The following is a 143857-nucleotide window of genomic DNA, read 5'->3' as shown; positions in this document are numbered from 1 at the left end:
CCCAGCCAGACTTTGCCCTTCCCCAGTTTCCTCCACAGCCAACAGAGCCACACTCCCTGTTAGTTCTGTCTGTCAGCTGTTAGTTCTTAGTTCTGTCACTAAGCAAGGCAGTTCTTAAACGAGTCTCACCCAATTTTATAATCTTTGTTTTGCCATGGTTGTAAAATCAATCACAGCAACTTAAACACAGTTGAGAGCCAGTTTGGTCTAGTGGTTAGGGCACTAGGGCCAGAAAGCAGAAAGCTGTGAATTCAAGTCCTGCCTTAGCCAAGAAAGCTGGGTATTCTATTCTATTCTATTCTATTCTATTCTATTCTATTCTATTCTATTCTATTCTATTCTATTCTATTCTAGTCCAGTCCAGTCCAGTCTATATTCTATATTCTATGCGCTTTTCTATTCTTGGACAGGATACGCCTTTTTCTTCGTCTCTCCTTTTCATTTGTAGACCTATACATTGTTGCCCACAAGAGGTTCTGCAGGGTTAATGCCTTAAGTTATTCCCTTTATTATTTGCCTTGACAAGCAAGATAAAAAGCTCAAATTCAATCAAGGGGAAACATTCTTCTATCTTAGAAATCCAAGCATACATCAAAGCCGGGCGGCCTTTGAAAAGAAGGAGCTCTTCAAAGCTGGAACAATTTGGATTTGCATCTGTTCTTTGTGATGGGTCTGCAAACAAGCCGCAGCCCGCCCAGTCCTGGAAACGGCAACCAGATTTGCAATCTTTGCTATCGCACAGGAATAAACAACTGTGGGTGGGCCAGGAGATGCCAGCTTTTGTAGGAAGGTCCACGTGAGATCTGGAGAGATTTATTTTTGTACCAGCCCGGTTTGGTAGGCTGTGCTTTCCCTTGTGGGGAAATAGTTAAAAGCTGTGCTGTATTCTCGCGAAGAACAAGGTGTGTCGGAAGAAAAAAGAAATCCTCAAAAAGAAAGGATACCATCACCACGCTGTTAGGATCTTACTGAAATATTTTGAGGATCCAGGCGACATTTGTAACACTCACACAACCTGGGAGGAGAGAACAGAATAACAGAAGAGAATAACAGAGTTGGAAAAGATTTTGGAGGTCTTTTTGTAGAATACATTGATAAAGGGTTTCCTGGAGATCAGACTTTATTCAGTGATCTCCAGCTCTCTTATATCTTTTTCAATGCTTGGCACAGTTTTTCTAAAGCTCTAACCAGCCCTTTGGACTTCCACCTCCCAGAATTCTTTAGCTAGCAAGTTTTAAGAAATATGGACTTCACCTCCCAGAATCCTCTATCCACCATGCTGGTGGGGAGTTCTGGGAGTTAAATTTCATACACCTCTTAAAGTTGCCAATATTTTTTTGAAAACCACTTGATTAAATCATTCAGGTATAGAAGAAAGTATGAGAAAGAAACTCAGAAGAATTCTGTTTCGCATAAGAAGGTAGAGGGATTCTGCTAATACCCCCTAGCTGCCATCAATCTCTAAAGCTATTCATTATTTTGCGGGGAAATGTTAGTATACATGAAAGCATAAAGCTATGGTTGAAAAGGGGCTACTTTCTGACCTAGCCCTAAAATATATACATTACATTGTTTGTGCTTGGCACAACCACACGACACAACAGCAAAGCAGTATAAAACCACAACTGCCGAGAATGAAATACGATCGACTGTGCAGAACGTGCTGGGCTGGATTTCTTCTTTCCCCTTCTGACTGCCAGCGCCCAAAATGCAATTAAAAATAAAAAAAATCATTCAGCAAATACAAAGTTGCTTTCCATCTAATAATAAAGGGAAATGAAAGCCTCGATGCTCTTATCTCCATTTTTGCTCACAGAAAGAAAGGAAATGAAATCTCATATTTTTGCCCTGGCTGCAAGCTTGTAAATAAAAGTCAATACTTGTGGAAGGGATGATTTGATTACCGGCTTTGATCCATCATCAGCGCTTCCCGGTTTGCTCTTAACACGGGCCCGGAGTGCTTTCATCTCGTGGAACAGGTGAGGGCAGAAAATGACCCAAGGTAGATTGCCTAAAATTGGGCCTTTCTCATCTGCACCCCCAGAGAGCCACAGCCCCATTTGGAGGCCATACTTCTCACGTCAGTTGCGTTGGGACTAAAGAAGCAAACTGCGGAAGAAGGAGAAAAAAAGAAAAGAAAAGAAAAGAAAGTAACCCCTGGGTTTTTGGACCAGAGGTGGTTCAAAACATGTTTGTAAATTAAGGGAACTGTGTCGTATTGGCACTGTAATCATTCTCCAATAAAGGAGGAGAAAATTAGAGAGCTCTGGTAATTTTCTTTCAAGGCTCACTGTTGGCCCTGATGCGTCTTGGACTCAGTTTCTTGCAAACAAATGGAAAATATAAACATTTCCAAGCTTTTGATAAAATAATGACCCTTTGGCTAATTGGGTGCAGAAGAGAAACCTACATTTTCCCCCATTGCTTTGGATTCTCAATAAAACCATCATGTTTAGAATCCTTTCCAGAGGTTCAAATTAGTACCATTTGACGCTTAATAAGTAGAGGGAAGGATAAGTCAACGAGAGTGCCTGTCTATGGAGATTCTCAGCCATCCCAAAGGTCTTCTCTTTTGCAAGAGGCAACTGGACTTTCTGCTTTTTCTTTGAAGACATTTTGCTTCTCATCCAAGAAGCTTCCTCAGCTCTGAGTGGACGGTGGGGAAGGGAAGGATTTATACTCCTTGCAGACGGCTGGTCATTTGCACCCTTTTGGAGAGACGTTGAGGCCACTTGGAGGTTTGAAGACACTGATAAACCTCCAAGTGGCCTCAATGACTTTCTAAAAGAACACAAGTGACCAGTATTCCAGTATTTGAGGGGTGGGCAAAAAAGAAGAGGGGGGTCAACTTATTTTCCAGATGGCAAGACAAGAAACAATGGATGGAGAGAAGCAATCTGGAATTAAGGAGAAATTTCCTAACCGGGAAAACAATTAACCAGTGGAACAGCTGGCCACCAGAAGTTGTGGGTACTTCATCGCTGGAGGTTTTAAAGAAAAGACAGGACAGCCACGTGTCTGAAATGGTATAAGGTCTCTTGCTTGAGCTGAAGGCTGGACTAGAAGACCTCCAAGATCCCTTTCCATCTCTATTCTGATTGATTGATTGATTGTTGCCATTGGGGCATTACAGAGTGTTACACCCAGATATTATTAGGTGGCCTGGAATTTGACTTCAACAATGCTTTTGTGGAATACATGGATAAACGATTTTCCTGGAGATTAGACTTTATTCAGTGGTCTCCAGTTCTCTCTTGGATCTTATCCAATGCTTGGCGGTCTTCTAAAGCTCTAACCAGCCCTGTGGGGAGAAAAAATTGATTTTGCTGAACGTCTACGAGGACAAGGGAGAAAAAAAAAATCTGCACCAGTCCCCTAGAGTAGTGATAGCAGTCTATGATACAGTACAATATGCTTTATTGATTAGTCAATTGACCATATCAAACAGGACTATCAGCCACAGTAAAACGCAACGAAATGAGGGCCAAAGGAAGAGAATATTTCAGTTCAACCCTGTAGCTCAAGGTTGAACTATGGAGATCTTGGTGCTCTCTGAGCTTGATGGTTTTCCTGCAGACATTTCACTACCCAACTGGGTAACATCAGTGCTGGAAGATACAGTGAAGTGAGATCTATGGGAGAATTCAGGAGAACCCCAAATTTCCTTCGAGCAGGCTGTAGATTCTACATTTGGACCTCTGATATTGTAGGGATTTTTTTCTTTCTTTCGGGAAAGATGGATAGAACATGGAAGAGTGACTGTTAATCAGTGCATTAATAATGATGTTTTGAAGATGTTGAAAAGATTGTGAAGTGAAGATACTTCACTCATCAGCAGGATGGCAATTCATCAAGAATTTCTTGTGTACTTGGTTTCGTCTGAATGCTTTAATAGCTTCTGAAATTCTAGGAGTTTTAAATGTTTTGGAAAAGTAGTTCTTATCATTTACAGAACGTTAAATTGAAGAAGGGCATCTTATTTTCAGATTTATTGGAGATCTCCTAGGATGTTTCCAAAAGTTGACCAATGATCTTTCTTCACTGGAAAAAATAAAATAAAAACTGAAGATAGACTAGACATTGGGTGCATTTATCAGTTCTTCCATTTGGTTAGGTATTATAAAGAGCCGCAGTGGCGTAGTGGTTAGAATGCACTATTGCAGGCTAATTCTGCCCACTGCCAAAAGTTCGATTCTCACCAGCTCCAGGTTGACTCAGCCTTCCATCCTTCCGAGGTGGGTCAAATGAGGACCCAGATTGTTGGGGGCAAGAGGCTGACTCTGTAAACCACTTAGTCAGGACTGTAAAGCATTTTGAAGTGGTATATAAGTCTAAGTGCTATTCCTTCCTTCCTTCCTTCCCTCTCTCCCCCCGCCTCTTATTCCTTTCTCATTCTCCTTCCTGGTGGTATAGTGGTTAGGATGCAACATTGCAGGCTAATTCTGCCCACTGCCAGGAGTTTGATCCTGAATGGCTCAAGGTTGATGCATCCTTCCATCCTTCTGAGGCGGGTAAAGTGAAGACCCAGATTGTTGGTGGGGGCAAGAGGCTGACTCTGTAAACCGCTTAGAGAGAGCTGTAAAAGCCCTGTGAAATGGCATATAAGTTTAAGTTCTTTTGCTATTGCTATTGGTGATACGGTTTGACATGGCAAAGTTACAGTTTAAATATGCTGCTGTGTTGTTCAACTGCTTCCATGAAATTTATGTATTTATGAGGAGCTTTGGAATATAGGATCCCGTATCCAGGATAACATTCCTGGAAAGATGGATGGCTATCGGATTCTAGAGCTTGACTTCAGGAAATGCAAAATCTCAGTTTATTGGCAGAGAGACAAGATTGGTCAATAAGATTCCATATGCTCTTGGTTTACCTTGGTGTTTAAAAATGGAATTGTAATTATCTCGAGGAACATGACACCTTATTTTTATATTGGAGAAAAGGAGAGAAACTCTCTTGTTTTTTATGTGTTTTTTTTCCTCCCGACTCTCTCTTGGTTGATATTTTATTAACGCTTTTTCTGAATTGTTTTAACGCTACTAACAAGCTCTTCAGCTGCCAATGTTTATATTTGTCTAAGATGATAACAAAATTACGCTTAACTTAAACACATACGTACACAACAGAACTGTATTTATGTGCATATGCTTTGGCTCTTTGTCCACTAAGTAAATATTAAAAATCCATGCTTCACTCACGAGCACTTCCACAAATGTTTTGTTTAACTTTGAGAGGATTTCTAAAGCCATACTTCCCTGCCCCATAAAACCCAGTGTTTCTCAACCTTAAGAAAGCAACTTTAAGATCAGTGTTGATATTCAAATTTTTGTACTACCAGTTCTGTGGTTGTGGCTTGGTGGATGTGTCAGGGGAAGGATACTACAAAATCTCCATTCCCCTCCCCACCCCACTAACCTGCTTTCCAGCTCCGTTCTCCTGTGCAGGGCAACCAAAGAAGACCCAGACAATCAGCTGGGACTCAGGAGGCAGAGAATAGATGGGGTTGACAGGGCCAGTCAGAGGTGGCATTGGCCAGTTCTCTGAACGACTTAAAATTTCCACTACTGGTTCTCCAGAACCAGTCAGAACTGGATGAATACCACTTCTCTTTAAGATGGGTGGACTTCAGCTCTGAGAACTGAAGTCCACCCATCTTAAAATTGCTAAGGTTGAGGGACACTATGCCAACTGAATGAGCACTAATTGAGGTTCTTCAGGAGGACACCAAGTTTGGGAACGAGAACTTGGAGCAATGCTTCTTGGAAAGGTGTCACTGGGATATAATTCACTGGGAAGGATAGTACTTTTTTTTTTTTTTAATGGTGATGGTATTTAGGTTCCGTTGTGATACATGCCTCGGTCTGCTTCTGAAACCACAGGCAGATCCTAAGGCGATCCACAGGAAGCTGAATGCTAATAACATGAAATTAGCACAGATTCCCGACTGATGAGAAGGGAATCTATTTTGAGCAAAATGTGTGGGCAAACCCATTGCAAGATAGAGATGGAATTTGTGGGGGCAGCCGAGATATAATTACCATGGAGATAACATTTGTATCTTGTTGAAAGTTGGTTGGCCACAGGCATAACAACATTCTGATTTTGCCTTGCTTGTTATTTGTCTACATGGAGGCCCATAATCTTCATGCTCTACATGGCATTCGAGTGTAGTCGACAAAAGGGTATGCTTTTGGACAAGGTTCTGGAGTTGGTTGCCACAAGGGTCTGGTGAGTTGCTGAGTGGTCTTTCAAAATGGATCAGCCTTGGTCAATGTTTGCTGTGAAGTAGAAGGCTCATGTTCAATGACCGGAAGCCACCAGAATAACAGAGTTGGAAAGGACTTTGGAGGTCATCTAATCCTGGGGTTGCCGACCTTTTGGACCTCAGGGACCACCAAATTCATAATTTTAAATCCCGCGGACCAGAGACCCTGGGAAAATCCCCCAAAAATGTCTGCAGAAAAACTCCCCACCTCGTTTTCCTACCGATCGATCATTCTTTATTTGGGATCGCAGGATACTGTTTCCAGCTCCGTTCTCAGGGGGAGAGAGAGAGAGAGAGAGGAGAGACTTTTGGCTTCATGCAAGGAAAGCAGCAGAAGCTGCAGAAGTCTTTCTTTCTCTCCCCCAAACTCCACCAGCGCAGCCTCTTGGAGCAGGAGGCCTTGCAGGATCCCAAAGACTCATTTCTGGTGGAGTTTGGTGGAGAGAAAGAAAGACTTTGGCTGCTTTCCTTTCATGTAGCCAAAAGTAGCAGCAGAAGAAAGAAGTGGAAAGAAGCAGCCTAGTGGCCAGGTGAGGCACATGGGGTGAGTGGGACAAGTTTCCCCCCCTTCCCCCTCCCCTCACTACCTCATGTTGTTTGCAATACAAGCAACGCAAGCCTTGTGTTCCCACAGGCCACATGGGTGGCACAGCCTTGTGTTCCTGCATAGCCTGGATTAATTGCTTTGGGGATGACATTTCTCTGCAGGCCACCAACATTTTCTCATGGACCATCCATGGTCCCTGGTCCACTGGTTGGCAACCACTGTTCTCGTCCAACTCCCTGTTCAACCAGGACATGCTATAATATTTCAGACAAATGGTTTCCAATCTCTTCTTAAAAGCCTCCAGCACTGGAGTACCCACAACTTTTGAAGGCAACTTGTTCCACTATTTGTTCTGTCATGAAATTTCTCCTTAGTTCTAGGTTGGTTCTCTCCTTAATTAACTTCCCTCCGTTGTTTCTTGTCCTGCCTTCTGGTGCTTTGGAGAATCGGTTGACCTCCTCTTCTTTGTGGAAGCCCCTTAGATATTGGAAGGCCACCATTGTGTCAGGGCCTAGTCCTTCTTTTCATTCATTCATTCTTTTCAAACTAGAGATATCCAATTCCTGCAACCATTCTTCATATGTTTTAGCCTTCAGTCTTGTAATCATCTTTGTTGGTCTTCTACTCCAAATGGCAGTTGCTGCCTTCTTTCTGTTCTGACAAGATCCTGTAGTTTCAAGACCTTGCTGAAGCCTGCGTTTTCCATGAGCATAACTAGCTTTTGCCAAAGAGTTGCATAAAAGAAAGATTGCATTGGGGCGAAAGTTTCACTAAGCATTAGTAAGACTTCTGAACTAGTGCAGGAGGCTTCCAGGCAAGTTAAGCTTCCAGACTGGAGAAGAATTTGGGCTGGCAGCTATAAAACATCTTTCATAATCCTATTAACAATTAAAATAATCAGGATCAGAAGGGTGCTCAGTCAAGATATACCTCATCTCTTCATGTTGTAAGGCCCTCAGGTGGAACTAGTCCTAGAACGGTGTGCTATCTCCTGAACTTTTGCTACTAGAGCGAGAGTTCTGATTTTTGGTCCACTGAGCATTCCAGAACCTCAGTAACTCTTCTTCTGAAAATGTGACTTTTGAACCAGCCTCTCCTTGACGGAACATCAGTTTGACAGGGTTACCTGAGAAAGGTTAGCTTCAGTACTTGTTGTGAGTTTCCAAGAAGTGTTGACTTGATCAGCAAAGGAGGCAGAATATGGGTGTAGACCAGGGATGTCCAACTTTCACAGCTTTGAGACCTGTGGACTTCAACTTCCAGAATTCCCCAGTGAGCCATGTTGGCTATGTAATTCTGGGAGTTGAGGTCCATAGGTCTTTGAGTTGTCAAAGTTGGACATCTCTGGTCTAAATGATATATGAGCAACCTACGGTCTGCTGACTGCATGTCTCCTTAAGGATCCCCAAATCTCATTGCATGTTCAAAGCTACATTTTCTCCTGAAGTACAGGATAGGCAATGGTGAATTTCTGGAAGGCAAGTTCTTTCCATTTTAATCTTTAAATTCTCTTTGCCATAGTCTTCACAAGATCCTTCCCAACTTAGATATGCATTTTGATGGCAAGGCGCCCCTTGTTTTAAAGCTAGAGGTTGAAAGCACTCGCATTCTGTAAAAAACCAAATTTTCCATTCCATTCTATTTCCATTCCCAGAGCTATTGTTAACTATTCCCACAACAGGGAAAATCATGCTCCAAATTTTTCTTAGCCATTTGGTGAAGCCATTACTTTTGGAAGTAGGATCGTGGCCCTTCAACTGTGGCTTCTCCTTCGGTCTAAATTGTAAGAAGCGAATCAGGAAGAAGATACAGGTGTATTTGAATTACTATACTTTTCAAAGGAAGAGAACTGCTACTTTCAACTTTTAGAATTTATTTTTGTGGACTTTGGGGGGGAGTTCTTTGGTCGGTCTCCATGGATGCTTCATCTAATTTAGCAATGTTCTTCTTCTGATTATATAGAACATTTCATTATAGGCAGGCGAATAAATATTCCCAAAGGGGTTTTTACCCCCTTCCAGCTGCCATTTCTTCACTGACTTGAAGTCAAGAGAAAAAAAAACTATGATTCTATTGTGGGCAAAATTCTATTTATTTGTTACCTTATATTTTATTATTGTAGATTAGCACATCTGAGCCGGGGGACCGTCCTACACGGAATATTAAAGAAAAGTGGTGGATTTTGCAAAGAGCTGGGAGGAGATGGTTGAACTCCTTCTCTGAATGTTAACACATGGCAAGCTGGTGCTTAATAATGCAAACCTTCAGAACTTCTGTAAGATAAAAAGAACATTCAGAATATCCTATTAAAGGTTCCAGAATCTCATTTAAAACTCAATTAAGTCTAATACAAAGCTACAGTAGGCTTGTCTTGAGATAAAGAGATGGAGGTGTCTAACTGTTTCTTCTTCTTCCTCCTCCTTCCTTCATTTAAAATGGCTTTTTGGGGGGATAACTTTCCTTTGGATATTGTCTTTTTCTCTCTGAGCTAATGAGCACCAGATGAAAACCTAAAACTTAATAATGATAGACGTAGTCAGTGTCCTTTTAGATGAAGCATCATTCAGCAATATTAAAAAGTGGACAAGTTATCATGTTTTAATTCTATCAGATACATAATTAATACAGGATAACCCCAAACTTTACTTGATCTTTTCTCTCTGTCTCTCTCTGCCTCTCTGTCTCTTTCTCTCTCTCATTTACCTCTGTATTTATCACCATCTCTCTCTCTCTCATTTACCTACCTACCTACCTACCTACCTAATCTTTGGATGTTCCAGGTATCAAATGGCCCATTTTGGGAAAGATGTTTTCCCTCAATCTGACTCCCTCAAACACCACCCTGTGGGTTGAGTTGTGTTGAGTAAAAAGACTATGAATTCCATGAATTCCATGGATTTGAATCTAGATCTTCCCAGCCCTGCAAAACAGAAGAGATGGTTTCTAGAAGACCAATGCCATCCTACTCTGGATGGGTTGCTGCCTCTATCCAAAGAAAATGGATCCTATTTGTCTTAGTTACACAGCCACACCTTCAGTCATTTTGGTCTTCTGACGTCTGTAAGACCCGCAATCTAGAACACTCTTATGAAATAACAGATTTGGTGCCTAATACAACGTCAGAATGAGTTTTAAATGACTTTCTCCTCCTCCACCAACTCTGAATCATTGGGAAATGATAAGCCTTGAGTATAAATCCCTCCACAGCAGCTGGATTTGCACCCTTTCTTACCTCTTACAAACAGGCTACAACTTTACAATCTAGGTGGACTTTTCTGCCTTCATGGCTGGCTTCCATCCTTAAATGGGACTGTGCTCAGACCAAAAAAAATAATAATCAATATTTCTTGGCAATACTTCTTTTCCAAAGAGGAAAGACAGATTATGTCTCTTTAAATGGTTGACCCACCCATGTTTTGATAGACTTCATTAGGACAGTTAATGATGATGACGAATGAACAAAATGACAAAAGAAGTCAACCTAAGATTTGTATCTACGGCGTGCCAATGACATGACTCAAGTTTCATCTTCTGTATTTTCTTTGCTTTTGGCTCTTTGAGAATCCTTTCTGAAAATTTTTCCTTCTATTGCTTTTTCCATTTTTCACGTCTCCCCCTTTCCCCTCTCTCTCGCTTCCATTTATCTACTTTTTGGATCAATGGGAAATGCAGCCATGCTTCCTTTTATGTCCTTACAGAATATGTGTCAGATGGAACCACAACACTGTAATTACAGAGACATTTTAAGCTGGGAGAAAAGAAAACCTATCTTAAAAAAAAATAATTCCAAACCTTCCTATATTATTTGACTTGGTAGAGAGAGATTTAAGGTTTGTTTTATGCCTGGATTCTTCTACATGCTGACGGGACGAATTGAAATTTCAGAGAAGCCCTTTCAAAATCAAACCAAAAATGGTTCAAAATCAACTAGGAATCAAACCAACCAACAGTTTTTCTTTTAAATAAAAGTTATAAGCTTTCCTCCCTCCCACTTCCAAAGATGCTAAATATGCCCCTGTCATTCCCAATACAAATGGACCAACAGTGAAAAAAAGACGGTTTGAATTTTTAGAGGTTAACTTATTTTCTGATAGTGTGGAGCACATAAATAGTAACCGGTCCCCAAAATTGGAATCCAAAATTGGATTCCTTGCCTTTCTGATAACCTCTTGAAACAGCCCCTGGCAAATCTGAGACCTCGGTTAGAAGCTTCTTCTTCTCTTTTCTCATCTGTCCCTTCCAGATAAGAAAAACTGTTGCTATCTACATCCTTCTCTGCCCTTAGATAGACACATCTACGTGGGCCTTTCTTTCCAGAGACAGATTTTGTCCATTTGTTCTGACAATCCAAAAATCAACCCTGATAGAAGCCAGAACTTTTCTTGATGGGTTCATGCAGAAAAGGCTTATGGGAGATTGCTTTTGTACATGGTAACTGCAGTCACATGCACAAAAGATGGAAAGACTGTGAAAAACTTGCAATGGAAGATAAGCTGGGCAGGCAGAGTTTGCAGAGGTGGCAAAATGGACATGTTTGCTTATGGCGAAGACAATACCTATATTTATTAATGACCGGAAACCCATTATGGGCTTTTTGTCCATAAAAATGGATTAAAAAGTGATTTAAGGATTTGATGATATTGGGCCAAGATGGAAAACACGATGCTGAATATCGATGATGCAGTCTGGGGAGATCTTCTCAGGGTTGTAAAAATTGGGGCTGGGGGACCTCTATGAGGCCCACAGTTTCACTGCCCTACTTCTGAAGTCTTCTTGGATGGATAAAAGAAGAGACGCAGATCCAAGCAAATCAAGACTTCCTTGGAGTTACCTTCTCTATCCCGTCTTCCCTCTTCCGTACTTGTCTTGAGTTGGTCAACATCAATAGCCTTGAGAAGATGGAAGGCATTCTCTTTATCTAAAAATGTTGTTGTTTATCTATTTGTTAGAGTTACCTCCTGCCTTTCGATTCAGCAGCTCAACCTCTCACTCCAATTTTTTCTCTCACAACAACCAGCTGATGAGTTATCTGGTTTGAGAGATCCAGTCACCGGATGGACTTCTACGGCTAAGTGTGAAGTGACCGTAGTTCTCTCTCTACTAACCCTCTCTAGCTGATAGTTGCATGTCCAGTTGTGAATGCCCTTCTATTTAACCGCTATTCGATAAGGTGGAGGTTGTGCATTGCCTCCCCTGAGTTTTTAACATAGGTTTTTGATCTGAAGATTTGTTATTTTTACAGCTCCATTTTGAGCCCCAGAAATGGGATCAAGTAAATAAAATGAACATGAATGAGAATGAGGGGAAGGGGAAGGGAGGGGAGAAAGAGAGACATCTGATCTTTTAAAAAATTCGCAATGTCATGATGTACCCATTAAGCGTCTCCTCGCATTCTGTTCTCAGATTGAGTTGGAAGAATGTCAATATATTGTAAATGTCAAAGATGGAATGTAATCTGAATGAAGGAGAGTGAAATAAATACACACACGTGAACACAAGCATTGCAATGACAATGTTCAATCAGCTCCTGTTAGGGCTGGGAACATCTACAGTTCTCAAACTGACAGGCCCTCCCTGGTTATTGATTTATCTCATGTTAGGGGCTGTTACAATACATGGATGGACGGACAGACAGACAGACAGACACTGGTTATGTGCCATCAAATCTCTCTCTCTGTGTCTCTCTGTCTCTCTTTGTTTCTGTCTTCTTTCTTTCTTTCTTTCTTTCTTTCTTTCTTTCTTTCTTTCTTTCTTTCTTTCTTTCTTTCTTTCTTTCTTTCTTCTCTCTCTCTCTCTCTCTCTCTGTCTCTGTGTCTCTGTCTCTCTCTCTCTCCTGTTTAATAAACATGGCATTGGAGGACAATCAGTATATAAGAAATAAGCTGATCTAATGCAAGTTTAAACACTGCATAGAAACACAGTAAGTTAAGATGTTAGCTACAACTATACAACTAACCTCTCATTCTTTGGAGGAAATGGTGTCCGTTAAAACAACTGTTCTATAATAAAATGTATTTGGCACCATCTTAGAAGACCAAGTAGGACCAGGTTGGAGGAAAGAACATAGATTTAAGGAAGATGCATTCTGGAAAGATTTCAAATTTTTCTCCTTTTCTTTGTATTTTCCTTTGCAGTGTTTCAGCTGCACATAACTTGGCAGCCAAAGACATTGTTGGAACTCTCCAGAGACTCATTAAAAACCTAGATAATTCTACAGCTGAGCAAGATGACTACTGCTTGGTTGAGTGTGCCAGTTTTACAGATGTATGAAGGGTAAATCTGATTAGGATGTTGTGTAACAAAGAGCTGCTAAAATGTTCTGAATATATCTATCTGTTAAATTACATTTCTTGACAAGTTAGTACATTCCACCGCTAAATGAGTTTCAGCCCAACTTTAAATGAAAAAAAAAAAAAAAAGAAAGAATTTTTCCATGTAGTGCAAGTGGCCTTGGCTGTTATAAACGGATAAAACCCAAACCAGGAATAGTCTTATAGCAATCAATACTTCCAAAGCTTTGGGAGTGGAACGGGAAGAAATAAGAGAATTAGTTTAATCTATGGTGAAGGTGCTTGGCCTGAAAACCAGGAGACTGTGAGTTCTAGAGCAACAGGAAAGTCAACTGGATGACAGGTCTTATCTCACCACCTCATCTCACAAAATTGTTGTTGCAGGAAAATAGGAGGAGGAAGACGTGCTAGTATGTTTGTTACCTCAAGTTATTCATACAAATAATAAAGACGGGATAAAAAATATCCAAAATAAATCATTGGAGATTTATTCCTGAGTTTGCTGCTGTTTTCTAGCACTTTCTCTCAAGAAAAGAGAGGCAGGGGAGGGTGCAAAAACCCTTTGGGTCTCCGTTTGCTGGTTCTCTGAACGACTCCAACTTTCCACTACCAGTTCTCCAGTAATGGTCCGAATGGGTTGAATACCACCTGTGGTTCTCAGTCGCCCAGGTCGTGGCTGTCCCAAAAGTACTTTTTCAAAAGGCAACTAGATTTTCTTGGGTTTTTTTCTTTTGCAAAGGTTTCACTTCCCATGCCAGAAAGTTCTTCAGTTCTGACCGAATGGTGGAGAATGGAAGGATTGATCTTCCTTGCAGTCCTCTGGTTGTTAGCGCTCTCTCTGAGAGTTGTTGAGGCTACTTGGAGGTTTATCTGGTGCCCCCAAGGTCACATGAATTGTGCCAATGGGTGTGGAACCTTCTTGAAAATGCTGAAAGGATTGTGTTGTAGGCAGGAGATAGGTGGTGTCATTGATTTTCCATGCCACCATGGATTTTGCATGTTCATGGGGTTTGATTTCGCGTGCCACCATGTTTTTCCACATTCAGAACACTTGGTATCCCATGCCCCATGTTTCAGAGGTGGTATTCAGCAAGTTCCATCAGTTCTTATTCAGGTGGCTCAGTATCCCTCAACCTTAGCAATTTTAAGATGGGTGGACTTCAATTCTCAGAGTTGAAGTCCACCCGTCTTAAACAGAGGTGGGATTCAGCCAGTTTTGACAGGTTCTAGAGAACTAATAGTGGAAATTTTGAGTAGTTCGGAGAACCGGCAAATCCCACCTCTGACTGGCCCCACCAACCCCATCTCTTCTTTTCCTCCCGAGTCCCAGCTGATTGGCTGGGTCTTCTTTGGTTGCTGAAAAGCAGGTTAGTGGGTTGTGGAGGGAATGGAGATACTACAGTATCCTTCCCTTGTCACGGCCACCATGCTACGCCCACCAAGCCACACCACGCCCACTAAACCATGCCCACAGAACCAGTTATAAATTTTTTTGAATCCCGCTACTGCCATGTTTCCTTATCTTCATGGTCCCTGATTTCTAGCTATCCTTCCCTTCCTTTCTCCCCTCTCCTTCTCTCCTTCTCCATTTCAAAAGGATGCCAAAGAAAAACCTAGGACAGATCGGGTTTCCCACATCTAACCATCATTAATCTCCTAAACCACGACAAGCCGGAGCTCAGCCATTGCTCTGCCATCCGCCCGCAGTTCCCTACCCATGGAAACTGTGCCAGAAGTCCGCAGACTGTTTCCGTCTCCTTGGCCAGCTCCATCGCTCCATCTTTCTCCGAATGTCTGATCAAAGAGGAAAATATTTAATTGTGACGGAGGGAAAGCAAATGTATCTTCCCCACCCGTTCCTCCTATTAGGAAAACCCCCTGATAGCCATCTGCTGCTTTCTCCATCTGCAAGTGGATATCTAATGTTCTAATTGGACTTCACTTTTGACACCTACCAGGAGGAAACGCTGCTTTCTACAGCCAATTTTAGACTGACACATTTCTGGCAGCTTCTCCTCCAGGCGTCTTGCGGAGGGGTCATGGAGAGGTGAGGTGAGGGGACAGCTAATGAGGATCCTGTTGGAGTTGAAAAGGAGTGGGAGGGGGAAAAGCAATCATCCCTCAAGTCTACAGGGTGCACCTATTGTAAAGTAGACTTTGGATCTTGCTTTGCTCTGGAAAGAGTGGAGCAGGACTCCAACGGTGCAGCAGCCCAAATCCTTCTAAGATGGCTAAGCATGCTTTTTTTTGACTAGTCAGAGGGCCTGAAGCTTTTGGGCTCCTTCAAAACAAACTCGTTCTCCTGCCCTTCTGTGAAAAACCTTTTGGGAAGGGAAGGGAGTTTGTGGGAAAGGACTGCCAGCACAGATGTGGCCTCAGGACATAACAGAGTTGGTCTTCTAGTGTCCAACTCCCTGTTCAACTAGGAGACACTACACCCGTGATGGCGAACCTATGGCACCTGTGTCTGAAGTGGCATGCGGAGCCACTGGCATGCGAGACTTCGTCCGTTCCTCTTCTGGGTTTCTGGTGCACATGACAATCAGCTGGCCTTGGTGTGTGCAGCAGTGCCGGAAACGGAAGAGCTGGTCTTCCATTTTTGGGTATGCGCCCTGAGTGCCGAAAAGGGAGCGCATGCACATGTGACGGAAGCACATGTGCACTCATTGGGAATGAAACCCGGAAGAGGAGCTGCCCAGGGGACATGCGCGTGCCAGGAAATGAACCCCCAGTTTCCAGCGTGAGCACGCCGGCCAGCTGATCACTGCTTGCGCAAGCATGCCGGAAGGCAGAAGTGCATGTGCAGGAAACTGGGAGTTCATCTCGTGGCACACACATGCCTCCTGGGCAGCTCCTCTTCTGGGTTTCATCCCCAATGAGCGCACACGCGCGCACGCTCCCTTTTCGTCACTCAGCGTTGAAAAAGTTTGCCACCATTGCAACTTGTACGCCATCGGCATTGACAAAATCGCCACCGGTCAATTGCAAAAGGCAGCTTTACTTGGAACGGCTTACATCCTGCAACAATCCCTTTACAAATATTCTCCTTTTTCAGTACACCACCTTTAATACGATTGAACAACAGCTACTGCCTATTCCCAGGTCCTTGGGAAGGACTTGAGAAGTGGATTAAAATGCCAAGTCCCTTCTAAACATTGGGCTGGCTGTGCGATGAACCACAATCATCATAAATCCGAAACGCCTGCACAATTTTGACTTAATCATTTATTTAAGCGATCCAGGCTGCTGCTCTTTGTGCCGAAGGAGGGGAAGCTCACGCGGGAGTTCAAAGAAGGGAAATGCATGCTTGCTATGATTGGGTAAGTCATCCGGATCTTAGATGTTTTGTTTCCTCTTGTTCTCTCTGAAATCAGTGCCCGGAGGTGTTAGCAGGAGAGAGTGAAAGGAAGACAAAAAAAGACATTTGTGGGCAATCTTCAGTCTTTCTCGCAGCTTGGAGAAAGAAAGAAAAACACGATTTCTGTTTTTGCAACGATGGGAGGGAAATCATTGATCCCTGCTCAACTGTTGGCTGCTGTAAATTATTACAGAGGAACAGAGTTGGAAGGGACCTTGTAGGTCATCTAGTTCAACCCTCCCCCCACCAAGCAGGAAACCCTACTTGGGAGCCGGGTCAGAACAACCTGCTACAACTTTAAAAGCACAACTATAATGATGTGGGAAAATACCCAAACAAAGCTGAATACCATAACATATAAATACCCGCAAAAACTTAAGAAAACACACACACACACACACACACACATACACACACACACGACAGTTCAGCGTCCTGAAATGATGAGATCACCTTTTGCAATCTTCCAGCCAATGGAGGGGAAGCCAGAATTGCTTAACGACCAGGTGAGTCACTCAACAACTGCAGCCAGAATCACAGTCAATGAGGGAAGACAGAATGGCTGAATCATCCAAGGGATTCTTGCTGTAGCAAGAAAAGCTTGTGAAACCGGGCGCGACTCACTTAAAAGCAACCTTGCTCTGCCATGGAGGCACAGGGCATTGTGGGACACGCCAATGCCAAAAAAAAAAAAAAACTCAGGAGAGAAGGGTCATCCTTCTACATGCCTTGAAGTCATTGGCCTTTCAGTGGAGGCCTAGAAGCCGCCCTATGGATTGGGGTCAATAGAGAGGTGGGATTCTACCAGTTTGGGCGAACTGGATGTTAAGTTTGCATCTGGTTCACCAAACCAGTATTTGAACTGGTTGGCTGGCCCCACCCACCCCTCCTCTCCCCTCCCAGGAGTCTCCAGGTGGCTCACTTTCGAGGCAGGTAAGTGCAGGGTCTGCACGGGGACTCTGGGAGGTGGGAAAAATGGGCCTTCCAGAAGTCTGGAAATGGGCCTGTTTCCGGATTCCTGAGGCCATCCAGAGCCTGGGGGAGGACATTTTTGTCCTCCCAGAGGCCCGAGGGAAGCCTCCGGACTCTGGGGAAGGCAAAAAACAGTCCTCCCAAAAGTTCTGGTAGGCCCCGCCCACCCAGCAACTGGGCAGCAAAACAGTTGCTGGGATTTTTGAGTGAATAGCTGACCGCCTGCCTGCCTCACGGCAAAAAAATAAAATAAAAACAAAAACACACAGAACCAGGAAACCAGCTTTTTAATTCAGTGTGCTTGGCTGATTTTCCCCTTCATGCAATATTGAAAAGGGTGCTCCAACGCATGCATCAGTGGCTTGGCTGGGGCCCCATAATGGATGGCTGAAGCCTCTTAAATGTGTCAACTCTGCTCCCACGATCGGTTAGGCAGGGTGGCTTCCCTCCCAGGCAGTTCAGGTTTCACCCATGGGGCTTTCATTACTGTGTGTGTGTGTGTGTGTGTGAGAGAGAGAGAGAGAGAGAGAGACTGAAGCCAAGTGTGCAAGACAGGCTGGCATCGGGGAGGCTTCTCGCGCCAAGCCAATAGTACGTGTTAATTGATCGATCCGTTAACTTGGAGTCTGGGAGCTGTTTACTTAGGGCGCATTTCTCGATCTTCCTACTTTTCCTGTTTTTTATCTCCTAAGACCAAACTTGGTTTCACTGAGGGACACATCAGGGTAGCGTTTGACCATGTGTGTGTGTAGCGGGGTAGGTGTGGCCAGCTCAACGTCACTCATGTCAGGGGTACCTATGGTGGCCAACTGCTAAGGCAGGACTTCCCTCAACCTTCACTCACTCTCATTATAGTCTCCTTCCTTCCTTCCTTCCTTCCTTCCTTCCTTCCTTCCTTCCTTCCTTCCTTCCTTCCTTCCTTCCTTCCTCCCTCCCTCCCTCCCTCCCTCCCTCCCTTCTTCTAAATGGTGGGATTCAAATTTTTTTACTACCGGTTCTGTGGACCTAGCTTGGTGGACATGGCAGGGGAAGGATATACTGCAAAATCCCCTTCCCTCCCCCACCCAAGTAACCTGCTTTCCAGCTCCGTTCTCCTGTGCAGGTCAACCAAAGGAGACCCAGCCGATCAGCTGGGACTCGATGGGAGGCAGAGAAGAGATGGGGTTAGCGGGGCCAGTCAGAGGTGGGATTTTCTGGTTCTCCGAACTACTCAACATTTCCACTACCGGTTCTTCAGAACCGGTCAGAACCAGCTGAATACCACCTCTGCTTCTTCTCCTTCCTTCCTTCCTTCCTTCCTTCCTTCCTTCCTTCCTTCCTTCCTTCCTGCCTTCCTGCCTTCCCTTCTTTTTCCTTTGTTGCTCTCCCACCTTCCCTTCTTTTCCTTTCTCTTTCCCCTTTCCCATTCCCCTTTCCTGTCCTTTCTCGCATGCTCAAATGCAAAAGGGGAAACATTTTTCCTTTGGTTTTGTTTTTACTTTGTTTTTGCTAGCCCTCTGCCAGTGAAAACGCAGCCTGGAAGGAGGAAGGAGCTGTGCGAGGCACCCCGGGCCAGTCCTTTGCTGTTTCCAGGGTGGGCCAGATCTAAACACCGCGTGGGCCAGATTCAGCCCACAGGCCTTGAGTCTGATACCCTTGTCCTAAGACACACACGCAAAGTGATGCTTTCTGCTTCTCAGGAGGGCTGGAAGAGCCGAGACACTGAGCTGTAAAGCTCCGTCTCCTCATGCCGAAATCAGGAGTCCATTAACTGGCAAGGTTGGGAGGCTGGAAGCCGAAGCATTCGGAGGTATAAAAAGTCATTAATTTTCTTCTCCTTGGCAGCGGGCAATCAACTGTTTAGCATGACTTCATCCTTGTCTGTAATAAAGATTCTAATCGAGCCCGAATCGTGTCTGGGAAGACTTTGGCCAAGCTGGTCTGGCTGTGAAAGGATCAGGAAAGGGGTGATTTACTGCTAAGTCCAGATCGGAGAGGCAGATGAACGGAGTTATAAAATTGGCTCGTTGTTTCGCACGGGAGGAAAAAAGACAGGGGCCTCGACCTTGCCAAGCTTTAAAGCTTCTGTTTTATATCGTGGGATTCATGAAACCTCTCCAAATCAGCCTCCCTACAGAGCGAACTCTGCCCCTTTGTACAGGGGTGGGATTCGAATTATTTTTACTACTGATTCTGTGAGCGGGGCTTGGCGGGCGTGGCAGGGGAAGGATAATGTAAAATCTCCCTTCCCTTCCCTCCCCACCCCACTAACCTGCTTCCCAGCTCTGTTCTCCTCTGCAGGGCAACCAAAGAAGACCCAGCCAATCAGCTGGGACTTAGGAGGTGGAGAATAGATAGGGTGGGGCCAGTCAGAGATGGGATTTGCGGTTCTCCAAACTACTCAAAATTTCCGCCGCTACGGTTCTATAGAACCGGTCTGAACAGCTGAATACCATCTCTGCACACCACTAACCTGCTTTCCAGCTCCGTTCTCCTCTGCAGGGCAACCAAAGAAGACCCAGCCAATCAGCTGGGACTTAGGAGGTGGAGAATAGATAGGGGTGGGGCCAGTCAGAGATGGGATTTGCCGGTTCTCCAAACTACTCAAAATTTCCGCTACCGGTTCTATAGAACCGGTCTGAACCGGCTGAATACCACCTCTGCACCCCACTAACCTGCTTTCCAGCTCTGTTCTCCTCTGCAGGGCAACCAAAGAAGACCCAGCCAATCAGCTGGGACTCAATGGGAGGAGGATAAGAGATGGGAGCAGGGCCAGTCAGAGATGGGATTTGCCAGTTCTCCAAACTACTCAAAATTTCCGCTACCGGTTCTATAGAACCGGTCTGAACTGGCTGTATACCACCTTTGCCTTTGTAGAATACCCCCTGTTTGTTGACAGTTGTATATCCCGGCTGAGAAATATTGATGTGATCCAGCTTGGCCTCCAAAAATAACAAAACCAACATTGTCCCATGAAGGAGAAACTTCCGTACAGTGAGGACAATTAACCGGTGGAACAGAAATTGCCTTCAGAAATCGTGGGCGCTCCATCACTGGAGGTTTTTAAAGAAGCGACTGGACAGTCACTTGTCTGACATACAGTAGTCCGAGGTCCCTTCTAGCTCTATTCTATTCCGTTCTGTTCTTTCCCGACTGATTTCAGGAATCGGTTATGTGAAAAGAAATACTAAGGGTGACAGGATAGCTGTGTTCCAACATCTGAGGGGCTGCCCCAAAGAAGAGGGAGTCAAGCTATTCTCCAAAGCACTGGAGGGTAGGACAAGAAACGATGGATGGAAACTAATCAAGGAGAGAAGCAACTTAGAACTAAGGAGACATTTCCTGACAATTAGAACAATTCATCAGTGGAACAACTTGCCACCAGAAGTTGTAAATGTTTCAACACTGGAAGTTTTTAAGAAGAGATTGGAGAGATGAAATGCTATAGGGTTTCCTGCCTAAGCAGGGGGTTGGACTAGAAGACCTTTGAGGTCCCTTCCAACTCTGTTATTCTGCATTCTCTTATGGCAGGGGTCGGCAAACCTTAAGCATTCAAAGAGCCCCAAAGGTTTTAACTGGAAGCCCGCCCCCACCGTTCAATTCTGGAGCCAACCGGAAGTCCAGTTCCCCCCCCACCATAGAGTCGCCTGCTAACACAGCATCCTTTTCCCTCTACCTGCCCTAACCCAAAGCCCTATCAATTGTGGAGCCAGCCAGTGACAGGGAGCCGTGGCAGAGGGATGAAAGAGGCTCCAGAGCTGCTGGTTGCTGACCCCTGTCTGTGTGTGTGTATGTGTGTGTTGTGTTGTGTGTGTGTGTGTGTGTAGGAAAGGGCAGGCCCATTGCATCAAATTCCCCTCCTGTCTGCCCCTGCCATTGATTTCAACCAGCATTGAATTTATGGCCTGGACATTCTCGCTTGTGCATTCACGGATGGGAGGATGAAGGAGAGAGATAGAAAGGAAGAGAAAGAACGAAGTATGGGTGGGGGGCGGGGGGAGAGAGAGAGAGCAATGCAAATAGTGAAAGGGTCGAATGTAGACCTGACCACCCATTGCCCAAATACAGAAGCTGCAAGGAATATTGATTCTCTAACCCCCTGGAGCCTTGATCACTTTTGCAGAAGGACAGTTAATCATGTTGGCAGTCGCAGGAAGATCCTGGCAAAACAAATTAGATTCCCCTGCCGCACACGCACGTGTGCACAACACACACACACACACACACACACACACACACAACGCACACACTTGCTCCCTCGCAGAATGTCAGGAGTGCGTGGGCAGAGGAATGTTGAATTGCCATGAGAAGGCTGGCTGGCCTCCTTCATTTCAGTTGGGTTACTTCTTGCTGATCGCCTCTCCGTCCTCTGATAAGGGCTGTGGGTTATTGGAAGCTCCGTGGTTCCTGCATTTTGGGGAGGGGCCAGGCAATATTTTTGGGGGGGCGGGGGGGGAATTGAGCAAGGAAAAGTAAGACCCCTAGGAAAATCTATCTATAATCTCTTTCTCTTTCTTTTATCTATCTATCTGCCTGCCTGCCTATCTCTTTATCTATCTATCTATCTATCTATCTATCTATCTATCTATCTATCTATATCTGTCCATCCATCCATCCATCCATCCATCTGTCCATCCATTCATCCATCCATCCATCTATCTATCCATCCATCCATCTATCTATCTATCTATCTATCTATCTCCATCTATCTATCTATCTATCTATCTATCTATCTATCTATCTATCTATCATCCATCTATATCTATCCATCCATCCATCCATCCATCCATCCATCCATCATCTATCATCAATCTATCCACCATCTCTCTCTCTCGCCCTCCCTCCCTCTCTTTCTCCTTTCTATACCTATATACCTATATATGTATACCTATACCTATATCTATCATTTCTCTTTCCAACCCAAAGCAGCAGTCAAAGAAATGCAACCTGAGCCTATTGCTCAGAGCCTCGGAAGCCAGGCGGATTTGCATATCTGGAGACCAGTAACTGAAACAACCAAACAAACATTCGAGAAAAGGAAGAAGAGCTGGTTTCCCTCCCAAGGAAGGCCACCCCCACCTCCTAACCGGTGAAAGAACGAAGCCCAACAGACTCCCTTGCATGCTTTCCTGGGGGGGGGGGGGGGGGAAATACTGTTTGGTTTGCACAGGGAATTGGGTGTGTGTGAAAAACACGCAAATGCTCTTGGTTTCTTGGGTGCCTCGGGGTGTGCAGTGCTTGTGCAATTCACCCAGGGATGAATTTTGGGGATCAGCTGGTTGAGCAAACAGGAGTTGGAAACTGCGGAGAAGCAGCTGCAATTGGGAGAAATTCATGCTTTTCAACACTCTTTTCCCAGGAAAGCTGCAGGTAGAAACACCATAGAAAAGAGCTTGTCATTATCATCACCGTTCTAGCGTCTCTCTATTTTTGCACCATACCCTCTGACTGACCTTGACTGATCTCAAAAAAAACAAAAAACAAACCAGAATCAGGTCTGGTTGGTGCCTGGAAGCAAAGCCCAGAGGAAATGTTAGGTCTATTTGCTAACCTAGAAGTCAAAAATAAAAACGAAATGTTGAAAATATTTAGCAGCAACCCATTTCGGCGTGGCTGAAGAGAAAACTCGTTCCATCCATTAATTCTGCAGGAGCTGAGCAAATTCCGAGGCTGGCATTTCTATTTTTCCTCCCTCCCAATTTGCAATGGCTCTTCTAAGAAAGCAAACAAATATCGCTGAGAAAGTTAACTAAGCCACGGCCAAAATCTCGGGGAACCAACCAGCTTTTCCTGCTACTGTTCCTTTTAATTCAGATCCTAGACTGCTGTTAATTAAATTAGACTGAACATGGGATGTCCCATGATATCTGAGACTGCCAGATAGTCTTCGATGTCAACTCGGAAAGAATTCCTATGCCTGTTTTCGAGTTACCATAAGCAGAGGGGGAGGGGAGAAACCAGAAGTACATTCCAAGCATATCTTACAAAGATTGTAGCTAGGCTACAGGATCTTCTGCCCTCAAAAAATCCTTTCATTGGAGAATGTGATTGATGACACCCAGCCAACGAAGGTGCTTTGTTGGAGAATCTGATTGATGACACACCCAGGGCGGGAGGGGGGAAACAGGGTCACAGGTGACCATAAATCATGTGTGTTAGAGTTGGCTTCAACTGCAATAATGCTGACATGTTACTCCTAATAAATCTTTTGGAAGCTTGGCTTGAGGCTCATGATTTAATTAGGGCAATTGCTGGAACCCTGACACTAGATTTAGAGGAGTTCACTTAGTGACCATTCAAAGTTTCAAATGCACTGAAAAAAAAGTGACTTACGGCCGTTTTTTGCAGTTACAACTTTGACATTGTTACTGCGAAAAACGGTCGTAAGTCACATTTGATCATGAGTTTCCCCACTCATAATTTGGCTATTGAATAGATCAAGAGAAATGATATTTTTTTTTAAAAAAAATCATTATTTGCTTAGCAGTACCAATGATATGAATAATAGTTGACCAAAAGCCAAGGGCAGTGTTGTTTAGTTTATTGATTTCATTATGCTAATTCATTCCTTTGTTTTTAAAAGCTCTGCTTTGCTCTCTTTTTGCTTTTCTGTAGCTTTCCGAAAGAATTCTAGATTCTTCCTTTTCTCCCCAGAAAGTTCCATGCATAAAAAAAAGCAATTTGCTTTTGAGGAGGAAGGGCGAGGAAAAAAAGAGAGGAATATTTATAATTATGCTTTAAAATATCCAATCTTTTGTCCCCATCTGGAAGAAATCTCCTTTAATAATAAGAGTTCGTCTTAGCTCCTCTTGATTTTAAAGGCAAATTGGGATGGTTTCCCTTCTTCCTTCCTAAGCGGGCAGCACAAACGGGGTGAAACATATGGGAGTTGCTCAAAAAGAAATCTTCTTCTCTTATTTTAAACTCACACATCTGTTTCTACGGAAACTGCTTCCCTGGTGCCCTCTCAGCAGTAACGGCTCAACTTCCAGGCAAGAATTTTCCTCCCTGTGCTGGAACTCAAATTTAATGAACTCCTTGCTGGAAGATATCGATAGAGCAGATACTGAAAACAGTTGCATTTTCCCAAATCTCAATTTTTCTCTTCTTCCCCTTATAATTTTTCCTAACCCTGGTGCAGCATCACGTTCTCAAGACAAGCTGGCTGGTCCTGCCTACTCTCATCTACGTCCCTTTCTCTTCAACCCGAGCATCTCTGTTTCCTGAAAGTACTCAACGATTATTTTTCCTTAGCAAAAATATTATTTTTGAAAGCATGTCAGGTGACTTTAGGCCAATCAGCAGGAGATGGTGAGTTCTAGTTCCACTTTAGGCCTGAAAGCCAACTGGGAGACTTTGGGCCAGGCATTCGCTCAGCCCAGCTCCGCTCACAGGGTGGTTATAATAAAGCATAGGATACAAATAACATAAATAAAAATAGAATCACTTGTTGGTTTCTCCACAAGGGCCGGGCCTAAAGAAGCAGATTGGTACCTGTCTGCCAATTGGGAAGGTCTTGACGTGCAATTTCCAAGGGCTTTGCAGACAGTGTTTGTGAGGCCGCTGCTCAACCATGAGGAGCAACCGATGACAATTGCCGTTCTGGTGTCTGATCAACATCCCCTCCAATGCGAGAATGGCTTTAATCCTCCCTGGGATTCGGCTGCGTCTCTAAGCAACAGGGAGGGATGGGCTTGGCCAAGACTTCCTCTCGGAAAGAGTCTCCACCGGATCCGGGGCTGAAGAAGATCCTCGGATGTTGACTGTTAAGATTCCCATGGATAGGAGATACACGGGAAGAATGGGGCCAGCTTCCCATAGACGGAGATACAGAGAGAAAGAAAGGGAGGGAGGAAGAATTGAAGAAGGAAGGAAAGAGGGAGGGAGGAAGGAAGGAAGGAGAGAAAGAAAAGAAAGAAAGAAGGAAGGAGGGGAAGGAAGAAAGGAGGGAAAGAAGGAAGGAGAGGAAGGAAGGAAAAGAAAGAAAGAAAGAAAGAAAGAAAGAAAGAAAGAAAGAAAGAAAGAGGAAGGAAGGAAGGTAGGAAGAAGAGAAGAAGGAAGGAAAGAGGAAGGGAGGGAAGGAAAGAGAGAAAAGGAAAGAAAGAAAGAAGGAAGGAGGGAGGGAAGGAAGGAGGGAGGGAAAGAAGGAAGGAGAGAGGACGGAAGGAGAGGAAGGAAGGAGAGAGAAAGAAAGGAAAGAAAGAAAGAAAGAAAGAAAGAAAGAAAGAAAGAAAGAAAGAAAGAAAGAAAGAAAGAAAGAAGGAAGGAAGGAAGGAAGGAAGGAAGGAAGGAAGGAAGGAAGGAAGGAAAGACCTGTATCAGTGATCCCATGGCAAGGACAAAATTCTGTGCATGGTCAGAAGTAACCAAAACAGAAGTGTGTGTGTGTGTGTGTGTGTGTGTGAGAGAGACAGAGACAGAGACAGAGACAGAGAGACAGACAAACGGACAGACACAGAGGCAGAGACAGACAGAGACAGAGAGAAACATAGAATCAGAGAGATGGAATTATTGCTGTGCTATAGGATACATTTCCACCACTTCATTGTTAACCATCACACAGCAAGCTAAATTAGTCCACTCTGGGGTTTTCCATACATAAGGAAGCTTACAGTAGCTTCACCAGAGAGCCGAGTGCATCCAACTTGCTAAACTTAAGGAAGCTGGCCAGGTTTAACACTAACCAAGCTTAGCATTGTGTACGTATGCAGCTTCCAGCTCTTTCCCCAGCTGTGGATTTCCTGCACTATATAAGAGACGAGTCCCTAAGGTGTAAATATTATCCAGATTTAAGCTCACTCATCTGCTCCTTTCCTTCATCAAAAGAAAGGAAACTAGAAGCTCACCGATTTGCAATGCCTTTAGAAGCTTCACATTTGGACACAAAAGTACTTACCATAGGATAGAATAGAATAGAATAGAATGAGCTGGAAGGGACCTTGGAGGTCTTCTAGTCCAGCCCCTTGCTCAAGCAGGAGACCCTATACTATTTCAGGTCAGTGACTGTCTCGTCTTGTCTTAAAAATATTTTATTGGAATGATTGTTTGGTCACCTTAACCTTTGTATGAATTAGTGTTGCTAGCTCACTAAACACTGGACAATCAGTCTGGGACTTTATTATACGTGGTGGATCCCAGATCTTTTTGATCCCTTCAAACCCACTAATGCCACAGCCAGAAGAACCTTCTCTGTGCATTGGAAGATCAGAGACAGAGGTCCTGCAACCTGGCAGATCTGCTAAAATAAATAAATAAATGCACAGAAGTCCTTTATCTCTTACCACCGAGAAGTAACCTGCTCCTAGTTGGTTAGGGGACACAAGCCAAAGGAGAGGTAGGAAGTGAAATCTGGGATATTGCTACCTCTGAGATTTACAAGTGTGCGATTTTCTGCTTCTAATTAGAGCTTTTCTTGCGTCTGTAATCAACTAGCTTGTGGAAGGACCATCTCTTTGAATCTTTGCCAACCTCTGAGTTTTAAATAAGAGGCTGGTTGTAGCTTGTCTCAAGAGCCTTCCAACTTAACTGCCACTTGGTGCATGAATATGACTTGAATTGCTGTCACGTGTCAAAGATTCTACCGGAGTCCTTCTTGAGATGTTCTGGCATGCTCAACATCCGATCTGCTTTTCCACCATCAAAATGTGTGAGATGCAGTGAAATTTCCACTCAATGCAAACAAATATTTGCCACCTTCTAATATTTTCTTGAAGACCCCTTAAGTCTTTGCTTACTTCTGTAGGTAGGAGACAAAGGTAATGGAGGGAGAATAGAGTTGAGCTCAGTGGATGTAAGAACCCTAACAAATAACACCACAAATAAATTGTGATCTCTGTAGATTCAGCTCATCTGGTGACTGTATTTGTGTATCTACGTCATTTTTTGGGACAATACATAGGAGTTTTCCATGAGTTTTGGAGAGTTTTCAACTAGCTAATACATTTTTTTTATTATTTTGTGTGGGTGGAGAGAATCGGCCAAAATTGATTAGGAAGAGTTACTTGCTAATAAGGCTCGAATAGGAGGTAGGCAGAACAAGGAGAAAATCTACTATTATCAGGACTTCATTCTAGAGCTCAAGAACCAAAAATTCTTCCTTCTAGAAAGTCCCAAGCTGTAAGATATCAGTGTCAACTAAAAATACTTCTTTGGTCTTTTTAGTTGCCAGCAGAAAGGGAGTGAGGGAAAGCAGTGCATTCCTTAAATGCCATAGATAATCACCTTGGCAGCCGAAGCTGTTGACACGCAAGATTATTACTGGCGAGCATGATTGATGACTCTTGGCTATGGAGGTGTCCCATTGGAGAATATTTATACATCCAGGAGGTGGGAGGAAGACCAGGGTCAAGGGGGAAATGAATGATGTGTCTTAGTGTCAGCTGCACCCAGGTAGCATCAACATGATAACTCCTAATAAATCAATCTTTATTCTGAGAGATGTGGCTAGAGACTTATGATTTGAATGGGGATGAATTTGTCAGAGCCCTAACAATCATTTTCCCCTCATCATTTTTAAAGGAAGTTATTCATGTCCCAAAGGTTCTTTTTTCCAAGTCAACAGGACTTTCTTGGGTTTCTTTTCCCTTGAAAATGTTTCACTTCTCATCCAAGAAGCTTCTTCAATTCTGAGCTTTTTGGATGAGAAGTGAAATGTTTTCAAGGAATAAAACTAAGAAAGTCCAGTTGCCTTTTGGAAAAAAAGGGATCTTTGGGACAACCATGGCCTGGATGATTGAGAATCTCCCTAAAAGTTCTTCATGCCACTCTTACTATAAACCTTCTCCCAAATCACCTGTGAATGGGATGGACTTTAACTCCCAGAATGATGTTAGCCTGCTAGCTGGGAATGGTGCTCACCATAGCCCAACGCATCTAACTTGGGGGAAGGCTCATTGAAGGAACATGATGAATTTAACTAAAATTAACTAAATGTCAGTGGTTGAAAAGGAAAGCCAGACATACTTTGCAAAACATATGCTGGGCTCCTGATGAGATATTGATTGATGTTGACTTGTGCAGGATGTTTTCCCCTTTCTCAAAAGGCAAGAGAATAAAGCGATTAATCTTTCTCAGTTCTCCCCTCCCCCCAAAAAGTGACTCATGGCTTCGGATTGCAGGAGGCCACGGTTTGCTCTCATCGCCGAAACCTGAAGCTTGTTTGAAGAGCAACTTGTTCCAGCGAGCAGGAAGATGTTCTTGGAAGTTGGTGGCCAACGAATGAGAAAGAACTTGGCTTCTTCTCCGTTCTGCATCAGTGCCTCTTGAAAGCTCTCCAGCCTACTCTTAAGTGTGGTTTTTAGTATTCATGGAAACGTCTCCTTCGGAGCTGATGAAAAATGGGGATTTGGGCATGAGCAACTTTCCTTTTGGGAGGTTCTCCACCTGTCACCTATTCACACCTGAGGAACAGCTTTCCCCCTAAAAGTTACCTTAAAATGAAAGCCCCCCCCTCCCTTACTATATGTCCCCCCTCCATGGTTATTGACACTGACTTACCAAGAGGCTGTGCAAAGTCTTCTCAGGTGTTTTCCCAGTTCTACTTGGAGATGTTGGGGATGGAATTCATCTGCAGAGCTTCTGCCCTAGAGCTTTCTACCCAAAAATAAGACTGGGTCTTATATTAATTTTTGCTCCAAATGACGTATTGGGGCTTATTTTATGGTTAGATCTTGCTTTTTGGGGGAAATACAGTACTAAATGCATCCGTCCTGTGGACAATCTTAACTGGGGCTTATATTTGGGATAGAGCTTATATTATGAGCATCCTGAAAAACCATGCTAGGGCTTGTTTTCCAGTTGGATCTTATATTTGGGGGAAAAGGGTATTAGTGTCATGAAAGACCCCACAGAATCCCCTTACAGGATTCAAAGGACGCAGCCTACTCGAGAAGCAATGAAAGTTTGAGATGGACGTTGTGTAATTTACAAGGCTGCATTTTTATCTCCAGGTAAAAAGCCCAGGAACTGAATGAAATCCACAAGCTACTTTGTTATTCTTTGTTTTTTTTTGTTTTTTTTTAGAATGGACACCTTAATATAAATTTGTTTATTCAGTGCATGGTTGTATACAACAAATAATAAACATCTCCTTTGTACAAAGCGACTGGAAACAGCTCATCCTGGCCCAATATCTGCTTTGTACACGTTATCTTTGACAGAGAGCAATGCACAAAATCTTAAACAGATCATGCAACTTCTGAAACCAGCCTCCAACTTCCTCTCATGCAAGAGATATGATGAACTAAACAGAAACTTAACTTCCTCTCCCACCCTGGTTGCATTACTTGTTGTTTCCTTTAAAAACAACAGAGAAGGAAAATACAATTCCAGCCTCTTGCAAATAGAAAGTAAAGATTCAGGAAGGAGAGTCCTTGGTGGACCTGGAACTGCCCTGATGATGATACCTAGTTGGGTCATGAAACGTCTGCAAAAAAGCCACCAAGCTCAGTGAGCACCAAGGATCCCACAGTTCAAACCTGAGCTACAAATATTCCCATCTATTGGATTCAAAAAGGTTCCTATATTGAGATGGATGCTTGTACCTTTTCTTCTTCCACCAAGATCTACACAATTTCCAGCCAGATTTTAGAAATCCACCCCCATCCTTTCTTGTCTTAACAGCTTCTCCTCTCTCAAGGCAAGACCAGGAGAGATTAACTTCCTTCAACCCCAATCAACTCAACAGGCTGGATTGCAATTCCTTTCCGTGCAGTAGTAGGCTTTCCCCAGCTTAAACCTTCAACTCTCCACCCAAATTTTCAGGGAAGCAAAAAAAAGGAAAGATGTTTACAAATAAGATGTCATGGTTTCCCTTTATAAAAATGGAGTTAAGTCACTTTAGTTCCACAGTTTCTGTCTTTAGAAAAAAAGAAGGTATGTCCACAGGTTTTGCGTTTTTGTTTTAAATATGATACACAAAATTAAAAGAAGAGTGGAGGGAAGAGGAGGAGGAGAGAAAAAAGAAAGAAAGAAAAGGACATCTACATTGTGGGATGAACTGTTTTTTTTAAAAAATAATATTTTCCACAGAGGGGGAAATTAACACTCACCTCGGTTCCTACAGACTTGGGGGTATAGCATGAGGGCTTGGAAAGGATGACTACAAATCTATATAAAAAAAACTGTATATATCTCAGTGTGTGTTAAAATCACAAGAACACTTTTTATTTTTATTTTGCTGGAGCCTGAGATTTACTGCGAATCCAGCTCCAAACCTGATTTATTGATTATTTTCCCTCAAGATTACACTAGCGTATCAGCAGGATTTTGCTTTGCTTGTAAAGACACAGCTCAAGGCGCCTTCCAGAGAAGCGATCCCTCCCCAAAAATGCCAAAAAAAAAAAGAGAGAGAGATATATTCAGATTTCTTTTCCTGACCAAGCTTTTATGATATATAAAATGGCAAACTGGAAAAAAAAAAGCAGAGGGTATACAGAGTCCCACTTCCCCACTCCGAACCATTCATATATAAAACACTAAATATTGAAATTTCCCTCAAAGAGCAAAGGAAAGAGAAAGAAAGAAAGAAAGAAAGAAAGAAAGAAAGAAAGAAAGAAAGAAAGAAAGAAAGAAAGAAAGATCTTTGACAGGGTTTCTGTCTCAGTTAGAAAGCCAAGGGTGTTTTTAAATTTTGCAGGATTTTTTTTTTTAAATTTTTTCTCCGCAAGACCTTCGGTGAAGATAAGAAGTAACGGCAGGCTCAATGTGAGGTCATAGCTTCATGTTTGCCTGGCTAGGCCCATGTTTGCACAAGCGCATTTTATACCAATGGGGACAGAAGTGAAATCAATCTTTCCTTCGACACGAATCATGTATGAATGATTTGGGGACCTCCGGAAAGTCCAAAGTAGCTGATAAAAGGCCCGAGAGGCCTATCCCAGTTTGTTGGCTTTGTCGGGAAGGGCTGAACGGTAGGTTTCGCAAAAATAAGGATTCCACGGCAGATCCTAGAGGTTCAAAAGTTCCACTGATGCTCCTCCTCCTCCGCCTCTTCCTTTCACCGTCCCGGCTACGTGGATTCGTTTTGGCTCATAGATTTGCCGCCATTCAAAGCTCCGGAGACGCTTCTGCTTTTCGTTGGGGTACCACTACCAGACCGTGAGAATTCAGTAAGGTCGTGGAGGGAAGGTTCTTTGTACATGGCCACTGGTTGGAAGGAGGAGAAAGGAAAGTCAGAGAAGAATCACAGATGGATCTCCTACTTGAACAGGATCTTGGGCTAGAAGATCTTCAGAGAGATCCCTTCCAACCTCCCCCATGAGTCTAGGTTTCTAAGTTGATCCAGGAACTGACTTCCAGGAGATTGTTCCTCAACCAGCAAGGGGTTCTCTGCCAGTTGCTGGGTGGGCGTGGCCTAGCCAGTCTCCTGCACCATGGGGGAGGGGCATCTTCGCCCTCCCCGCGCTCCGGAGGCTCTCTAAAAATTGGAAACGGGCCCATTTCCGGCCCTTCCAAACTTCCGGGAGGCCCGCTTTTTTTGCCCTCCTTGAGTCTCTGTGCGTGCCCTACACTTACCTGCATCCAAAACAGGCCACGTGGGGACTCCTGGGAAGGGAGGGGCCGGGTGGGCGGGGCCAGCCAGGAGTGGGATTTGCGGGTTCTCCAAATTTCACAGAATCTCAGCTAGGGGGTCTCCCGAAAGCCCTGCAAACCCCCAGCGGCTCTGCAAAGGGTGTTACCTTTTAGCGGTTTGGGAAGAAAATGTGCAGCGGGCTTGTTTTTCTTCACATGGTTCCCTTTCATGACCTCGCCTTCTTTGTTGAGGCCCAAGTACCAACCTCTTCCCGATTGCATCTGCCGGTAGATCATGGAAGAATACGTGACGTAATAGTTTTCGAAAACGGATTCTTTGAACTTGCATTCCGGTGTGAAGTGCTCCTGCAGGGAAAGGGGGGACAGGGGGAGGAGGAGGAGGAAAGAAAGAGAGAAAGAAAGAAAGAAAGAAAGAAAGAAAGAAAGAAAGAAAGAAAGAAAGAAAGAAAGAAGGAAGGAAGGAAGGAAGGAAGAAAGAAAGAAAGAAAGAAAGAAAGAAGGAAGGAAGGAAGGAAGGAAGGAAAGAAAGAAAGAGAGAAAGAAGGAAGGAAGGAAAGAAAGAAAGAAAGAAAGAAGGAAGGAAGGAAGGAAAGAAAGAAAGAAAGAAAGAAAGAAAGAAAGAAAGAAGGAAGGAAGGAAGGAAGGAAGGAAAGAAGGAAAGAAAGAAAGAAGGAAGGAAGGAAAGAAAGAAAGAAAGAAGGAAGGAAGGAAAGAAAGAAAGAAAGAAAGAGAGAGAGAGAGAGAGAAAAGAAAGAAAGAAAGAGAGAGAGAAAGAAAGAGAGAGAGAGAGAGAAAGAAAGAAAGAAAGAAAGAAGGAAGGAAAGAAAGAAAGAAAGAAAGAAAGAAAGAAAGAAGGAAGGAAGGAAGGAAAGAAAGAAAGAAAGAAAGAAAGAAAGAAAGGAAGGAAGGAAGGAAAGAAAGAAAGAAAGAAGAAGGAAGGAAGGAAGGAAAGAAAGAAAGAAAGAAAGAGAGAGAGAGAGAAGAAAGAAAGAAAGAAAGAGAGAGAGAAGAAAGAGAGAGAAAGAGAGAAAGAAAGAAAGAAAGAAAGAGAGAGAGAAAGAAAGAAAGAAAGAAAGAAAGAAAGAAAGAAAGAAAGAAAGAAAGAAAAGAAAAAAATCAATATTTGCACAACGTCCCATCTGTTAATGCAGAAATGATTTCATATTTTGCTGGCCTCTGCCCCCTCCCTGCTCTGGTTTCCTTCCGCCGTAATGTAGTTTGGGAGCAGATGGGCCACTGCCTCTCCAGGCCACCACAACGTCTGAAGTGAAGAAATATCGATCTGGAAGGTGAATTTTTGTTACTCCATCACGATCGAGCAGAGCCCTGAATGGAGACTGGGGGGAGAGAGGGGTTTAGTACGGGTGGGTGGGTGGGGAGAAATTAAGATCAAAGGACGGCCGTTGAGAGTAAATGCTCTTTTACCAAGTGGCTCAGGCTAACGCAACACTGAGCAGCTACCTCATTACATTGCTATTATTTATTTACGCCTTCTTATCTGGACTGCTGCAGACCTGGGTTCTTTTGAAAGCTTGCGACGGTGATTGGGAAGCCAACATCAGTGGAACTGTGATTTATTTTACACCATGGGTCTTTAGGAAGCGCCAGGTTCCTGCGGGAAACGGTCGTAACCAAGGGTGGTCTGCTACGGATTCGCCAGTTATGGCTGGTTTGGAAAACCACCAAATCCTATCACTGTCTGGCCATGCCCACTCCACCCCTCCCCGGAGTCTTCACACAGCCCATTTTGGTAAGTGCAGGGCCTGCACAGAGGCTCAGGGAGGGGGGGGGAAAGGGGCCACCCATAAATTCTGGGAAGGCCGGAAATGGGCCTGTTTCCGGCTTCCAAAGGAGCCCAGGGAGGCCATTTTGCCCTCCTGGAGGCTCGAACAAAGCTTCCGGAGTTTGGGGAATGCAGAAAGGGCCCCCCCTGCACTGTGGTGCAGGAGGCCATCTAGGCCAGTGATGGCAAATATTTTTTGTTGTGGTTGCCAAAAGTACGATAGCATGTCTGTGTGTGCTGGCTCCCATAATGCAATGCGCTTCACTCCCCCTGTGCACATGCACGCAACATCCTCGCCCTGCCCCCTTACCTGCACTGCGCATGCGTGCACCTCCCAGCTGATTTTGGGCCCGTTTGAGGCCCATTTTCATCCTCCTGGAGGCTCGAGGGAAGCCTCTGCAGCCTCAGGAGCCGAAAAACGGCCCTCCAGAAATAACGGAAGTGCAGTGCAGGTAAGTTTGGCTGGGGCTCGCGTGACTGCACAAATGGCTCTGTGTGCCACCTGTGGCACACATGCCATAGGTTCCCCATCAAGGGTCTAGGCCACGCCCACCATGGCCACACCCACCCAGCAACCGGGCAGAGAACACATCGCCGAAATTTTTGAAGCCCACCCCTGGTCTTAACTGGAAACGGCTCCTGTCATACGTTTAGAAGAACCTCCATGGAAAAGGTTTCGCGAGACAAGTACTTCTGAAGTCACCGAGAATATATTTGCAGAACAAAACGCCGCACTGGTGACAGGAAGAGCATCTGGTCCTTCAAACACTCTGTTCAGTTACCCACAAAGGATTATGGGGATATTAAAAGAAGAGGATGAATACGGAATGTTGACTAGTCGGATTGATTCTGCCTTGGGATTTATATATGCATAGTCTGCCGTGGATGTGCATATATTTCACATGCTTGCAGGTAGATATTTCTTTAAGACACAGCATAAGGAGCCAACGGCGGTATTCTTCAAGTCGCAAACCCCCCACCACAACAACAGAAAAAAAAACACCACGCATTGAAGTAAAGTGGTGGGAAGGAGATGGGACACCATGGAGCTCATCATCCAATTAAGAGCACTAAAAGAGAACCCTGGAGTGTGTGGAGAAGGTGATTATAGCTTCAGTACAGTAATTTGCTGTGTTTAGGGACTGCACAACTTGCTGCATTCAAAGATGGATGTTCAAATTAGGAGCCCAGCCACTCTGCTGTCATCAAGCCAATTCCTTCGGAGGGTTCCTTGCAACAATTTCGGCCCCAAGAACCGTTTCTGTAGATGGGCGTCCTTCTGAGTTTCATTCATGCCCAGAAGACAGATGCTTGAATGCAAAACTACCTGAGGATATATACAATCCTGGGCAGGAATGGCCTTCAAAAAATTTAGGAAAGGGTTCTCTGCTCAGTTGCTGGGTGGGCGTGGCCTCATCGGCTTCCTGCACTCCTTCCTTCCTTCCTTCCTTCCTTCCTTCCTTCCCACTTAGCACTAACACTCCGACTTATACAGTGCTTTCCAGCCCTCTCTAAGTGGTTTGCAAAGTCATCCACTTGCCCCCAACAATCTGGGTCCTCGTTTTATTGACCTCGGAAGGACGGAAGGCTGACTCAACCTTGAGCCGGTCAAGATCGAACCTCAGACTTCAGGCAGAGTTAGCCTTGTAATACTGCCTTCTAACCACTGTGCCACCAGAACTCCTTTTAGAAATGGTTGGAAAGCCTTAGACTTCCTGCTTGAACAAGCCAACAAACATTGGAAAGAAAGCAGATGAATTAAAAGCAAGATTGGAAAAAGAGGATTAAGGAAAGATTCTTGGAAGGTTCCTTTTGCCTCACCATATTTGATTTTTGCCATATCAAATTAGATAAATACAAACATTGGGCAACAATGAAGATGTCTCCTAGGAAAAGGTAATGGCCTTGATGTCGGATACCTTTGAAAAATGAGCCCGCTGATAATTAAGCCTTCAAAAGCAACCAGGATGATGAGGGGACTGGAAGCTCAAACATACGACGAATGGTTGCAGGAAACGGGCCTGGCTAGTCTGGGGAAGAGAAGGACCAGGGGAGACAGGAGAGCAGCCTTCCAATATTGGAGGGGCTGCCACAGAGAGGAGGAAGGGGTTAAGCTATTCTCCAAAGTACCTGAAGTCCAGACAAGGAACAATGGATGGAAACTGATCAAGGAGAGACTCAACCTAGAAATAAGGAGGAATTTTCTGACTGTGAGAGCAATCTTCCCATGGAAGAGAAGTTGCCCTTGGAAATTGTGGGAGCTTCATCCCTGGAAGCTTTCAAGAAGAGACTGACTGCCAGCTATCAGAAATAGTGTAGGGTCTCTTGCTTGGGTGGGGGGTTGGACTACATGACCTACAAGGTCCCTTCCAATTGTGTTGATCTGTAAAAAAGGAGGTAGGTCACTCTGGCTTGAAAGTTTGCAAAGGGGGCTAATCTGGATCAGGAGTATCCGCTCGCTCCCACATCCCAGCCTGGGGAAATCTCCTTTAAAAAAAAAACCACCCCGATTTCTTCAAGGGTACCTGGTTGCCTTCCCAACCTCTTTGGAAAAACCCAATGTGGCTCGTCTCTTCTACGGTTCACATGGCTTGTTAACCCAGGCGCCTAGCTTTTTATTCATCAGAAATCAGACAAGAGCTTTAATTTAAAATGTCACAACATTGAGTAATGCTTTTGACAGAACCGTAACAAAGCTGCGAGGTTAATGAGGAATAGGTTAATTTCCTACGGCAACAAAACCGCCAAACGTTCCATTCTCCCGTCTCCCCTCCAAAGTGATCAATCCTAAATTAAATAAAAAGTGTGGTAGATAAGCTCACACGAAGAAGTGGAGATTAGCAGCCAGGAAAAATGAACAATAGAAGAGGCAACACAAACAGAAAGTTAAGATGTGATAATACGTATGCAGCAGTCAGTAAGAGGGAAAAATGATCAGTTTTAAATCATCAAAAATGAAAGACAATAAGATAATACCCTGGCTTGGATGTTCATTTTCCTTCCATTTTCCTTGGCAATCTTCTGTCATCTCAAAAATCCTATTTTCTTGCAAAAAAAAATTAAAATCTTTGAACTGAACCGGACTCCTAGTCTTAATCAACATCGCAGCAGCAAAGAAATGTTTTGTTATTCTCTTTTGTCCAAGATTTTCTTTCTTTTTTTAAAAAAAAAATTGTATTCTTGTCTGTCAGAATTGTCTGAAATTTTGAGTAAGTTCTCATCCAAGGTCCAAACCAAGTAGAGGAGGTATTCAGCAGGTTCTGACCAGTTCTGTAGAACTGGTAGAGGAAATGTTGAGTAGTTTCAACAACCAGTAAATCCCACCTCTGACTGGCTCCGCCCCCATCTATTCTCCGCCTCCCGAGTCCCAGCTGATTGGCTGGGTCTTCTTTGGTTGCCCTGCACAGGAGAACGGAGCTGGAAAGCAGGTGAGTGGGGTGGGGAGGGAAGGGGGATTTTGCAATAACCTTCCCCTGCCACGCCCACCAAGCCACACCTGTCACACCACGCCCACCAAGCCACACCCATAGAACCGGTAGTAAAAAATTTTTGAATCCCAACACTGGAATCAAGAGTAAAGATCAAGGATCCCTCTTGGACTTGAACACATGCTAAACAAGATCTGTAAACTCTCTTTCTCTTTAGGATTGCAAACCACAAGACACCAAAACTATTAATTGAAGGAGCCCTTTCTTATTTCACGGGCCATTACACGGCAATCTATAAGATTCTCCTTTTAAAAATTAGGCCTGTCTTTGTCTCGGTGATATTTTAATTTCATTTGTTCGGTTCTATTCCAAACAACGGGCCTGGACAATCGCGGCTCACAGCTGGGATTCAGCGCAGAGACTTTGCAGTAAGATGGCTGAGGCCCATTGGCCCAGTTGGAAGTTAAAGAAGTGATTAGCAGATTCTGAGGGAAAAAGGACTATTTAATACTTTGAGAAAGCAGAAAAAATCCTCTCTTCCTCCCCTTCCTTGATTTCCTTCCTTCCTTCCCTCTCTTCCTCCTTCCTTGCTTGATTTCCTTCCCTTTGATTCCTTCCTTCCTTCCTTTCCTTCCTCTCTCTCTCCCTCCCTTGATTTTCTTCCTTTTTTCCTTTCCTTCCTTGATTTCCTTCCTTCCTTGATTTCTTCCTTCTTTCCTTCTTTCCCTTCCTTCCTCTCTCCATCTCTCCTTTCCTCCCTCCCTCCTTAATTTCCTTCCTTCCTTCCTTGATTTCTTTCCTTTCCTCCCCTCCTTCGCTTCCTTCCTTCCTTCCTTCCTTCCTTCCTTCCTTCCTTCCTTCCTTCCTTCCTTCCTTCCTTCCTTCCTTCCTTCCTTGATTTCTTTCCTTTCCTCCCCTCCTTCCCTTCCCTCCCTTCCTTCCTCCCTTCCTTCCTTCCTTCCTTCCTTCCTTCCTTCCTTCCTTCCTTCCTTCCTTCCTTGATTTCTTTCCTTTCCTCCCCTCCTTCCCTTCCTTCCTTCCTTCCTTCCTTCCTTCCTTCCTTCCTTCCTTCCTTCCTTCCTTCCTTCCTTGATTTCTTTCCTTTCCTCCCCTCCTTCCCTTCCTTCCTTCCTTCCTTCCTTCCTTCCTTCCTTCCTTCCTTCCTTCCTTCCTTCCTTCCTTCCTTCCTTCCTTCCTTCCTTCCACTGTTCCCTTCGATGGACTCTGTGCCCCAATATGCAATTGGGATTAAAGCCCCATGCAAGTCAATTTGAAAACAATCTGTACACGAGGGGTTGCCAGAACAGTCCAGCTCCCCAGCAACTTGATGGAATAACCACATTTTCACCTGTTTCCTAACCCCGCCCAGCAAAACAGGCGTGTGGATTTTCTCCTTCCCCACCCCAGACTGTCAGCCTCTGTCTGGTTAACTCCATCCCACCATATTCTTCTGTCTCCTGCCTTAATCACCGTCTCGCTTGTTTCATCATTTGATTTCCGCGTGCTAAATTATAAGTTTGGCAGGCGACCGTTGTTAGGATCGCCACAGGTACAGCAGGCGAAGGAACAAATAACAATAATAAATGCCCGGGAAAGGGAGAATTTGTTATTTAAATTGGACTGTGGCAACCAAAGCGGCATTTCAGGCAAACAAGATTAAATGGCGAGGAGACGCAGACATGCCAACCGAGGGAGGAAAGCAGATCGATAGGATGTCATTTGAAAATATAAAAATCTGAGCTTTTCTCTCTCCCCCCCCCTCCCTATCTAATTGAGCCAGTCAGCATTATTAAATTAAGGCTTTCTCGAGATGAAAAACTACCTTTCTGACTTGCTCTTCTCCTCACCCCAAGTGCCAAGGTGCAGTTATAAAATCACAGGGGTGAATGAACGTTCAAGATCTCTTTTTAAGCCGCCTCCAGCCAAGAAGTAGTAGCGGTACCAGTGGTGGGATTCAATTTTTTTTTACTACTGGTTCTGTGGGTATGGCTTGGTGGGCATGGCGTGGCTTGGTGGGTGTGGCAGGGGAAGGATACTGCAAAATCCCCATTCCCTCCCCACTCCTGGGGGAAGGTTACTGCAAAATCCCATCCCCTTCCCACCCCACTAGCCTGCTTTCCAGCTCCATTCTCCTTGGCAGGGCAACAAAAAGAAGGCCCATCCGATCAGCTGGGACTCAGGAGGCAGAGAATAGATGCGGTTGGTGGGGCCAATCAGAGGCGGTATTGGCCGCTTCTCCGAACTACTCAAAATTTCCAGCTGTGAAGCTTTGGCAGAAATGGTCTTTTCCTGGGGAAAAAACAAAGCTGACCAAAAAATTGTGCAAGGTATTTTCCTTGGAAGTAAAACAAAAATCCATGTGAGATAATTCAAAGCTTCCCCATTACAGAAGGAACTTCCTGTAGCTCTGTCTTTCTCAACTTCCACAACCTTAAGAGGTGTGGACTTCAACATATTGGCTGGGGAATTCTGGGAGTTGGAAGTCCACACCTCGTCAAGCATGTTGGATAGAGAATTCTGGGAGTTGAAATCCATACCTTGGTGGCTGGGGAATTCTGGGAGTTGAAGTCCATACCCCTTAGCTGCTGAGATTGAAAAATATTGTCCAAATTCTCACAACTCCGATTGACTTTGAGACATGTGGAATGAAGGGAATTGGCCAAGAAACCTGGAAAGGATCCAGTTAGGAAAGGCTAGCCAAAGCCATCTCATTTTAAAAGAGAGGAGGTGCCCTGATTTCACCCCTGCCCCCCACCCCTCAAACACACCACCTTCTAATCAGACCCACCCCCCGCCTTGCAAAAAAGCTATGTTGCATCGGGCAGCAATTCATCTCACATTATCTCAATTATCCATCTTAATGAGCCCACTTCTCCGAAACCAACTCTCAGCAGCAGCAGCAGCAGCAGAAAAATAAGGGTGCATCTAGAACCCCAAATGTGGGTCTGTTCTCTCCCATTGAGGAATCTTGGTTTGCCCTTATGCGGGTTTCTTGTTTTGGAGGAACCATTGCAAAGCCCACGAGGTCTTCAGTCTTGGAGTGACAACAGGAAGGGTTGGAAGAGTGATTGATTAATTTGAAGCGGGGCCTTTGCTTTTCATTTCCTGTTCTGAATGAGTAACAAGAACAGCAAGCGGGGGAAGGGACGCAACTTGAAATTCTCAGAATACGCTGGCAGCAGAAAAGGGCGGGGGGAATAACCTCCTGGCAGAGCTTCTTTTCTGCAAACATCATGTAAGAATCATCCTCATCCTCATCACAAAATGCCAAGCTGCTTGGATTTGCACATATATTATACTGATACATTAGAACATCCTAAGTTGCTAGGAAGAATTTGACACCAGATTAGTTCTTGGGAAGAATCTGAAGGCCAACATCCATTAAAGAACTGGTATTTCTGATTTCACCTCATGTGTACAGCTAATGACAAGACGTGGCAATGGCTAAGCGTAGGAACATCGAAGAACGTCACAAAAGGGCTGATTCCGACTGCCCAGAATGTTGAAAATGCAAAAGCAACTGGGGTATCTTTTTCCATATGTGGTGGACATGCCCAGAAGCCAAGAGATATTGGAGTAGAATTAAAAAGTGGTTAGAGTAAATAACAACAAAAAAAATTGAATGTAGACCATAACTTTTTTTTTTTTTACTGGGAAAAATAAGAGGAGAATATACCAAAAAAGGACAAATATATCATCTTACATGTAGCAACTATGGCTAGAATGCACAGTACTGAAACAGGATAAGATACCACCTGAGGGGATAGTGATAAAAAAAGAGTTTGGACTGTGTGGAAATGGTCAGGCTTACTCTAGAGTTCAAAGGTAGAGTTGAATCAGAGTATTATTTGGTCTGGGACACCTGGTACACCTAGTTAGATAATAGAAACAAAAGTAATATTGGAAAAGTAATACTGTTGGAAAATCCTTAATAAAAATACTGGAAAAAAAGAAGAACAAATGCCTACAATGGCAGAGTTAAGACAACCACAAATGCCCCTTCTGCAAAGAAGCTGTAGAAACAGTGAATCCCCTGGTGAGCTGTTGTAACAGAAGATTGCAGACTGACTACAAGCAACGGCGTGACAAAGTAGCAACAATGGTGCATTGCAATGTCTGCCCAAAACACCATTTGTGTACAAGCAAGAACGGGTGGAACCACAAAATAGACACAGGAACTGAAAATGAAGAAGTTAAGGTGCTCTGGGTTTGGGGAATTCAAACCAACATGTACCTGTCACATCACACCCCAGTCTTAACAAGTGTTGATAAGAAAGACATCTGGATAATGGACAACCAAACACAACAGATGAGAAAGAATTGACGGAAAAAAATCACAAACTAGAAAAAAAACCCCACAAACAGAAATAAAACAACTATGGCTAAAAAAAGCAAAGATATAACCAACAGTAATAAGAGTCTTGGATGTTAAGAAAGATTATTTTTATAAGCACCAAGTAAGAAGTAATTTTGCATTTGTTCTTATAATTGCTATAAAAAAATCAGAAGGTATTTCTTTCTATTTTTTTCCTCTCTGTCCTTTTGGCATCTCCTTTGTTTTTTTCTCCTGTTTCTTTCCCGTTCTTGTTCGTTTTTAATCTTTCGTTGAACATTCTTAATGAACACGATAAAAAAGATCTCAATAAGATAGCAAATAAGAAATACGTAAAGCCCGCAGAACTTAAAACGGGAATGCAAAACAAGGAACGGCAACCCAGGGCAAACTCATCAGCCATCCTTGAACACAGTTCACAAACTCACTTAAATTCAGAGACACACACAAAATTCAGAGGTTTTTCCATTCAGGCACCTTCCGTCTCCCTTCCTCCCTCCTGTTTCAATCTCTTAGACGTTGGCAACAACTGAAGTTATGAATCAATCTGCATCCAGAGCTTGTCACATCACAGGGATATATTCATTAGTCCATTTCATCAAACTTTCTCCAAGCCTGCAAAAGCCTGGTAGGCGGATTTTTCTGAAGCCGCAATTATTTTTTTCCCAACAAAACTTCCATCCAGGATTCCCATCCTTGGATCAACCCCATTTTCCCCCCCCTTCCTCTCATTTTCTCTAGGCTAGCCTGATGTTAAACTTGTAAGCCTCCCCATCACTTTCCAAAAGATGGAATGATGACTCCTCTCTGATGGACTTTGATAGATGAAGCCATTGAAAAGAATCCGAGCTGCGGTAAGCCTCCCGCTTCTCGTGGTATGACATTCTATACATTAAAGACTATATTCCTTCTCTGATTTCTTTCTAACAAATCTTGGTGTGACCTTGACTTGGATGGGAATACTGCCAGGAAACAGCAACGAGGAAGTGAGAAAAAAAAATATTCCAAATAAGGCAGTGACAATCTCTCTTATTGCTGCTACATCGTGGTGACCAGAGAAGTTAGAAGTTCAGCTTGAATGGAACCGGAGTTGACTTGTAATCTCCAGCCCATTAGTTGTGAGCTGGTGAGTCACGGAGCTAGAACAGAAGCGAAAAAAGAAAATCTACTTTTTTTCTTTACATCGGCTATATGTTCTGCATTTTTCTCATTCTTCCAAACCCTTTTAAAAATATTCTTCGATTAAAAAGCAGAACTGGAAAAGAATTTGGAGAAGGAGGAAGAAGAGCCAGAGGAGGAGGAGAAAAACAGGGTTCTGTTTGTATTTGTGTTACAACACTTGATGACATTTCAGACGGTATAAATTTGTGCCACTCAGCTGCCTATATTAAACTGAAGATGTCTTAGCTGGATGGATATCAATCTCACCAGAAGAGAAGGAGGAGGAGGAGGAGGTGGAGCAGGGGGAGGAGGAAGAGGAGGAGGAGAGGAGGAGAAGGAGGAGGAGAAGGAGAGGAGGAGGAGAAGGAGAGAAGGAGCAGGAGGAAGAGGAGGAGGAGGATGGGAGAAGGAAAGGAGGAGGAGGAGGAGAAGGAAAGGAAGAAAAGGAGAAGGAGAGGAGGAGGAGGAAGAGGAGGAAGCGGGGAGAAGGAGAGGAGAAGGAGAGGAGGAGGAAGAGAAAGAAGAGGAGGAGGAGGAGGAAGGGAGAAGAAGAGGAGGAGAAGGAGGAGGAGAGGGAAGAAGGAAGGAAGAAAGAAGAAGAGATTCTTTCTCTCCCCACTGCCCCCACCAAGTCCACCCTCAAAGAAATGTTGTGGTGATACTTCTAAACAGCAGCAGAATTAATCCCTCCCTGCCATCACAAAATTACTCAATGGTGAAAGGGAACACAAGTCAACCACTCAGTTGGGTCGCTTGAGGGAGGGGGAGGTTCTCTAAAAGCCCTTTTAGCAACTTCTCTTGCCGCACATCAAAACGGGGGGACGGGGAACAACAAGATGCATTGAGTAGCATTTCCTGGAGTCCAACTGCATTTTAGAACATTTTCCTTTCTTCTCTTTTGGTCTTTCTCTTCCTGTAAGCCTCCTGGGTCTCATCGATCTCAATTTCCTCCCAGTCAGCTCTTTCTACAACTATGTTGCCCCAACATTTTGCATTTCCCCTCCCCTCTCCCAGTGGGCCATCCCAACTGGGAGTTAAGAGAGTTGTAGTCTACCTATCCACAGCCAAGAGGAGGCAAATCTCTTCTATCTCCAAATGTGAGTAGAAGCATTCTTGATTTTCCCTTGGCTTTTACACTGATTAGTAAAACTGAAGTCAAGTAAGGGGACAATGGGGAATTTTCAGCGTTGGCAATTACTTTCTGTGTCATGGGTATACTTTTTTTTTTAGTCGACTCAAGGGAATGGCATGAAGCACAACAACGTCTGTGTTGCTAGTCCTCTGTACTGATGGATAGCTGCTGTTGACATAGGGTGGCGAGGCAACACACAATCTTCACAACTATACTAACTAGGGTCCATAGGGTATTTTATTGTTTACCTGTCAGCTGTTAAGAGGTATTGTGATAGAGCATAAGAAAAAAAGAATAGAATAGAAAAGAAGGGAAGGGAATGGAACTGAGTGGAGAATAGAATAGAATAGAATGCCCTGTTTACCCAAAAATATGACCTAGTGTGAAAATAAGTCCTAGCTTGATTTTTACTTGTGCACCCAATATAAGCCCTACCCACAAAATAAGCCCTAATCAAGATGCCACCCACTCCAGAGTAGACAGGTAAAAATTAAGCTAGGGTGGGGGTGGGAGGGTGTTGTAGCTAGGCCTCGCACACCCCAAGCCCTGCCTTGCCAGACCATTTCTTCTGCAGCCAGCATAGCTTTCCTAAAGGCCTCTGTAGCTGATAACAGCTGATCGATCTGGGCTCTCTTATCAGCTCCAGAGGCCTTCAGGAAAGCCTTGCTTGGCCGCAGAAGAAGTTCCTGAAGGCCTTTGACAGTGAAAAGGAGGCTGGGGGTGACGCATGCAAGTGAGGTGAGTCACTGGATGAACATAAGACCTAATGGCTTTTTTTGGTGGCAAATATATATATATAAGACAGTGTCTTATTTTCAGGAAAACATGGTAGAATAGAATAGAATAAATAGAACAGAATAAATTAGAATAGAATAAATTAGAATAGAAAAAACTAGAATAGGATAGAATAAATAATTGGAATAAAGAATAGAATAGAATTAGAATATAATAAGAATTGAATAAATTAGAATAGAATAGAATAGAATAGAATAGAATAGAATAGATATTGGAATAAAGAAGAGAAGAGAAGAGGAGAGGAGAGGAGAGGAGAGGAGGATTTGTCACGAGTGGAAGGGAGTCATTTCTAGCTAAACCGAAAGGTCAGAGACTGAGGCTCCGGCCACGCACCCACCCACGCATCCGGAGCGCATGCTTGCCGCAGCCTGTTCTTTCTCCAGCCTATTTAGAGATCAGCAGTTCTGGGGATGGCTGTTTTGGATTGCCTGCCCCCCCCCACACCTTCCCTCCCCCAAGTGCAAAGTAATTGTGATGTATGGGAAGCGAGGCACAAGCAAACCAAAGCATCAGAACGGAACCGAATGAGAAATTCTTCCAATTAGCCATCTCGGCAGGAGAAGAAAACAGTTTCCGTTGGAGTCTCCAACAGCTGGGTCACCCCTGAGATCTTTTATTTATTAGGATGCTTTTCTGCAAGACAGTCGACTTACAAGGTGAGAGCAGGAAAGCAAGCTCTTCTATCTCTCCCTGGAGGAGAACCTCAGCCTTGTTCGGGTGGCTGAGGTCAACTCTTGGGCCTTTGGGAAGATCACGGAGGAGTGAGACTCAAATGATAACCACAGCACCTTCCTTCATGGTCTGCTTCAAAATCCGGTGCTGGACTCACTCATTTGAACGATGGGGACATCCCCTATCTTGGGCCACTTCTGATGACAGATCAACTGAGTTGGAAGGGACCTTGTAGGTCATCTAGTTCAACCTCCCGCCCAAGCAGGAGACCCTACACAATTTCTGACCAAGGGCAGTCCAGTCTCTTCTTGAAAGCCTCCAGTGATGAAGAAGCTCCCACCACTTCCAAAGGCAAATTCTGTTCCTTGGGTTGATGGTTCTCATTGTCAGAAAATTCCTCTTTATTTCCAGGTTGAATCTCTCCTTGATCAGTTTCCATCTATTGCTTGTCTGGCCTTCAAGGTGCCCTGGAAAATAGCTGGACCCCTTCCTTCTCTCGTGGCAGCCCCTCAAATTTGGGAAGACTGCTATCCTGTCTCCCCTTCTCTTCATTAAACTAGCCAGGCCCAGTTCCTGCAACCCTTCTTCATGTTTTAGTTTCCAGGCCTTTGATCATCTTAGCTAGATTTAGTTTAACAGAGGTGGAGGGTACCTTGTAGGTCATGTAGTCCAACCAGAGATGGTATTCAGCAGGTTCTGACCAGTTTTGGAGAACCGGTAGTGGAAATTTTGAGTAGTTTGGAGAACCGGCAAATACCATCTCTGACTGGAGATTTTACAGTATCCTTTCCCTGCTATGCCCATTGAGCCACGCCCATACAACCGGTAGTAAATTTTTTTGAATCCCACCACTGAGTCCAACCCCCTTGCCCCAGCAGGAGACCCTACACCATTTCTGACAAATGGCCATCTCTCCAGTGATGAAGCTCCCACAATGTCCGAAGGCAACTTCTGTTCCATCGGTTGATTGTTTCCCCTGTTAGAAAACTTCTTATTTCTAGGTTGAATCTCTCCTTGTTACGTTTCCATCCATTATTCCTTGACTGGCCTTTGGGTGCTATGGAAAACAGCTGGATCCCTTCCAAAGAACATCTGAACATCACAGCCCAAGGGAGTATCCAAAACATTTCACGGAGCTTCGCTTGGTGGCCCTGATTGTATACCCCCTTATGTGGGATTCACATGGATGTCTAAGTCAATTCAAGATTTCATTTGCACCCCTAAAAGCTGATTTGAAGCCAGGTCCTTGGAAAGACCAAGTGTTCTCCAAAGATCCCGTTGGCTAGTTCTTCTGAGATCTCACTACAAAGAGAGCCCAGCTAGATGGGGACTATCAATTTTATTTTAATCTATTTATTAATGAGAGCTTAGCTTGCCTTTTGTTCAGGGTGATTTAGGATGAGCCGAGATGACAGCCGGTCATGGGCTCAAAATCACCCAGGGAATTCAGTAGCTAAAGATAGTCTAGGTTTCCTTGAGGCTAGTCCAACACGTTAACTCTACGACACCCAGCTTTCATATTTACTTCTTGTAATTTAATGCTAGCTTCTTCTCCGGAAACGAAAAGATGCCATGAATAATTCATCCCAAACCTGCCTTGCCTTCTTCTTTATAACACCATAAGTGAGATTGGGGTGGACGATGCCGAGGAGCGAGTGGTCAACCAGGCATGGCCAAGTGGGCGATGAACAGCACACATTAAGCAAATTTCCTTTCTTAAACAGTTGTTTGCAACATCAAGATCTACTGGCTTCAGGCTTCAGCCCTTTGATGTGTTTTTTCCCCCCTAGAAGTCACCTATCATATTAATTAATGAATTGAATATCTCAAGAAAGGCAACCCTTTAAAAATGTTTCCTTCTTTTTTTCCTTCCTTCCTTCTTTCTCTTTCTCCCTCTTTCTTTCTTTCTTTCTTTCTTTCTTTCTTTCTTTCTTTCTTTCTTTCTTTCTTTCTTTCTTTCTCTCTCTCTCTCTCTCTCTCCCTTTTCCCTTCCTTCCTTCTTCTTCCTTCCTTCCTCCCCCTTCTTTCTTTCTTTCTTTCTTTCTTTCTTTCTTTCTTTCTTTCTTTCTTTCTTTCTTTCTTTCTTTCTTTCTTTCTTTCTCTTCCTTCCTTTCTCCCTCCCTCCCTCCCTTTTCCCTTCCTTCCTTCCCCCTCCCTCTTTCTTGCTTCATTTCTTTCTTTCTTTTATTTCTGTCTCCCTCTCTTTTCCTCCCTCCCTCCCTCCCTCTCTTTTCCTCCACCATCAACTAAAGATGATTGAATGTTCTTTATTAAACACGTAAGAAGAAAGATCCCAAGATCAAATGTGACACAAAATATCCTCGGACTATCGGATCAGAAGCAAACCACGAATCTACTTATTGCCAGCCTGGATGGAGCCTGTCAAGAGCCCTATCAGACAAATCTCTTTAATATCTCACGCACCTTCTTCTCCCCACGGCAGAGGCTTATTGTAGTCATAACTCGCAGCCATAAAAAAAGTGGAAATAATATTAGGACATTTTCCTGCTTAGTTACTTTTAAATTGCCGCAGTTCACCCCAAGTGAGCAGGAAAGTTGACCTCACGGGCAAGAATTCAGCATTAATTCAAGAGTCTTTTGCACACCCCAGATAAATTTACTTGAATAAACTAAGATTTAGAGGCTCTAAACCTTCTAAAAAAAACATGAGATCTAGAATGGAGAACATATCACCCAAGGGCTGGAAGGGGAGCTTGGAGGTCTTCTAGCAACCCCCTGCTCAAAGCAAGACACCATATAGCTTATACCGTCCTGGTCAAATGGCTGTCCAATTCCTACAATTTACGTTTACTTCTTTAGTGACTACCCACAGTTACAACAGCAAAGTGCCCTATAATCCCTTTTTTCACACTTAGGACCATTGCAAGAGCCCCAAGGGCCACGTAATGAACATTCAGACCAACTCATATTTATGACGTTTGCCATGTCCCCGGGAGTTCACGCGATTCCCTTTTGCAATCCTCTGACCAGCAAAATCAAATTTGGGAAGCCAGATTCCCTTAACAACCATCTTACTGACTTAACAACTGCAGTGATTCTGTCCTCCCCCTGTTGGAGTCTGAATCCAAGGAGGAAGACGAACAGCTGACAGGGAGTGGGAGGGTGGTTCCGTTGGCTGTGGAGGAAACTGGGGAAGGGCAAAGTCCAGCTGGGCAGAGGACGGAAGAGGTAGAACATGGGAGAGGGAATTCAGACGAAGACCCAGGCCCACCCCCTCTTGATCCTAGGGCATGCAGGGAGGAACAGAGAAGGGAGCAACATAGGTTGCAGGGCTTATGGGGGAGGAAAGGGCCCTGATTCCCTTCATTAGCCACAGCTGGGAAGAGAGTTTAAAAGAGATGCATGCTGAGTGCAGTGTCTGCTAGGAACAAACATGAGTTTATCTTGTGTGACTTTGGTTATCTGCGTTCCTGGCAGCCTCCCAACTGGGTTGAATTATTGCCATTCCTTCACATCTGGAATTCCTTCTCCTGCCCTGCCAGGCTAATTACCTCATTTTGCCTTGATTGGACTTATAGTTACAGTTTTTGTTGACCACGTTTTGGACTTGATTCTCTGCAGCCAAAGGCTGTTCCTGGGAGAGTTTTTCTCCAGCCCAGAAGGTAACCTGGACATTGGGGGCAAAGTTGGAGCTAATAAAGGGATTCCTACGGATTATCTGACTGTGTTGCCTTTGTGCCACGCCCCAGGTCATCACAGATTCACTTAATGCCAATGGCAAGAACGGTCCTAAAATGGGGGCAAAACTCACTTAACAAACGTCTTACTTAGCAACAGACACATTGGGCTCGATTGTCGTAAGTCAAGGACTACCCATATTCTTTCGGGGGTCCAAAGCAAAGCAGATCAACCCATCAAAAAACAACAACACAAAACAGACACTTACTGATGTATATAAGTAGCCTTCACTGTTCATCGCTAAATACAGCTTCGTCTGAACGCCTTGTATAGCCACCACTCGTAAACCCACCGGTATGAGGTTAAACAAAGCTAGGAGAAAAAGGGGAAAAAAAAGTTAGTCCCTCAGTCTGAATTGTGGAAACAAAACCAGATTTTGTTACGCCAGTACAAAGGGAAGAAAAATAATATTTGGGGGCATGCGTGCAAAATTCACACACTCTTTTTTTAAAACCAAAAACCAAAACTGACATCCATAAGCAAAGAATTTCCTTGGGAATCTTTCTGGATCAAGTTGACCATGGAATAAGTCTTGCATTTCCTAACTCATTGGCAGGCTACCAGGATAGGTTGGACTACAACTCCCAGGGTCCTCAGCCAAAGCGCCCAAGAGACCAGAAAGAAGGTTTATGAGGGGTCCTTGGTGCTCTCCGAGTTTGCTTTTTTTCTTGCAGACGTTTCATGACCCAAACTATGTAACGTCATCAGTTCTAGTAAAAAGTGCAGTTTGCTGTCAGTAACTGACAATGAACAGCACTCCTTACGACGTAGAACTGATGATGTTACCTAGTTGGGTCATGAAACGTCTGCAAGAAAACAAGCAAACTCGGAGAGCACCAAGGACCCCTCACTTCAACCCTGAGCTACAAATATTCTCCTTTAAAAATGGTTTATAGCAGAGAGTCTTCCATCTTATTATCTGAGGGACCGTCTCTTGCCGGTCACATCGACCCAACCTGGTAGAGCAATGAGGCCAGGAATGTTGTGGGTCCTAACTCCTAAGGAGATACATCTGGTGGGACCCAGAAGAAGGGCTTCCTCCATCCCTCTTGAACATTATTCCTCTGGAAATTAGGCTGGCCTTCACTCTTTTGGAAGGCCCTGAAGACGTGGTTCTGCCGGCGGCCCTGGGGAACCCAGAGTGGGATGGAGCCCATTGAATGCCTGGTATGAGTGTGTGTGTTGTCAGGTGCAGTGGCCTAGAGGTGGACCTCTCGCCTCGCAATCAGGAGGTTGTGAGTTCAATCCTAGATAGAGGCAGCTATTTCTCTCTCTGGGCACGATGAGTGTATATCTGCCAAAAAACCCCCTCCTCATTGGTAACAGGAAGGGCATCCGGCCATTAAACAGCCTGCTAACTCCATTCAGTTGCCCATGCTCCACCCCTCAAGGGATTATGGGGTCATTAAAAGACAATGATGATGAGTGTCACCACGATGGGAGGTTATTTATTTTATTATTTTTATTTTTAAATTCCCATCAACCCCAAGCTACCAGCAGGGAAGAGAGGCTGAAGTCACCCAAACAATGTTAGAATCCACGTTAACAAGTTCCCATTCTCTTCCACTCTATGGAGATCCATCTAGATGAATTAATTGAGAGATTGGATCTCCATAGACTAGAAGAGAAGGGTCAATCCTTCCCATTTTTCTTACATCAAAAATAGGGTCGCCTAAGCCAACACAGAAAGGTTCCTTAATGCAAATGTTCCACAGGATATATCTTAAAGGATGCTCCTTTCAGCAGAAATCAACTGATTCGGTGAGTTCAATCCCAGGCATCATGCAGCCATCCAAACCAACAGCTTCACCCTCCAAAATTCCTTGCAAACCCTGCAAAATGTTTCAGCAATATTTCATACTCATGGCAGGGGAAGCGATGTTGGCTGGTAAAAGCTCATGTTAACATCAAGACATATTATTTAGCAGTTGCCAAAGTGCATAAGTTGCTGTCAAACTTTCCAGAGAAGCTGTAGATAAAAGTCCAAGAATTTTCAGCAGAAATTCCTCCAATGCCAAAATAGAGTAGCCAGAATTAGGAACGGTTGAAGTTGTGTTTTATGGGGTTATGGCTTCCCATCCAACAGCACTGTCAATGCGTAGGTTGGACAAACTTTGATGTAGGAGATAGCAAAGTTGCATTGATTGGGCATATACAAGAGGTCAGATCAAATGCACAGACTGAGACTAGATTTTTTTGCATTTCTCCAAGATTTTTTGCAGGTATTCAAAAACTTTTTTGGGGGGGTAGGCTTTTAAAATTGTTTTCAACCCTATACACCAGAACAACTAGACACAAGGACAGTTTTTTTCCCCAAATGCGATCACTCTACTAAACAACTAATTCCCATAACTATTTAGTAAGACTGTATTACTGTTCTTCTTCTCATCCTTGCTATTACCTATCTCTTCCAACGTATAACCATGTTGCTTGTATCTTTGCAATTTATATTGTTTTATTTAGCTTCCTATTATGATTTGATTGCTTATTAGTAGCCTTTGACTAAACCTTTGATTAGTAACTTTTCACTAAGTGTTGTATCTTATGATTCTTGATGAATGTATTTTTATGAACACTGAGAGCATATGCACCAAAGAAAATTCCTTGTGTGTCCAATCGCACTTGGCCAATAACAGAATTCTATTCTATTTTAAGACTTTGGTTCCATTTGCTGTGTATTTCCTGCTTCAGGTTGTTTGGAAATCATTCCACAAACTTTGGTCTCTTGATCTATAAAAGGACCGACGGATGGACAGATGGATGGATCAATGGAGAGAGGGATGGATAGGTGCATGGATGGAGTGTGGGCAGATGTGAGATTCCAGGTTGCTCTTTGACAGCAGTAGCTCTTCAACCTTTCAGATGGAGATGTTTCCTCATCCCTTGCACAGGAGTAGGAACTAAAGATGGGACTTCAGCATTGAATCAGCCATTCTCTGTCACCAAATCCTCTGAAAATCCTTAAAGATAGCAGAGAAGGCATTTGCCTAACCCCATGCAAATTTGGCTGCTGTTTACTTCAGTGGAAACATGCAACCACCTAATAAAAGCTGAAGATGTCCTCCTAATCTTGGTTGGGGAATACAGATGTGACTTCTCTTGGGTCTCTTTGAAATTCCACTGTCATGGAATTTACTGGAGAAGAGAAGAGCAACAACAGCAACAACAAAAAGATTTGAAATGTGGGTGTTGTTTTTTTTTGCAGAAGAAATGGCCCTTATCTCTGTTCTGAATTTTAGAACCCGGGAAGCAGACCATTCTATTTCAAGACCAATGTATTACTTGGGGCGAGAATGATAAGCTCCTTTTTTTGGAAACCATAAATGAAGGTTTGTATCGGAAGGGAAGAGTTGAAATAGTTTCCTAATCTGTGCACCACCACACTCAAAAGGTTATTTCTCTCCCAATTCATACACGTCCTATTTACTGAAATATGCTAATGCTCCGTCGCACACCGTAACACAGCAGAAAGGGAAAGGGAGACAAATGGAACGGAACCTCAAGATTTATGGAAACAAAATGTCCACCACGATTAATTGCTACCAACCATCACTACAGAAGGGGAAGCATTTAATTCTCCTTATTCTGACAAGAGCGGTATGGTTTTAAGTCAGGTAAAAAATGGAACGGGAAAGGAACGTTTCCTGATCGGATCATTAAAAACCCAACCCCAAATAAACTGATGGCGAATTCATCCCTAGATATCCGTGAAGAGGATGTTCGGGCCGGTTTTGCGGAAAGAAGAAGTACCTCTGTAGGTTTATCTAGTGCCTAAGTGTTTCTCTCCTTTAGCAGGTTGAACAGCAAACATGAACGCAGCAATGACATCACTTCCAAATGAGCCTGGCCTTTGGAAAAACATCCATGCATATGGGCTACTAGCAGATTGTGCAAACAAACCAACGGGCTCTTTTATGCCTAACAATATACTCACTGTATGTGCTTTCTTCCTCTTTCGTTCCATCAATGGTTCCATCTGCTTGCATCTGCAAATGATATCCTTGCCGGCTGTAAAGTTTTGTGACGATGCCTTTCAGCTGTGGTTCTGTCAAAGCAAAACAAACAAGCAGGAGATGTTAGAAACCTGAATCCGTTGTTGTATCCATGTCGGGTTCAAGCAGGTCAAAAGCTTTGCCTCGGGGATTTTTTCCCCCAAGAAGAAAAAAACAGGATTAGAAACTTTCCTATGAGTTGAAGTAGAGGGTAGATAGATAGACAGGCAGGCAGGCAGATAGGCAGACAGAAAGAAAGATAGACAGGGAAGGAAGGAAGGACAGGCAGATAGATAAATGGACAAGATAGATAGATGGATAGATAGATAGATATAGAGATAAATGTTTCTGTGTGTGTGTGAGAGAGAGAGAGAGAAAGAGAGGGAGGGAGGAGGGAGGGAGGGAGGAGAGAGAGAGAGAGAGAGAGAGAGAGAGAGAGAGAGAGAGATTAAATCAGCACCTTGGACAGCAACTGCTCTGCAGGCTATAAAGCTCTGTGGATGCTATTAAATCCTGAAAAACTTCATAGAGGATCAAAATTCCAACATATTACATGGCCGAAGGAGCAAAGACTAGATTTCTGTTAAGATTAGAAAGGCACCAGCTAGAAGGAACTTAATTATTTTTAACGATCTGACCTTCTTTTAGAGAGGAACAGGGTTGCTAAAATGGTGGCTAGTTGATCACATATGGCCTACCAGCCTGTGAATAGGCAATAGCACAGATAGGGGTTTGTCTGAGGCATAGACCATTGTATGAATCTAACCACTTGGGTTAATAACCTTTGTTTACAGAGTAACTGTGAACCCTGCTAATTATAGCCTGAGCGATAAAATCTTAAGAACCACCGTGACTTTAGTGAGATTGGTCATGTCCAAAAACTCCAGGGTCGCGGTTTCAAAGAATACAAATTTTAGGATTGTCCACAAAAATATAATTGTTACTATTGGTCAGGAAACATGCTAATCTTTTAAATATTTTTTGGCTGTTGAGCACATTCAACTCAAGAGTTTCAACCTTCCCCAAGCTGGGGAAATTCATCCCTGCTCCAATATTTGCACGGCCCTTTTAAGATGGAAACCACTTAATGGCACAGTCACAAAACCTCTTCATACACCACCATGGTTGTTAATCCTGCTGGAACAAGCATCTGAAGTTAAAGAGAGATTCTCACTGAATCCAATCCATAGAAATACCCCCCAAAGACCTCGGAGGGCCGAAATCCAAAATTTAAACTCAGCCTCATGTAAAAACATCAAAGGAAATCTCCTTCCAGAAAATACTGCGATGACATGCAACCTAGTTTGTTTGACATGAGCATGGCGGGGAATCTGTCTTAGATCAAAACTCAAGCCCAGTTAGGAAAGAACAAGTCAACTTCAGTTGACAGGAAATGTGGGTTCTATTCTCAAACCCCTGAAATTAATGTTTTCCCATATCACCTAACCAAGCTCTGAATAGACACAACCTGCTTTGTAAACACTGCACGCTGACCAAGAGATCCTGTTAATCTGATTTCCACTCCAGAGCACAACTCCCTTTAACTAAACATTTAAGGAAGAGGACAAGTTAAGGCATATCTATCTATGATAGAGATATAGAGTGTGGGTCCCTCAATTACAAAGAGCTTCTGGAAACCATAAAAGACCCTCACCCTGCCAAGACTCCTAAAAGTTGTGTCACAGGAGCAGCAGGGCAATAAAATACATGCTGGGGTGTAAGTATATCGCATCTCTTTTATCACAATCCACTTAAAATGACAAGTGAATTGACAGCCAATCTGGTTGTCTACAGAGATTCTCCGTCATTCAAGTCATGATTGTCCCAAAACCGCTTTTTCCAAAAAAACCAACAACTAGGCTTTCTCAGTTTGTTTTCCTTTGAAAACATTTTGCTTCTCACCCCAGAATCTTCTTCCATTCTAGCTGACTGGCGGGGAATGAAAAGATTTATATTCTTTGCAATCCTGTTTGCAGAATATAAACCCTTCCATTCCACCCCGGCTCCCAGTTGATTTAGAACTGAAGAAGCTCCTTGGATGAGAAACTAAACGTCTTCAAAGAAAGAAAATCCAGTTTGGGTGTGTGTGTGTGTGGAGGAAAACCACCTTTGAGATAACCAACCTGGTCCTTCACCTGGAGTTAGGTCTACCGTTCCAAGTAAGGCTGTTTCACAGGAAAGTTAAAAAAAGTTGTGTTTCCCTCAGCCAGTGGCAAACAGGGTTTTGAATACACTTTGGTTACATTAGCTGTTCTCCTCAGAGGGCAGCTGTGACTGTTCCCTGGATAGCAAATTTCGTTGCTGCGTAACAATTAAAACAGCCTGTAGTTTCCATCCATCTAGAAGGGGCTCTTCTGTGCAACCAGGCTCATTTTTTGGGGTGGGGTGGGGGGTAGGGGTCTCAGACCTCAAGGAAGCCAGATTTCTGTTCCTTGTACCCATTTTCTCTTTTCCAAATCCCTTGGCAAGCCCAGCTCATGTATTTATTTGTAAGCACGCGTACAAAATGCTCTTGTTTGCAGGTCGCTTAGGGACAGTGAGGGGCAAATCTTTTCGGTGTGTTATCCAGGTAGGATTGCATACCAATCAATCAAATCAACCCATCGCAGGGTTTTGTTTATTTGTGACAAATCCGGAACATGCAAGTCATTTGAATATGCAAAAGCCACCTCATTTTTTCAGATGTTTTTTTTTCCCCGAGGGGAGATTTCAGAAATGTTTGCATTGGGTTGCTCCTCCTTTAGAAGGAAATTAAAAAAAAAGGCTGATTTACAGATGCTTTCACAGCAAACCTGCCCCCCCTTGCTTTTATATTTTAATCATGCAATAGGGTTGGGTGATGGAGACCTCGCCATTCTTCTGCAAAATTTGAGGATTTCTTCGGTAAATCCCATCGTTCCCCCCTCAAAATATAAAAGCCAGGAGTCCTTTTTGTTATTTTTTTTTCTTTTTAGAAGCTTCCTCTCCCTTCCATCCCCCAAAATGAAATTACTTTGTGAGCAGCAGAAGAGGGAAGAAGATGGTTTGGGAATAGAAAAAGGATTATAGCTTTCTTTTAAAAAAAACCAAAAAACCATATAAAAACCACCAAACGAAGGGGTCAAAGTTCTTCCCCTTCTACTTGTCCGCTGGTTTTTAAGTCCTGAGCATGTTTGACATGCGAGGCACATAAAAAAATACCTCCCTAATTTTCTTGCTGAATTCTGAACAGCAAAGAAGAGCAAACCTGACTGTCATTTTTTCGCCCTGGACCTTTGTCAATGTCGCTATAAGTCTGGCATTTTGTGAAAATTTGACGTATAGGAAGTCAACGACAGTGCCAAACTAGGCACCCAGTACAAGGCACTATTATATCATGTGGGTTGCAAAACCATCACACAAATAACACCACAGTGAAACATAGTGTTATTCCCTCCTGTTAAGGCAAAGCTCACCTGTGAGATATAACACTGAGAGTCACCTCCTGGTTGTGTGTTTCTTGTGTTCTGTACACAAAGTTCCTCGTTTCTGAACACAAGTTCCATGGATCATCTCATCCATGAATCTGGGATGAGCTTCCCCATCTTTGGGTCTTCTCCGAAGCCTTGTCCTTCTCTCTCCCCCTCCCCATTTCTTATGATGGTCCCATGATATAAACCAGCCATTGGGCTTCCTATAATTTCCGCAAGAGATCTCACCAAGGGATCTCTTTAGAGATCCACCATTGTATGGCTACGGGACTATCACCTGCTCAGTTCCATCCAACATCGCAACTGTAGCTTACAAAGATGGCTCACCTTGATTTTGGGAAAGGAAGACCATTGAGAAAGAAGACACAGTATGACCTGTGACACACAGGTATGACCTGTGTCCAATCTTTTGCACTTTTGGACCTGAAGAAGGAGAATTGGAATAGTTTCACCATCTCCCCAGCCAAGATAAATTGGACTACAGCTCCTATAGCCAGCCAATGGTCCAGACAGCTGGTCCAGAAGGCATCCTTCCCAATTTGGCTCATGTTTGAATGAGAGAAGAGACCAAAACATCAAGGAACCATCCTCCTCTCTGAGTCCAACAAATGTTTCATGTAGCCCAAGACTCTGCACTCAAAGGAGGAGACCTCGAAGAGGTCCCCTACGATTTGGATTGTAGAACGCATTTCTTCTGCAACACGTAAGCGTTCATGTTGACTCCAATCTTCTTCAGCCTCTGGGTTCTCCATCTGAGAGGTGATCTGGAGATACCACTGAAGGTCCCACCTCCTCTCTTGTTCCTGCAGCTCAGGATAGACTGTATCTACCCAATTTAGCAGTTCAAATCTCACCAGGCTGAAGGTTGACTCAGCCTTCTGTCCTTCCAAGGTGGGTAAGATGTGGACCCAAATTGTTTGGGAGGGGGCAAAGAGATTGACTCTGTCAACTGCTTTGAGAGGGCTGTGAAGCACTGTAAAGCGGTATATAAGTCTAAGTGCTATTGCTAACTCTGCCCACTGCCAGCAGTTTGATCCTGACCGGCTCAAAGTTGACTCAGCCTTCTGTCCTTCCGAGATGGGTCAAATGAGGACCCCATGGTTGGGGGTCAAGATGATGACTCTGTAAACCGCTGAGAGAGGGCTGGAAAGCACTGTGAACTGGTATATAAGTCTAAGAGGTGTTGCTATTGCTATCTTTGCCTCATTCACTGAAAGGAAGACCGAAGAGCCAAGGGACCGCTGGCCCAGCTTTCTCCAAGAACTGGGTTCTTAAGACCCCCAGAGGGAGGGGAGTTGCTTCCCCTCAAGATAAGCAGGTGGCTTTCTTGGCATGAATCCACACTTCCCCAAAGCTCAAGGCACCCCCATAAAAACGCAGTCAGGAGAAGTCATCCCAATGTTTGACTGCAGCACTACCTACTTGAGCCCCCTGGCCAAAGCTTGGAAGGAAGGAAGGAGAAGACCGGAGCCACCAGCAGCCTCCACACCGCCTCTCAGCACCCCCCCCCCCTTACCCCGGGCTGGGTCCAGGCGCCTCCTCACCTGGTTTCCTTCGCCGCCTCTTCTTGGAGCCGAAAAGCTTGACCCGGGAGAAGACGCTGAGGTTCTTCTTGTCGCCGCAGCTGGTCTTGGACTTGCTGGGGCTGTTGACACATTTGCAGGCGTTGGACTTCTCGCGCTCCCTCGCTTGTCTCTTCTGGCGGATCAGGGAGCTGGCGATGGCTGCCGCCATAGCCGCCACCCTGGAGGGTCACTCGGCGGGGCTGCGGGCGCTGCCTGCGGGGGAGGCCCCCAGCATGCTGCTCTCGCCGCCCCTCGGGGATCTAAAGGAAGAGGAAGCGGCGGGACGGCGGGCTAGGCCGTCTCCCCCGCTCCCGGTGTGCCCGCCGAGGTGAGCTGGCGGAGGTGGGAAAGGCGTGCGCCCTTGGGCGACGGAGGGAGGAAGGGGTGCTTCCCCCCTCCCGCTTCCCAAAGCCGGCGACCCTCCTCCCCTCTTCCCGGGCCGCTGCAAGGCAAGAAGCTCCCTCAACTTCGATCCCGGGACGCCAAGTTCCTTTTGCCTTCAGCAAAACCGGAGCGGGACGCCCAACAGGTCCCCGGACGGCTCCAAAGGCGCACGGGCGCCCTGGCGCAGCATTGGCGCCAGCGCCTGCCCCCCCCCCTCCCCGCCTCCGGTTGAAAGGCTCTGCCTTTGCGCCCCTGTCCGTCCGGCTAAGAGACAACCTGTTAAGACCCCGAGGCCCGGAGAAGGGGGCTCCGGAGAGACGCCTTGGCGTCCCCCACTCCGGAGAGCGGCTCCTAAGAAGGTTGCCGGTGTCCTCCGCCGCGCAGCTCCCCCGGGAAGGCCAGCTCGGTTGGAGTCCTGCTCAGCGGGGCAGCCGCCTTCGCCGCAGCATCTCCCGAAAGCTGCCGGACGGAGCGAGGCTTTGGCGTCTTTTTTTGGAGAAGGCGAGCGCGCGCTCTGCAATGGGAAAGGAGGAGGAGGAGGAGGAGGAGGAGAAGAGGAGGAGGAGAAGGCGGCGACAAGCGAGCCAACGGGCGGTCGGTCGGGTTTTTCCTTCGACAGCAGCAGTAGCAACAGCAACGCCGAACGACCGAGGCTGCGCTCTCCTCCAGGCGCTGCGCGGCGGCGAAGGGAGGAGAAGAGAGGAGGAGGAGGAGGTGGCGACGCGGCAAAAGCCCCGGGCGGCTTTGCTCCCTCCTCCCCCCTCTGGCATGAATGCAGAAGCTGGGCTCGGTACGCAGGGAGGAGGAAGAGGAGGAGGAGGAGGAGAGGGAGCGCACGGTCCGAAGGGGGCTCTCCCTCCTCTGGGCAGAGGCGTCTTCCTTCTGCCCCGAGATACCTCCCGAAAAAAAAGAGGAAAAGGCTCAAATAAAGAAAGTCCGTCGCCAAACCGAGACAGGCGCCCAAACTAACGTGGTTGGTTTGGAAAGGCCGGCTATATGGCGAGGCCGGGCGATCCCTGGCTCGTGAGAATCCACAGGCAAACGCCGGGAGGAGGGGGGAGGGGAAAGAGGGAGAGGGAGAGAGAAGCCAAGCAGAAAGAAACCAGGGAGCTCAAGGAGGAACCCCAGTCTCCAGCCTCCCTGCTGTTGCTTGGGAAAAATCCGGAGCAGGAGGTGATCTGGAGAACACCAGTACCAAAAGCCAGGGTGGATAAGAAGATGGGAAAAGTTGCCCTGACCACCTGGGCTTGGCCAGCTCCTTTCCCCCATGAAAAGGGTCACTTCTGCTTCCCCAGAGGTTCTGAGGCCTGAATAGCCATTGGTGACTCTGTGATCTTTGAAGAAACCAGATCAGAAGTCTCTGATGATGACCAAGATCTCCTTGCTGACCTCCTGCTTTCTTTCTCCAAACGTCCTGCTGGATGTCCATCTTTGGTTTACCGGAGTTCTCATCAACCAAAATTGCACCTTTGGTGGCCAATGGCTAGAAATTTCCCGGCTGAGCTTGCAAGAGATCTTCCAAAGGGTCTCCACCATGGGCAAGTGCTGATTCTCATCCCCGTCCCACACGAGGGTTGTTTACATGCTATCGATACATGCGGCCTCTCACAAATGAGCCATCCTCTTCAGGGCACATTAGTGTTCTGTACCATCGTTGGCAACAGGCAGGGCATCTGGCCAGTAAATACTCAGCTCCATTCAGTCGCCCTGACTCCACCCCGCAAGGGATTATGGGAAGTCATTAAAGGGAGATGTTCTCTACCATCTACCAATCCAACCTTGAATGGTTGATTTTCTAGAAGCGGGAGGGAATTCATTGATGGCCTAGATTGGGAATGTTCAACCTTGGCAACTTGAAGACTTGTGGACTTCAACTCCCAAGAATTCCCCAGCTAGCATGGCTGGCTGAGGAATTCTGAGGCTGAGGGACCACAAGTCAAAAAGTAGCCAAGGTTGAAGACCCTTAGCCTAGACTCTCCTCCAACGCAGAAAAGCTACTGCTAGTTAGTTGTCAACCCATCTTCTTGTCTCATTTTTGAAAAACATGAGTGAGCGACAGCCCATCCTTTTCAAAGACAGCATGTTCTATCTCCTGCTCCCTTCTATGATCTGAAAGGTCTTCCTTGTGTTTAGCCTACATCCTTTGTCCTGTCCTGCCTCCAAAACCACCATGAATCATACAGTCACCCCATATTGATTGTCCTACAGACCAGAATCAGAATAGAGCTGGAAGGGACCTTGGAGGTCAGGTGGCTGTCCAGTATCTTCTTAAAAACCTCCAGTGATGAAGCACCCACAACTTCTGAAGGCAACTTCTGTTCCACTGGTTCATTGTCCTCACTGTTAGAAAGTTTCTCCTCAATTCCAGGTTGCTTCTCTCCTTGATTGAGTTTCCATTGTTTCTTGTCCTGCCTTTGGGTGCTTTGGAGAATAATTTGACCCGCCTCTTCTTTGTGGTGGCCCCTCAAATACGGCTCTCATGTCCCCCCTAGTCCTTCTTTTCTCTAGACTAGCCAAACCTAAATCCTGCAACAGTTCTTGATACGTTTTAGTCCAATTGAAAGTCCTCTGAAAGCAGGAATCCCAATCATAGCAATGCAAGAGAAGGTTGTCCACCCAGCCAAGGGAGCCCGATTCTACTGGCTCCTGCGTCCTGCATCGAGAAGGTGCTAACACTTACGTGGGTTTCTGGGTATTGTTGAATTTCAGCTGGGTAGGCGCTCTACAGCAGATGGGAATTCAGCTGTGAATCCCACAATTTTACAGGACTTGGGACTCTGCAACATGTAGCCATCTGCCCGCATCTTGCAAGGACACATCCCTGGTGAAAAATGCAAAAGAAGGTCATGGGTTCCCTACCTCTTTTCTAGCACAACAAAGACTCCTTTTGGGTAGGGTTGAGCATCAGGGTTTTGGGACTGTGGCCTAGCGAGCAGATTTCCTTCTGTTCCACCAGCAACTATGGTGGATATCTGCTGTCTAGGACATAGTCACTAATAGCAATAGCACTTAGACTTACCTGCCACTTCACAGTGCTTTCCAGCCCTCTCTAAGCAGTTTACAAAATCAGCCTCTTGCCCCCAACAATCTGGGTCCTCATTTGACCGACCTTGGAAGGATGGAAGGCTGAGTCAATCTTGAGCTGGTGAGGATCCAACTACTGGCAGTGGGCAGAATTAGCCTGCAATATTGCATTCTAACCACTGCCCTTCCACTTCCTTCCTTCCTTCCTTCCTTCCTTCCTTCCTTCCTTCCTTCCTTCCTTCCTTCCTTCCTTCCCACTTAGCGCTCAGACGTATATACCGCTTCATAGTGCTTTCCAGCCCTCTCTAAGCGGTTTACAGAATCAGCCTCTTGCCCCCAACAATCTGGGTCCCCATTTTACCCACCTCGGAAGGACGAAAGACTGAGTCGACCTGGAGCTGATCAGGATCAAACTGCTGGCAGTCGGCAGTGGGCAGAATTAGCCAGCAATACTGCATTTTAACCACTGAGCCACCCTGGCTCTCACCACCATTAAACCCTGAAACTCAACTGTAGCCAACAGATATCAGCCATGGAACAATGGTCCAGTTTTCTGTTTTGTCCTCCACATCTTTGAGGAGGGCAACCCTGCCAGCTGTGGCTCTCTTAGTTAACACACCTTCCATCCTTTTGGTTTCTTTCCAAAACAGGCCCGTGCTATGTATATGAGAGGCATATCCAAAGTCAAACACAACAAGAATCCTTGTTAGTTGCTCCTTATGCTTTTATCTAGGTATGCAACCTAAACTCACATTATACCCATAGATGAGAATAGTTGTAGCCGAAGGTTGAACGACGGGATCCTTGGTGCTCTCTGAGCTTGGTGGTTTTCTTGCAGACATTTCGTTAGTCAACTACATGATGTTACTTAGTTGGGTAATGCAATGTCTTCAAGAAAACAACCAAGCTCAGAAAGCATCCCACAGTCCTCCTTCTCTTCTTCTTCCTCCTCCTCCTCCTCTCCCCTGTACACCTCTCTCTCTCCTAGCACTGATGATGTTACCTAGTTGGGTAATGAAATGCCTGCAAGAAAACAACCAAGCTCAGAAATAATCCCACAGTCCTCCTCCTCCTCCTCCTCCTTTCCCCACTGTACACCCTTCTCCCTCCTAGCACTGATGATGTTACCTAGTTGGGTAATGCAAAGTCCAAACTTACAGAGCACCAACAATCTCACAATCGCATTATGCTTCAATTTATGGAACCTAGAGCTATCCAACCATCCTACCGATAAATCACAATTGTTGGAACCGATACCTGCATTTAATTTACCATTTACAAGCCCCCCTGCAGTCAGTTTCACGAGTACAGATCATTGGATCCATCTCCTTTAGAGTATTCCCCCAATCCCACCCACCCCCCACGAAAATCTTACCCCCGCTAAGAATGAAGTCCACAATGATTTGGAGCCAAAAATGCAGGAGGAAATACAACGAAGGCCGTTAACAAATTTGCTGAATTCTGGGTCACGGCAAAAAAACAAAAAAAAAAAGCCCCAACCCCCAAAACTTTCTTGCAGATTTGAAACAGGGTCAAAAGCAGGTGGCTTCCCATGCAGCGTTCTCGAGCCGTGGCCCCGATGAGCCATTTTTTGGGGGGGAGGAGGGGGAAGAAATACTTTGGAGCACTTTGAAGTAGAGGCCTCGTGTTCCTCTCCATTATATTCTTTTTGTAAAAAAAGAGCAACTGCTTGCAGGTTCAGAATGCGGCTGCTCCCATGCCGAGTCTGCCTGCCCACAACAGAGTTTCTGATTGGAAGGCCAGACCGTCCAAAAGAGAGAAAATTTGGTTTGATATCCGGCAAAAAGGCGACAAAACCCCCTTTTCTTCTTTCCTGCTCTTTTGGGCTCGTCTCAAAAGAGCTGAGCAGACCTGATTTAGGGATTGGATGGGGCACCACAAAGTAATTCCAAGGACAATTGTGAGGTTCTGTGGTTTACAACCCCCACCCCCCCACCCCATAGTCTCTTTAATGTGCGCAGATCACTGGATCCGTCTCGTTTCGAATTTAAAATTCTCATTTCGACTGTTCTCCCAACCTCAGTAGAACAATAGAATGAATGAGCTAGGACACAGAATAACAGAGTTGGAAGGGACCTTGGAGGTCTTCTAGTCCAGCCCCCTGCTTAAGCAGGAAAACCTATACCATCTCAGACAAGTGATTGTCTAGGCTCTTCTTAAAAGCCTCCAGTGATGGAACGCCCACAATTTCTGGTGGCAAGCAGTTCCGCTGGTGAATTGTCCTCACTGTTAGGAAGTTTTCCCCTTAATTCCAAAGAAGAGGTTGAACACCAAGCAAGGGATCAACAACATTCAGGCTCTGCAAAAGTCATTATTTCTCACCTGTAAGTATTTTGGTCAAGGGAACGCAGGAATTTTGGAGCTGAGTTTTCCTATCATGACACGGCTACCATCGAACCCAGAACAAAACACCCCTATCAGCTCCCAACATCCTGTTTAATGCCATTGACCTTGTCATAGTGTCTTTGACACCCCTTGTAAGCTGCTTTAGTTGCACCATTGGGATCCAACCTTCTAGTTTGACTGCAACTTTCCTTTTTTTTTTAAATAAAAGGAATTGAAGTAGGGCTGAGGGAACAGAAACATTTAGAAAATAACAAAATTTATAGGTAAGACGTTAGATACACCATTGGTTGCCACAATGAGCAAGCATTATTATTAAATTTTTTGGGGCGAGAGGGAATAATACTACTGAGGAAGGAGTGGGGGTGGTACCCTTTCCGTCACTGGGCGTTGGTTTAGCTTGTAATTTCACAAACCCAGATAGTTTTCTTCAGTCTCCAAGAAATCTATCATCGCGGTGTGGCTAGGCATAAATCGGGTTATTTCACCAGGAAACCTCCCCGCTACTTTGTATGTCAAGTTTAACCAAACCACAAACAAACCAGGGTAGGAAGCAAGCGGGTTGCAAGCAAAGAGCCTTCTTTTTACATCTCAGTCTTGTCCAAAACATGCAGTGCAATTCCAAGAAGTTTGGGGTAAGTTACAGCTGGGAAATGCAACAGAATTCCTGCAAGAGAGTTCTTGATTGCATTTCTTCCCTGAATTTCCCCTCCACAGAAAGCCTTTGCTGTCTTGTGAATTTCCCAACTAAGTGTGTTCCATATATGAAGGAATGATAGAATTCTGCTTCCATGTTAGTACCTTGGAGGAAACAAATTTACCAGCTGATCAAACGTACCGAAGTCCTCCCTCCCAAATCTGTGATTCGGTTAGCTGCTGGCAAATATTACAATATTATTATCCTAACCCCAAAGGCTTTCTGTATGCAATTCCATCACGTATTGAGTTTAAATTTGAAAACCAAGTAAATAGACTCAGATTTGGTCATCGAGAATGTCACGGTGATGTGCTTTTTAGCTGGTTTTTTTTTTTTGCCATAGGCTAAATAAAATTAATTATTATTTGATGGAGTTTCTGGATCCAAAGAGATGGTATAAATCTTCCCTCCCCCACAAACCACTTAACAGACCCTGAGAAACATCGAATCTTAAGCTCCGTTTCCATTGCAGACCCCAGAAAAAGCTATCCAGCTCTTTCCCCCAAGTTACCTCCTTTCTAAACCGCTTCTGTTCTTCCTTCCTTTTCTTCCTTCCTTCTGTTTCTTTCTTTCTTCCTTTCTCTTCCTTTCTTCCTTCTTTCCTTCCTTCCCTTCCTTCTGTTCGTTTGTTTCTTTCTCTCTTCCTTCCTTCCCTCCTTCTCTTCTTTCCATTTCTTCCTTCCCTTTCTTTCTTTCTTTCTTTCTTTCTTTCTTTCTTTCTTTCTTTCTTTCTTTCTTTCTTTCTTTCTTTCTTTCTTTCTCTCTTTCTTTCTCTCTCTCTTCCCTCCCTTCCTCCCTTCCTTCCTTTTCCTCCTTACCCGAATACGATTTCCGTAACCCCAACGCCATCCTTCTCCTTCTCCCGAGCTGATGCTGCCCCTTTCAATCACGGCTCTTCCTCTGCGAGCAAGCTCAGAGAAAGTTTCAAGATGGATGGAACGAATTCTCCAAGGTATCGGCTAGAAACATCTTTGTGGTATGCAGAGATCATTAATGGACATTAGGAGCTGAAGACCATTACGACTTTCAGCGTGCATTAAAAATGCATGGCTTTTGAGAAGTTGTCTTGTGCCAAAGTTGGAGGTGCGCCTTTGACTTCCTCCCCTCCTGCTGCATTGGCTTCAGTGTGATTTTTTTTCTCTTCCTTTTGTGCAAAATGCTGGATTTTATTTGCCCATCTAAGATCACGAGGGAGGGAAATTATCTCTCAGTGTAATCAGATCCCCCCAGGATCTCAGGCCTTGGCTTTTTAATGTTTCCGTTGGAAAAAAAAAAAAACCAAACAAAACAGGACTAAACAGCCCAAAAATCCTTTTAGAGGAGGGGAAAAAAATCCAAGCTGGTTTTGTTTAAGCTGAATTATTGATGAGCCATGAACGGAGTTGTAAACATCGACAGGAATTATGTTTGCCAAAAGTCCTGAGAGAATCGCCACTTCGAGGCATCCCTTCCTGGGTGTGGTCATTGGGGTACCAGGGGAAAAGGCCTTCTGGAGGACCAAATCGCTGACCTGTGTTGGGAAGCGTGCAAAGGAAGGACACACCCCGAATAGGCAGAAGTTTGGATCAAGGTGTTCTCAGAGCTGGGATGGCCCCCGAATGTTATTTCCTCCTGTCTGCCTGTCAATCAAAGTGGATGGATCGCAGAGTCTGTAGGATTGCTCTCCATGGATTTGACAAGTTCCTTTCCTGCCAACTCAACCATGACGGCTTGGTGGCAAAGTCTGGAGGTTTCTTCTGGAAGCAACCCTGACATTGTCAACCTGGATTTGAGTGCTGCTTTAGATATAACACCGAAATCAAGATTGATGTCGGCCACAATTGGAAATCCTGCGGTTTGTGAAGGAAAACAATGTGCCATCAAAGATTGTGACAAGCATCTTGAATGTCCCAGAGAAGAATGAGAATAGAGTGGCCTCGTGCTCTTCTTTGGGCCAAATCTTCTTCTCCTCTAAAGGTCATTTGTTATTCCCAAACACAGTTTGATGGCTACTTATAAGCCAGGATTCATTTAATTAAAGTCCCTGTTTCTGTAACAGTGGAACCAGCAGAACGGAAGTTGCCTCCAGAAAGCATGGATGCTCCAACACTGGATGTTCTTAAGAAGAGTCTAGACAGTCACTTATCTAAAATGGTAAAGGTTCTGCTGCTTAAGCAGGGGGCTGGACTAGAAGACCTCCAAGACCCCTTCCAGCTATTTTCTATTCTATTTTCTATTCTATATTCTATTCTATTCAATAATTCTAATTCTAATTCTAATTCTAATTCTAATTCTATTCTATTCTATTCTATTCTATTCTATTCTATTCTATTCTACATTCTATTCTAATTCTATTCGATTAATTCTATGCTATGCTATGCTATTTTCTATTCTATTCTATTCTATTCTATTCTATTCTATTCTACTATTCTATTCTAATTCTATTCGATTAATTCTATGCTATGCTATGCTATTTTCTATTCTATTCTATTCTATTCTATTCTATTCTATTCTATTCTATTCTATTCTATTCTATTCTATTCTATTCACTACTTTAGGACAGGTTGCCAACAGAATTCTTTGTCGCTTGGACTTGGAAGACTTTCCTCCGCTAAGATCTTTCTTTTCTGGTTCCTTCACAAGGAGAAAAAGAGAGTGGAAAAAAAGAGAAGAGATCGTGGGGTCCTCTCACAGATGTTTCATGACCCAACTAGGTAACATCATCAGTGCAAGAAGAGAGGAGGCAGCAAGGATCACCAGAGAAGCTCCCAGAATCTGCAAAGGGATGGCAGGAGCTACAGTGAGGGTGGATCTTCCTGACTTGATTTTTCTTCCTCCTTCCATGCACTATTAGGACTGAACTGCCAAGATCTGGGCAACTTTCAGGTGACACCAAAGAGATGCTATCATTAAGTGTTCTTTTTTTTTTTCCTGTAGGGGGGTTTCTTTTTTATTTTCATTTTCAGACCAAAGGAGTGATGCCTTGCAGTGCAGTTGCCAACCAGTGGGCCACGGATCACTGGTGGCCCACAAGAAAATTTTGGTGGTCTGCAGAGAAATGTCACCCCCACAAAGCAATTAATCCAGACTGCGCAGGAGCACAAGGCTGCGCCGCCCACGTGGCCCATGGGAACCAAGGCTTGCGTCCCTTGCATTGTGAACAACATGAGGTAGAGAGGGGAGGGGGGGAAAGGCGGAAGTGGGGGGAACTTGCCCCATTCGCCCCACGCGCCTGGCCTGGCCACTGGGCTGCTTCTTTCCTCTTCTTCCTTCTTCTGCTTTTGGTTGCATGCAAGGAAAGCAGCAGAAGTCTTTCTTGCTCTCCCCCAAACTCCGCCAGAAATGAGTCTTTGGGACCCTAGCAAGGCCTCCTGCTCCAAGAGGCTGCGCCAGCAAAGACTCATTTCTGGTGGAGTTTGGGGGAGAGAAAGAAAGACTTCTGCGGCTCCTGCTGCTTTCCTTGCATGGAGCCAAAAGTCTCTCCCGCCCCCCCCCTCTCCCTGAGAACGGAGCTGGAGACGGTATCCCGCAATCCCAAATAAAAATGATTGATCGGTAGGAAAATGGGGTGGGGAATTTTTCTGCAGACTTTTTGGGGGATTTTCCCAGGGTCTCTGCAGAAAAAGCAGAAGCAGTCTTGTGACTACTGCAGCTCTGGAATATGGGACCAACTTTCCCACCAACATCAGCAAGCTACTGTCAGTCAAAATTCCTACTAGTGCTCCACGGGATTAAAAATTATGAGTTTGGTGGTCCCCGAGGTCCAAAAGGTTGGTGACCCTTGTTTTAGTGTTCCGGGGTGGAGGGGGGTCTTGGCAACCCAGATATGGTGACCGTCCAGCACCCAGTCCAGTTTGTGGAAGTTGTGGGGCAAAGAGAGCACAACAAGAGAGAACTCAGGGTTTCACCGTGTCTGAAGCCCCTCCACCCACCCGCTGTCTCTCTTACCTCCGCCATATTTACTCCACCTTCTTCTACAGATTTTGAGGCCTGAAAGTGTCTCCTCCACTGGAAATGGAGGGGTGATCCTTGATGCCAGCTGGAATGTAGGAAGGAGATTTATACCAAATGCTACTGTTTGTCCAATTAATTTAGGATTGTCTCGCTCAATGGGGCAGAAAGTCTGTTTCCTTTTTCCTCCATCTGCTAGCTGAGCCATTTAACTGGAAATGCCAGGAATTCAATTGGAAAACCCCTTGTTGAATAATAATCATATGCGAAGTAGTGTTTAAAATACACACACACACAGAGTTATAATCCACCTTTCATTTAGAATGAAACTCGAGATGTGCTACGCATCTCTTCTCTCCAAGCACCAGTTGACTTTACCTTCAGTGCAATGGTCAAATTTTATACAGGACTTAAGTACCACAGCCAGGTTCTTTGGTACAATATATTTTCAGCCAGAAAGTTAAATTTTATCCTTAAGATCTGAAATTATGACAAGAAAGAGGAGGAGGAGGATGGCTGTGAGATACTCTCTGAGCTTGGTTGTTTTCTTGTAGACATTTCGTGATCCAACTAGGAAACATCATCAGTCCTAGAAGGGAATGGGTTTCGTAGGGTGGAGAAGAATGGAAGGAGGAGGATGAGAGCACCGGCGTCATATTTCTTTCTTTTTTCCCTCTATCTCCATATTGCTGGCATAATATTAACAAGGATAGAAATAGCAAGAGTTTGCTTTGGGACATCGGCAAATGCAGATTAAGAATTGTGCAGCTACAATTTGCTGCTATCTGACCTTGCCATCAGCCCAACGAATTCCTAACAAATCAACTTGAAGGTTTTTTATTTATTTATTGTAGCTAAAATGTGAGGCTTTCTTTTCTTTTTTTCAAATTTGGTTGCTGGTCCCATTCTGCTCTCTGGTGGTGAATGAAGTCAATGCAATAGATTGTAATTGTAGCCTATTTTTATTTTAAGTCAGAGCTTTAAAGAACTGCTGGCTGATTTTGGCAAGAATAATAAACAAGCAAAACTTTAGCATTGGGGGCATTTAACTCAATTGCCTGGCTAATGCAACAATATGTATGTATGTATGTATGTATGTATGTATGTATGTATATTTGTTTTCTTAAGTTTTCGTGGGTACTTACATGTATGGCATTCAGCTTTGTTCGGAGTATTTTCCCGTCATTGTAGTTGTGCTTTTAAAGTTGTAGCAACGTTTCAGCAGAATCTCATCTGCCATCATCAGGCTTCTGGAGATTCTGCTGAAATGTTGCTACAACTTTAAAGCACAACTACAATGACGTGGGAAAATACCCGAACAAAGCTGAATGCTATCTATCTATCTGTCTATCTATCTATCTATCTATCATCTATCTATCTATCTATCTATCTATCTATCTATCTATCTATCTATAATCATTACTATTTATCAATGCTTCTTATTGGAGATCTGTGATATAATCAGTGGTTTTTCAATTTTCATTTGGTTTCATTTAAATTTGCCCATCGTCTAAAGCAGGGCTCTTCAAACTTGACAGCTTTAAGACTTGTGGACTTCAACTCCCAGAATCCCTCCTCCAGTCATGTTACCTCAGGAATTCTGGGAGTTGGAAGTCCCCAAGTCTTAAGCTTGCCAAGTTTGAAGACCCTTGCTCTAAATATTATGAAAACTTCAGCTGAATATTTCTGTAAAATCTGAGGCTTGTTATGTTATTTCAACATCTGGAATGGATTCTGAGCTGATTATACAATATATTTCAGTGACTGAAAGTATACTGGGTAATATCAAATAAATAATTGTCATAATATTTTAGAGAAGGACTAGGGTTGACATGATAGCAGTCTTCCAATATCTGAGGGGCTGCCCCAAAGAAGAGGCAGTCAAGCTATTCTCCAAAGCCCCTGAAGGCAGGACAAGAAAAGCAACAGATGGAAACTCATCAAGGAGAGAAGCAACCTAGAACTAAGGAGAAATTTCCTGACAGTGAGAAGAATTAACCAATGGAACTCCTTGCCTCCAGGACTTGTGAATGCTCCAACACTGGAAGTTTTTAAGAAGAGATTGGATAACCATTTGTCTGAACTGGAGTAGGATTTCCTGCCTAAGCAGGGGGTTGGACTAGAAGACCTCCAAGGTCCCTTCCAACTCTGTTTCTATTCTATTCTATTCTATTCTATTCTATTCTATTCTATTCTATTCTATTCTATTCTATTCTATTTACCAAGAATCCGTTCATGGTTTGAAGAGATATGCTTGAACTTTCAGCTCGATGCACCAAAATACCACACGATGGCAGCAGTTCCTTAAACATCTGAACTTTTCAGAGCGCCAAAAAGTCTTTTCTATGAATTAGATTTCATCTTTATTTGTTTAATTTTTTTTTTTTTTGCAGGAAGGGATTTGTGATATTTTTCTGTCCTTGGAACTACCCCTCCAAACCAGTGCTTCCTTGACTCACCCTTCCCATCTTCCCCAGCCACGTAGAGGGACTACACCTTCCATCACCCCCAGCCAGAGGACTCTTGAACAGACAGAAAGCATCAAATCTGTTTCTTACTCTCCAATGCCCACAATTCCAACTCAGAATAATCCTTAGGGGGTATGAGATTGTAGTCTGCTTTGTTGGGGAAGGTAGGTATCTTTTGTGAATTTGGAGGGTACCACAAGAGCATTTTTACTGCGATCTGCCTCCCTTCACTGTGGCTGAGAGGACTTACAAAATACATAGTACTTCTACGTTGAATATAATGATTTAGGTAAAGTACTTCAGACCCGCGTTCCCCAAATGCAATATCTTGGGCTTTATAACGGGCCTTTAAGAAGAGGCTCTTGTCAGAAATAGTATACATTTCTTGCGTGAGCAGGGGGGGGTTGGACTAGATGACCTCTAAGCTCCCTTCTAGCCCCTATGACTGTAAATTCCCAGTTCTCTTGAAGAATCTGCCTTTTGGTGTCACACACTATCCTCGTGCGGTGTCCCTTTTTACGGTGGGTCTTGTCTATCTGCTGAAAATCAGGGGAGGACCGAGTGATCTGCGATCTGGACCATTTTTGGATAAGTGATCTCTTTTGCAGTTCACAACTTGAGGCCAGCAAATGAATACCTGCAAGAAACAGGGGTGCACGTGTGTGTGTGTGTGTGTGTGTGTATGTAAGAATTCTACTTTCCTATCTTTCTTCAGCCAAATGCTAATTTTCAGCCCAAAAAAGAAGAAAAGAAAAAAAGCAGCAGAGATGATTCAAATGTTATATTCGTACGGAATATGAATGATTCTATTTTGGGGTTTGTGAGTTTACTTCGTGGCTTATCGGCAAGAAGTTTACCACTGTGGTGGGATTCAATTAATTTAACAAACCAGTTCTCTGCCTGGATGATTTGTCCCAACAACCAGTTCACCGAACTGCTCAGAAAGTTAACAACCGGATCTCCCCAACCAGTGCGAACTGGCTGAATCCCACCACTGGTTTACCATGGGTCTCCTCGCAGCACCCCGGGAGCGAGGACTGAGGCTTGCAACCAAGTTAGAGACAGGAATGAACCACAGTTTGATTTAGTGGTTAAGAGACAGCCAGCTCGGTCTAGAGGGGAAGAGGCACCGGTCTAGAAATAATTTTACAAAAAATGTCATTTTGTGTATTTTAATTATTCAAGACTCCCTCCTTCTGCACTTTATTTTTAACATGATGAAAGTGGCGGCACTGGGAGGCTGGGTGATGTTGCCACCAGATGGCAGATTTGGGCAGAAAACTGAACCAATGTATGAAGATAAGGCTATCAAAGATTATAGGTAGTCCTCAACTTACAACAGTTCATTTACTGACTGTTCAAAGTTACAATGGCCCTCTCTCCCTTCCTTTCTCCCTCTCTCCCTCTTTCCTTCCTTCCTCCCTTCCTCTTCCTTCCCTCTCTTTTCCATCCCTCTCCTTTCTTCTCTCTTCCTTTCCCATCCCTCCCTCCCTTTCTCCCTTCCTCCCTCCCTTTCCTTCCTTCCTCCCTCCCTCTCTCTTCCCTCCCTCTCCTTTCTTCGATCTTCCTTCCTCATCCCTCCCTTCCTCCCTTTCCTTCCTTCCACCTTCCTCTTGTTCAACTCTAAAGATAAGAAGTTGCTTGCACACACACACACACACACACACACACACACACACACACACAGAGCCGAAGGTCAGTTTTGCACATCTTGTATAGAGGCTGAACATCTGGCACCGTTTATTTGGAAAGAGGAGGCCGGAGAAGACTGGTCTCCCCTCCTGAAGCGGAGACAGTCCGCAAAAAGAACCCATGAGCCGAAACCCTTCACGGGGTTCACTTCCTCACACAAACAACTTTGCTTCTCGGCTGCCCCAAAGAAGAGGGGGGGTCAATTTCTTCTTTAAAGCCCCCAAGGGCCAGACAAGGAATAATGGATGGAAACTGTTCCAGGAGAGATTCAACCTGGAAATAAGAAGGAATTTTCGACAGTGAGAACTACCAACCGATGGAAGAGAAGTTCCCTTCAGAAGTTGTGGGAGCTTCATCCCTGGAGGCTTTCAAGAAGAGACCGGACTGCTCTCTGTCAGAAATGGTGTAGGGCCTCTTGCTTGGGAGCGGGGTTGGACTAGATGATCTACAAGGTCTCTTCTAACTCTGATTATTTATATCTGTCTGGGTGGTGATGGCTAGATGACCTACAAGGTCCCTACCAACTCTGTTAATCTGAATGCAGCTAAGATGATCAAAGGCCTGGAGACTAAAACACGCGATGAACAGTTGCAGGAACTGGGCCTGGCTAGTCTAGCGAAGGAAGGACCAGGGAGTCAGAAGAGAAGTCTTCCAATATAGCAACTTTGAAGAGGAGACCGGACCGCCATCTGTCAGAAATGGAGGATGGAGGACTGGACTAGATGACCTACAAGGTCCCTTCCAACTCTGTGATTCCGTTAATTCTCTTAATCAAGGAGACAAGCAACCTGGAATTAAGGAGAAATGTCTTAACAGCGAGAGCAACCAACCGGTGGAACAGAAGTTGCCTTCAGAAGCTGTGGGTGCTCCATCACTGGAGGTGTTTAAGAAGAGACTGGACAGCTACTTGTTTGAAATGGTATAGGGTCTCCTGCTTGGGCGGGTGGTGTGGGGTTGGACTAGATGACCTCCACGGCCCCTTCCTGTGATTCTGTTCTTCTGACCTATTGAATGACCCAGCACAGATGTGAGGGAAAAGAAACAGCCTGTTCTACATTTTTGCCTTGGTTGAACATATGTAATGTCTATCCCACCCATTACACACACACAGAGAGAGAGAGAGCATCGTATCATCCCGGGAGGCTGTTAATGCGTGCTGGCTGAGCAGCGCTGAAAACATCCAGGAAAGGATTTCTTGACTTTCTCGCCCGCCGGTTCTATTTGCAGAGGCCACAACAGCTCTTTGGGGCCTTTGGAGGCTCAAATGGGAGCATTTCGCCAAGAGATGAACAGAGAGCAACTCACACACAACACGGAAGAATCCAGGCTTATTCCTTCGCTTTTTCTCTTTATCTTTTTGCAAATGGCTTTGACGTGATGCCCTGAAAGATGTGTTTTCAAAGGGAGGGGGGAGAGGAGGAAGAGGAAGAGGAGGAGGAGGAGAAAATGGGAGAATGGGGAAAAGCAGTCACATTGGATGGGTTTTCCTAAAAATGAAAGCATGACCGACTTTACTGGTTTCCCTGTTGTTGGGATATGAGTATCTTGGATTGAAAAACAAAACCAAAACTCCGTGTTCTGGCATGAAATGGAAGGCTTGGTCCATGCCTTAGAAACCTTGAGATGACTCCTGTGAGGTTGCAGGTGGCTGATCTTCTCACCTGTGACCCCACTGGAGGTATGGATGGCCTCAATCTTCCAAACATACTTTCTGTCCAAAGGTGTTTTTAGCCTTCCTTCCTTCCTTCCTTCCTTCCTTCCTTCCTTCCTTCCTTCCTTCCTTCCTTCCTTCTTTCTCTTTCTTTCTTTTCCTTCTTTCCTTCCTTCTTCCTTCCTCTTCTTTCTTTCTTTCTTTCTTTCTTTCTTTCTTTCTTTCTTTCTTTCTTTCTTTCTTTCTTTCTTTCTTTCTTCCTTCCTTCCTTCCTTCCTTCCTTCCTTCCTTCCTTCCCTCAATTTCCTTTTTTCCTCCATTTTCTCCCTTTCTTTCCGTCCTTCTTCCTCCCTCAATTTCCTACCCTCCCTTCCCCCCTCCCTCCCTCAATTTCCTTTTTTCCCTCTATTTCCTTCCTTCTTTTCCTTCCTTTCTTTCCTTCCTCCCTTCCTCCCTCAATTTCCTTTCCCCCATTCCCTCCATTTCCTTCTTTCCTCCCTCCCTCAATTTCCTTCCTTCTGTTCCTTCCTCCCTCCCCCACTTTCCTTTTTCCTCCATTCCCTCCATTTCCTTCCTTCCTTCCTCCCTCCATTTCCTTCCTTCCTTCCTCCCTCCATTTCCTTCCTTCCTTCCTCCCTCCATTTCCTTCCTTCCTTCCTCCCTCCATTTCCTTCCTTCCTTCCTCCCTCCATTTCCTTCCTTCCTTCCTCCCTCCATTTCCTTCCTTCCTTCCTCCCTCCATTTCCTTCCTTCCTTCCTCCCTCCATTTCCTTCCTTCCCTTCCTCCCTCCATTTCCTTCCTTCCTTCCTCCCTCCATTTCCTTCCTTCCTTCCTCCTCCATTTCCTTCCTTCCTTCCTCCCTCCATTTCCTTCCTTCCTTCCTCCCTCCATTTCCTTCCTTCCTTCCTCCCTCCATTTCCTTCCTTCCTTCCTCCCTCCATTTCCTTCCTTCCTTCCTCCCTCCATTTCCTTCCTTCCCTTCCTCCCTCCATTTCCTTCCTTCCTTCCTCCCTCCATTTCCTTCCTTCCTTCCTCCCTCCATTTCCTTCCTTCCTTCCTCCTCCATTTCCTTCCTTCCTTCCTCCCTCCATTTCCTTCCTTCCTTCCTCCCTCCATTTCCTTCCTTCCTTCCTCCCTCCATTTCCTTCCTTCCTTCCTCCCTCCATTTCCTTCCTTCCTTCCTTCCTCTCTCCCCCAATTTCCTTTTCCTCCATTCCCTCCATTTCCTTCCTTCCTTCCTTCCTTCCTTCCTTCCTCCTTCTCTCCCTCCCTTCCCAGAAATACGGAAATATATTCCCTACATTCCCATTTTCTGTATTGTCATTTAGTCTAGTTTAAAACGCACGGCTATTTTGAATCTTTTTTTTAAAAAAAAACAAACTATTTTTTTCTTTTGTTTTTGCAATTCAAATCTTCAGGCGGCCAGATCAACTGATAATCTTGTGACTCCTCAGCCGTTTTGCACTTCCATAGCAGAAGGTTGTCAGCCTGGATGATTTCTGCTGTTAGAAATTCTCCCATTGGCTCACCCCCTTTCAACCTTCGCTTTAAAAAAAAAAAAAAAAGGAAGTGTAAGACAAATATCAAACAAAAGCAAGACATTAGGAAAGCTATTTTTGTTGCAGATCCTGGTGATCGGCAGCGTTCAGAAGCAATTGAATAAATCCTTGGAAGACATGGCTACTAAGAGCTATCAGCCCTGTGGAGGCTCAATGTTATCCCCAAATTGGGCAGGGCATCTCTAAATAGGAACTGTAAGATTCTGAGGTCCAAGAAAGTGTGCAGAGAAAAGCAACGAAGTTGATAAAGAGTTTTGGAGGCTAAATCATGGGAATTAGGCAGGTGTAGTCTAACAAAGTGAAGGGCCAAGGATGATTGATCGGCTGTCCCAAAAGAGGAGGCCAACTTGTTAGCATCTGAGGTCAGGACAGAAGCAATGGGTAGAAGCAATGGGAACGGAAAGGAAGGACTCCAAATGATAAAGAGAAATGAGTTTTGTAGAGGGGATATTCGAGTTTATGTGATTAAACTAAAATGGAGGATAGCTGATGATGTAATTAAAGAAAACTGAATGTACAAAGATTCAATATGTAAAAATATGTATAATATGTATATAAGATATATATTATGTATCATAAGATGTAAGACAAAAAGACGTCAAAAAAGATTGCGCCCTGTTCAATATTTTTAAATATTGTATTCAATAAAATTCTTTTTTTAAAAAAGGAGCAATGGGTAGAAGCTCGTCAAGGAGAGAACCAACCTAGAACTATGGAGTAACTTCCTGAGTGAGAACAATTAAACACTGGGATGACTTGCCTCAAGAAGTTGTGATTGCTCCATCCGTTGAGGCTTTGAAGAAGAGATTGGACAGCCAGTTATCTGGGATGTAATAAGATCTCCTGCCTTGGGCAGGAGGCTGGAGTAGAAGACCTCCAGAACCCCTCCCAACCTTATGACTATATGGTGAGAGAGGGCTAGGTGTCCATCTTCTCCATGTGAACATCCCAGGTGTTTATGATTTGTCACATAGAAGGGCTAAAATCCTGATATATGAGCTTTATCCAGATAAAACGGGACTTCCCTTTCATTCATGGACTGGAATTTTCTAACCCAACTTTCTATAGCATTACCTCTAATCACAATCCATGCCTAAGCTGATTACCTCTCATAGAGCGACAAGAACCACACAACAGCCCAACACAAACAGGCTTCGTAAATTCATCCTGCTCAGATAGTATTGTAGACAGATGCTGATTATTCATGCCACTCCACATTGCAGCCAGCTGGAAAAACTAGAGTCTACTTTGGCATCCTAGAAATCAAATTTGAACATGTCACAGAGAGGGAAGGGTGTTATCTCTACTTAATGTCTTATTCTTCTATTTCATGTAGAGCATTGTAGCTTACAAATTGTTGTCTTCTTCTTCTTCTTCTTCTTCTTCTTCTTCTTCTTCTTCTTCTTCTTCTTCTTCTTCTTCTTCTTCTTCTTCTTCTTCTTCTTCTTCTTCTTCTTCTTCTTCTTCTTCTTCTTCTTCTTCCTCCTCCTCCTCCTCCTCCTCCTCCTCCTCCTTCCTCCTCCTCCTCTTGCCTTTTGAAAAAGCACCTTTGGATCTCCTCCTCCTCCCGCCCACCTCCTCCTCTTCCATCAAATGGGTTACAAGCATTCATTGAAGACAGGAGAATTTAGTGCAAATCGCTCTCCATTAGCACTTCAACAGAAAATAACAGCAGAGAATCAATTTGTTCAAGAGCAGATCTCGGAATGTAAACAGTAGATTTCTGTCAGTCCTGAAGGTAATTGTTTTTCTCCCTCCCGCAGTTATCGTAGACTTTGCTCCAAATGTCACTAGATTTGATTTAAAATTTGCCACAGTTGCACCAAGTCGGGGAAAGATGTTCAAAATATGTTTTCACTAAGCTGAGATTGGCCATGGTCTGTTAAATAAGCCAGTTAATTGGTTCAGCATATAAAATTGAGCCATAAACCATTGTTCATAAAGCACATCGAACAAACCACATTATAATTTCACATAATGGGTGAACCCAACCACAGCGGTTTAATCTGAATTGAAAAGCTGGAGCAGGCACAATAGTTCAATCTCTGGTTTGGTTCATAACCAGAGACAAGTAGCACTGAGAAAGGGAACTTCTAGTGTCCATCTTATGGACTTCTTCTTCTCTTAGTAGTAGTGCTGCTACGAGATCAGATGACGTGACTATTTAGCTCAAAACCTCTCCTCTGACAATCATCTTTTCCGAATGGATTTTATTGAAACCCTTAACTGACCTACAACTCCTTTTCCACTTCTTTTATTTGCAACAATCAGTGGCACAAGAATTCTCCAGGGATTGCTTGCTTCAAAGATGATTGGGCTGCGTTGTTCCTCACCCCCAAATCTGGAGTCCCCCCCGCCCCGGAAAAGCCCAAATTTGGGAGTTTCCCCTCCTCCCTGCATTCCAAGAAGGTTGAACTCCAAACCACAGAGCAACATTATTCCTCTTTGCTCTGAGTTGGTCTGATTCCACCTTGAGGACTGTGTCCAGTTCTGGACAAAATTCTTATGGGCTGAATAATTCCTTTAAGGCATCATGAGTTTTAATTTGGGCTTAGCATGTTGAGGCCACCTAACCCCTGTGCTTTACAAACCATGGTCAATGTTATCTGTAGACATAACCAAAATGTGGTTCAACAAATTGTGAGTTTTTTGGGGGAAGTGTGAACCAAGAAGAACTTTAGATCAGGGGTGGGATTCAGCCAGTTTGGACCAGTTTGAGTGAACTCCAATAGTAGTGACACCAATGGTGACACCAATGCGCGTCTTCACGGATCCGGTTGTTACAACGGTTGAATCCCACCGCTGCTTTAGATTTTAAACAATGTATTGTTTTATCCTCTCCCTTCTTACATTCTCAACACCTGACTTCTGAACTTTCTTCTTGTTTTGAAGCTACTCAAGACTAAGACATCTAGAGGCACCTAGAGGACAAGGGATATTTGTGGAGCCCAAACAGCTTCAGTGTCTGTAGAATGTGATTCAGTTGGTACCCCTGAAACATAAGGGGAAAAAAAATGGAAAAAAGATTGGATTGGAAGCAAAGAAGGAAAAACGGAACTCTTGGCACCTATACAGGAAAGTGTTGGTTCTTATGTGCAATATGGGCTAAATTTAGAAGCTGCTGATAGTGCATAAGCCAAGAACCTTCTGTTGTTTGAAGCCAGAAATGGACTTTCAAATTCAGTTAAAAAATTGAAGGTTCAGCTGAATTTCTTTCAACCTGTCAACATCATTCTCATTTCTTTTTGAAGGAGTTAGGTTGAAGGACCAGCAATCACATAGCAACCAAGAATTTTTGGGGAGGAAAATTATGAGCCCAAACTCCCAATTTCAATGTCTCTTGGGGGGAAAACAAACTCAACTCAATGTTTACATCACCAGAGGGTAGAGGAGGAGGAGGAGGAGCAGGAAGCTAAGATGGCCTCGGGCATTTCTGTAACTTTCAATGTTGGACAATCAGGCATTTAGAAAGCTCTTCCTTTCACTTTAACTTTTTTGGAGGAGGGAGATGAGATTATCTTGCTAATCTAGAAGTATGTTAACTGATTTCCCAAGTGTGTCACCTCAAAATTCTTCCACCAGCAGCCCATAGTTGCCTGGATGAAATATCCATAAAGTGTAAAATGTAGTTTGGCAAGTAGGTCATTAAAGATATGGGGAACAGTCATCTTAATTGATTTAATTGATTCAGTAGATGCAATGTCCATTTTATTTACTTTTAGGAAGATCACTGAATGGTTTTGGTCAAGAAAGCTTCGCTTGATCTGATCTATCTCTTTCCAGTGTCCTGCTGGAAGCTCACAAAACAGGTCAGGAATACAGAATAAGAATAAAAACATAGAATAACAGAGTTGGAAGGAACCTTGGAGGTCTTCTAGTCTAACCTGCAGGAGACCCTATACCATTTCAGATAAATGGTTGTCCAGTCTCTCCTTAAAAGCATCCCCAACATCTGACGGCAAGCTCTTCCACTGACAGTTCTCAATGTCAGGCCATTTCTCCTTAATTCTAGTTTAATCTCTTATTATCTTCCATCTGGAATTTCATACCCAACCTCTAATATTGTCCTCTCCAGAACTCCAAGCTAGAGGGTTCTTTTCTTGATCATCAAGTCTCAGATCAAAGACCCAACTCATCTTGGAGTCCATTTCTAAACTGGCCAATTGACATTTTGGGGGAAACTCTTAAGGAGAAAAGGTGAATTACTCCTTGTTCAACTGCACTGCCTTGGAAGCATGATGTTCTATCAAGCCAACCTGGCTGGCCAGTTGATGGACCTCTCTTCCTTCCATGCATTAGTCTGCTCCTTAGAAACAAACTGGGTACTGGTGTTTCTTTCCCGTTTGGCAGCAACTCTCAAAATCTTCTAAAATGCACAAGAAAATCATCCCAGCAATTCCAGTAATGCCCCCAAAAGAACTGGATTTTGCCGATACGGTGAGGTTCAGATTTACTTGAAGGAGGACTGTGTGATTTGGCATTATTCACCCGCCGATCTGGCTTAGCTTGTTTTGTGCTTGTCATTTTAAGCCAGCATCGAAAAGTTGCTTGGCGTATTTTGGCACAATCCACAGCACACATTTATTTTCTGGCACCCGCATGTGGCAAGATGTCATCTCTGGGGGGAGAAAAAAAAAAAAGAGCAGAACACGAGGCGCGCAATCCTGCAAACATCCATTAATTCTCGACGGAAGAGAGAAGCCGGCTCTTTTGCTGACTGAGGTCCCCTCCTCCTTGGCTGTTCTGAGCTACGCTCATCCCACACGCACTGCAGATCCTAGCCAGCGAAAGGAGTTTGTTGTGAGCCTGCAGTCTTTCTTAAACGCAATTCTGGGGGGCAATGCAGCTCCGTCACTTCTCTCCATTCCTAAGGCTCCGTGCGGCATTTCTGCTGGTCAGCGGGAAGAATTTGGGTTGCGCTAGGCCAGATAAGGCCAAATGCACACCTGAAGCTAGACGGTGGGAAGGCTGGACATCTGTTGGGTCCTTCAGCTGGGTTGCTCCTTGCCGACAAGCCGATTACTGCAGGCTAGGAGAAGTGATCTCTGCAATGCTGCGATCATAACTCAGCTGTGTAGATCAGCAGCTCTTCAGATTCTGGCTTCTTCTGCTAGAGATGGTGAACCGTACAGATTAAACCTCTGCTTTGATCTCTGTAGCAATAGCACGTAGACTTACAGGCCGCTGCTTCACGGTGCTTTCCAGCCCTCTCTAAATGGTTTCCAGAATCAGCCTATTACCCCCAACAATCGGAGTCCTCATTTTATTGACCTCGGAAGGATGGAAGGCTGAGTCAATGTTGAGCTGGTGAGGATTGAACTGCTGGCAGTGGGCAGAATTAGCTTGCAATACTGCATTCTAACCACTGTGCCACCATGGCCCTTCCTTCCTTCCTTCCTTCCTTCCTTCCTTCCTTCCTTCCTTCCTTCCCAGTTAGCACTAGCACTCAGACTTAGATACCCTTCACAGTGCTTTCCAGCCTTCTCTAAGTGGTTTGCAGAGTCAGCCTCTTGCCCCCCAACAATCTGGGCCCTCATTTGACCGACTTCAGAAGGATGGAAGGCTGAGTCAACACTGAACCGGTCAGGATTGAACTGCTGGCAGTGGGCAGAGTTTGCCTGCAATGCTGCATTCTAACCACTGTGCCATCAGGAAGGAGGACGAGAAAGGAATAAGAAGGAAGAAAGGAAGGGATAGCAATAGCACTTAGGCTGACTGTAAGCTGCTTAGAGAGGGCTGGAAAACACCACGAAGCAGGATATAAGTCTAATACCACTTCATAGTCCTTTACAGCCCCCTCTAAGCAATTTACAGAGTCAGCATGTTGCCCTGAACAACCTGGGCCCTCATTTAATCAACCTCAGAAGGATGGAAGGCTGAGTCAACCTTGAGCCTGGTGAGATTTGAACTGCCAAACTGCAGGCAGCTGGCAGCCAGCAGAATTGACCTGCAGGACTGCGCTATAACCAATGCGCCACAGTAGCCATCATCTAATAAGTCTTGGGTTCAGGAAAACACACCGTTGGTCCATCAGAAACCCAACAAGGTTGTGAGACTGAAATATATGGAATGATCATGAAAGGGCGAATAAATGCAACCTTTGTGAAACGAACATAAAAGAGCACTGATGTTGTTACCTAGCTGAGTCATGAAACCTCTGCAAGAAAGCAACCACACTCAGAGAGCCACCAACCACTCCTCCTTTCAACCCTGAACTACCAATATCCTTCTAGGGTGGAACATGAAAGAAATGCTTCCAGATGATTGAAGAAATAAAGCACAGCTATTAATTTCCAGCTAAGCCACAGCTCAGAGGCGCTAGAATGGCATGTACCCAGTACCCAGTGATGGGATTCAAATTTTTTTTACTACCAGTTCTCTGGGCGTGGCTTGGTGGGTGTGGCAGGGGAAGGATACTGTAAAATCTCCATTCCCATCTCACTCCTGCGGGAAGGTTACTGCAAAATCCCCCTTCCCTTCCCACCCCACTAGCCTGCTTTCCAGCTCCGTTCTCCTGTGCAGACAATCAGCTGGGACTCAATGGGAGGCAGAGAAGAGATGGGGTTGGCGGGGCCAGTCAGAGGTGGTATTGACTGGTTCTCCAAACTACTCAGAATTTCCGCTACCGGTTCTCCAGAACTGGTCAGAACTGGCTGAATACCACCTCTGCATGTATCCCCACCCAAGAGTTTTGGGGGGTCTAACCCTATCCCCCTCTATTTTTTTCCCCATTGTAATTTTCAGTTTTGCAGAAGGAAGGAAGTACGAAAGATGTGGACAATCACCCTTCTATTTCATTTAATTTTGATTGGATTTACACTTCTTTTTAAAACCCCAGTTTCGTCCCGATGTCCTCGATTTAGGGACGCTCATTCTGCTCCTTGGGAAGGGAGGACGGAGTGGGTGAGAGAGGGATAGTGGAGCCCCTGGCCTTAATGAGGATTGCCAGACCTGGCCATTAGCCCAAAAGTGATGTGCCATTGCTCACCGCATTGATAGATTAGATTGTTCTATCACCTCTTCCGTTGAGCTAAGAATTTTGATGGGGTGCTAACAACCAGTTGTTGGGTTTTTTTTGCAAAAGGAGAGAACAAAAAAAAAACCAAACCCCTGCAAGCCAACACACCCTTGTTAGCACTTTCAGCTGAATTATATTTCTGCACGTTGGTAGGCTCACAGTCAGGTTTCACACTTGGAAAGAAACGTGTGCGTAGCTAAAGCTTTGAAGCCGAAAAGGGAACGAAAACACCTTTGACTAGGAGATGATTTGCAGCTAGAATAAAAAGGAATGAAACTCATCACTTACAAGAGGACCCCAACACAAAGCCACAAGTAATATACTATTAAGATTAATTATGATTTAACACACAGGGCGTCTGTTTAAGCATTCTCAAGCACACCTCCTTGGAAATAGATTTCCTAAAACGAATACCAACAATGAACAATTCTAAGCGAAAAGAACTGAGTCGGATAAAAATAAAACCGCCTTTTTACTGGCCGGATGTCTCCAAAGATTGACGTCAGGACTGGTGTGGAGAAGATCTGAATGGTTTCTCTTTCCTTCCAATCTAGCTTTTCCTTCCCTTGATGTCTAAATAATGGCTCCTATGTTGGGGAAAGAGTTTCGGCTCTCTGACATGACAGGAGACAGCTTATGACAAGAAGTGGAACAGGGCACTGTGTTAATAACTGGTGCCTCCATTTTTCCAACCCAGCAGAAAGAGTTTTAAGAAGTTACAGAGCAGAGGAGAAAACTGACAAGAGAAGAGAGAGGGGGAAGTGGGGAAAGATGGATTTCAATTAAATGGATCTGAGTCAAAGAGGGACCTGGTGCTCTCAAGAATAGACAGGACTGCTGTCAACTCATAAAATATTTCTATTATCTTTTTAGTGTTGCCAACAGAAAGGGAGGGAGGAGCAGTGCAGCAGCTCGGAAATTGAAAGTGCATTCCATAAATAGTTTTTCAGAGATAGTAAGTAGGTGACTGGAGTTTCTGACGCGCAAAATTCTAACTGGAGAGCATGATTGATGGCTCTGGGCTATGGAGGTGTCCCATTGGAGAATAGGACTTATGATACACCCAGAGGGGTGGGGGAAAACCAGGGTCAAGGGGGACAATGAATGACGTGTCTCAGAGTCAGCTACACCCAGGCAATGCCAGACCTTTTAACTTTCAATAAATCCTTTTGAAGTTTTGGAAGTTTGGCTCAAGACTCATAATTTAATTGGGGTTCAGTGCCAGAATTCTGACAACTGCCATCTGTCAGAAAAGGTGTAGGGTTCCAGCTTGGGCGGGAGGGTTGAACTAGATGACCTACAAGGTCCCTTTCAACTCGGTTAATCAGTCTGTCTGTATATTCAATCGGCTTCAAGGATAGTTAGTTAGTTAGATAGATAGATAGATAGATAGATAGATAGATAGATAGATAGATAGATAGATAGATAGACAGACAGACAGACAGACAGACAGATAGATAGATATAGATATATAGATGATAGATGATATAGATGTAGATATAGATATAGATATACACACAAACACACACTAAGCCAACCAGCCAGCCTGTTGGTGAATGTTCAGTTTTGGCTGTGCTGTTACACTTATTGCTTCTGCAAATGTAATGGGCCATTTGACATTCATCATGATTTTGTAATGTGTGCTTCAGAAGTGTCTGCTGTGGTGGAGAAGGATGTTCTATGTCTTGTTTGTTTATGTAGCTTGTACTGTGATGCAGTACAGAGGGAGAAAGAAGACTGGAGCGAACATTTTGGGAACTTACGGGACTAAGGAGAGCTCCTGGAAAGACACTGCAAATCAACCCAAACTAAAAAGAGAGAGAAGGATAAATAGATGCAGATACAGATTAACAGAGTTGGAAGGGACTTTGCAGGTCATCAAGTCCAACCCCACTCCACACCAAGCAGACCCTGCACCATTTATGACCAGTAGCAGTCCAGTCTCTTCTAGAAAAAAAAAAAAAAGAGAGAGAGAGAGAGAGAGAGAGAGAGAGAGAGAGAGAGAGAGAGAGAGAGAGTGTACAGAGAAAAGGAAGCAGGAGGAAGAGATAACCTCATTAAAAAAGAAAGAAACGAGCTAGGGCTTCGTGCCAAAGGTGTGATTATAAGACTACTGCAATCCAAAGGATGTATTTTTCCTTCTTCATTTCCTTTTTTTTTTTTTTTCAAAGAAGAAGCTAGCCAACACATACAAAACACACCACCTCATTAGAGCCTGAACAAATTAGATTTTCAAAACCAGACTTGGCTTTGCAGCCCTTTCCTTTCAGAAAAAAAGAAAGAAAGAAAGAAAGAACAGGAGCTGACACTTTATATCATTAGGAGAACAAATCACAGTAAGAAGACATGCTGGTAGCCCTTTGGCTGTTGCACATCATCTCAAGAAGAGCGGTGTGTGTCTTCGGCACATTTGCCTCCAGCTAATGTCGAAGAGACACACACAAATGTCTGGGGAATTTATGGGATAGTGGGCCAGGTGACTCTTCCATTTATCTTCCTCTCTGGGGAATTTGGGAGACTGCAAAGGTTGGCCGCAATCATCTTAGAAGTTGGATGAGCTACCAAGATCGGCATTCTTGGGTTCAATGGAGCAGTTTGGGGGTTGCTTCATTCTACAGAGGTTTTTCCTTTCCTCCAATAACCAAAGACAGATCATCTCTCCCAGTGAGCTAATCCAGAGGTCTTGGCCAGAACATGAATATTGGTTTTATTTCTGGATATATTTTAATTGAGTGATTGCGATTTTTTACCCAACTTATCCCCTATTTTTCCCCACTGGATTTATCTGGATTCCTGACTGCACTCACTTTTGGAGCGTTATCTATAGCCCACCCTACATAGATCGTTTTAGCAAGGATAACGGTTGAAATGGGAGAGGAAGATGCCCTTGCTGGAGATAGATGAGTTCCACTGCAGTGGCGGGATTCAAATTTTTTTATTACCGGTTCTGTGGGCATGGCTTGGTGGGTGTGGCAAGGGAAAGATGCTGTCAAATCTCCAGTCAGAGGTGGTATAATAATGGGGGAGGCTGGGATGTAGGTTTAAGGCCTTTCCCTTCTTCAGACATTGCCATCCCAGGTTAAAAACCTGTTCATGCACTTCAGAGTGGAATTAATTAAAAGCTTCTTCTTAACATTGCCCTACATTGAAAGGTGTCAGACAGCGATTTCTGCTAGCAAAAATCTTCTAGAACAAGCCAAAGCAGACCTCATGGGCTCCAAAAAGAGGAAAAACCCCCACAAAGAAACACTAGAAGCTCAGGCTTTGGAGGAATAAAAGGCAGGGAATATTCATGAATATGTATGTTTTTCCCCCAGACCAAATCTACTCTCCCATCTTATTCTCCCAGCTGGTGATGTATAATATTCCTGCAATCAGCGCCACTTGTTTCTATTTCTACAAGATCAATATTCATTCAACATGTGTGGCTAGATAGCATCATCATTTTCTCTCTTTTTGCCCACGCTCTTTTGTGAATAGCAATACCGATCCTCGGAAAGGGGAAAAAAAAAGGAAGAAAAATAGCATTTGTCCTTTATTATTCATTTGTGTATCAGAATGAGACTGAGGGACTTGTCATCAAAAAAAAAATTTCTGGAAGAATGATTTAAGGAGGACATATGTCCCTGAAATAGCAACAGTTGAGATGCAAAAGAGAAAGAAAGGAAAAGAAAGGAAAGGAGGAAAGGAAAGGAAAGGAAAGGAAAGGAAAGGAAAGGAAAGGAAAGGAAAGGAAAGGAAAGGAAAGGAAAAAGGGAGAAAGGAAAGAAGGAAAGGAAATAGAGAAGGAAAGGAAAAAAGGAAAGGAAAGGAAAGGAAAGGAAAGGAAAGGAAATAGAGAAGGAAAGGAAAGAAAGGAAAGGAAAGGAAAGGAAAGGAAAGGAGGAAAGGAAAATGGTTTAGAATCCAGCAACTGTGTGTGTGTGTATTTGTGTGTTTGTTTGTGGATAGGGAGGGTAGGAGGGAGGGAGGGAGAAAACTTCTTTAGAAAAGAAGGAAAGTGTGTTAAAGTCCAGGAAAAAAATCTATGAAAACATTTGCATTTGAGGATATCAAGCCCAGTTGAACGAACATCCCAGTGTAAAAAGAGAATCAATGTTCTGCCAAGAGGCTCAATTCCTCCAGCCTGTTGGTGACATTTCTTTACCACACATGGAAGAGGGGGAACACACCCTGCTCACCCTTACATGGGGCTACTACCACTCGCTCTGCAGATGTGCAAAGCAAGAGGACATCTAAATTTCAATTTCAATCAAAACAGCTGGAAGGGACCTTGGAGGTCTTCTAGTCCAACCCCCTGGTCAAGCAGAAAACCCTACACCATTTCAGACAAGCGGCTGTCCAGTCTCTTCTTAAAAACCTCCAGTGATGGAGCCCCCACAACTTCTGGTGGCAAGCTGTCCCACTGGTTAATTGTCCTCACTGTTTCTCCTCAATTCCAGATTGCTTCTCTCCTTGATGAGTTTCCATCCGTTGCTTCTTGTCCTGCCTTCGGGTGCTTTGGAGAATAAGTTGACTCCCTCTTCTTTGGAGCAGCCCCTCAGATACTGGAAGACTGCTATCATGTCCCTCCTGGTCCGTCTTTTTCCTAGACTGGCCATACCCAATTCATTCCAGTTTTTAAAAATCCAATCAACGTAGGCCATTTTGGTGTCCTTCCTAGAAGTCATCCAGGAGACGGACATCTGGTTATCTTCTGATGTTGCTTGTTTCTAGCCTTCTTTGTACTTGGTCATGTTTGCTGGATAGCGGAGGTGCAATTGATATACGGAGGCTTCCTATTAACCAGAAGGTCAGTAACTTAAGGATGAACCAGCTTAGTAAACCATTTTAAACTTGAAAGTTACCATTTGCCCAATGGATTATCTCCAGTTTCTGTCTATTTCTGCTGAACCATAACTGGACATTCACTCTTTCTCTGGATGGACGTGTGCAGATGGTGAATGCTCAGCTGATATTTATGCATTCTCCACCGTTTGGGGTGTTGTATGAGTCAGCTGGACCATTTGCACAAGTCTGCCTCAAAAGCCTTTTGCTTCCTTTCCACTACAAGACATTCCTCATCTGCGAGGACACATTTGCAACACAAACAATCTTGTCCTGTGAATCAAGCAGAAAAAAACACAAGAGATCTAAGTGGACAGCCTCGCTGGACAGCATGCGCGGGACAAAAGAAACCACTGTCAAAGACTCCGCTCCAGCCTTCATGAAAACGTACGTCTCTCCCTGGGGTCAACAAAATCCAAGGGAGCAACTTGAGAGAGAAGATTAGGAAGGTCCAGGTGAACGGCAACAAAGCATCAAATAGCTGAAACCTCACAAAAACAACACCTTTCACTTGGGGGGGATGCAACCTGTGGCACTGTGACGTTATTGACCTTGGAACATTTGGCAGTCAATGACACGGCAATACTTTGAAGAAATTATGCATTCGAAAGGAAAGTTGAACATAAAAGACCCAGCAGTTCACAGATTTAAGAACCTTCTTTTTTCGTACCTTAATCACAAGAGATTAAACTTCATTGAAGTTCTATTTTTAAAAAAACAAAACCTGGATATCGCGGTTGAAAGCCTATGTGTAGCTACTACATCCAGGTTCATACCAGTCCCTCTCCCAGCGCTATCACTTCCTTGCATGTTGGACTCAACAACCCCATCATCCCCAGCCAACATGCTGGTGGGATGATGGAAGTTTTGATTTAACAGACTAAGCCTCAAGAGAAGGGGAAGGTTCTCTTGAGGACATTATTTGACTAGTCAACAGAGCAAAAAATGTATGCTTTGGGAGAAGACTCACATATGTAAGAGCCAAGTTAAGAAATATTTGTCCATCTGGAAGTGACAGGAAACTTTGCACTGTGGTCAGCCATCCAGAAGACTGGACAAATGCCTTCTCCATCCAGAATACATCATCACCATTCAGAGTTTGGCGATGGATGAGAACTAAATGATGGAAAGAGAGGCCAACAGCTTGAATGATGAAACTACAACACATTACTTCGACTAGTAGTGTCCTTGGCTGACCCATAATTGCATTTAAGCATGATCTAAGATGGGTACACAACCATTTTGTGTTGATCAAGACCTAGATTAGAGGACAAACACAACCCTGAATGAGGCCCTCAATGAAATCGAATTTGACAACCCTGACCTAGATGGTTGCTTGGGAAGGAACAGAGATATAGCAACTTTAGTAGATAGCTTGAATGCATCCAAGCGATGCCCTAAACCTCACTCTAACCCTAACTCAAAGGAAACCACGGTTTGTTCATCACCAGCCCAAACCATCTAGCCTTAAATACCGAATCAAATCCACGTATGTAGACAATCCCTCAAAAGAATTCATTAGCTAAATAACCATATATGGAAGCGGTTGTAAAACATGCGAAATCTTACCAGGTAGAATTGAGGCAGTAATTAAAAAAAACCAAAAACACACACACACATGAGAGAAAACATTATAGAAGTACCAAGAATTCAGTTGTCCCAAAAAACAGAAAAAGAAAAAGGAAAGATGGTTTAATCTCATATACCAACACACACCCCTCCCCCCACAGGCAAGGAAAACCAAACTTGGCTTTTTGCAAGTCATAAACAAGCAAATTCATCAACCATCAAATGATAACCTGATCTCTGGAGAATAAATTAAACAAAGGGCAGGAGAGAGAGAGAGAGAGAGAGAGACATTCCAGTTTTGTTCTACGACATGCAAGAGACTTTCCAAAGTGCAACTGGACATGCAGAAAACCTTATCCTGCTTTGCCAAACTTCAGCTCGTGTAAGCAATTTTGGGAAGATCAGCAGAAGCAATGCACAAACCAAGCTTTCATGAAGGACCCCAAGAATTACATTTCAAGTACAGGGTAATAATAATTCTCCCCAGCTCAGGGCAATGTTAAAAGCATCAAGATAACTTCAGGGATGGATGAAAGGCCCGGAGCTGGGAAGAAACCGGAAACTCCACGCTATTCTTTTAGAAGAGCAAGCAAATTTTGCAGCCAGAAGTCAATGGAAACAACATGGAGAGACCTTTTATTAATGCCTCAAAGGGGGACAAATAGCTTCTTTACAGCTATAAAAGTCCCATTTGTGTGTGGGTAAAATCACAGGGTCTTCCCCACACCTACAAGCAAGCAAAAAAAACAAGGAGGAGAGACAAATTCTAGGCAGCTTCTTGTTTCTCGTTGCATCGGGTGCCGATCAGAAGTTGAACATACGAGACTCAACAGGCCAGGCACAGGCTTTCCAGAAAACAAAAGCAAAAGAAGAAATGAGGGGGGAAAAAGGGGGGAAAGAGGAAAAGAATCCAAGGAGGAGAAGGAAAACCAAAAAAAAAAAAAAAAAAAAGGCAAAAGCAAAAGGAAGATGCACGAAGCACAAACCTTCGGGCTCGGTATTCTCTTTGAGGTGGACTTGCTTCAGAGGACAACAGAAGATTTCATGGCATTTAGTTCGGAAAGGGGACTGTCTTTTCTTTAGTTCCGTAGATTGGATGGAGTCTTGCCGTAACATAATATATTCCTGTGTGCCAGGAGAGGTGTCATCCATAACTGCGGTTACCACACAACAAAATGAACTAAAGTTAGAATGAAAAGGGTAAAAAAAACAACTGAAAAGAAAACTTAAGAAAAAACCCTAGAGGAGGAAAATCAAGTTTGTCATGATCAGAGGAAGGTGGTGAGAAGCAGGGAAGGGACAGAAGGGAAGAGAACATCGCTGGAAGGAAAATTAAAATGCTGTGGATCAACGTACTTGGTCGGGTGAAGGAGACAGAGAGAGGAGAACACAAAAGGCAGAACGGTTCACTCCTACATACTTACAACAGGTTTACGTTGCAGCTTCTGCAGAGCATATATCTTAAACCATCGTTCTAGGAAAGGCAGGCTAAGTGAAAGCTTTACCAAACACACAACTTTTCCTTGGGGGAACCTGATTTTTTGGGGGTGGGTGGGTGGGTAGGAAACAGGTATGCAGATTACAAAGGTGTAACAGGAAACCCTTTTGAACTAACCCGCTCCTACGTCCAACAAAGCAAAAACATGATCTGATCAAATCCCTAACGTGGCCCGCCCAAGGAAACAGAATCACAGAAGAAGAGAGTTGGAAGGGACCTTGAAGATCCTCTAGTCCAACCCCCTGTTCAGTCAGGAAACCCTAGACCATTTCAGACAAATGATTGTCCGATTTCTTTTTTTCTTTTTTTTTTTTAAAAAACTCCAGGGTTGGAGCAACCACAACTTCTGGAGGCAAGCCATACCACCCCTAAACAGTGGTACAAAATGATGATTTCCTGAGATTTAACAGTAGATATTCTTCATCAGGGGACGCAGAATAACTGCTCTTAAAATCTTGTATGCAGGAAACAACCCAGAGTTCCTCAGAGGCAACCTATACATTATATAAGCAAACCAAGAAATAAGAAGGATTCTATTAACACAACCCATCCTAGAGAGCCGTGGTGGGATTCAAATAATTTAACAACCGGTTTCTCCTTCTCCTAATGATTTCTTCCAACAACCAGTTCACCCAACTGCTCAGAAAGTTAACAACCGGCTCTAGTGAACCGGTGTGAACTGGCTGAATCCCACCACTGCTAGAGAGTCTCTGATAAAACTTAGAATTAGTAACGAGACACTAAAATACAACACTGTTGAATCATTGCTAGGGTTGAATCCAGGGGCGTCTGGATTAAGCAAGGAGGCTTTGATTAGGTTGGACGTATCATAGGTGATATCTTTCTGCTGTCCTTCTCAAAGCCCATCTTGGATTTTCTCCTGCCTGTGCCTCCGTGATCATGGACTGGTCGCTCCCCAAAAGCAAGATAATCCAGCGAGGATTTAAATCTATTTCCCCTTCTGTTTGTAATCCAAGCCTTGCCATAACCAGATCACACGGTGCCTCTGGAAGCCCCTGTAACCCACTCGAGACACAGGGAGGTGTTCGATGAAGGGCTGTCAGCTTCAAGGGGCTATGGGATCTTGAGCTCTCCAGCCTAGCGCTAATTCCAGACCGGGACAGTGTCCAACCCTCCGGAATACTAGAAGCAGAGAGGGGCAGGAAGTTGTCCTTCTCATCCAGCCGGCATTCAAAAAACTAGCTGGAAGGGCAGAAAGAAAACTATTTTGGGGTTCAACGACGGAACTGCTCCCAAACAACGGAAGAAAACCTGTCCTCAGATTTTTCAGGCTGAGAAATTAGTTGGATCATTTCTCCAGAGGAAGCTTTTCAAAGGGATGATTCTGTCCCCCCCAATCTATCTGTCTATATCTGTCTGTCTGTCTGTCTGTCTATCTATCTATCTATCTATCTATCTATCTATCTATCTATCTATCTATCTTTATCTCTCTCTCGATCATCTTTATATCTCTATATCTGTCAGTCCATCCATATCTCTATCTCTATATCATCTATATCTACCTATCTGTCTGTCTGTCTGTCTGTCTGTCTATCTATCTTCTATCTATCATCTCTCTCTATCATCTCTCTCTCTCCTTTCTATTTCTCTCTGTCTCTCTCTCATATCTACCTACCTACCGACCTACTTATTTATCTACCTGCCTGCTATCTTTCTTTCTTTCTATCTATCTATCTATCTATCTATCTATCTATCTATCTATCTATCTATCTATCTATCTATCTACTTATGTATCTATCATCTCTCTCTCCTTTCTATCTCTCCATCTCTATTTAGCATCTATAATCTCTCTATTTCTATCTCTCTCATCTATCCATCTATTTATCTACCTACCTACCTAGTTCTCTCTCTCTCTCTCTCTCTCTCTCTCTCACACACACACACACACACACACTCACCCCTCTATCTCTCTCCATCTCTCTATCATCTCTCATGTATATATCTCTTCCATGATGAAAGCAGGGGCATCCCAGCTAAAAGGTTCTCCTCTCTACTCATTTATGAGAATACGGTCATAACCTGAGGACCACCTGTTATCACCCGGTTGGAACTGCGACCCAGTTCTAGAGCAAGTTCTTGCAGATGGTTTGGACCTGGAAATCTGCAAGCTGAACTGTTGATCCCAACAGCAGGCCAACTTTGGTGCCTTGAATGCAAGAAGACTTCCCTTCTCCTACGGACCTCGTGCATCGATCGCCAGGGCAAAGGAGAATTCCTCTACAAAGAGGCTGTCCTTCCTGCTTCTCAGCCCCACCAACTTAAAAACAAAAGCAGAGCTGATTTCTTTTAGGGAACAGATGCTAGGGGACTTGAGGAAGACTACGGACATCTGGTCTTTCTGCCGTTCATAGTGGCAAATTAAGCCCTTCGGAGAAGTCAAGGGAGCCCCACGGCTAGTTCAAAAGGAAAGTTGTCAGCCAATTTTGCAGGCTTGCGACAGAGATAAATACAGTGTGTATTTAGTGTTTTTAAAATCGCGATAATTATGCCTGACTGCCTGAGGATAAATGGTTTGCTGTTTGGTTTCGCAGACGGGGTATTTTGGGCTTAGAGGGTAATTACGCCATTAGCGAAATATTGACATTTAGACATTAATGAATTGGCCCGATGGTTGTCTATTATTTACTTGTGCGCTTTAGAATATGAATTCCTTCGCTGCTATTTGTGGAATCGTGGCCAGGATTTCTCAGGAGAGCTGCTCAAACTGCTTTTGTCCATGAGGGATCCACTAGGAAGCTGCGAAGCCTCAAAAGGACGGTTGAAACATCTGGAGAACTTTACACGGGCCACTGATAACAGCTGATTAGTGTACCAGGGTAAATATCTCTGCTCTTTTCCTAATTGGAAGAGACTGCCTTCCTTTCCCCATCATCCTTGCCTCTCTAGAACCTAGAACCCATAGGTTGCAATGCTGGTTTGTTGCTATGACAATGTTTCCCCCCAATCCAAGGTCTATAACCCCAACACCACCCTCTGGAGCATCGCAGTACATGCAAAGAGGATGTTAAAACTCACAGGGTCATGGATGCAAAACCTGGACATTTAAGTGTCTCAACTTGGTAGCTTTTAGAGATGTGTGGACTTCAACTCCCAGAATTCCCCAGCGGGAGGAATCATAAAGCTGCATTCTAAGAAACCCCCCAAATGAAGACCTTCCTGCATTTATTGGAAGCTTAAAAGTAAAACAGTAGTCTTAGAAAACACAACCCAAACCAACCCAAAAATATTGTGATATCTTTCTACCTTCATCAAATCATTAAAAAAATTGACATAGACTTTTGCAAACAAAAGAAGAAGTTGGAGAAGAAGAAGAAAAAAATCAGCGTTGCAAAGTGATTTTTTTCTCCTTTTATCATCTGTTTCCTCTTAGTAACTGTTCCCCCCCATCTTTGCTGCTGACATCATAATCTGTTGCCATGGCACTGGGGAACGATCAGAATAATTTCGCTCAAGAGCATAACCTTTCATCAAGGTGAACACATCAAAGTGGGACAGAAAGAACTTGAAAAGTAGCGTCCCTGAACAGGCAAGGATGCTACTTTTAAGATGCTCGTGGGCTCGTGCCTGGCTGTAATCCTTTAGACAGAAGGGACTACAGAAAGAGCATCAAACTTAAATGTTATTGATCAGAAATTTATTTTTAGCAAAATCCACCAGGGGAAAAGCCTGCAGTTAAAAGTAAGATATATATATATTTTTAAAAAAGGAAGGATACTTTTTTCCTCCCCTAACTTAACTAGTTTCTTTTCCTAACCCTTCATCTAAGGGTTCATCTAACCCTTCTAGATTCTAAGATGTATTTAAGTATCAACTTTTAGGAGACTGACAATTTGTAGCTGAAAGTCTCCATTTCAAGGTACTTTCTCAGCCCAAGAAAACAGCTTAGCTCTGATTCAGGAGTTATGATTTGAGTGCCATTAAACCCCACAAAGTTGACGATTAAGGTTTGGTTGCCACAATATTAAAAAAAGATATTGAGACTCTAAAAAGAGTGCAGAGAAGAGCAACAAAGGTGATTTGGAGACTGGAGACTAAAACATATGAAGAATGGTTGCAGGAACTGGGTATCTCTAGTTTAATGAAGAGAAGGACTGGGGTGACATGATGGCACCTTCCAATATTTGAAGGGCTGCCCCAAAGAAGAGGGAGTCAAGCTATTCTCCAAAGCAAATGAGGGCAGGACAAGAAGCAACGGATGGAAACTCACCAAGGAGAGAAGCAACTTAGAACTAAGGAGAAATTTCCTAACAGTGAGAACAATTAATCAGTGGAACAACCTACCTCCAGAAGTTGTAAATGCTCCAACACTGGAAGTTTTTAAGACAGTGTTGGATAATTATATGTCTGAAGTGGTGTACGGCTTCCTGCCTAAGCAGTGGGTTGGACTAGATGACCTACAAGATCCCTTCCAAATCTGTTATTCAGTTAAGCCTTTAGGAAGAAACAGAATGTCGCATGAAATATTGATACTATGATTAGTGTCTGTTCGGTGGTGTTAGGTTTCAGGATTTAGTCACTTGTGGCTAAGGCTGCAGATTTACTGATATTTCAATAGCGACTGTGGCTGGCCTTAAAAAACTTGCTTTCTAAGTTACAATCCCTAAACTTCGAAGCCTAATGCTGTCCAGCAGAAGGAAGCATGCCTCTCCTTTTGCAAAACTAAAATTGAACTATTAAACCCCTGTTCTGGATCTCCTTCCTCCCCCCTCCCCCGCTTCCTAAGAATCTATAAATTAAGTGAGGCTAAGAAAAATAAGTCAGATTAAGATCGTACAAAGCTTCCCATCGAAGTCAAAATTTGAAGCTTGATTTCACTGGGCCTCATTCAGCACTATTACCCTGCCGTCACTCCAGCGCTGTTAAATGGTGTTAAAATATTATCATAATTTTTGCAGGAATATCAGAGGAGACTGTCCTGGCGGGGTCAAATTCAAATTTAAAACGTAACCTGATAAAAGAGTGTTCATGTATATACACAGCTAAGGCATCTGAACTAAATTTTTCCTGCTCAGCCAGCTCTTGTCGCCAAAATCCCTGTGCTAAGTTACTTAGATTTTAGAAAGAAACTCTTATTCGTTCTTCATTCTGATTGATGGTTCTTATTACACTTCTACACACGGTCTTCACTGCCTTGCTTAATTATTGAATCTCAATTTGATTTTAATAATGGTTTTGAAATGTTAAATTGCAATAGGATCTCTCTTATACTATATGCAGCACTAATCTAATGACGTGCTGAACATTCTTATTCATTGTTTCACAGCCTATCAATCTCTTCTATTCCTTCTCTCTTTTCTTTTTTTAAAATAGCGTTTGAAAGTTAGAATATCTAGATCATCCAGCGGAGGGGGGAATAAACAATTAGCTGGTTGACCACACTAAGATTCGATTTTTCTGGTTTAGTCTAGATTCATTAAACCCACTCTCAATTTTGGTGGGTTTTTTTTTTTTTTTAGATTTCAGAAACATGCTGCAATTTCAGACAGGGATAGATTCTTCTTCCTTCACTGTTCACTCCATGCAAAAACCTCGTGAGCTCTTGGCTTAATATAGAGGAAGAACAATACGGAGCTTTTGGCTGCTCCAAGAAGTGGTTCTCTTTTTAAGTAAAGTTAATTGGAAGCCTGCATTTCCTGTCTCCAAGTTGGGACAGTTAATTGATCCCTTAATTTCTCAAGTCCTCCAATGGACAATAGATGGTAGAATCTATTTTTAGGGGCTAGGTAGCCAAGCTGGTGTTTAATAGACCCATTCAACCATGCCAGGAAATTTCTATAAATTGCACTGGAAGATGCCAAGAGGAATCAGTCATGCTTTGTCCTGGAGGAAAGCAGCATGGCAAATGGACAAAAAAACCCACAAAAAACCCACAAGAGATGAACCAGAAAGGAGACCTATCAAAATAGCTGCTGCTATTCATGATTGATGGGGGTATATTTTCTCCTTAATGGCCCCCTGACATTCCCTATAAGATGTAAGCAAGTCACGTGAATCTCCAAGGATGTTGGGGTACAATTTAAATTAAACCAAAAGAGACCCCCGTTGAGAAACTCAATAGAAGTTGATGCCAATGTTATAAATGAGCAAGGAAGTGCTCCCTTACCAGTCCTAACGTAAAAATAATTGGTGCAAGAAGGACCTGGTTACCTGAGATTAATCCAACCCAAGGACCTCAAAATTAAGAACGGCTTCCTGACTCTTCCTTGGGGCTTCAGAGATCCAGTAGGTTCAATGAAGATATTGACACAGCCGGTGTCTGCTATTAAAAGGCTAGAATAATAAGGAACACTGGCCCACAGAATTGCCAAGAGTCAGACACAACTCAACGGATGACATTATCCTATCCTCAATGCCTTTGGCATCCTTTTTCACCCAATAATCTTTCTCTGCCTGTTTTGCAGCTGAGGGCTAAGTCCTCTCTTATTGGAACACTTCCTAGGAAGCATCTCTTCCAGTCTCCCAGGGTCATTCTCACCTACTATTAGAGTGTCAGGCACAAGAAATCAGGAGCTGGGATAGAGTTCAAAAGTACTCCAAGTTTACTTCATGCTACTTAGACACAAGAATCTGATCTGAAGGGTCCTTGGAGCTCTTCAAGCTTGGTTGGTTTCTTGGAGATGTTTCATTACCCAAACTAGGTAACATCATCTTTGCTAGTAGATGTGACCTAGTTTGGGTCATGAAACGTCTCCAAGAAACCAACCAAGTTTGGAGAGCACCAAGGACTCCTTATTTCAACCCTGACTAATCCCCCTTTATAAGAATCTGATCTATTAACAGTCAAGGAGGCAACGACTCCAAACTAATGATGTGTTTGACCCCGCCTTCGGGCTCAGCCTAGCCACCTCCTACATACAGGAGCCAGACTAAACCATTTTCCTTTCAATGACCAAGTGTGTTCCTTTGTACTAAAGAACTCGACGGAGAAATTTCTCCTGTGCTTGTGTGTCGACCTAGTTGTTGCAGCTTCTGGCAGGTCAGACATCCAGCCGAGTTTCTGGCTTGCTCATTTGCTATAAATAGCTTCTTTCCAATATTGCTATGTCTATAGCAGGTGAGGCCATATGCCTTGATTGACACTTGGCATTTGGCTCAGGGGAGGATAAACAGAAATGCTGGACACGATTCCCACATTGTTTGCAAAAGACCTCCAACTTCTTTCTCATGTCAGCTCTCTCTTTGCATTGCAGGGGTTCCTGTGTATTTAAAAGGGTGGGATTATATTTTAGCAGAAGCGTTTTCTTGCTTTGAATGGAGAACAACTTCCTAGCAGGGTTGCAAATACTTCAGCCAGCTTTCATTCTTCCTGTCCGCCTCTCGCGTATGCATGGGGAATAACCGCAAGCCCTTTTTTCCAAAGAAAAAAGGATTAAGGCTGAACCAGAAAACGGTGCCTAAGAGGTAAATAAAATGAAATCTAAGTGAAATATTTCAGAACCAAAGAGACTCAAGTGCTTCCAACCACCGAAGCCTCGGGTATCAAGGATCGGGAAGCAATGGCGTGAGGAAACGAAAAACTCTCATATTTTCTGATTTATTTTATGCCTGGATTGCAATCACTTTTCCCAGGGTGGGAATGTCTGTGGTTTTAGGGGGGGAAAAGCCCCCCACCCCCAGCAAAATAACCGACTCCAATGTTCCAATCACTGATATGGAGGGGGAAATTAAAAAGAAGCTGACCTCATATAGAAACAATTTAGCCTCAAGTCTTTCTCCTCTAAGAAAGACACATTCAGTCTCCTTGTCTCCAGCTTGATGAGCAAAAACCAACGAAGGAAGGAACTCCCATCGAAACCCTACCCGGAAGGAAGCTGATCACATCTTCCAAACTCAACTTACAGCTGCAATTAGAACTGGGATTTCTGTTGCCAAGAGAGGCCATCGTTTGACTGATTTCTTAAACTTTATTTGCCACCTTTCTCGCTTCAAACGGTGCTTCGTTAACCCCAAGGTGCTTTTTTCAAGAGGCAACTGGACTTTCTGGTTTTTGTTGGAAGATGTTTCGCTTCTTTTCCGAGAAGCTTCTTCAGCTCTGACTGGATGGTGGGGAATAGAAGGATTTATTGCAGACAGCTGGTCATTTGCACTATTTTAGAGAGCCACTGAGGCCACTATCTGTGTCCTCAGGGTCACCTGAGTAGTACAAATGGGCGTGGAGCCTTCTTGGAACTGTTGAAAAGACTGGGTTGTAGTCACACCCATTTGCACTACTCAGGTGATCCAGAGGACACAGACAAACTTCCGAGTGGCCTCAATGACCCTCTAAAAGGATGCACATGACCAGCTGTCTGCAAGGAGTATAAATCCTTCCATTCTCCACCATCCGGTCAGAGCTGAAGAAGCTTCTTGGATGAGAAGTGAAACGTCTTCAAAGAAAAACCAGAAAGCCTCTTGAAAAAAAGCACCTTTGGCACAACCAGGACTTGGACGACAGAGAATCTCCATAGACACTTTGTTACGTGAGTCACACCCAGTTTTAAAAACTTTTTTTTGCTTTGACCTGTGGTCGTTCTGCCAATTGCATAGGGTACCCATGTGACACATGCACACACATCAGTGGTGGGATTCAAAAATATTTACTACCAGTTCTGTGGGCGTGGCTTGGTGGGCATGGCAAGGGAAGGATATACTGCAAAATCACCATTCCCTCCCCACCCCCACTAACCTGCTTTCCAGCTCCGTTCTCCTGTGCAGGACAACCAAAGGAGACCCAGCCAATCAGCTGGGACTCGGGAGGCAGAGAAGAGATGGGGTTGGTGGGGCCAGACAGAGGTGGGATTGGCCGGTTCTCCGAACTACTCAAAATTTCCGCTACTGTTTCTCCAGAACGGGTCAGAACTGGCTGAATACCACCTCTGACACACACACACACACACACACAAACAAACAAACACATACACACACCCCTTCCAAGGACACTGCAACAGTCATAAAGCCACGCTGGTTGTGGGAAATCAATTTCACGACAACTTCCAGAAGTCTGGAAGGGTGGAACTGCATGAAGGCTCTCCGGTGAACTTCTCAACGGTGATTAAAAACAGAAGCGTGCAAGAAGCTGGGAATCAACCAAAGAGAGCATCTCTGACGGAGCAGATGGGTTAGTGCGTGTTTAGCAATATTAAGATCTCTGAAAGCTGCCTGTTTAAAAATTATCGCCTCTCAGTCTGCTACTCCGTTGGAACAGTTGCCTTCAAAGGCGAACCGATTGAATGGCTATAGCACCACGCAGCTCTCTTGTCATCATCATGAGCGGAAATCCTCAAATTCCATGTAACCAATTTCTCACTTAGCAACATAAATTTGGGGCTCAGTTCTTGTCGTAAGTTGAGGACAGCCTGTATTTGATTATAGTGTTTGACTGTTGGCAATCCTGCTCTTTCTGTAGCCGCCTTCTTTGGAGTTTGGGATTTCAAACAGACGCCTAATTATCAAGGCAACTTTCCGGAGGTCTGGCCAGAAAGCGAGTGATGATCTTTGATGGATGGCATCAGCTTTAGCTAAACTACAAATCACTTCCTCCCGAGGCTAAAGACAGCATGAGAACCAATTCCAGACAGCCATTCCTTTCCTGTAGAGCTTCAGCTATCTGTTAGCACCTGGAGACGATCAATATTCTTGGAGTCTTAGTGGACAACCAGTTAAACTGGAGCCAACAGTGTGCAGTGGCAGCCAAAAAAGCCAATGCAATCCTAAATTGTATTAAAAGATACAATCAAGAGCAGATGAAGTACTAATACTATTCTATAAAGCCTTAGTAACATCACACCTAGAGTACTGCATCCAGTTTTGGTGACCAGACTATAAAAAAAAAGATGTTGAGACTCTAGAAAGAGTGCAGAGAAGAGCAACCAGGATGATGAGGGGACTGGAGACTAAAACATATGAAGAACGGTTGCAGGAACTGGGCCTGGCTAGTCTAGGGAAGAGAAGGACCAGGGGAGACAGGAGAGCAGCCTTCCAATATTTGAAGGGCTGCCCCAGAGAGGAGGGGGTCAAGCTATTCTCCAAGGCACCCGAAGGCCAAACAAGGAATAATGGATGGAAAGTGAACAAGGAGAGATTCAACCTGGAAACAAGGAGGCATTTTCTGACGGTGAGAACAATCCACCAATGGAACAGAAGGGGAAGGGTCTTGCTAGAGGGTGAATTGGTGGAGAAACCTCTGATTTTGAGACAAGCTATGGGCTCCAGGCAAAAGATGCCCAGGGTGATTTCCCCCCACCAATGATTTATTCCCGAAATCATCTGTCATTATTCACACGAAATCTCTTTCTCTATGCTCAGTTTTCAGCATCATAAATTTATCAAACTTAGACATTTGTTGCTGCTTTGTTCCATGCTAACATTCGATCTCATTTATCAACATTCCTATTTTAGCGTTTAATTCAGACACCCTACAGATTAAGGATCGGAATGCAAGGAAGCGTAAACTCAGATCCAGGACTCTTAATGGGAATTTGTACGTCATGTTGGATCTGCACCTTGAACAAAATGATCCCTTGTTGACTTACGGGTTAATTAGAAGACGCCTTCATCTCTTGTCTGCATTTTATCTGCAAAAAGCAAATGATCAACCACCACCACCCACACAGACCCCAAATGTGTGTTAAAAGGACGGGAAGATCACGTATCTAAAAATGAGGATCAGATGAACAGTTCAAATTTCAGTTCTATTTTGGTCTATCATGGTACTGTAAATAAACAAGCTTTGAAACTTAAAAAAAATGGTTTGACTTGTAATCCCCAAATGATTCAGTTTAACCCTGTACATAAATGAGAGAGAGAGGGAGGGAGGGAGGGAGGGAAAGAGAGAGGGGGAAGAAAAAAAGAGAGAGAGAAAGAGAGAGAGATGTACATGCTCAGAAGACCTCAGATAGGTTCAATCAATTTGAAGGTACCTGATTTGATCTGAACTGGCAGAAAATTTATCAGATGCAGAATTTTTGTTGAACCGCCTTTGTTGAATGGAAGCGTTCTTTTTGTAAGGCTTCACACAACTGGCTTTTCCTTGGCAAAGAAGCTCATGCTTTTTCTTACAGAGCACAGCCTGTCCTGTTTACATCGCAAGTGCACATTCTTTGTGCAACTCCATGCCGCGTTTTCAAGGCTGTCGCTCATAAACACCACTCGGTCCCTGGGAATAACAGCAGACCCTTCACTCAACACTTGCCTCCTGGTGGTAGCTGACCCTGACAGCCACTTGATGCAGCCCGAGTGCACTTCAGTGCACAAGTCACGTATCCCAGGTTTGCTCTCCCCTGAGGAAGAAAGACAGAAAGGAAGGAAGGAAGGAAGGAAGGGAGAGAATGAAGCCTGAGGAGGTGAGGAGAAGGATGGAAGAGAGAGAGAGAGAGAGAGAGAGAAAGAAAGAAAGAAAGAAAGAGGGAGGGAGACAGGCAGGCAGAGAGAAAGAGGAAGGAAGGAAGGAAGGAAGGAAGGAAGGAAGGAAGGAAGGAAGGAAGGAAAGAAAGAAGGAAGGAAGGAAGCTGAAGAGGTAAGGAGAAGGATGGAAGAGAGAGAGAGAGAGAGAGAGAGAAAGAAAGAAAGAAAGAAAGAAAGAAAGAAAGAAAGAAAGAAAGAAAGAAAGAAAGAAAGAAAGAAGAAGGCAGGAAGGCAGGCAGGCAGGAAAAAAGAAAGAGGAAGGAAGGAAGGTGGGGAATGAAGCCTGAAGATGTAAGGAGAAGGGTGAAAGAGAAAGAAGGAAAGAAAGAAAGAAAGAAAGAATGAATGAAAGAGAAAGAAGGAAAGAAAGAAAGAATGAATGAATGAAAGAAAGAAAGAAAGAGGAAGGGAGGAAGGAAGGAAGAGGGGAGCCTGAAGACGTAAGGAAATGGTTGGAAGAAAAAGAAAGAAAGAAAGAAAGAGAGAGAAAAAGAAAGAAAGAAAGAAAGAAAGAAAGAAAGAAAGGGAGGGAGGGAAGGAGTGAGGAAGGAAGGAAGGAGGGAGAGGAGCTGAAAGAAAGGAAAGAAGGAAGGAAGGAAGGAAGGAAGGAAGGAAGGAAGGAAGAAAGGAAGAAAGGGAGGAAGACAGTGGAGCCTGAAGACATAAGGAGATGGATGGGAAAAAAGGAAGGAAGGAAGGATGGAGAAAAGGAAGGAAGGAAGGAAGGAAGGAAGGAAGGGAGGAAGATAAATGTACTGTCTATATGGAAACCAATGGTCGTAAAAGCCATTCTTTCTGCAACAATGGTCTCAGGAGACATTTTTATTCAAGAAGGCTCAAAAGCCAGTGGAAAAAGACGTCCAGGTTTCCAGGAGGTTGCAAGCTAAAAGATGGTGTAACATCACAGATGAGCCAAAGGGTTCCTTATTTCCCTGCATCTCCATTCTAAGGTATAAACGAACACTTAAAATGGGTATTTCAAGGGGTGAAGAAGAAGAAGACCCCGAGAGACAGCAGGACAACACAACAAAGCCCCCATTGAAGTCACAAATGGGACGGATCCAGCACAGGTGCGCCCAGATGTTCAAGGCCCTGAGATGATTAATAATTGGGGAAATCATGCTGAGCACAGACATAGGTAACCATCGCAGTATTGGGGATTTCAAAAACGAGATACGCTCCACATGGAACCCAAGTTTTGAAGACACATATTTAAACATTTATTAAAACGCGGCGGGAGGAGGAAGGAAGAGAATATGGCTTTCCCCTTTCAATAAATGACATCCTTCAGATCAAAGTCACAGCAGTTTGCAGACTTCGGATGGCTTAAATGACTTTCGACAAAAGGAAAGAAGTTTTAAGGGAAGATCAACCACTTGTCTTTTCGAAAGCTGTTTTCTAAGCATTGTGTCAGGATGCCGGCAGTTACCCTCATTTGAATCCCGAGTCTCGAGCCAAAACTTCAAAAGGATTTATTGGGAGTTAAACTATTCAGCACTGCCTGGGTGTAACCGACTCTGAGGTACATCATTCATTGTTCCCCTTCACCCTGATTTTCCCCCACCCCTCTGGGTGTATCGTAATTCATATTCTCCAATGGGACACAGCCATAGCCCAGAATCATCCATCAGGCTCTCCAGTTAGAATTTTGCACGGCAGAAACTTCGGTCACCTTGTTACTATCTTTGAAAACATTTATGGAATGCACTTTCGGTTTGCAAGCTGCTGCACTGCTCTTCCCCTCCCCCCTTCCTTTCTGTTGGCAGCTCTAAAAAATATTTTATGAGCCGACACATTGTTTTGGGGGAGGAAGGGAGAGGAAAAGAGAAGATGGGGAAAAGGTTCCATGTCTGTGGAGATTCCCCAGTTCACGGTTGTTCAAAGATGCTTTTTCAAAAACCGACTGGACTTGGTTTCTCCTTGAAGACGTTTCGATTCTCATCCAGTGATGGGATTCAAATAATTTAACAGCCGGTTCTCTTTCCCCTAATGATTTCTTCCAACAACCAGTTCACCAAACTGCTCAGAAAGTGGTTCTCCCAAATTGGTGCAAACTGTCTGAATCCCACCACCGTTCTCATCCTAGAAGCTTCCTCAGTTCTGACTTGAATGGCAGAGAAGGGAAGGATTTATATTCCTTTCAGCAGTTCCGAGAAAGCTCCACACCCATTTGCACTGTTTGGGTGACCCTGAAGGCACAGATAAACCCCCAAGTGGCCTCAACGACTCTCGGAGAAAGCGCTGACGACCAGAGGACTGTAAAGGAGTATAAATCCTTCCATTTGCCAGCATTCAGTCAGAACTGAAGAAGCTTCTAGGATGAGAAGCGAAATGTCTTCAGGAAAAAAACAAAGCCCAGTTGTGCCTTTTGAAAAAACACCTTTGGGACAAAAAAAATGTTCCACCCTAACATTTGAAGAGAGGTTAATTCAGAAGGGCTGTTTCTGTTACAGCACTCCTGGAGTTCCTTCCTGTAAAGGCAGAACCACTAGCTGTTTTTTGTGATCAGGTGAAATAAAAATAAAATTTAGATTACCCAGGACTATCATGTTCTTCTCTGCATATTCAGGAGGAAAAGGGAAAAAAATATTCATGGAATTTGACACATCAAAGATTAAACTGGGACGTTGCTCTGAGTAAAGTGCATTTTGAATTATGAGGTACAGATGGAGGAGAAGAGGAGGGGAAGAGGAAAAGGAGGAAGAGATGAGGAGGAGGAGAGGAAGAGAAGAGGAGGAGAAGAGAGGAGGAGAAGACGAGGAAGAGGAAGGGAATGAGGAGGAGAGGGAGGAGAAGAGAAGGAGGAAGAGGAGAAGAGGAGGAAGAAGAGGGGATAAGGAGGAGAGGAGGAGGAAGAGAAGAGGAGGAGGAGAAGAGGAAGAGGAGGAGAAGAGGAAGGGAATGAGGAGGAGAAGAGAAGGAGAAAGAGGAGAAGAGGAGGAAGAGGAGGGGATGAGGAGGAGAGGAGGAGGAAGAGAAGAGGAGGAGGAGAAGAGGAAGAGGAGGAGAAGAAGAGGAAGGGAATGAGGAGGAGAAGAGAAGAAGGAAGAGGAGAAGAGGAGGAAGAGGAGGGGATGAGGAGGAGGAGGAGAAGGAAGAAGAGGAGGACGGCTGTGGGATCCTTGGTGCTCTCTGAACTTGGTTGTTTTCTTGCAGACATTTCATGACTCAACTAGAGAACTTCATCAGTGCAAGAAGGAAGGGAGGTTTGTGGAGTGGAGGAGGAAGAATGCAGATATTAGTGACTTTCTCATGTTTCCGTTGTGTTGTAGAGCAGAAAATAAATGAAATTCATTTAGTGTGTCACTAAGTTCCAAACGAAAGCACAAACACACTACAGGAGCCCTCGACTTACAACTGTTAAACCCCCCCAAAAAAGTCACTTACGACCAATCCTTGTGCTTATGACCATCGCATCATCCTTCTCCTGCCCTGTCCAGTTAATTGCTGCAGCCTGGTTTGTATGGATTTTTATTTACAGTTTGTATGTACTTGGTTTTCGGACTGAATTTCCTCCACTTCAAGACCGTTTTGGGGGGAGTTTTTTCTCCAGCCGAAGGTAACTGGACATTGGGGGCAAAGTTGGAGGTACTAAAGGGACTCTTACTTATGTGACTGTGTTGCCTTTGTGCCACGCCCCTTTGGGTCATCACCACCGGTCAATCCTAGAGGAGATCCACCCTGACTGCTCTTTAGAAGGCCAGATCCTGAAGATAAAACTCAAAGACTTTGGCCACCTCATGAGAAGAAGAAGGACTCACTGGAGAAGAGCCGAATGCTGGGAAAGATGGAGAAGAGAGAAGAAGAAGGAGGCGACAGAGAATGAGGTGGATGGGTGGAGTCACTGACACAGTCGGCCTGAGCTTAAATGGACTCCAGAAGATGGTAGAGGACAGGAAGGCCTGGAGGAACGTTGTGTCCATGGGGTCAGGATGGGTCAGACCACAACTTCGCAACTAACTACACAACCCCAGCTATCTCTACTTCTCTCTCCCATTCCCATAGCTCCAACCAGCCTCGCAGTGGCAGCCCTGAAGACACTCCAAAATGCCTTCAGGTTCGACCCATGCACTATGCCACCCAGTTCTTTATTTAAATTCCAAACCATGCTGGTTTAAGGAATATGTTAACCCCTGTTGCAGAAGTCAAATCCTGTCAACTGCGAATTCCATTCTTACACGCCTTGAGCAGAACGGAGAAGGCAAGCCAGCCAGCCTTTGACCTACATTTGGCTTGGAAAAGCAAAAGAAGTGGATTCTACTGTTCAAAGATGGTTCTGGGCAAATTAATTCATTTTGCAGGAAGTTAATTAATTTGGCAAGTCCAGTTGGTTTTCCTTTAAATGTCGGGCCGACCGTAACAGGTTTTCCGGCGTCCATAACATTACTAAAGGTGAGCAATCCCTCCCCGTTTCCATTACTGGTTTATTAGACCAACTGCAAAGGTCAGGCTGGAATTAAGAACAAAAGATAATTGGACAACGTTAGGTTTTGAGAATGGAGAGAGCAATTCTGATTTCCTCTGCCTTCCGTGAAGAAGAGAAACTCACAACCCCTTCTCAGTCTTTACTCTCCATAGGCACTGGAATGCAGTCGCACTACTCTCTTTTGTAGCAGTATATAGAGCCAAAGAGACAGTTTGGTGGCAGTGGTTAAGGCACCTGGCTAGAAACCAGGAGACTGTGAATTCTAGTCCTGCCTTAGTTGTAAAAGCCGGTTGGATGACTTCGGGCTAATCACCAGGAGATGGTGAGTTCTAGTCTCACCGTGGGGATGAAAGCCGGATGGGTGGCTTCGGTCCAATCACCAGGAGAAGACAAATTCTAGTCTCACCTTAAGCATGAAAGCTGGATGGATGATTTGGAGCAATTACTAGATGACAATGAATTCTAGTCCCACTTTAAGCATGAAAACCGGATGGATGACTTCAGACTAACTATCAGGAGATGGTGAATTCTAGTCTCACCTTAGGCATGAAAGCTGGATGGATGACTTTGGATCAATGACTAGGAGATGATGAGTTCTAGTCCCACTTTAAGCATGAAAACCGGATGGATGTTTTCAGGGGTGGGATTCAAATTTTTTAACAACCGGTTCTGTGGGCATGGTTAAGCTGGTGGGCATGGCTTGGTGGTCATGTTATTGGCTGGGCGTGGCCAACTCAATATCACTCACATCGAGGCACGCATCTCCTCACCTGGCCTCTCCTGACTGTGGGGATGCTGCAACAGTCGTAAGTGTGAAAAATGGTCATAAGTCACTTTTTTCAGTGCTGCTGTAACTTTGAAGGGTCACTCCACACAAGCAAAGTACCAGCAAAGAAGAGGAAAAAACCTCCAGAGACGTTCCTGAGACAGGGAGTCTAGGCCCGCCAAGAATGTAATAAGGGTTAACCGAGAGGCGTGTGATTCTTTTTGAAGAGCCTAGGAAAAGAATCCCAGTTCTTAGGTGGGATTTCATACTTGGCAAAGCCACTGGGATTCCCAGAGGGGCGACAGGAAGCAAATTCTGATGCGATTTACGGCTTAGTTTTTTGAAGGTTCATGTTAAGGTCAGCTTGAACAAAGAACTTCCAGTGATGCAAATAGAATTGCATGATTGGGATATCATCCTTTTGCCCACCTATCCCCTCCAATCTCTGATGATGATGATGAGGAGGATTTGTCAAAAGTGGCGAGCAACTTCATCTTTTCTTGATTTTGGGGCCTGCAGCTTTGCTCTTTCAAAACTTCCCTCTCTCCCGTTCCGAGCGTCTCACAGCCTTTCAATGCTTCGGATCGCTCTGGCAATCAGGAAGACGTGATCTGCCTTTGCAGAACAAAAACTCCAGTGAAGTAACAGCTGATAATAAACAAGTGTGTCTACTAAAACTTACTTTCCCCTTGTCTTTAGCCTGCGAAGGCCTGATCCCAGAAAACCAGCTCACCCTCCTGTGTGGCCATGCTCATAACTTCATCTTAACATGAAATTCTGAAACATGGAATCACAGTGCAAGGGTTGGACTAGAAGACCTCCAAGGTCCCATCTATTCTATTCTATTCTATTCTATTCTATTCTATTCTATTCTATTCTATTCTATTCTATTCTATTCTCCTCTACATTCTATTCTACTCCATTTTCTACTCTATATTCTACTCTACACTCTACTCTACTCTACTCCTATTCTCTATTCTATTCTATTCTATTCTATTCTATTCTATTCTATTCTATTCTATTCTATTCTATTCTATTCTATTCTATTCTATTCTATTCTACCCTACCCTACCCTACCCTACCCTACCCACCCTACCCTACCCTTATTAACCAGAAGATACTGGATTCTATCATATGCAGATAACAAACTGGCAATTCAATATTTTGAGCCACTCAATTGAAGTCCATTTTAAAAGAGGGTTTCCTCTCTTCTTTTTCAAAGCACCGCCTCTCTCTTTCCCACGAAAAAGCAGCCCATTGTTCAACAAGGCAATTATAAATAGACCTTACATTTTTAAATTATCATTTCTCAGCTATATTTAATCTTATCGCTGGAAGCAGCTAGCTTGGACTTGTGTTTTTACTACAGCTGCCTTGTGTTATACACAGAAAAGAGAGCAAGCGGCTACGAGACACCGATCACTCATGTATTTATTGCTATTTCCATTTATCCCCAGACTTACAGTGTATTATGTGTGCTGAATTCAACCAGGAAGGTATCAGATTGCAATTGAGAAGATCACAGAGGCCAGAAGCCACTTCTGAGAGGAGGGTGAATTATATTCTCTTTTGTTTGTTATATCGGCTTTTAGGAGGACTCAGAAAGGAGTGTCAAAGAGATCTCCTCTGATTTATACAGGGTATGTTTTGGCCCCAGAACCCATTGTACAGATAGAAGAGGAAGAGAAGGAGAAGAAGGAGGGGAAGGAAGAGGAAGAAGAAAAGGAAGGGGAGGAGGGGGAGGAAAGAAAGGAGTGGGAAGAGGAAGAGGAGGAGAAAGAGAAAGAATGAGGAGAAGGAGAAGGAAGAGGAGGAGAAGGGGGAGGAGAAGGAGGAGGAGAAGGAGGAGAGGGAAGAAGGAATAAAGAAAAAGAGAAGAAGAGATTTTCATCATCAGTGCTAGAAGGGAGGAGGAGGGAGGAGGAGGAGGAGGAGGAGGAGGAGGAGGAGGAGGAGGAGGAGGAGGAGGAAGAAGAAAGGAAGGGAGGAGGGGGAGGAAGAAAGGAGTGGGAAGAGGAAGAGGAGGAGAAAGAGAAAGAGAATGAGGAGAGGAGAAGGAAGAGGAGGAGAAGGGGAGGAGAAGGAGGAGGAGAAGGAGGAGACGGAAGAAGGAATAAAGAAAAAGAGAAGAAGAGATTTTCATCATCAGTGCTAGAAGGGAGGAGGAGGAGGAGGAGGAGGAGAAGAGGAGGAGGAGGAGGAGGAGGAGGAGGAAGAAAGGAAGGGAGGAGGGGGAAAGAAAGGAGTGGAAGAGGAGGAGGAGAAAGAGAGGAGGAGAAGGAGAAGGAAGAGGAGGAGAAGGAGGAGGAGAAGGAGGAGAGGGAAGAAGGAATAAAGAAAAAGAGAAGAAGAGATTTTCATCATCAGTGCTAGAAGGGAGGGAGGAGGAGGAGGAGGAGGAGGAAGAGGAGGAGGAGGTCCTTTCTTAACTTATTCAAACAAATATTTCTCTACACCCCAACATAGGATATGCTTTAGTGAGGTCAGTTTGCTAATAGCTTCTGCCCTTTGAATTAAAGTGGCATAGACCGGCCTGAATCCATCTATCAGCCCATCACTCCTGAAAATATAGATGATATTAGAAAGCAGATGTCCCCAAAAAAGCAACTAAGAAATAGCGTCTTCTCAGCCTGGAAAGTCTATTCTCATTTCCCATTTCAGCGCAAGCCGCCTGGTAACAATATTAATTTCTGTCATCTTAGAGGCTTAACAGAGCAATTACTGTAATGCCTCCACTTTTGACTGCCTTATAAAGGAATTATAGTTCTTCGGATGCTGGACTGTGACTTCTGTCAAAATCGGCTCTGCCTGGAAACAGCTGCAAATAATCCTTTTGATCACCGAGAGATGGAAACAGTCCTTCCACCAGGACCAGATTTTCTGAAAGGGCAAAACAGAAAGATCTCAAGAACCTGAGCTCTAACTCCCATCGTGACGCAGGAAAGAAATGATCTTGACCTCATTGCCCCGAAGACACTTCTGAGTCTGAAAAAAATCTAAGAGAGGAACCTCTACTGGAAGAAATTTCTCTTGCCAAAGGAAATCACCGCCCCCTTTTTCTTCCTCCACATAATAGCCAAGGAAATTGAAAGGGGAGAACATTTTTTTCAACCTTTGGTTTAAGTCCCCGAAGTGCATTCAGCGGCCTCTCTCACTAAATGCTTCTTTTCTGCAGAAAACCAGGACCGAGTCTGGTCTGGACTTTGAATTCATCTGAATTTTTCTATCGCAATGAATTCTTTGGAAACAAATCTTTAGACTCGACTTTAATTTCCCACGCTTCCTGCTTCTAGAATGAAGACTAGAGTGATGCGCTCAAGGTAGAAAGATAAACCAAACTTCTCTGTGAGATTGTCTACAGCATCCAGGGTTTTTTTTATTTGTAATGTTGGTAAAGATGTAATAAAGTACAACAGAAAGTATTCAGAATCAAATTGGTGAGATGCTTTAGATAGGAGTGGGTGAGTCCTGAGTTCTGATTTCATGAGAACTTTAAGCAGACAAGATTTTAGCGACCCATTTCTGTTGAGTTTAGAAGCCATTCTTCCTACTTGTAACTTTTTGGTTCCTTCTGGACTTGTATTACTTGGTTTGCATTTTTCCTAGAGACATAGATGCATAGGGTTGATGCACAAAAGTTCCCAATAATTTACAAAAAACAATAACAATAGCATAGCATAGTTCAACTTATATACTGCTTCACAGTGCTTTTACAGCCTTCTCTAAGCAGTTGACAGAGTCAGCCCCAATAATCTGGGTCCTCATTTTATGACCTCAGAAGGATGGAAGGCTGAGTCAACCTTGAGCTGGTCAGGATCAAACTGCTGGCAGTGCGCAGAGTTAACCTGCAATAATGCATTCTAACCACTGCACCACCAGGAAGGAAAATGAGAAAGGGAATAAGAAGGAAGGAAGGAAGGAAGGAAGGAAGGAAGGAAGGAAGGAAGGAATAGCAATAGCACATAAACTTATACAGCGTTCCACAGTGCTTTACAGTCCTCTCTAAGCAGCTTACAGAATCAGCCTATGGCCCCCAACAATCTGGGTCCTCATTTTATGAGCTCAAAAGGATGGAAGACTGAGTCAACCTTGAGCCAGACAGAATTGAACTCCTGGCAGTGAGCAGTGAGTTAGCCTGCAATACTACATTCTAACCACTGTGCCAACATGGATCATACATAACTTCTTTTGATATTCACTTCCTGGACGGCTGGCTAAAGGGAGTTCTCAATTTACACCTCTTCGTTTAATGGCCATTGAAAATTACAGGAAAAAAAGGTGACTTATGACAGTGTTGGCATCTACAACCATTGCAGCATTTCTCCACGTGGTCACTTGATCAAAATTCAGGTGTTTGGTATGTGTTTATGATGGTCGCAAACATCCTGGCATCATGGGATCACCATTTGCCACTTTCCCTGCCAGCTTCTGACCAGCAAGTCAATGGAGGAAGCCGGATTCACTTAACGTATTAGAATAACAGAATTGGAAGGGACCTTGGAGGTCTTCTAGTCGAATCCTGTTAGGCAGGAAACCCTACACCACTTCAGACAAATGGCTGTCCAATCTCTTCTTAAAAACTTCCAGTGTTGGAGTATCCACAACTTCTGAAGGGAGGCTCTTCCACTGATTAAGTGTTCTTTCTTTCGGGAAATTTCTCCTTAGTTCTAAGTTGCTTCTCTCCTTGATTAGTTTCCATCTGTTGCTTCTTGTCCTGCCTTCTAGTGCTTTGGAGAATAGCTTGACTGCCTCTTCTTTGGGGCAGCCCCTGAGATATTGGAAGATTGCTATTATCATGTCTCCCCTAGTCCTTCTTTTCATCAGATACTAGCCATGCCCGGTTCCTGCACCCATTCATCGTATCTTTGAGCCTCCAGTCCCCTGATCTCCTTTGTTGCTCTTCTCTGAACTCTTTCCAGAGTCTCAATGTCTTTTTTTTACATCATGGTGACCAAAACTGAACGCAGTCGTCCAAGTTTGGCCTTACCAAGGCTTATAAAGTTTCAGTGGAGAAAAAACTAAACCTTTATCCTTGGGACAAGGGAGAAAAGTTGCTCCTCCCCAGATGGCCTCTGAATGATGCTACTCAAATCCTCCCAAAATAAAGTTTGGTTGCAGAATTTAGCAGTTCCACATTCTGTGCTATTTCTGTGCTTCCCTCTCCCATCGATTATCGTAATGGCAGGCTGTAGCTCGCTCTTTATAATAATTGTTGGCAGATGCCATTCTATTTTTACCTAATAATTTTTAACTTTTGTTTGGAAAGGACGGCGTTTCTCTTTCATATTTGCCGAAATCTGCCTTTGTTTCTTCTCCCCACCCACTGGTACTGGATATGCGTTTCCCGTTCAGTTTTCAAAACTCAAGTCAGGATTGAAGGCTTTTCACACCCTGTGAACCCGAATGATTTTCACCCTTGCTATGTTGCATGGCAAGACGGGAGAATGGGTTAATCCTGGGGACTCCCTTGTATAAGAAACCGAGATTTGGATGCAATGAAAAGGAGTAGGAAAGGAAAACCAGAAAGAGCAAGGAGTAAACTTGATCAATAGGAAATGTTGACCAGCTCCATTCAAACAGGATGAATGTGTGTACTGAAAATATCTGCCAAACTCTTTGAGTGCTTCTGTATTGGAGACAAATTCCTTGTGTGTCTAAATGCCACACTTGGCCAAATAAAGTATTCTGTTCTGTTCTGCACTGTTCCATTCTATCTTCTGTCTTCTATATTCTTCTATAGTTTATATTGTATTCTATATTATATTTTCTCTTCTCTTTTCTTCTCTTCTCTTTTCTATATTCTATTCTATTCTGTTCTATATCCCATCCTACCCTATCCTACCCCATCCTATTTTGTACTCTACTCTCGTCTTGCCTCTACTCTACTCTACTCTACTCTACTCTACTCTACTCTATTTTCTATTCCATTCCATTCCTAGGAGTTCTGAGGGTAGCCAAAGGAAGTCTCCAAGGGAGAGGAAGGTCAAAGCAACAGCTTGCTGATGTGCAGTGGATGCTCTCTGTTATGTTCCTTTATTGCACACCTTAATCTCTCGACACAATATTTCATCCTTTCTGTTTATAAGGTATAATTTCATTTTATTTTTTTCAGGGAATGAAGCCGGGGGAAAAAAAAATCAATGCATCAGTTCCTCTCTCAGGAGCTACATGTCTCTGATAAATAAGCTGGGGAGACATCTCCAAAAATTTGCACTGCATGTGTTCATTTCTTCTCCAGAAGGTGGATTTGTAACTGTCTGGTAGCGCAGCTGGCATTTATGTTTTCTGGGATGTCTGCAGTAAATGATGGGGGAAAACTAATTAAAACTATCTTAAGATGCTGGCCACAACAGTGTGATGGAAGGTTCTCCCATTTCTCTGTGCGTAGCACATGTCATTATTTTGCTTTGGGCCTATTTCCCTTTCTGCAATTCCAATTTCTATTAATCCTGTTTTGGAGTGGATTTGCTCTGTTTATCTAATGCAAGACTTTGGACCGTTAAGCATAGGAACAGGATGAGGAATTCAGATTGAGAGGAATAGAATGGAATGGAATGGAGTGGAGTGGAGTGGAGTAGAATGGAATAGAGTGGAGTGGAGTAGAGTGGATTGGATTCAATTGGATTGGATTGGATTGGATTGGAGTGGAGCAAAGTTCAATGGGGAAGCCAGATTCACTTAACAACCGTGTTCCTAACTTAACAGATGCAGGGATTCATTTAACAACGGTGGCAAGAAAGCTCCTAACATGGGAGAGAACTCACCCCAATGTTTCACTTAGGAGCAGAAATGTTCGGCTCAATTATGCTCGTAAGTTGAACACTACCTAGATTCAGTATTTTAGCCTGTATCAAACAGGTAGAGTTTTGTGCTGGTTGTTACTGCCTTACCTCAAAGGTATGATAATTTTCCACCCCCCCATTTTTCTTTCCACAAAGACAAGGCAGTTAAGAAGAAACAGAATGGAATAGCAACAAAAAAAACCTTCTGACTTTAATGCTAAAACGTGGCTATAAGCAGGGGTGGGATTCAAACGGTTCAGGCCAGTTTGGATGAACCGGATATTAAATTTACATCTGGTTCACTGAACCGGAAGTTGAACTGACCAGCTGGCCCTGCCCACCTTAGCCCATCCCTCCCGGGAGCCTCCACACAGCCCATTTTGGGTGCAGGTAAGTGCAGCTCCGTGTAGAGTCTCTGGGAGGGCAAAAAATGGCCCTCCTGAAAGTTCCAGAAATTCAGAAATTGGCCTTTTTCTGGCTTCCGGGGGGGCTCTGGAGCCTGGAAAGGTCGTTTTCGTCCTCCCAGAGGCCGAGGAAAGCCTCCGGATTCTGGGAAAGGTGAAAATGGTCCTCCCAGAGGTTCCGGAGACGCCTACCATGGCCACGCCCACCCAGCAACCAGTCAGAGAACCAGTTGTTGGGATTTTGAATCCTACACCTGGCTATAAGGACATTACTCTTGAGAGTTATGCCCTTACTCTCAAAAGAGACCTTTATCTCTCTTGGAGAAGAATCACCTGTTCATTTCCACTTGGAATTTTGCAAGAACCAGAGAAGCTTTTTAGTAACAATCAATATTTGGCCTTCTTTGGCCATTATTTCAAATGGTATTTTCTCATATTTTAGTCATCTGCTCAATATAAACTTGGAGTTGCGCCCAAAGACATTGTCACTGCTCGGGCCGTTCCAAAAATGAAATTAATCACGGAGAAACAGCTTTAAAAAAAGAATCCCAAAACCTAGAGAAAGAGCTAGAAAAGGAATACGGAGCAGGCTTTGGTTATTAAACCATGGCGTGCCACCGAGAAGCTCTCGAGTTTATGCAGAGGTTGAAGGAGTTGGACTGACGGATGAAAAGACTTTGCGATAAAAGAACGATCAGTAAATAGCACCCATCGCTTATTAAAAAACAACAACAGGGAAATTGGACTCTCCCTCTTAAGCTATGGTCCTTTTATTGCAAAACACCACTTTGAATGTGTGCAGTCTTTTCTATGATACTGAATATGGTCATATTGGACTGCAGTTTGAAAATGTAAAAACCAGTGGTGGGATTCACATTTTTTTTACTACCGGCTCTGTGAGCATGGCTTGGTGGGCGTGGTGCGGTTTGGTGGGCGTGGCAGGGGAAGGATACAGCAAAATCCCCATTCTCTCCCCACCTCACCCCTCTAACCTGCTTTCCAGCTCCGTTCTCCTGTGCAGGGCAACCAAAGAAGACCCAGCCAATCAGCTGGGAGTCAATGGGAGGCAGAGAAGAGATGGGGTTGGCGGGGCCAGTCAGAGGCGGGATTTGCCGGTTCTCTGAACTACTTAAATTTCTGCTATCAGTTCTCCAGAACTGGTCAGAACCTACTGAATGCCACCTCTGCCCCAACTCTTGCAGATGCTGGTCACCAACTTTCCAGGAATCAGGAATTTTTCTTCTCCAAACATCACTTCTAGCCTTAAAGGAAGAAACAGGAACCAAACTACCTATTTCATTATTTTTTTTAACCCACTGTGATTCTACGGGGCTGCCAAGAAGGTTTGGATGAGATTTCTGGTCCTTGAGAGAGAAAGATTGCAGCTTTCTGGGCCTACTTAGGTTAGGAAAGAGGAATCTAGCATTTTTTTTAATCGTTTAACAATCATGTTTTTAAAAAGCCCACGTTCTTCCCTGTAATTAGGACATTTAAGCCGTGACAAGCTTTGCCGTAGGAAGAAACCCTTTCATCTTCAACGCTGCCACGCAGCAGCACACACAACGTCAACCCAAGCAGCCAAACAAAGACTTTGTGTTATTTACTCCTTTCATAAGCGAAGATCAACAAAGGAGGGTTGTTAACCCCAGTTTGTAGATGGAGGGACAGGAGCTAGCAAGGGATATAGATAACTTGGTTGTTTTGCCTCCAGTTTGTTGGTTTGTTTGTTTATATCCCACCGTTAATTATTTCTTACAAATAACTCAAGGTGGCAAACCTATCCAACACATCTTCTTCTTCCTGTTTACCCACAACAACCCTGTGAGAATGGTTGGGCGGAGAGAGAGGGACTGGACCAAGGCCATGCAGTTGGATTTTGTGGGTAAGGTGGAACTAGAACTCCCAGTCTCCTGGTAATTGGCCCATAGTCAGCCACCTGGCTTTCATGCATAAGGCAGGACTAGAACTCCCAGTCTCCTGGTAATTGGCTCCAGCTGGCTTTCATACCTAAGGCAGAACTAGTGATGGCATCAGATGTCTCCTGATGATTGGCCTAAAGCCAACTAACTCATTTTCATGCCTATGGTGGAACTAGAACTCCCAATCTCCTGGTAATTGGCCCATAGTCACCCAATGGCCTTCAAACCTAAAACAGAGCTAGAACTCACCATCTCCTGGTGATCGGCCTAAAGTCAATCAGTTCATTTTCACGCCTATGGTGGAACTAGAACTCCCTGTCTCCTGGTGGTTGACCCAACGTCAGTATTTGGGTTTGGTTAGTCCAGAGAAAAGAAGGACTAGGGTTGACATGATAGCAGTATTCCAGTGTTTGAGGGGCTGCCCCAAAGAAGAGGGAGTCAAGCTATTCTCCAAAGAGCCTGAAGGCAGGACAAGAAACAATGGATGGAAACTAAACAAGGAGAGAAGCCAGGTATCCAGTGTTCCCCTCCATCCCAAGTAGGTTTCTTCAGTCTTCCGAGAATCAGGGATAAACCACAACTACTGTATAATATGATTGGAAAAACACTGACTTCAATTATTGGATATTTGTCTAGCCTTTGCTGCAATGCTGTCGCTCCCCGTGGAGGATCAGAGTGAAATTTTTGCCAAAACAATTCTGCAGGTTGTCCCCAAACTGCCAACTTTTTGCACTGCTAGCAGTTCCAAAGAAAACTACTGCAGGTGAAGTCAGCATCGGTCCAACTTCTTCAGCCAGAAGATCCCCGGCTTCTCCTTCTAAGGTTGGTCTTCCCATGGGGCTGTGAAAATCTTTCCAAAGAGAAGTTTTGCAATGCATCAAAGCTAAGCAACACAGCCAGGATCAGATCATGAAGTAGCTTCAGGAATCTGCAAAGAGTAGGAGCTTTGGAGAGAAGTTCTCCTGAAGACCAAGAAGAACCTCATTTGAAGGACTGGGCTGCCTTAAACATCTCATCACTGCCAACCTGATCCCTTGATTGACATGAACCTAGAAACCTTTGACTGCGAAGCAAGTGAGGAGGAATTAAGCACTGTTCTGACAGCCCTGGAATCACAGTTTCCTTCTGTTTATCACAAGGTTATAACAAAGAGCTGAGCTGGAGGAGTGACAACATTCTGGCCATTACGAGTCACATCCCAAACGGAAACTGTGTCCAACCTAACCCACCTGACCATCTCACCCTTCTCAAATGCAACTTCATTCCTCTCAAACACACTTGTTGACTGTATGAACAGTGCCCAAGGAGATGCCCAAATGAATACATCAAAACATACAACATGTCCATTTGCTGTTCGCTCTTCAACTCAACCCATTCATGCAATTCGAAATTCCCTGAATTGCTTCTACCTACAAAAGATCGTAGAGCAGGATGGGATGCCAGAGAAATGATGATGCTGATGCTGATAAAGGCTGAATACTGCAAGATGAAGAGCGGGCCTCCATGAATTGCAAGACTTTTAAGGTAAAAATATGATTTGTCTCCCTACCACATCTGCACACGTGTGCGTACACTCATGTCAGATATGACTCAGAAGTCTAATTAGGAGCCATCAGATGACAACACCAAATAAACCTAAAAGGAAGAAATAATTGGGTGTTTGTTGTTGTTTAAAAAATAATCACCATATTACTTAAAATCATCAATTAGTTGCACAATGAAAGATACCAACTTCTCCAGCATGCAAAGGAAAAGAGCAAAAGTAAGCCTCAGAATCAAGTGTAGTGATTCATCTAAGAGGCAGATCATTTTTATATATTTTATAAAGAGATAATTGAACCGGGTTGGTGAACGCACTGAATCATTCACTGGTTAGGACCAAAATAGCAGAGATGGAGCAGATTGAGAAGAGAAATATAGAAAGGTGGGAGAGGGGAGGAATCCCATATTTGGAAAGTTGATTCAAGGCCTCAATTGGTCTGTAAGGAAGAGAAGTCCCTTCGAATCGTACCTCAGCCTGGATTTTGCTGAGGCAGTGGGGTTCTGGAGCATTGGCACACCCGATTTCTTTCGCTCAGGCTGCTGCTACTTCAAAACCTGGTTTCAGAGAAGAATTGGATCAATTCAAGGAGGTTGTGGGGATCAACAGTTATTAGTCGTGAAGGTGGTATGGTGGCCTTCAGAGGGGCAGATCTGTGGGCCTCCTTGGGTAGCTGGTTGGTCAGTGTGAGAAGAAATTGTTCATCTAGCTCAAACATGGCAGCTGTAAGACTTGTGGACTTCAACTCCCAGAATTCCTCAGTCATGCTCAAGTATAGCAATCCCTAGCCATGCCAAGGAATTCTGGGAGCTGAATAGAATAGAATAGCAGAGTTGGAAGGGACATTGGAGGTCTTCTAGTCCAGCCCCCTGATGAAGCAGGAAAGCCTCCACCACTTCAGACAAATAATTGCCCAATCTCTTCTTAAAAACTTCCAGTGTTGAAACATTTACAATTTCTGGAGGCAAGGAGTTCCATTGGTTAATTCTTCTCACTGTCAGGAAATTTCTCCTTAGTTCTAGGTTGCTTCTCTCCTTGATTAGCTTCTATCCATTGTTTCTTGTCCTGCCCTCAGGTGCTTTGGAGAATAGTTTGACTGCCTCTTCTTTGGGGCAGCCCCTGGGATATTGGAAGACTGATATCATGTCACCGCCTAGTCCTTCTTTTCATCAAACTAGACCAGGGGTCTTCAAACTTGACAGATTTAAGATTTATGGACTTCAACTCCCAGAATTCCTCCACCTCCAGTCATGTTAGCTCAGGAATTCTGGGAGTTGAAGTCCACAAGTCTCAAACTTGCCAAGTTTGAAGACCCTTGAACTAGACATACTCAGTTCCACCAAACGTTCTTTATATGTTTTAGCCTCCAGCCCCTTAACCATCTTTGTTGCTCTACTCTGCACGCTTTCTAGAGTCACAACATCTTTTTTTTACATCGTGGCGACCAAAACTGGATGCAGGATTCCAAGTGTGGCCTTACCAAGGTATTATAAAGTCATATTGTTGAAGTCCACAAGTCTTAAAGTTGCCAATTCTGGAGACCCCTGGTCTAGATGAGTTTGGTTTATGTTCTTATGTCTTCACGTGAGATATGATGTCCATTAGTACACCAGGAAAGTCCTACATTACTCGTTTTCAAGAGAGGAGGTTTCAAGGTGTAGGCTGCTCCATCAAATGCAGCTATAACGGATGAATCACAACTCACTACCTCTATAAATATATGGCCAATTAAGAAGGGAAGATGTGCTGGAGAATGATGAGGACTCATACCAATTTCAAAAGGAATTTTGGATGAAGTGAATTTGAATGCAGGGGGGGAAATTATTAGATGCTGGTTAAGAGGGCTATCAAGATTCGAGATGTTGAGATCTAAATTCAAAGGCAATTGATCGAATCTCCATATATTTTCTTTGCCAGAAAAATGTCCCACAAGAGGGTTCAATAATGACAGGTAAAAGATACTACCTAAGCTTGCTCTAAGGTCAGAAGATCCCAGTTCAGGTCCATGATTAGCCATGGAAAGTGACTTGGTGACTTTCAGTGGAGACATCCAACTGATTACAAAGAGTTGTTGAAAAGATCAAAGGGAAGAGACTAGCTCAAGTATCACCTTGAGTTCCTGGAGAAAAAGCTAGATCTAAATTCATGAAATAAAATAATACACCAAGAAACATATTTTTTTTTAAAAAAAGAAATAGTAATGAAACTTGAAATACACCTGGTTGAATCCAGAGGGACCTCTGAAAAGAACCATCTATGCTAAACGCCTACAATCTCACTGCAGAAAGACGGGATTATATTATCCTGAAGGCGATTATGCAGACATTTATTTGCCCCTAACTTGTTGTGTTAATTGCAACAATATTAGCTGTGTCACAGTGCTAGGTTTTGACAACAAGCAACTTGATTTAATACCGTCCCTCTTTTTCTGCCAAGCTAATGCATCTAAATTCTAGAACATTGTTAGCTGATTGTTTTTCAAAGAGCTGTTTGGCATTTACATCCAGACTTGGTTAAAAAAAAAAAAAAGAAATCCTTTTGAAAGATGACACGGCCCGGCCAAGAAGTCCAATTTCATGCTCAAGTGCAACTTTTACTTCGCATCTGGTTGTGGGAGATTAAAAATAGAAACCAGAATGGGAAACAGATGCAAATGATTTGATTAAAACTCATTTGACAAGGAAATTATGATAAAATCCAGATCTAATGGTTTCTGACTCTCTATAAATTAAGAGAGATATCATACTTGGCCAAGTCCTGCAAATGTTTGTTCAGGTTTTTCCTTTCTCAACTCAACCATTTTAATTCCGTATTTGAGGCTCATCCTTCAGTGCCTAACTGTTGAAGGCAAATGCTGGAATGATTTACTTAAATCCTCTTTACAGCCAAATCTGATCAAAGGGTTTTCTATATTTATGAACTATTTTTGTATACTTTCTTATCAGCAGGACCCATTGGTGTTGCAAGGTTTTCCTTCTGAACTGATATATGAAAGCTTGCACCTTTGAAGACTTTCCCAGCATGGGTAGGGCAAGAGGCCAAGGGACCTGGGGACATAAGAAGTCCACAAAGCCCATGGTGCCAGCTAATTTGCGTTCGTCTGATGCAAATTATGAATGTCATCTAGGCGGGGTGTCCACCTGCATAAACAACCTCAGCTCGAGCCATGTTTACTTCATTTCTTGGTTGCCTTTCAAGCAGTGGTGGGATTCAAATTTATTTTTTACTACTGGTTCTGTGAGCGTGGCTTAGTGGGCATGGCATGGCTTGGTGGGTGGAGCTTGGTGGGCATGGCAGGGGAAGGATATACTGTAAAATCCCCCTTCCCTCCTCACCCCACTAACCAGCTCCGTTCTCCTGCGCAGGGTGCAACCAAAGGAGACCCAGTTGATCAGCTGGGACTCAATGGGAAGCAGAGAAGAGATGGGGTTGGCGAGGCCAGTCAGAGGTGGGATTTGCTGGTTCTGCAAACTATTCAAAATTCCCGCTACCGGTTTCCCAGAACTGGTCAGAACCTGCTGAATAACCACCTCTGCATTCAAGTGGGAGGGGGGACAGCATGGGGAAGAGGACTCAGGAATGGGGTGCCTCAGCTGGTTCGCCCTAACATCCACCAGCCGGTGTGAGAACCAAGGTCTTGTCAATGGACACTTGTTGAAGTTGAGCAGGAACCTACAACTGGACCGATTGGTCCATGTGACCTAAGAGAGTTAAGGAGGGTGGGGAGGTCTCATTCTTTAAATTATCCCAACCACAGGGACAAGAAAGGTCCTAAAAGGTCCTAAAATAGGGCTAAACACTGTTTCACTTAGCAACAGAAATTTTGGGCTACCTCGTCGCCATAAGTCGAGGATTTGTCTTTATTTTGTTCTTATTTATTTCATTTTCTTGCCATAAATCCAGTTTCTGGCTTTAACTGGGAAGTGACTCCCCGCTTGAAACCTTGGGTTGTCGTCTTTTTAAGGCTAACCATTTTTGCCAAACTCAACTGTTCAGGGTTAAGGAGGAACCGTGCTGACAATTTATCCCTGGGGCCACTCGGCTGTCGTGAAGGTCGCGGCAGCTGATGACACCTAATTCATCTCTCGTACCACAACTGCACAATGGTGAGGTGATGAAAGGCCTGGAGACTAAAACATCTGAAGAACGGGTGGCAGGATTTGGATATGGCCAGTCTAGAGAGAAGAAGGAGTAATAGCAGTCTTCCAGCATTCGAGGGGCTGCCCCAAAGAAGAGGGAGTCAAGCTATTCTCCAAAGCACCTGAAGGCAGGACAAGAAGCAACGGGTGGAAACTCATCCAGGAGAGAAGCAACCTAGAACCAAGGAGGAATTTCCTGACAATGAGGACAATTAACCAGTGGAACAGCTTGCCACCAGAAGTCCTGGGTGCTTTATCACTGGAGGTTTTTAAGAAGAGGTTGGACAACCGTTCGTCTGGAATGGAACAGTGTCTCCTGCTTGAGCAAGGGGCTGGACTAGAAGATCTCCAAGGTCCCTTCCAGCTCTATTCTGAATCGGAATACAGGACTTTGGAAGCAAAATATGAGTCTAGTGAGGCGGAGTGACCTCGAAAGCCAAGTGGGGAGAGCCATTAGACTGAGAGTAGAACTGGATGCAAAGGGTGTGAATTTATTTTTGGAAGGAATAAAACACTGAGAGTCTGACAGGTTCATGGCCCAGGTTCGTACTGGCAGAGAAGCATGGCCAGCACCTATTAATACTAATATAGTAAGCTCAGAGTTGTCTTAGACATGTCTCCCCAGTTTTTCATCTGCTTTGGATGCAGAACAGGTTGCTGTTGTGTGAGAATTGTGTGATTAACACCATCCAGTTAGGAAGCCAAGCAAGTGACAAGGATGCAAATCTGGGACCACTGAAGGCCACACAATAGATTGATCTACTCAGTAGATTGATCTACAATAGATCTACTCCAAGAGTGTCCCTTCTTGGCAACTTTAAGATCTATGGACTTCGACTGGCTGGAGAATTCTGACAATTGAAGTCCACAAGTCTTAAAGTTGACAAGATTGGACATCCCTGGTCTGGTTGTTTCTCCTTCTCTTTCTCTTCCGACACCGAACAACTGGGATAAGCTTCTGGAAGCCAACAACAAACCATGCTCTATCCAGGTTAAACCCTTTGCATGTTAAAGTAAGGGGTTTGCACCCCGTCCTCGTCTTCAAAATAGGCTCTCTTTCCAAGCATGTTGGAAAACAAGCAAAGCGGTGATAACTTTTGCTCATATTTAAAGGTGGGAAGAGGAGGATGGGAAGATGAACTAACAGACATGGTTGCGGTGTCCCGGATCCCTCTTTGCGACCTTCTGACAGGAAAGGATTTGCTTAACAACTGTGGCAAGAAAGCTCATGAAACGGGGTGTGTGGGGGGGAACTCACTTAACAAAGTTCTCACCTAGCTATGGAACACAATTGTGGTTGCAAGTTGAAGTCTACCTGTACAGCTCTTTAAAACACCCTTGTCTTCTGTGGCTACCCCAGATGGACACCAATTCTCTGTCGGATTGCAAGACAAACAGTATAAACATACCCACTCTCTCTCTCTTTCTGTCTCTTTCTTTCTCTTGGTCTCTCTCTGTCTCTCTCTGTCTCTTGTCTCTGTCTCTGACTGTCTCTGTCTCTCTCTTTCTCTCTTTGTCTCTATCTGTCTCTTTCTTTCTCTCCTTGTCTTTCTTTCTTTCTTTCTTTCTTTCTTTCTTTCTTTCTTTCTTTCTTTCTTTCTTTCTTTCTTTCTTTCTTTCTTTCTTTCTTTCTTTCTTTCTTTCTTTCTTTCTCTTTGTCTCCTGTCTCTGACTGTCTCTGTCTCTTTCTCTCTCTCTCTCTCTCTGTCTCTTTATCTCTCTTGGTCTTTCTTTCTCTCTGTCTCTCTGTCTCTCTGTCTGTCTGTCTGTCTGTCTGTCTGTCTCTCTCTCTCTCTCTCTCACACACACACAGCAAAAAAACCCCACAGTCTGTCCTCTTTCCTTTTCCGAACCGGGCTGTCTAATCAACTCTTGGCAATGCTGATTAGGGGTCTCTTAATTACCCTGGCTTGGCCCAAACACTTTCGCAGTCTGCAAGAAAGGTTCTGCTGAAATTGTCTTGCAGCTTTTTCGAGGCTAACAAGCTGATTATAACAGGAAGTTCATGGGCTTCATCTAGCCAGGGTTGGGAGTATTTTTAGATCCCTGGCTTGGCGGAGGACAGAGAAACAACTTTGGGCCGGAGGGAAATTCAGTGCCAAAGGTACTAGATCGCAATAATTACTTTTTCAACAGTGTCAATTCACAACATCATTGCCGGGTGTGACAAAAAACATACATGGTTGAACTGATGAATTAACAACAGTCGTAACTACAGTATAAAAAAAGCCAACGCAATCCTCGGCCGCATTAACAGGGGGACAGAATTAAGATCACGTGAAGTTTTAACACCAATTTAAAATCCCTTGGAATATTGCATCCAAATGTATGTCTTCCCTCTTTCCCCCCACCTAAATGCTGTGCAAATGCTGCTGCAAACTGTTCCCATTTTACAGACGTAAAGAGTGAGGAATAAGAAATCCATCCAATTCTATAACAATGATCTTATTGAATTTGATGAAACGGAGAGCAAGCACCTCACATTATACGGCTGTTTCTCGTGACAAATATCAATCAATCAATAGCTGTTTTTTTTTTCCCCTAGTCTTTTTCGACGGCAGGGTGAAATTCCAGGCATCTCTACTCAGAAGGACCATTCCTGACCATCGCCATCTTTTCAACCCCAAGGCTGTCCAATTCCATTTATCAAATAAAAGATATTTGGTAGCGAAGATCCCTGGGAAATATAATTTCCCAAGATTCCTGGGAAGGTAATTTAATTTAATAGGCTCCCAGTAGTCAAATTACAGTGGCAAGCTTAATGAATGCTGTTCAGCATCACAATCCAGTAGAGATAATTTAGCCTGGGGTGGGAAAGGTTTGTTTGGCCTCTTTGCAAAGAGATGCCTGCAGAATTCATTACGTTCCAGAGAACACCAGTAACACTAGACAGAAGCTGGAATTTGACATAATCATGGGCTTTGTAAATGAACACATCTGGACCCGCTAAGAATGGTGTTTAAATCAACTCGTGTAGGCTAGCCTGTTTTCTGTCAAATCCAGGAAACATTAGCTAGTACCGTGTTTCCCAAAAATATAACACCGGGTCTTATATTAATTTTTGCTCCTAAAGATGTATTAGGGCTTATTTTCCAGTTAGGCCTTATTTTCGGAGAAACATGGTACTTATGTCAGTCAGTAACTATCTTTGCAACAATAGGCAGAGAAACACTCACACACTCTGGTTATTCGCAGCAGATCTGTTCCCACACTCTCGTGCACAATGATTAAAACTACCACCAGATACATGTGGTTGGCTTGACCAACCATGTATTTCGGGCAGGGAATGTTACCATTGGTGCATGATTGGGTGCCTTTTAAATGGAGCTGGACACCATTGTTTCGTTTTTTATTTAAAAAAGCTGTATTCTTTATTCTAAGCTTCTTATTCTAAGGTTCACAATGGCTTCATACTTCCACCTAGGTTGAGCAAGGATTTCTCCTTTTGGTCAGAATTGAGCTGTGAGGGACCTTGGAGGTCTTCTAGCCCACGCGCTGCTCAAACAGGAGATCCTATACCATGTCAGTCAAAGGATGGCCCAATCTCTCTTTGAAATGATGGAGCAAGCCACAACTTCTGAAGGCAACTTCCGTCCCACTATTGAATTGTCCTCCCTGTCAAGAAGTTTCTCTTTAATCCCAGTTTTCTCTCCTTGACTACTTTCCATCCGTTCTTTCTTTATTCTACCTTCAGGTGCTTTGGAAAATAAGTTGACTTCCTCTTCTTTGAGGCAGCCCCTCAAATACTGGAATACCGTCATCATATCACTCCTGGTCCTTCTTTTTCTCTAGCACTGTCCATACCCAAATCCTCTAACCGTTCTTCCTATGTTTTAGTCTCTGGATTTGACGTATAACATTTGCTTTTTGTTGTTTTTAATTTTTAAAACTTTCCTTCAGCTGATTTGAGGCATGCCGAAACGTTCACCTGTCTCTTCCTAACTGGGGCAGCGGAGCCTCCCAGATTTAGAGGGCACGAAGTTTGTGTAATATTATTTGCAGAGCCCAGTTTTAAACCAGGGAGACCCCGTGCAATTTCCCCCAAAGGATATAACAACAAATGTCCTATGAGAAACCTGCGATTTGTGTAAATCTATTCCTTGCCACTCAGGGATCAGGGTGCCACTCCTGCAACCTCTACAAAATACCGAAATATTATTGTTACGGCAACCTTCGGGGGAAGTTCTGCTATCAAATAGGAAATAATCGCTCAGTCGCTTGCTCTGCCTTTCATTTATTTTTGTCTAGAACGAAGACAGGGAGTCCTCCACTTACAACAGTCCGTTTAGTGACTGCTCAAAGTTATGATGGCCCTGAAAAAAGGGACTTGTGACTGCTTTTCACACTTATGAGCATTCAGCCTCCCCCGTGGTCTTATGATCAAACTTCAGGTGCTTGACTCCTATTTACGGCCGTCGCAGTGTCCCTGGAGTTATGTGATTTCCCCTTTTGTGACCTTCTGAGAAACAAAATCAATGGGGAAGCCAGATTCACTTAACGGCAATGTTGCTAACTTTAACTTCAGTGAAGAAAACATCCAAGTTTGTACAGCAGCAAGGACCCAACTGTGCTTCTCCTCCTCCTCCTCCTCCTCCTCCCACATACACCCCATTTCCTACTCGCACTGATGCTGTTACCTAGTTGGGTAATGAAACGTCTGCAAAAAAAGCACCAAGCTCAGAGAGCAACAAGGACCCACAACCCAAATGCTGGAAAGCTAGAAGATATAATATATATATATATATTAAAAGAATATATATATATTAAAAGAAAAATCGAAACGCTTCCTGGATTTTCCAAAATAAATCAGGGCAGGGGGCCAAAACTATCCGTTCAGCTCTCCCAAATTATGAGAGAGACGTAGTTTTACTCGTCTGATGACAGACCAATCAACGTCCACACCCAAAACAACAAATCATCCTGTTTTTTTCTGAGACTGTCAGCTGTCTGTCTGGTTTTCTTTTCTTTCTCCTTTTAATCTACGTTTAACAGAGATAGCTTTTTCAACCCCCTTCTGTCAACCAGTGTGAAAATGCGCCAGATTCCCCCCCACACCCCAAAAGGACAATTGAACCGAAAAGGCAAAACGCAGGCAGACTCTGAGGATGGAAACCTGCCTTCCACCGTCTCAATGGAGACCCTGAAATAAAAACCACCGAAGGGACCACAGCACAGCTTCCCAGAGCAGCCACAACACTTCCTGCCCCCCCTGCCCGGCCTCCACATCCCCTCCAGAAGCCCCAAGCTTATCAGTGCACATGTCTGTCACATGGACGCATCTCAAGAACAAAAGAAGTTAGTGCACGAATCGCTTAGCCAAGAATGACGTGCGCTGAGGCCGCACCGCTCTCTGCAAATCAAAATTGCCCTGTTGGAACGTAATAATAATAATAATAATAATAATAATAATAATAATAATAATAATAATAATAATAATAATAATAATAATGGCACATGGGAGAAGGCATCTGAAGGATCTTCTTTCTCTCTCTCTCTCTTTTTCCCTCTCCCCCTCTCTCCGTCTCTCTCCTCTTCTCCCTCTTTCCTCTTCTCCCTCTCTCTCTTCCTCTGCCTCCCCCTCTCTTTTTCTCTCTCCCTCTCTCCATCTCTCTTTCTCTCCCTCCCTCTCTCTTTTTCTCTCTCCCTCTCTCCCCCTCTCTTTCTGCCCCCTCTCCCTCTCTCTCTCTCTCACACACAGGTGACAAATTCGTTCAGATGACTTGGACCAAGATGGGGAAGGTGTGGGGAGAAAACATCGCCAAAGATTATAACCCTCCAGAAACGAATTTAGGTCCTCCTTGGCTGTTTGCCTTTGTCTATCAAAAGCAGAAAGTTCACTCGTGAAAAAGATGGCTTCTAGGAAGCCCACCCCACCCCCAGCAATAAAAGGACCAAAACCCATCGTGGGTATTGTTTAGTAGGGCCAAGGTCTGAAGCAGCCATGGCTGGTGGCCATAGACTCCAGTCCTTCTGCCTTTGGGGCAGAGCTGGGCACACGATGAGAGTTTGAATCCAACCAGTTGGTGGTCACCTCGTGGAAGGAAGAACCTCGTACAAGAGGAACAAAGCCAACTGAAGTCTACCTCCCGCCCCCCCAGCCCTTGGATTTTCAAGACAATGGTCTTCAGATCACAAAGCCTTTTTCCCCCTCTTAGGCCCTGCTGATTTGTCTGGGAAAAACGGGGATCCATTCACTCAACACCCATCCTCCCCTTCCTGTATGGTCTGAGACATTCAGGATTGTGCCCAGTAACCGAGTCCTCAGGAACATTCCTGGGTTTAGGACGGATGCTGAAGATCGAACAGTTGAAACCCAACATTTGTCTTGCTTTGCAGCAAAACAGGGGAGAGACGTTCTCGGTGATTTGCCAAAGAGGCCACGACAGAAACACCTCGCAGCACCCACCTGGCGGGGAGGTGAGACGATCAGGTAGAAAACCCTCTTTGGATGGCTGCCTGACCCACCACCACCACCACACACACACACCTTGGAAAAGGGGGAGGAACCTTCCAGACATCTGGATTTTTCGCTTGACCTTTTCCCCCTGGACAAACCCAGACAGAAGTGGGATAACGGAGCCGTCCCTGGGAACCCTCCAATCCATAAGTCCCCCTCCTCTTCCTTCTCCTCCTCCTCCTCCCTCCCCTCTTTCCGTCTCCATAGCAATTGTTGGCCAGCTGATATATTCAGAAGCGAATCGGTCCACTGTACGGCAAAACATCTCTCTCCCTTCTTCGATGGTCAACCCTAGTAAGATGTTTATGCCTCCGCTTTCTGCAGACACCCACCATCAACCGAATGCAATACCCAGAATATCCAAAGCCCACACAATCTCAACGTAGGAAACCAAGTTCCAATTTTTGGGGGAGGGAGGGAGAGAGGGAGGAGCTCCATGGCACCAAGCTAGGACATCACTTCCCTACCCATTGCAGCTCGAACAGAAAGGAAACAACCCCGTCCATCTTCGGGCGATCCTAAGGACTCTACTGTTTCTCCTTGAACGTGGAGTAGCTACAGGGGTCCCATGGGTTTTGAAGGCAGGGCAGGGCAAGATGTCCCGGGCCCAAGCTTCCAGGGGAGGGTGGGAGGTAAAGTGCTACTTCCTAACCCTACCAGATGCCTTCAAGTGTCGATCAGGTGCAAGTACGGCAGTCCAGGGTGGCCGAGGAGGAGCACCGAATGTTCCTTCTGGCTCTCGACTCAACCTGGTTTATTTCAACAAAGCAGCCCCTCCTCCCCAACCTCCTCATACGAGCTACATTAGAGACCCCACTCAGGTTCCTCCTGGCAAAGACAACCTCCCCTCCCCCAAAGTGGGCTCTGCCTTCTGTTTCTCACACGCCCCTCCCTCCCGGGCGATGGGGAAGGTCTGTAGCCACAGCAAGGGGACAGCTAGTGGCACACCACGCGCTCTCTCTCTCTCTTTCTCTCTCTCTCTCTCTCTCTCTCACACACACACACACAAAAGGGAAGACTGCAGTATTATAGGAGGTCTTTCCTTCACGGGGGTGGGGCAGGGGGTGTAAATAGGTTAGTTTTTCCTTTCTCCCCCCCCCCCTTCTCCCCTCTTCTTCCGGGGCTGGGATGGAAAGGCAAGTGAGGTGGAGGGAGGGAAGGACAAGGTTGAGGAGGCAAGGAACCAAATAAAACCAAAGCCAAAAAACAAAAAGACACAAAGAGAAGGAAGAGGAAGAGGAGGAGGCGGGAAGTGGGTGGGTGGGCGAGCGAGCTATGGGGCTGGCATGCCACTTCTCCCCCATCCTTTCATTGCCCCCACCCCACCCGGCTTCCTCCCCCCCCCACCAGCAAAGGTCAGCCAAGCCTGGGAAGATGGAAAGAGAAGGGGGGGGGGCGGGTTTGGAAGGAGGGGGGGGTAAACTGAAGGACCATTGAAGACGAGGGAAAGGGAAGGATGGAGAAAGGGAGAGCGAGAAGGATGGGAAGGAGCGAGCGGAGGTCCTTTTACCTGTCGAAGCATTTTTCTCTTCTTTCGACTTGATCACCTTCCCGCTCATAGATCCCAGTTTGGTTGTAAAGATTCCCCCAGGATACCGCGTGGCACAGCCAGCCGGATTTCCAAGAAACCAGGGAATAAGAGGGACGCGCAGAGAGAGAGAGAGAGAGAGAGAAAGAGAGAGAGAGATGGCTGGCTGGCTGGCTGGCTGGCTGGGTTTTTCTTCTTCTTCTTCTTCTTCTTTTCTTCCTTCCTTCCTCCTTCTTCCCTTCCCTTTGGTCCTTTTTGTTGTGTTGGTCTTTTTTCTTTGTTGTTGCTCTTTTCCTTCTCTCGTAGATCAGGGGGAGGAGGAGGAGGAGGACTGAAGAGGAGGGAAACCCTAGAAGTGGGGTGGGGTGGGGGGCGAGGGGGTGGGGGAAAAAGAGAGAGGAGGCGAGGAATCAATCACGGAGGAAAGCGAGACCTGACTGGCTGCCTGGTTCCTTCGGCGCCTGGCGCAGGAGAATGCGCCCAACACCACCACGGATGCTTGGAGGGTTTGGGAAGCGCTGCTGGCGAGGGGAGGGAAGGAAAGACGGGCCGAAGGAGGGGAGGGGAGGGGGCTGCCTTCTTCCCACCCCCTCCCCTTTGAGGAAGGTTGAAGGGGACGGGAGGAGGTTTCTTTCCTGCACATCTGCCAGGTTTTCTCGGTCCTTCCCCCCCGCCCCCGTGAGCTAGCTGGGAGGTTTGCAGGAGACAAAGGCTGGATCTCAAACCACCCCTCCCCCTCTTTCTTCCTCCGTGCACCCCCCACTCTCCCCGTTTTGTGTGTGTGTTTTTGCTGGAAAAAAATTCTCTTCCTCCTCCCCAACCGCCTTTTTCTCAAGAAGCCCCAAAGACCTGGCGGTCCTGGAGAACCTAAGCTTTGGATGAGGAACCCACCATCAGATGCCTCCGGAAGGCAGTCACACCCCTCTCTGTTGGCCCTTCTCCAACCACCAAGGTTGGATCGTCTGGAGACCTGAGGTGGCAGACAGCTGGCTAGGATTTGCCTTGCTGGGATTGTCCCCCCACACTCCTCTTTGGAAAGTCTACAGAAGGAAGGGGTTGGTCTTCACCGGAACGTGCCAAGTTTCCAAAAATAAAAAAAAAATCAGGAATCTCAAGGAAGGACCAGAGGAGATGTTGAGGTCTTTTAGTTCTTCAGGTGAGGCAAGCAGAACCTACCTGTTGGGATCCAGAGCCAAGGGGGATTATAGTCTCAAACGGGAAAGGTATTGATTGAACTGGTTAGGAATTGATAGTCACCTATCACAAAGGAGTCCTTCCTGATACAATTGGGGCAGATGAAGAAGGAGGGACAAAGGAGCATCGCTCTGATATTTGAGGGGCTCTTACGAACAAGAGGAGGGGGTCAACCTGTTCTGCAAGGCACCTGAGGGCAGGAGAAGAAGCAACGGGTGGAAACTAATCCAGGAAAGAAGCAACCTGGAATGAAGGGAGAACTTCCTCACAGGGAGAACGATTAACCAGGAGAACACCTGGCCTCCAGAAGTTGTGGTGCTCTATCACTGGAGGTTTTTAAGACAGCCATCCAGGTTGTTTCCAAGGTGCTCTTTGCAAAAAGGCTGTTGGACTTCCTTGGTTTTATTTTTCTTGAAGACATTTTGCTTCTTGTCCATGGAGGAAGCTTCTTGGATGAGAAACGAAATAGTCTTCAAGTCAAAAACAAAGTCCGGTTGCCTTTTGAGAAAAGTGCCTTGGAGACAATACGATATAATCTTCTTCTAGGATAATTTTCACAAGTTCCCAGGCTAGGCTTGTGTTCTGGTGGCTTCCATCCAAGGATCACCAACTCTGTTTTTCCCCCAAATCAGCCAAGAAAAGTAGGCACTCTCACCCATCAAGGTCATCTCAAAAAGATTCCCAAGGGTGGGACAAGAAGAAACGACCCCATCTTTCCTTCCGTTGACTTTCCAGGAACTCCGTACGAGGAAGAGCTCCATCTTGGTCTTTGCCCCCACTCATCCAGTGGGAAAGGGACAGTCCTGATTCTCCTAAAATTTGGGGATAGGCTAAACTATTTTCAAGGACAGAGGGTGCCGTGTTACCAGGACTGAGTGGTATGGTGTGTCCTTCAGTGATGTGTTGAAAGCCACATTCTCAAAAGGGGACAGCTGGTGCCAGGGAGAAAAACAACGATCGATTCCATTTGGCTGGATGCTTAATTAAAATTAAATATAGTTCATCGGAGTCCTCTTCACGCATGTGTTTAATAGCTTGGTCTATAACTAGCTCGATAGCTGTGCTTCGCTGAGAAACTAGGTGATCGGGCTTAGTTTTGGGGGAGGAAAATAAGGGGAAAAATTGTGCCTCTGCCTACCAACATCCTCTGGCTAGTGTCCTGTCAGTTGTCAGAGAGTCAAGGGCTGTTTTGGAAACTCAAACAGTATTTGCTGTGTGAGCAAAAAGGAGACAGCAAGGAGCTTGGGCGCGGCTTAGCTCAACTGTTCTGTACTAAAGCTGCTTGGTGCTCTGAAACTAAAACTGAAACTCCTCTGTTTGTGTTTTGCACTTGGGAGAGATTTTTTTTTCAGGTGGGAAGGGGGAGTAGCACTCCTTAGCATCAGAGCATGTTAATAATAATAATAATAATAATAATAATAATAATAATAATAATAATAATAATAATAATAATAATATACAAAATACTAATGTTTTGATCATCATTTTGAAAAATATTTTCTTAGTGAACACTTAGAAGCCAAGAGGAACATACGTGCCAAATTATAAGTTTGTAGGTTTTATGGTTCTAGAGATTTCATGATGATGCGTGAGGGGTATTTCACATAGATAGATAGATAGATAGATAGATAGATAGACAGACAGACAGATAAAAAGTAGGTAGGCGGGTAGGTAGATAGGTAGATAGATAGATAATAAGTAGGTAGGTAGAGATAGATAGATAGATAGATAGATAGATAGATAGATAGATGATAGATAGATAGAATGATAGATGATAGATAGATAGATAGATAGATAGATGATAGATAGATAGATGATAGATAGATAGATGATAGATAGATAGATAGATAGATAGATAGATAGATAGAGTCTATCAGAAAGAATTTGGGAGGCCCCCAAAGACTACCCCTGAGGCTCTGAGGGCATCATTACAGCTTCCAATGGTGGACCTCTGGTTCTGGGAAGGTCAACTTGTCCATCTACTTTGGCAACGCTGATCTGAAGCTGTGGAGCTGTGATGCCTACAAATCAGCACCCGCTTCTCCCTTCCTTCAGTTGTGAATTTGGTTTTGCAATTTAATAGTAGACGTCCCCTTCCATATATCACAATACCCTGACGTGCTTCTCATGAATTTTTTTTTTGTTCCTATACCAGGAAAACAAAGACCTAAGATTATGCCTTTCTCGATGCTGACTTTTGAAAATTTGATCCTCAATTCTTATTTTTTTAGCTTTGGGAGTCCAGTTGGCTTCATTAAGCCTGGAAACACAACTTGAAACTTGGCCAAAACTGTCGCTCAACCCTGAGCTACCAATATTCTCCTTTATTAGCCCAAACTACCTATTTCCAAAACCAAGGAAGCATTTCTCTTCTATACCTTCTCATTTGTAGAAAAGAAGACTGTGAAGGTATCTGATATTATATACATATACATATCTGGTATTAGCACAGTTGAGAAAGTCCAGAAATATTTCACAAGAAGAGTTCTCCACTCCTCTACTCGTTGTAGAATACCTTATGCCACCAGACTTGAAATTCTAGGCCTAGGAAACCTTGAATTACGCCGTCTTCGGTCTGATCTAAGTATGGTATATAAAATCATACATTGCAATGACTTACCTGTCAATGAATACTTCAGCTTCAACCATAACAACACGAGAGCAAACAATAGATACAAACTCAAGGTAAACCGCACCAAACTTGATTGCAGGAAATACGACTTCAGCGACAGAGTGGTCAATGTCTGGAATACTCTACCTGACTCTATGGTTTCTTCCCCAAACCCCAAAAACTTTAACCTTAGACTGTCTACTATTGACCTCACCCCTTTCCTAAGAGGCCTGTAGGGGGCATGCATAAGCGCACAAACGTGCGTCCCTGTCCTATTGTTTCTTTTATTTTTCTTATATGTACCCATTTCATGTATTCATAACTATGTCTATACTTATACCTATTATCTTGTAAGCACTTGACAAATCAAAATAAATAAAAAATAATAATGCCCCACTCTTCCCCACGTGCCTGTCCTGTCCACCGGGCTGCTTATCTCCGCTTCTTTCTTCTTCTGCTTTTGGCTGCATGCAATGAAAGCAGCCAACGTCTTTCTTTCTCCCCCCCAAACTCCACCAGAAATGAGTCTTTGGGACCCTGCAGGCCTCCTGCTCCAAGAGGCTGCACCAGCAAAGACTCCTTTCTGGCGGAGTTTAGGGGAGAGAAAGAAAGACTTTAGCAGCTTCTGCTGCTTTCCTTGCATGAAGGCGAAAGTCTCTCTCTCTCTCTCTCCCTCTCTTTCCCCCTGAGAACGGAGCTGGAGACGGTATCCTGCGATCCCAAATAAGGAATGATCGATTGGTAGGAAAATGGAGTGGGGAATTTTCCTGCAGACTTTTTTTGGGGGGATATTTTCCCAGGGTCTCTGTTCCGCCGGATTTAAAAGGATGAGTTTGATGGTCTCTGAGGTCCAAAAGGTTGGTGACCCCGGCTGTAGATGTAGAGGCTTCAATTCCTAGACCTCCATTTTACCCTGCCAAGAATTCTGGTAGCTAAAGTCCATTTTTTGGAAGGACTATTGGGAGAAAGCTGCGCTGAGCATTTCCACATGCTTACTTATTTGCACATTATGTTTCTAGAAGACCCCACAAACCTGACCCTCTGCTTTCAAAGAGGCTTTTGCAGCAATTAGACTTCTCAGTTTCCTTCAAGCTATCAAATGGGGTTGTTACAAACCCAGCTGAGGCAGTCATCTCAAACATGGATGAAAATCTTTCTTTAAGGGCTATTGCTTGAAAGCTTACAGGCTAAAAAGGCAGCAATTTGCACACTTTCGAGTCAAAGAGAGGGCCGGCTCTTTAAGACTGTCTGATGATAGATGACAGGTACGTTCCCAGATGATGTCACTCATCTACTGCCCAATCAGAGATAAGGATTTCTCAGACAGAATTTAATGAGCAGAGAAATATTTCCCATCTGAATTGTCCGGCTTGCTGGTAGTTAATTCACTTTTCAAAATTCACTGCAGGAAGATACATTTGGTAGGGCTTTGTTAACACAAGCCTTTTATTTCTGAATTGTTTAACCTTTGGAGGTGCCCCCCCCCCAAATGTTTCTGTTTTTAGAAAACCTTCTGCTACAGTTGAAGGACTAATTTAGACCAAGGTCTGGAATGGATGAACTCCAGAAGCTGGACTGGATTAGGGTGGAATCCATCATTCTACCATACTGTCTACTCTTGGAGGAAGAATAATGTAAAAACAATAAGAGCGAATGAAATGGCCATTTGATTCTTTGCTTGAGTCACCAATGACCACTCACTCTTCCCTCCCTCCCTCTTGCCTACCTTTCCTTCCCTTTTCTCTCTCCTTTTCCTTCCTTCCTTCCTTCCTTCCTTCCTTCCTTCCTTCCATCCTCCCTCCTTCCCTTTTCTCTCTCCTTTTCCTTCCTTCCTTCTTTTGGCCTTCCCTCCTGCCTTCCTTCCTTCCTTCTTTCCTCCCTCCTTCCCTTTTCTCTCTCTTTTTCCTTCCTTCCTCCCTCCCTCCCTTCCTTCCTTCCTTCCTTCCTTCCTCCCTCCCTCCCTCCCTCCCTCCAAATTGACTCAGACTCTAAGCTGACTGTAATTCAATCATCTTGTGGTCTAAATAGTCATACCAAGTTTCAAGAGGAGTGATTACACCCCGTACATTATACAGGAATGAAAACCCAAAAGAGTTTGCACTGCACTGCTTGTTATGGCTAAGTATTTTCTTCAACCATTCTCTCACTGATCATTCAGTATCTCAACATAGCTGGATATTCCATTGACCGCAAGGACCTGTTGATTTGCCTCCCAGCACAAGACGTGTTTTAAAGGAAGCTGATCAAACCAGAGAGCCAACATCTTCATTTAGCAAACAAGAATCCTTTGACTAACCAAAGGCTGTTCAGGGCTGTTGTGAGAATAAAATTACTCAGAGGGAGGGGATCATCAGCGCTGAGCCGGGGGAGAGTTTGACGGGTCCTTGGGTGCTCTCTGAGCTTGCTTGTTTTTTTGCAGACATTTCATGACCCAAACTAGGTAACATCATCAGTGCTAGTCCTACTACTAGCACTGATGTTGTTACCTAGTTTGGCTAATGAAACGTCTGCAAGAAAACAAGCAAGCTCAGACAGCATCCAAGGGCCCCTCATTTCAACCCCAAGCTACAAATATTCTCCTTTCTTGGAAGAGAGCTTAAAAATACAAGAAAATCAGTAACCCTATTATTATGGTTTTAAGCTTAATTTGCTCCTAAAAGACATAAGAGAGCCAAGATGGATGTGTCTTGCTTAACTCGGAACCCCAAATCTCCAGTGCAAGAAATATTTCTGAAAGGGTTTATATTTTCAAGAAGGTAGTCAGGAATTCTCAGAATCCAGGCAAAAGGGTGTCAAGAAATAGCAAACTCATCTTCTCATTGCTGGCTGTTCTCCAGTTTTGCAGAGTTTTTCCAATACGGTCATGTATTATTTTTACTATCCGAGCAAGGGTTATTGTTGACAAACACTAGGAAGACGAGAGCTGTTTCCTTCAGAGAACTGAAGAACAAAAGAGGTTAAATATTCATGAGAAAGAACTAAAGGAGGTGGATTGAGACGTTTTCCTTTCAAAACATCCTTTCTGCATGGAGCGAAAAAAATGAAGAAAAGACCAAGAGGTAGACAGAAGAAGTTTCAGAAAGCTACGTTTGGAGAAAGTAGGTCGGGACAGAAATCCCTTCTCTTCCTGGGGGCTAAATTTATGAAACAAGTTTCTATGGTTGTCCAATTCCCCTGTAGTTGGCTCTCATGATTACACATCCTGATTGCACGGGGAAAATGCAACTTTAAGCGTTCCATGTATGGAGCTGCCTTCCATCCATTGAAATTACAACCATGGACAGGACCCTTTCACTCCATAACTAAATGTCCCATTGCCCCCACCCCCTGAATTATTGCTGCCACCTACCTCGATCAGAAAAAGAGGCGAGCTGAAAGTTGAGAGGCTAGCCTTGTGTTCAAAGACCACCCTAGGTTTTAGAAAAATCCCGGATTAATCCATGCCACGCTTCTTTCTTGCTTGTTACCCATGAATACATCGATCCTGGTCCTTCAGTATCTCCTTCCTGGCTTCTCCTGTAGTCTTGGGCTTCAGGGAAACAATCTCCAGCTCAGGAAGCCCACTGAGAAGAATGATGGGATGGAAGCTTTGTTCTCTTCCCCCCTCTGACCGGGTGAAGGTTTGGGGGCCCAATCTGGAGACCTGTTGCTCCCAGGCGAAGAAATGGCAAGTCACACGGTGCCTCCTCTTGCTATTTTTAGCCAAGCAGAATCCTCCAAGCTGTTTTGGTTTCCAGAATTGCCCTGCCAGAAGGTGCCTGGAAGAGCAGCTGCGGACGTCTCATTTTACAGCTTCAAGGCAACCTCTTCAGGCACTCTGAAGACACTGGGGAGATACAGACAGGGAAACAAACCTCAGGCATGCGTGTGTGTGTGTGTGTGCGTGCGTGCATGTGTTGTTGATGCTAACCATCGGTGTTCTCACTTATGACATTATTTTTCACAGATCCGTTTCCCCATCTTTCCATTTACGCATTCGAGGCAGCTCTCCAAAATCCCAATTTTATCCCAGCTGCAATGGCCCTTCTATTTCCAACAGGTGACGTAACAAGCTTCAAAAAGAAGCTGTATCAAACAAAATGAAATTCAATGTAGAGAAAAGTAAAGTCCTGCACTTAGGCAAGAAAAACCAAAAGGACACATACAGACTGGGTGAAACCAGGCCTCAATAGCAGGAACTGGGAGAGGGATCTTGGAGTCTGAGTGGACAACCAGCTAAATAGGAGCCAGCCGTGTGCAGCGGCAGCCAAAAGAGCCAACACAATCCTGAGTTGCATTAACAGAGGGATTCAATCGAGATCAAGGGAGGTACTAATATCACTCTATAAAGCCTTAGTAAGGCCACACCTAGAGTACTGCATCCAGTTTTGGTCACCACATTATAAAAAAAGGTGTTGAGGCTCTAGAAAGAGTGCAGAGAAGAGCAACCAGGATGATGAGGGGACTGGAGGCTAAAACAGACAATGAACCTTTGCAGGAACTGGGCCTGGCTAGTCTAGGGAAGAGAAGGACCAGGGGAGACAGGAGAGCAGCCTTCCAATATTTGAGGGGCTGCCACAGAGAGGAGGAGCTATTTTCTAAACCAAGGATCAATGGGTGGAAACTGATCCAGGAGAGATTCAATCTGGAAATAAGGAGAAACTTTCTGACAGTGAGAACAATCAACCCATGGAACAGAAGTTGCCTTTGGAAGTTGTGGGAGCTTCATCCCTGGAGACTTTCAAGAAGAGATTGGACTGCCAATTGTCAGAAATGGTGTAGGGTCTCCTGCTTGGATGGGGGGGGGTTAGACTAGATGACCTACAAGGTCTCTTCTAACTCTGATTATTTATATCTGTAAAAACCAATGGCTCAATATAAGCCACCATCCTAAAAAAAATCAGGGTTTGAAGAAATCCTTGTTCGGCCAAGGATTCTGGGTGGTGATGGCCCCACCCCTGAGAAAATTTGGTTCTTTTGGATCCAGAGACGAGGGGCACAATAAATGAATAAAGAACTTTTCAGTTTCAATATTCACGCAAGCAAACAGATTTCAAAGCATGACATAAAAAGCAGGCAGAACAAGTAAGGTGACACTCAAATCTCTTGCAAGCTGCCAGGAGCCGCCTTAAGTAAAGATAGCAGAGAGATGCCCCAAGGGCAGACAATTGGCAGGATCCAATCTGGGTCGGTCACTGGAATAAGAGGTTTAAGTCTTCCCAGCTTTCAGATTCCTGCTGGATCCCGTCCTGGGAACTTCTCTCTCACCAGCCCATTTCGATGAGAGAATGAGAGACATTCTGGTGAGAGAGAGAGAGAGAGAGAGAGAGAGGGAGAGAGAGGGAGAGAGGGAGAGAGAGAGAGAGAATATTTCCCTGAAGGTGGGCTCCATCACAAGTCCAAAAGCTCAGAAGACAAAACCTCTGATTCTGGTGACCGACCCAAATTGGATCCCTGCAACCTTATCCTGGGACCCGTCCGTTCGCCTTCATTTGTGGACAGTTTCCACAGCACCCAGTGCTTAGTCCACGCAGAAGCTCCCAGCTTAAAGATCAGTACAGTATTCGGGTTTTTTATTAAGCCTGGCGTCACGACTACACGGCTCTCCTTCTGTGGTCACATTACAAGACCTGACCTTCACCAGGTAGCTCTTGACCTGAACAACTCAGACTTTTACAGAGGAGAAATGCTTTGTGTCTCTGGGAAGATTCCCTCTTTTTCTCCCTTCTTCAGTGAGCATGAGTGAAAAACAAGCAGGTGAATTCAGAAGGAGCTCCAAACTTCTGAAAGGAAACGGTAAATGTTCCCCTTGCACATCCGTGCTAGTCGTTTCCTCTCTAGGGGGCGCTGCTCATCTCCGTTGCAAAGCCGAAGAGCCAGCGCTGTCCAAAGACATCTCCGTGGTCACGTGGCCAGCAGGATTAAATGCCTTCAAAGGCGCACGGAACGCTGTCCCTTCCCACCAAAGTGGTCCCTATTTTTCTACTTGCATTTTGTTTACATGCTTTCAAACTGCTAGGTTGGCAGAAGCTGGGACAAATAACAGGAGCTCGCTCTGTTATGCGGCGCTAGGGATTCGAACCACTAACCATTCTGATCAACAAGCTCAGCGTCTTAGCCACTGAGCCGCCCCCACGTCCCCTTCAAACTTCTAGTCCTGTCCTAATATGAAGGAGAAATCAAACTATTTCACTTAAATCCTTGGAATGGGATAGTCTTCTGCATTGCCACTCAATTTCTCAAAGTCACCCAGCCAGCATTCATGCCTAAGATGGGACTAGAACTCACCTTCTCCTGGTGATTGGCCCAAAGCCACCCAGCCTGCTTTCACCCCTAAGGTGGAACTAGAACTCACAGTTGCCTGGTGATTAACCCAAAGTCCCCCAGCCAGCTTTCATGCCTAAGGGAGAACTAGAACTCACAGTCTCCTGGTTTCCAGCTTGGTGCTCTAACCATAATTGGACCTCAAAATAGTTTCTCAATAATTTAGACCAGAATTCACTCAAAATACCAGCCTCCAACAGACACACAGAGATAGTTTAACACCTCCGCCATCACACCATACCACCTTCTCCTTGCCTGGTGCTCTTTGGCTTCGGTCTGCAGTGAACTATCCCTCTACTTGGTGGTGGAGGAAGATCTCCCTCCATAGGAAATGCCCCTCTGAAAACGAGACCTCCTCCTCCAGCCCAAACCCTTTACTCTGACTCAGAGAAATAACCAGAGCTGCATCTGCCAAGGGTTAAGAGGCAACGAAGCCACGGTCAATTCCTCAGTGTAACCCAACCCCACGTGCGATGCAGAGAGGGACAAACTTGCCAACAGGTGTATGCCAAACATATTGGCAGTGAAGGGATTTCATAAGGATGAGAAGCCCTGTGATGATCCAGGCTCGCAGAAATAATCTCTTTGTCCCACAGGCTGGCCTGTGATTCCACCTGGGATGCGAAAGACGATGGACTGGATGTCATGGAAACCGAGAGGAGAAACCTCATTTTCCAGCAGTCGCCCGCTGTGCTGTTATTTATTTAATTTGGACCAGCTATTTAACAACAGACAACGATGCTGGGGTGGGAGCGAGATGTTGGAAAGGTGCCTGCGGCGAGGCTATAAATAGCCCACTGCTGTTATTTAAATCTGTCTATGTATGGTAACATTGGCCACCAATATCTACAAACACCGCTCACTGCATGCCTGAATGAGGCAGAAAACGTCTAGGAAGGTGTTCTTTAGGTTTAAAAAAACAAACAAACCATGGTCCCCCACTCGCCTCCACTCTGCAAGTGGGGGAAATCATCGGTGGGGATTTCAGACCTGAGAATCTGCCTGGCCAATTTGGGGGCTGATTATCAGCACTTCATTCTGGAAACAAAAGATTCTTGAAAGGCCACTGTTTGAGGTTGCCAGACCCTTGTTCAGAGGAGGAAGAGGAAGAGGAGGAAGAGGAGGAAGAGGAGAAGAGGAAGAGGAGGAGGAAGAGGAAGAGGAGGAGGAAGGGAGAGGGAGGAAGAGGGAGGAGAAGGGAAGGGAGGGAAGAGAGGAGGAGGATGGAGAGGAGGAGAAGGAGGGGAGGAGAAGGAGGGGGGAAGGGGAAGAAGAGGAGGTAGAGGAGGAGGAAGAAGAGGAGGGAGAAGGAGGAAGAGGAAGAGAAAGAGGAGGAGGAGAGGAAGAGAAGGTGAAGAAGGAGGAAGAGGAAGAGGAGGAGGAGGAAGGGTAGAGGGAGGAAGAGGAAGGGGAAGAGAGGGGGATAGGGAGGAGGGGGAAGAGGAGGAGGGAGGAAGAAGAAGGGGAGGAAGAGAAAGAGGAGGAGGAAGAGGAGGAGGAGTGGAGGAAGAAGAGGCAAAGGAGGACGAAGAGGAGGAGGAGGAAGGGTAGGGGGAGGGAGTGGGAAGAGAGAGGAGGATATGGAGGATGGGAAGAGGAGGAGGAGGAGAAGGGGGAGGAAGGGAAGGAAAGGAAAGAAGAGGAGGAGGAGGAGGAGGAAGAAAAAGAGGAGGGGAGGAGAAGGAAGAGGAGGGGGAAGAAGAAGAAGAAGAGGAAGAGGAGAGAGAGGAGGACGAGGAGAACAGTGGGAGATAAGAAATACATTAGGCCATGCCCAGCAGAACCTGCCAAAGTCAAAACTTGTGAATACAATCATAGACCTGGCCTGGCCTTTCCTAGGTCTAGTTCTGCTCTCCGCCCAAGAAGGGACGACAGAGCCGATAATGTGAAGAATATGAACCTTTTGATTCTCTTTCCCGAAGAAGCAGGAAGGAGGGTGAGCCGAGCCCTTCTGAACACCGAGGGAAAAAGGAAAAACAAAAACCGAACCAAACCAGACAGTGGTAAACCGTTGAAAGGCAGCGCTATGGAAAGAATGGAGTTAGCCAGGCTATGGGAGATGGTAGGAATCTGGAGAAAGCGGGAGAAAAAAAGGACAACTCCTTTCAAAGGGACAAATGAGCCCATCGCAAGAACTTGGCCGCATCCTTTGGCTCTTTGGATGAGATTTGCAGCATTCATCGCAGTGCGGTTTTAATCTGTTCCTGGTTACAGGTGTGAAAAACAGGTGTTATATTACCTTCCTGCTGGGACTCTTGAGAGTCAGACCAAAAAAAAGAAAAAAAACCTTGTTAGATTTTTGTTGTTGAGTGTATGTGCGTGCGTGCGTGCGTGTCTTGAGGCAAGCTACAACCACACATTTCCCTGCATGCTGATTAGACTCAGGCGCCTCCTTTATCTTGGTGGAAGTGGGAGAAGAAGACAGACCTTCCTCTCCTAAAAGGATGTAAAGAAATAGTAACGTGGGTGCAAACGGTTTTTCTGCACCCCAGTCAGAATTCCTGGTTTGCCTCCTTAGCTTTTCCTTGTATTTGTGAGAAGCACCAACCTTCTGTATCTGAAGTGCTTCATTGCTTGGATGTTTTTCATTATTCGGAACAGAGCCGGTGTAACTCATGTGCAAGGTAAGAGGAGCAGAAAACCCAGAAATACTCAACCTCGCAGCTCATATGCTGAATTAAATTGGATTAGTGGGTACCCAAATCTGTTTAAAAAAAAAAACATTTTCAGGATTAAGTGGAAAGAGAGGAGAATTCACCGGGGAAACGAATCAATCAGTCCAGGGACCTTAACTTGTTGCTGTTGTTTGTTGCGAAGTCGTGTCCAACCCATTGCAATCCCATGGACAATGTTCCTCCAGGCCTTGCTGTCCTCTACCGTCCTCTGGAGTCCATTTAAGCTCACACTGACTGCTTCAGTGACTCCATCCAGCCCTCTCCTTCTCTGCCGTCCCCTTCTTCTTCTTCTATTGCCCTCCATCGTTCCCAGAATTAGGCTCTTCTCCAGGGAGTCCTTCCTTCTCATGAGGTGGCCAAAGTCTTTGAGTTTCACCTTCAGGATCTGGCCTTCTAAAGAGCAGTCAGGGTTGGTCTCCTCTAGGACCGACCGGTTGGATGGACCTGCAGTCCAAGGGACTCCTCCTCCAGCACCAGAGTTCAAAGGCCTCCATTCTTTGGTGCTCAGCCTTCCTTATGGTCCCAACTTTCACAGCCATACATTACAATTGGGAAAACCATAGGCTTGACCAGGGGTGGGATTCAAATTTTTTAACAACCGGTTCTGTGGGCATGGCTTAGGTGGTGGGCGTGGCTTGGTGGTCATGTGACTGGGTGGACATGGCTTGGTGGTCATGTTATTGGCTGGGCGTGGCCAACTCAATATCACTCACATCGAGGCACGCATCTCCTCGCCTGGCCTCTCATGACTGTGGGGATGCTGCAACAGTCCTAAGTGTGAAAAATGGTCATAAGTCACTTTTTTCAGTGCTGCTGTAACTTTGAATGGTCACTCCACATGAGCAAAGTACCAGCAAAGGAGGGGATAAAAACTCCAGAGACGTTCCAGAGACAGGAAGTCTAGTCCTGCCAAGAATGTAATAAGGGTTAACGGAGAGGCAGTTTCTGTAAGCAACACCAGAATGTTTCCTTCCCACCTTCCTTACAGGATTAGGCCAGGAATTCCTTCTAACAACCGGTTCTCCAAACTGCTTAGAATATTAACAACCGGTTCTAGCGAATAGGTGTGAACTGGT

At 44.4% G+C, this 143857-nt stretch overlaps 1 protein-coding gene across 5 annotated transcripts; it reads right to left on the bottom strand.

The window, feature by feature from the left end:
* Nucleotides 1-30296: 30296 nt before the first annotated feature.
* Nucleotides 30297-137624, bottom strand: FGF13 (fibroblast growth factor 13). 5 transcript variants are annotated; one of them, XM_026716611.2, is made up of 7 exons: nucleotides 137153-137624; nucleotides 129981-130347; nucleotides 90123-90290; nucleotides 52881-52991; nucleotides 49155-49258; nucleotides 32090-32288; nucleotides 30297-31556 (listed from the first exon to the last, which is right to left on the bottom strand). In XM_026716611.2, the coding sequence occupies exons 2-7, from the start codon at nucleotides 130027-130029 to the stop codon at nucleotides 31420-31422; spliced, it is 768 nt and encodes a 255-aa protein (XP_026572396.1). In that variant the 5' UTR covers nucleotides 130030-130347; nucleotides 137153-137624; the 3' UTR covers nucleotides 30297-31419. The 5 variants fall into 5 exon arrangements, with proteins under 5 accessions (XP_026572396.1, XP_026572398.1, XP_087797316.1 ...); XM_026716613.2 differs by lacking the exon at nucleotides 90123-90290; XM_087941190.1 differs by lacking the exon at nucleotides 129981-130347 and having other exon boundaries at nucleotides 137153-137612.
* Nucleotides 137625-143857: the final 6233 nt, after the last annotated feature.

Source organism: Pseudonaja textilis, chromosome 12 (genome assembly GCF_049901715.1).
Source record: "Pseudonaja textilis isolate UNSWEBS1 chromosome 12, rPseTex1.2, whole genome shotgun sequence".
Lineage (NCBI taxonomy): Eukaryota > Metazoa > Chordata > Lepidosauria > Squamata > Elapidae > Pseudonaja > Pseudonaja textilis.
The sequence above is the reverse complement of the archived record's forward strand: the minus strand, read 5'-3'. Positions and strand labels throughout refer to the sequence as shown.

What these genes read in the sequence shown, in the direction of transcription:
- FGF13 (XM_026716611.2), bottom strand. Translation starts at nt 130,029, where the DNA reads ATGAGCGGGAAGGTGATCAAGTCGAAAGAAGAGAAAAATGCTTCGACA. An exon ending in AGAGGAAGAAAGCACATACA is followed by an intron (nt 49,259 to 52,880) that starts GTGAGTATATTG and finishes TTTTTCTCCTAG; the next exon opens with CTTTGTTTAACCTCATACCG. An exon ending in AAGGCTACTTATATACATCA is followed by an intron (nt 32,289 to 49,154) that starts GTAAGTGTCTGT and finishes CTTTCCCTGCAG; the next exon opens with GAGCACTTCACACCGGAATG.